Source organism: Orcinus orca, chromosome 20, assembly GCF_937001465.1.
Source record: "Orcinus orca chromosome 20, mOrcOrc1.1, whole genome shotgun sequence".
Lineage (NCBI taxonomy): Eukaryota > Metazoa > Chordata > Mammalia > Artiodactyla > Delphinidae > Orcinus > Orcinus orca.
This window is the reverse complement of record NC_064578.1, coordinates 43290022-43427104: the sequence shown is the minus strand read 5'-3', so window position 1 is coordinate 43427104 and position 137083 is coordinate 43290022. Positions and strand designations below refer to the sequence as shown.

At 51.4% G+C, this 137083-nt stretch overlaps 7 protein-coding genes and 2 long non-coding RNA genes across 41 annotated transcripts; 4 read left to right on the top strand and 5 right to left on the bottom strand.

Moving 5' to 3' along the window:
- Nucleotides 1-4636: 4636 nt before the first annotated feature.
- On the bottom strand, nucleotides 4637-13812 carry HAUS5 (HAUS augmin like complex subunit 5). 5 transcript variants are annotated; one of them, XM_049702916.1, is made up of 19 exons: nucleotides 13674-13812; nucleotides 12884-12946; nucleotides 12759-12791; nucleotides 12602-12626; nucleotides 11904-12009; nucleotides 11665-11824; nucleotides 10493-10595; nucleotides 10319-10401; nucleotides 9760-9817; nucleotides 9496-9620; nucleotides 9228-9345; nucleotides 8996-9126; nucleotides 8604-8766; nucleotides 8306-8386; nucleotides 8059-8204; nucleotides 7688-7799; nucleotides 7478-7610; nucleotides 6085-6217; nucleotides 4637-5916 (listed from the first exon to the last, which is right to left on the bottom strand). In XM_049702916.1, exons 1-19 carry the CDS (start codon nucleotides 13769-13771, stop codon nucleotides 5799-5801), a joined length of 1989 nt encoding a protein of 662 aa, XP_049558873.1. In that variant the 5' UTR covers nucleotides 13772-13812; the 3' UTR covers nucleotides 4637-5798. The 5 variants fall into 5 exon arrangements, with proteins under 5 accessions (XP_049558873.1, XP_033269727.1, XP_033269725.1 ...); XM_033413836.2 differs by having other exon boundaries at nucleotides 10493-10562; XM_033413834.2 differs by having other exon boundaries at nucleotides 10493-10609; nucleotides 11665-12009.
- Nucleotides 13813-13852: 40 nt separating this feature from the next.
- On the top strand, nucleotides 13853-49422 carry ATP4A (ATPase H+/K+ transporting subunit alpha). Of its 3 annotated transcripts, XM_049702905.1 has the most exons (23): nucleotides 13853-13973; nucleotides 14219-14366; nucleotides 35762-35902; nucleotides 36011-36070; nucleotides 36875-37078; nucleotides 38252-38365; nucleotides 38604-38856; nucleotides 39126-39394; nucleotides 40089-40287; nucleotides 40668-40777; nucleotides 40864-40998; nucleotides 41503-41695; nucleotides 42752-42927; nucleotides 43412-43548; nucleotides 43636-43786; nucleotides 43882-44050; nucleotides 44142-44296; nucleotides 45571-45694; nucleotides 46164-46309; nucleotides 47918-48051; nucleotides 48470-48571; nucleotides 48660-48751; nucleotides 48965-49422. In XM_049702905.1, exons 3-23 carry the CDS (start codon nucleotides 35813-35815, stop codon nucleotides 48991-48993), a joined length of 3042 nt encoding a protein of 1013 aa, XP_049558862.1. In that variant the 5' UTR covers nucleotides 13853-13973; nucleotides 14219-14366; nucleotides 35762-35812; the 3' UTR covers nucleotides 48994-49422. The 3 variants fall into 3 exon arrangements, with proteins under 3 accessions (XP_049558862.1, XP_004284206.1, XP_033269718.1); XM_004284158.3 differs by lacking the exons at nucleotides 13853-13973; nucleotides 14219-14366 and adding an exon at nucleotides 35412-35675; XM_033413827.2 differs by lacking the exons at nucleotides 13853-13973; nucleotides 14219-14366 and having other exon boundaries at nucleotides 35412-35902.
- LOC117198246 (uncharacterized) lies at nucleotides 33460-41385 on the bottom strand. 2 transcript variants are annotated; one of them, XR_004479325.2, is made up of 4 exons: nucleotides 41209-41385; nucleotides 39633-39819; nucleotides 38582-38669; nucleotides 33460-34471 (listed from the first exon to the last, which is right to left on the bottom strand). It is a non-coding gene; the product is annotated as an uncharacterized LOC117198246 (long non-coding RNA). The 2 variants fall into 2 exon arrangements; XR_004479326.2 differs by lacking the exon at nucleotides 41209-41385 and adding an exon at nucleotides 40723-40878.
- A 2858-nt stretch (nucleotides 49423-52280) lies between the features above and the next one.
- On the bottom strand, nucleotides 52281-54129 carry TMEM147 (transmembrane protein 147). Its single transcript, XM_004284184.3, has 7 exons — nucleotides 53931-54129; nucleotides 53781-53850; nucleotides 53218-53277; nucleotides 52996-53132; nucleotides 52774-52858; nucleotides 52562-52683; nucleotides 52281-52479 (listed from the first exon to the last, which is right to left on the bottom strand). The coding sequence occupies exons 1-7, from the start codon at nucleotides 54005-54007 to the stop codon at nucleotides 52356-52358; spliced, it is 675 nt and encodes a 224-aa protein (XP_004284232.1). The 5' UTR covers nucleotides 54008-54129; the 3' UTR covers nucleotides 52281-52355.
- A 202-nt stretch (nucleotides 54130-54331) lies between these two features.
- GAPDHS (glyceraldehyde-3-phosphate dehydrogenase, spermatogenic) lies at nucleotides 54332-64156 on the bottom strand. The gene is given in 13 exon segments (XM_004284174.3): nucleotides 54332-54499; nucleotides 54501-54545; nucleotides 54638-54736; nucleotides 55796-55957; nucleotides 56118-56269; nucleotides 56553-56634; nucleotides 57041-57159; nucleotides 57240-57307; nucleotides 57310-57329; nucleotides 60170-60277; nucleotides 60455-60550; nucleotides 61290-61407; nucleotides 63996-64156. Coding segments are annotated over 13 exon segments (1155 nt in total). The 5' UTR covers nucleotides 64063-64156; the 3' UTR covers nucleotides 54332-54480.
- Nucleotides 64157-68648: 4492 nt separating this feature from the next.
- Nucleotides 68649-90642, top strand: DMKN (dermokine). 5 transcript variants are annotated; one of them, XM_049703028.1, is made up of 14 exons: nucleotides 68649-69218; nucleotides 69435-69614; nucleotides 71039-71104; nucleotides 71213-71257; nucleotides 79383-79442; nucleotides 79927-80025; nucleotides 83163-83210; nucleotides 83398-83445; nucleotides 85953-86009; nucleotides 86327-86374; nucleotides 88513-88584; nucleotides 89616-89639; nucleotides 89748-89795; nucleotides 90335-90642. In XM_049703028.1, exons 1-13 carry the CDS (start codon nucleotides 68688-68690, stop codon nucleotides 89793-89795), a joined length of 1326 nt encoding a protein of 441 aa, XP_049558985.1. In that variant the 5' UTR covers nucleotides 68649-68687; the 3' UTR covers nucleotides 90335-90642. The 5 variants fall into 5 exon arrangements, with proteins under 5 accessions (XP_049558985.1, XP_049558983.1, XP_049558982.1 ...); XM_049703026.1 differs by having other exon boundaries at nucleotides 69327-69614; XM_049703025.1 differs by having other exon boundaries at nucleotides 68650-69326.
- Nucleotides 90643-96475: 5833 nt separating this feature from the next.
- KRTDAP (keratinocyte differentiation associated protein) lies at nucleotides 96476-100164 on the top strand. 2 transcript variants are annotated; one of them, XM_033413903.2, is made up of 6 exons: nucleotides 96476-96632; nucleotides 98009-98050; nucleotides 98147-98188; nucleotides 98366-98410; nucleotides 99284-99331; nucleotides 99997-100164. In XM_033413903.2, exons 1-6 carry the CDS (start codon nucleotides 96546-96548, stop codon nucleotides 100033-100035), a joined length of 303 nt encoding a protein of 100 aa, XP_033269794.1. In that variant the 5' UTR covers nucleotides 96476-96545; the 3' UTR covers nucleotides 100036-100164. The 2 variants fall into 2 exon arrangements, with proteins under 2 accessions (XP_033269794.1, XP_033269795.1); XM_033413904.2 differs by lacking the exon at nucleotides 98147-98188 and having other exon boundaries at nucleotides 96479-96632.
- Nucleotides 100165-109898: 9734 nt separating this feature from the next.
- Nucleotides 109899-135995, top strand: LOC117198244 (uncharacterized). 21 transcript variants are annotated; one of them, XR_007474167.1, is made up of 6 exons: nucleotides 109899-110387; nucleotides 122009-122097; nucleotides 127714-127818; nucleotides 132551-132762; nucleotides 134020-134234; nucleotides 135669-135995. It is a non-coding gene; the product is annotated as an uncharacterized LOC117198244 (long non-coding RNA). The 21 variants fall into 21 exon arrangements; XR_007474170.1 differs by lacking the exon at nucleotides 127714-127818 and having other exon boundaries at nucleotides 109902-110387; XR_007474165.1 differs by lacking the exons at nucleotides 109899-110387; nucleotides 122009-122097; nucleotides 127714-127818 and adding exons at nucleotides 125609-125623; nucleotides 126280-127455.
- FFAR2 (free fatty acid receptor 2) lies at nucleotides 123112-124824 on the bottom strand. The gene has a single exon (XM_012538399.3). The coding sequence runs from the start codon at nucleotides 124815-124817 to the stop codon at nucleotides 123828-123830; it is 990 nt and encodes a 329-aa protein (XP_012393853.1). The 5' UTR covers nucleotides 124818-124824; the 3' UTR covers nucleotides 123112-123827.
- Nucleotides 135996-137083: the final 1088 nt, after the last annotated feature.

The window sequence follows — 137083 nt, the reverse complement described above, 5'->3', positions numbered from 1 at the left end:
AATCACTTGTATCAGTATGGACTCATGGATATTCTATACTTTCGGTTATTATACAATTACACTTTAGTTATTTTGTTGCTCAAATTGTTCCAGCTTTTAAAATCCTATTAAAGTCTTTTTTTTTAACCTGAAAATTTCCCATCTCCTGCCTTTTTCTTCCTCCCCCTTTTCTTTCTCTTTCTCCCCCCACCCTCTCTTTTTTTTGTCTTCTATTTGCTGCAGAAACTGATCAATTGTCCTATAGGACGTCTCACATTTTGGATTTAACTAATTATGTTGTTTCACTTGTTCCTCGCTGCCTCCTCTCCCTTGCTTATTTATTGCAGTAACAGAAGCTTGATTAGATTTAGGTTTAATTTGGTAAAAGAATACTTAAGAGGTAATCCTGCTGTATCTCATCAGGAGCACATGGTATCTGGTTGTACTCCTTTGGTGATGCCAAGATTGACCAGCAGTGTCATCCTGTTCCATCCATTTTAAAAAGCTCAATCAATCTTTCCATTAATAGTTTTAGCAGCACTTGATCATCATTACCTGTATCTATTACTTATTAACATATGGAAGATAGTGGTTTTCGAATTTTATCATTCTCTCTGAAATTATTAGTGACTTCTATAAACGTCCTCCTTATCAGGAATTGGGTTACTTTTTCACATACAGGAAAGAAGACAGAAAATGTTTGATTCTTTCTCTATTTTATATTGGGGGGGGGAAGAAATGAGTTGGTTACTAACACCCTTCAAAGGTGACCAGTGAGGAATGTGTGTGTGAATATCAATATGAACTGACATTTTCAAACATATTTATGTGCTTCAAGTCATGGCAGTCATTCTTTTTATTAAATATTTATTTTTTATTTATTTATTTATTTATATTTAATTTATTTTTTTGGCTGCATCGGGTCTTAGTTGTGGCATGTGGGATCTTCACTGAGGCATGCAGGATCTTTTGTTGCGGCGCGCGGGCTCTTCCTTGTGGTGTGCGGGCTTCTCTCTAGTTGTGGCATGCGGGTTTTCTCTCTCTAGTTGGGGCACACGGGCTCCAGGGCACGTGGGCTCTGTAGTTGGGGCGCATGGGTTCCAGAGCGCGTGGGCTCTGTAGTTTGTGGCACACGGGCTCTAGTTGAGGCGCGTGGGCTCTATAGTTGTGACACGCGGGCTTCGTTGCCCTGCGGCGTGTGGGATCTTTGTTCAAACCCGCGTCCCCTGCATTGCAAGGCGGATTCTTTACCACTGGACCACCAGGGAAGTCCCCATTGAAGTCATTCTAATTGCTGCTCAAAATGTCCCATCTTTAGCCAGTGGCAACGCCTTCATACAGACTCCTGAGTCCTTTTGACTCAATCCCAGTAGTTTTGGAGGACGTCCTTGCTCTCTGGTACAAAATGCTTCATACTCATTTTGCGCATTTCCTGCCCCAGACCTAGAATCAGCTATTTCCCCAAGGATCCCTGGTTCCTTTGAGTCAGAGATGGTATTTAGAGGCCACAGCCTGGGCACTAGGTTGCTCATTGTTACTGCGTTGTCATATGTAGAGCTTTTCCGTGGACTTAGCTAGGGAAATATATATATATAATACATATTTATATATATTTATTATACATATTATATATATAGTTTAGAAAGAGAAAACCCCATGAGTTCATTCTAATATTTCCAATTCAAATGAAAGATTACAGGGTATTACTTCTTTGATTTTATATTTGTATCTCTTTTCTTCTTTTTTTAAAAAATATTTATTTATTTATTTGGCTGTGCCGGGTCTTAGTTGCGGCAGGTGGGGTCTTCACCGCCACGTGCGGGATCCTCAGCTGCGGCATGTGGGATCTTTTAGCTGCAGCATGAGGGATTTTTAGTTGTGGCATGCGAACTCCCAGCTGCCGCATGTGGGATCTAGTTCCCTGACCAGGGAGCGAACCTAGGCCCCCTGTACTAGGAGCCCAGAGTCCTAGCCACTGGACCACCAGGGAAGTCTCTTGTATCTCTTTTCATTTGCATTAAAAACTTAGTCCCCAGTAACATTAGCATAGCTACATATTTGCTTTAGTCTAATATATAATTTCAAAATACATGATGTTGGGTCTCAAAATTTTAAACTGTATTTTACCAAAATAAAAAAAATCAGTATTATTATGAACAATAAGACTATTTGAAAGTAGGTTGCAGACATCATCCTTAATACTTCAACACACATTCTCTAAGAACATTCTCCCACTTAACCACGATACCATTATCACACCAAAGAAATTTTATAAAGATACAGTATTATCCAATATACCAATCTCTCATTTCTCATATTCAAATTTCCCCAGTTGACTCAAAAATGTACTTTCGCGGGACTTCCCTGGTGGCGCAGTCGTTAAGAATCCGCCTGCCAATGCAGGGGACACGGGTTTGAGCCCTGGTTTGGGAAATCCCACAAGCCGCGGAGCAACTAAGCCCGTGCGCCACAACTACTGAGCCTGCACTCTGGAGCCCCCAAGCCACAACTACTGAAGCCCACACGCCTAGAGCCCGTGCTCCGCAACAAGAGAAGCCACTGCAATGAAGAGTATCCCCTGCTCGCCGCAACCAGAGAAAGCCCGCCTGCAGCAATGAAGACCCAACGCACCCAAAAATAAATTAAAAAAAATTTTTTAATGTACTTTCGGGACTTCCCAGGTGGTCCAGTGGCTGACTCTCACTCCCAATGCGGGGGGACCCAGGTTTAATCCCTGGTCAGGGAACTAGATCCCACATGCCACAACTAAGACCTGGTGCAGCCAAATAAATATTAAAAAACAACCCCAAACCCCACAAAAAACAACACTCCAAACCAAAAAATAACCCCAAAATGTACTTTCAAACGCAAATGCTTAAAAAAACTTAAAACACCCCACCCTGATTCAATCAAGATTTTGCATTGCATTTGGTTGTCATGTCTCTTTTAATCTAAAACGATCCCCACTGTACCCCCACTAACTTTCTGAAGAATATGATCTAGTTGTTTTGTACAAGGTCGCACAACTTTTATTTCACCCAGAATGTCTTTGGGATAGATTCCTATAAGTAGCATTGTCTGGGCAAAGAGTAAATGCTTATATCGTTTTCTTTTAATTAAAAAATTTTTTATTATTATTTTTGGGGTTTTATTAATTTTATTTATTTATTTTGGCTGCGTTGGGTCTTCGTGGCTGCGCGTGGGCTTTCTCTAGTTGCAGCGAGCGGGGACTACTCTTCGTTGTGGTGTGCGGGCTTCTTATCGCGGTGGCTTCTCTTGTTGCAGAGAACGGGCTCTAAGCGCGCGGGCTTCAGTAGTTGCAGCACGCGGGCTCAGTAGCTGTGTCTCACAGGCTCTAGAGTGCAGGCTCAGTAGTTGTGGCGCACGGGCTTAGTTGCTCCGCGGCATATGGAATCTTCCTGGACCAGGGCTCGAACCCATGTCCCCCACATTGGCAGGCGGATTCTTAACCACTGCACCACCAGGGAAGTCCAATAAATGCTTATAGAGTTTTTCTGGAGATGATCCCACAGATACTCCATATTGCACATCCACTGATGTATCAGAGTGCTGTTTCCCATAGCCTTACCAACAGAGGGAGCTGCCAAAATTACAGGTTTCCTTTTTCCCAGTCTGGTAGGTGAGAAATGTATCAAAGTGGGGTTTTAATTTGCTTTTCTCTTAGAGAGTTTGAGCATATTTTCTGAGAACTGTCCATTCATATATTTTGCCCATTTTTCCATGGACTTGGAATTTTTCTTTTCCACTTTGACACTACACACACACACACTTTTATGTTATAAACTGCGAACATTTGCCCCCAATTTGTCATTTCTTCTTAGTTTTTTTTTTTTTTTTTGCGGTACACGGGCCTCTCACTGTTGTGGCCTCTCCCGTTGTGGAGCACAGGCTCCGGACGCGCAGGCTCAGCGGCCATGGCTTACGGGCCCAGCTGCTCCGTGGCATGTGGGATCTTCCTGGACCGGGGCACGAACCCGTGTCCCCTGCATCGGTAGGCGGACTCTCAGCCCCTGTGCCACCAGGGAAGCCCTGCTTTTTTTTTTAAACCAAGTAAAAGTTTCTTTTATTTTTTTTGTCAGTACTTCCCCTTACTGCATCTGGATTTCAAATCATATTTTGGAAAGTTTGTCCAACTTCTAGTTTATAGAGGAATTCACCTACATGGAGCTCACATTTTGTTTGAGGACAATAAAAGATAAAGTAAAACAGTAGGTTAGAAGATGTGCTATGGAGAAATATTGAGCAAGGATGGGGGTAAGGACCCTCTTGTTCAGTAGGGGGGTGGCTCGGAGCTGAGATGAAAAGGAGGGGGGACACTAAGGTGGCACATAGGAAGGCAAATGTGTAAAGACTGGGAAAGAGTAGCCAGGGATAGGAGGAGAACTGGGAGAGTGAGGGTGCTCTGGAGGCCAAGAGAGGAGTTATGGAAAGGGAGGTGGAAAATCAGGTTTAAAATCTCAAAGATGTCAAATATCCCTAATTTGTAAACTAACTGCAACCCAAAAAAAACCCCCATCTATGTTTGTATTTCTTCTGGAACCAGGCAAATTGGGTATAAAGTTCACTTCATTTGGGAGAAAAACCTAGCAAGAGACAGGGACACATTGAAAAATAAGAGCAAGACGGCAATCAGCCATTTCAGGTACTAAGACGTATTACACAGCCTTTATAATTAAAACACTGTGGGGATGGCACACAAGCGTCAGACAGACAGTGGACTTGGAGAGAACACAGATGCAGCCAAATTAACCGTGGAAACTTAGTGTATGAAAAGGTGGCATCTCAAGTCACCTACAACTACTTTATAAAGTTTAGGGATGTAAAGTTTTACTTTATAAGTTGAAGATAATTCACAGCGAAATGCTGCGATCTAATCAGTACAGCTAGCTTAGTTCTGAAAAATCTATACACCTGTTTAACCCCACCACCTTCAATGTGCAACATATTCCCAACTCGAGAGTTTGCCTCCTCCTTGGTTGATCCCTGCCACCCGGCCCTCCTTCAGAGGCAATCACTGCTCTGAATGAGAATTTTAATAAATGATAGTGAGATATATTTAAAATAAGATAAAATTGAATCCATTTAGATAAATTCCAAATGGCTCAGAGACTTAAAATTTACATTTACAGAAGAAATTGTATAAAACTAGAAGGCAATGTCATCTCTTAAACCCTCCCCTCTTCCAGCAGATGCACTGCCTCCTCAGCCCTCACACCAACACATCTGAACGCAGGGCCTTTGCATGTGCTGTAGTCTTCCCCTCTGCAAGCCTTCCTCAGATACCCGTGTACTTCCTTCTCTCTCTACCTTTACAGAGTGTCACCTTTGCTGTGTAGCCCTCTATTTAAAAATCACACCACTACAACCGCTTTTTCTCCACAGCAGTTCTTCCACATACTAAATATTTTGCTTACTTATTTTGTCAGTGGTCTGTTCTCCTGTCCTAGAATGACAACTCCCTGAAGGCTGGGACTTCCGTCCATTTTTTTTAGTGCTGGATCCTCAGTATTTAGAGCAGGTGCTTGATTACTTTTTGTTGAGGGTAAAAGTGACGAGGAGAGTTTCAGGTAGGGTGGGGCACACAGTACCCCATTCTCTTGGCTTTACTGGGATGATAGGACAGTGGCAAGGCAACTGAGAGGAAAACCAGAACAGCCTGTGAAGGGGGACGGCAGGTGTGGGTAGAGACGATGGGCTGATGCATCCAGGCAATGCTTTCTTCCAAAAGTCTTATTAAGGGAAGTGAAGTGTTGGGGTGAACAAATGCGAAGCTCTGGACTTCTTTTTGAGCCACCCCTTCATCTGCACAGCTGCTGCAGGGCGCCTTGGGCCTGGATCCAGCGCAGCTGCCACTGGGGCAGGGACAGGCCTTGGCAGAGCTCCCCGGAGAGGGCGGCTTGTCCTGGCTGCTCCCACCTGGAGAAGGGGATGGCATAAGAGGGAAGGCCTGGACCTCCAGACCTTCACTGGCCTCCGCTGAGCACCATGCTCTGCTTGTCATCAGCCCCCCACCCCCACCCCCACCCGGTCTAAGTTCTGCCTGTTCCACCAGTCAGCCCCCATCTCATCGTGCCCCCCTCTCACCAGTCCCCCACAACTCCCTGCAGCTCGGGGATTCGCTTCAGTGCTTGTTTCAGCAGGTTCTCCAGGCGCTTCAGAGCCTGCCCCAGGTTCTCTTTCTGCTCCTTTTCCTGGGATGCCCAGATCTGCAGCAGCTCTGCAGGTTAGAAACCCGGGGGGCAGCAATGAATCCTCTGGCTCCCTGGTGCCTTGCAGCCATTGGGTCACCAAGTCTCCAATCATCTAGCCTTCACCGGAGCATCTCTCCTAATCCTCTCTCTCCTCCCAGGTCCTCTTACCATGTGCAAGCCCACCATACCTGAGGAGTCATTCTCAATGCCTTCCTCCTTCCCCCTGATGGTCCCTCGATCTCCATGGCCCAACCCTCAGTGTCCTCCCTGCTTCCTTACTTGTCCCCCAGCCTCCCTCCTTGGGCCCAAACCTCAGCCTCTTACCGGTCCATCCTTCACATGGCAGCCAGAGTGATCTCACAGCCTAAACCTGATCCTTTCCCTCTCCTGCTTGGAACCCTGCAAGGCTCCCCAGAGCCCCAAGACAGAGCCCAGGCTCTCAGCCTAGTACTTGAGGGGTGCATCATGTGACCTCTGCTTACTACTCCTGAGCAAAACCTCACCTGTCTCCCAGGGCCCACTGGAGACACCATCTTTCCTCCTGGACAGCTCTCACCTCTTTCCCCATTGAGCTCTCAGCGCCAGCACATGGCACATACCCAGCGAGTGCTTGCTGAGTGAATCCAGGAATAAATGACTTTTCTGAGTTTCAGCTTCCTCTCTGTAAACTGGGGTCTTATGCTCCCTTCCCTTATGGTAAGGACTGGAAGACACCGTGCATGTGCAGATAACAGTGACTAGAATCACACCAGAGACACAGAGTGCTTACTGCAGCCAGGCATGGCTCAATACCCTGTTTGGGTCACCTGACTGAATCTTTCCAACAACTCTGTAAGGTATTATGATTATGCTTATTCCACTGAGGAGGAAGCTGAGGCACAGGGAGATCACGCAGCAAGGAAGAGGTGGCGCTGAGAAGAGAATCCAGGTAGTTTAACTACGCAGCCCACTTTCTAACTACTCAAGTATACGACTGTTTGGTGATGGATGAGTATTTGGCAATTCAATGAGCAGTGCTGCCTCATGGTTAGGAGCACAGACCCAGGTTAGACGGCCTGGACTCAAATCCCAGCTTGGCTGTCTGGGCAGCTACCAAGCCTTCTGCTTCTCAGTTCTCTCCTCTGTAAAACGGAGAGAACCCCTGGGCTGCTGTGCAGAGGAAACTAGTGAGCATGCTCAAAGCACTCAGCACACTGTATAAGCAGTGGGTGTTTGTGATTTCTCCTGGACGCTGATGGTCCTGGGAAGGGGCTGGGATGCTGGATAAGGAAGCAGGGCAGGCCTACCCCGGGTGGATGGTCCTGGCGGCAGGCTGGTCTTCATGTGGAGCAGATACCAGCATCGGAGACTTTGCTGGTCCTGGAGGAACAGAAGGTCCTGGCGAAGAGAGGCAGCCTTCGGAAGAAGCAGCTCCGGAGCCTGGAGGAAGGGGGAAGGACAGTCACCTGGGGTGGGGGTAGAGGTGGGAAGACGGGTCCTAAGGGACAGGCACTCACCTTCCCTGCGGGCAGCCCCAATGTGTGGCTCAATACTATGAGGCTGGAGCCTCTTGGGGATGCAGGATGCAGCTGGTGGATGGATGGCAGGACCGTAGGGAGGGGCTGCAACCTGTGGGGGAAAATCCAGGTTGGGTGGGGCACTGAGAGGAGGCTTGGGTTCCAGAGGCTCTGGGGGCTGGGAGCTGGACTCAGGAGGCCCAGGAACTTGGAGGTGGGTCTGAGGACTAGGATTCCAGAATGGGGCTGAGGACCTGAAGGTGAGGTCTGGCAGCTCGGGAACACTGGGAGGACTGGAATTGATTTTGTGGAGTGGGCCCAAGGAGCAACAGTCATCTATGGCAGGGGACATGGTGATGGCCCAGTCTCACCCTCCAGGGCTGTGCCGCAGCAGGGTGCCCAGCAGAAGATGGGGCAGATGCTGGGCTCCCTCCTCTAGACACCGAAGCAGCTCCTGGCTCTGTGGTGCCACCATCTCAGATGTGGGGACCACTTTTTGCCGAACCAAAGCTAGCACCTGTGGGGAAGGAAAGGGATGGGAAGGGCAGTGTGAGGCCGCTTGGCCCCCTCCCTAGGAAACCCAGCCCTACCCAGAATTTGCCCCAATTCCCATCTCACCTCCCCAGGGCTCCGGCACAGGCTCGTCTTGCTGGCTGAGTTGCCCTTGATGAGCAGGCGGACCTGTTCCTGTGTCTCCTCCTAGGCAACAGAGAGGTCACGGAGATGGGCTGCTTTTCCTTGTCACCTTCCAGCCTCTGCCCTTGCTCACCCCTTTGCACAGGTCCTGATTCCTCTTGGGAGTCTCACCCTGGCCCCCTCTCCTCACCAGGAGGCCCAGTTCTGGATCTTAAGGGTCCCAGCCTCACTCCGGCCCTCCACCAGGCCCTGCCACTTCTCCCGGAGTCCCGCCTCTCACCACCAGTTGGCGCCAGTGCAAGATCCTCTGCTGTTTGGCCTGTAGCTCCTGGAGCAGAAGCTGCCGCTGCCCAGCAGCCTCCTCCAGCTCCTGGCTCATGGCATGCAGGGCCTTGAGTTCTGCCCACAGGGCAGAGCTCCGGAGCCCCAGCACCAATGCCTGCCTGGGGCACGAGTAGAAAAGAGCAAAGGAGAAGGAAGGTGACTAAGACTCACCACAGAGGAGGGAGATCAGATCTGCAAGGATGCACAAGGAGCCGTAGCACAGGGAGACAAACCAGAAGAGCAAGCAGGGATGCAGAAACAGGAGCCACAGGTGCAGAAAAAGTCCAATAATCTGAAACCTCTGGGAGAGAGATGGCCTAGAGGCCTCTGCCCATGGAGACCCCTCACCTCTCGCTGGATCCCACGGTACATCTCTCCATCTGCTCCATCAGGCCTTGGAGGTGCCGGGTCAGGATTTGATGGTCCTCCAGGAGGGGGCCCCGCTGGGTGACCAGCGCAGCCACAGACTGCCAGCCCTCCTGGAGCGAGGCACAGAGTCAGGGTGGGCATGGTCCCTGGGGTTGGGGGCTGGGGGAGGGGATCGAGTGGGTTGGGAAGGGGATGGAGTCCTGGGGGTCACCTGGATGAGATGCACCATGGACGGCAGGGCCTGGCTAGAGTTGGGCTGGTCTGGGGCCTGGGAGCCGAGAGTAGGGGCCGAGCTGCAGAGAGAGAAGACCTGTCCCCTTGCCTGGGCCCTTGGGGGTAACCAATGTCAGCCCACCTGCCAGATTGGTTACTGGGTTTCAGTTCCACCCCCATCAGCAGGTCACCCTGCCTGGTCCTGACCTGTCCCAATTTCCTCAGTCCACTGCCCTGCTCTGACTGTGGGAGCATCCACGCCACACCTGGCTAGCTCTGTATCTTGGAGCTCATCCACGGTGCACAGGGACTGGATCTCTGCCTCCCGCTCTGCAGCCAGATGCTCCAAGGCAGCCAGGATGTGGCCCGGAGGGTGGTTTGTCAGCAGCGTCTGGTGAGGAGAGGAGTGAAGTCAGGGCAGGATGGAGGAGGGCTATGAGCTGGGACTCCATGGAGGAGGGGAAGGATCAAGAGTAAACCCTGAGGTTTACATGGGGCAGAGGGTGTGTCCTTTTTGAGAGCCCCCTCACCTCCACTGAGCTAAGCCACTGCTGGTAGGAAGTTCCAAAGAGATCATCTCGAGGGGTTCTGTGGAGTTGGGGAAGGGGACAGAGAATGTTACAGAACACATCAACTCACCCTCTAATGATCACCACCACCCTATAGGGTAGGGGTTGTCATTGTCCCCATTTTAAGGATTGGAAACCAGGCTCTTTCTCTACACCTGTCAGACTTGAGTTCCCCACTTAATATCAACTCGCTGGTCTTGGGCCCCTTCACGTGTGCTGTTTACCTGGAACACCCTCTCAACCTTTTACCCTCCTCACCAGAGAACCCGTCCTGTCTCCTTAGCTGGGTAAGGCATTTCATTTGGGTTCCCTGTGCCTCTCAGGCCTCCCCACCCTCTGACAGCCCTAACTACCTGGGTTGTCACTGTCTATGATGGTCTGTTTCCCTCTTTTCCCAGCCTGGGAGCCCTGTCAGGGCAGGGCCTGGGCTAACAGAGCCCGGAGGCCCAACGTCTGTAACAAGTGACTACCCCCAAAGCCCAGGTTCTTTGCAGGGTCTCGGGGGTTGAGGGATACTCACGGAATGCTGCCTCCCTTGGCCCGAGGCATCAGGAGCTTCTGCAGGAACTGGGTCCGGAGGCTGCAGGCTGTTCGGACATCACCCTGTGAAGAAGGGAGTGTAGCATGAGGAGGGCCCAAAGGTCCACCGAACCCCAGGCTTCCCACCTTTTCCCCCATGGCCCAGGACTCTTACCAGGACCACAGGCTCCAGGCTCAGGGCTGCTGATGTCAAGGGTCCAAAGTTTATATCCACTTTGGCCTTCCTGGAGAGAGGAGTGCAGTTGGGGCTGAGGTTCCTGGGAGGAGGGAGCTGGCAGCACAGATGTCTGTGTCCCCTCTCGCTGCCAGCAAAGCTAGCCTGGATCTCAGAGGCCAACCCCAAATTAGACCACTGTCATCTCCTGGCTAGATGACTGCATTAACCTCCTCATCGGTCTCCCTGCTCTTGCCCACTGCAGTCTGCTCTCTACCCAGTAGTCAATGATCCTATTAAAACCTCATACAGATCATGTCACTGTTTTGCTCAAAACCCTTGAAAACAATGTGATGTGGCCCCATTACACTCAGAAAAGCAACAATGGGTATTAGAACTCTTCTAAGCACTCTGCATGATTTGACTCACTCAATTATCATACCTACCCTATAGAGTAGGTATTAATATTATCCCCATTCTATAGTACTTAGAAACTGAGGCACAAAGAAGTTAAATACTTTGCCCAAAGTCACATAGCTGTAAGTGGCTGAGCCAGGCCATGAATCCAGCCTGAGAATAAAATTCCAATGCCTCCATGGCGCTCTGTCCACCTCTCCAACCTACCACCTCACGCTCTCCCTCTTGCCTACGAAACTTAAGCTGAACTGGCCTCTTGGCTGTTCTTCCCACATGCCAAGCTCAGGGCTCTGCTTCTGCTGTTCCTCTCCATGGAAATTCCTCCCCCAACTCAAATGTTACCTCCTCAAAGAGGCCTTCTCTGACCATCATACCTAGGGCAGGATGTCCCTCTCCCTTTCTATCATATCACCTTTTCTTCATAGCGCTCATCTCTACCTATGATTACAGGGTCTGTCTCCCAGTTTACCACCTGTCTCCTCTGCATCACAGTGTGAGGTCCATGAGGGCAGGACTGTCCCGTTTACCGTTTTTTCCCCTGCACCGGTGTTCCAGATATATAGCTGGCACTATTCTAGGCACTGGAAATACAGGTGGCTGAGATGACAAAACTTCCTGGCCTCATGGATGTTAAATCTTAAGGAGTGGAGCTCAGAATTCTGGAACCCAAGAAGCGTTCAGGGCAGAGCACTGTGTCTTTAAGAATGTGTCTACCCAGCCTGGTGAGGGCTGCTCCCTGGACACCTGAGGCTTACCTCTCTATGTCCTGCAAATGCTTGAGCTGATTCTGCAGCTGCTGCATGGGACCTTGGAGCCCATGCTGCTGTCTTTGCATGGCCCCAGCTTGGGCCCGGAGGAGGAGAGCACGACGCTGGGTGTCTTGCACGCTCTGTAGGGCCTGCTCCATGGCCATGTCTGTGAGAGGAACAGGGGCGGCCATCAGTACTTTCCTTAACCTTGTTCTGCTGCCCATCTGTCCAGCCCCATGGGTCACCCTGAGCCTCAGTCTCTCGCTCCAACAGCTCCAGGCTCTGGTCTAACTCCAGGATCTCTGCCCGCAGGTGGGCAACAGCGGCTTCCAGCTTCAACTTCCGACGGGCCTGGTGGAATCAGGTACAGGGTCAGATGCATGGCCTGGCTGGGGCTCGGCCTGGCCTGACTGCCCTGTGTGGAGCAGCAGTCTCTTACCTGCCCAGTTAGGTGGCAGAGGGTTTTCCCTAGGCAGTTTCGGTGCCTGAACTTCTAGGACCAGAAGAGCACTATGGTACTATCCTGTCCCCCTCCTTCCTCCTGGGATTGCCTCATCTAGCCTCCCACCCTGTTTCTTGTCTCTGTCCCAGTCCTCATCTCCCCACTGAGCCCCACACCTGGGAGTCCTGAGGTCTCCTGGAAGCCTCCCCCGCCCTAGATGTCACCTGGGCACCATGCACACATTGGGTCCCATATTGGTCTCAGTATCTCTCCCAAACCAGTCTCTTCTCCCAACCTCACCAGCTTTGATGCCCCATATCCATGTCACCCCAACCACAGCTCATACCTTCTCCCCCTAGACTGTAAGCCCTGTGAGTGCAGGGATCAGGGCTGTTTTGTGACACAGTGACCCTAGCATCACCCAGCACAAGGCTGGGCCTAGAGCAGGTCTACAAGTCCTCTTTTTGGATGAAAGAAAATCTTGCAGCACGTGCTTCTCACCTCTGGACTGTCCTGGTGGCCATACCTGAGGAAGTGAGGCCAGAGTTAGGGGATGACAGGGACTTCCAGGGGGAGATGGGAGGCTGAGGCTGTGGGTGGGGACATGGCTTGAGGGGGCTGGGGAAGACAGGAGGGGACAGCTTTGAGGACCAGTTACCAGAGCAGGTTTCCCCGGATCTTCTTGACATTCCTATAGTGGAGAGGTAGGAAGAAGGGGAGTTACTGTAGGACTCACCTAGGTCCCCTCCCCTGCCACAGCTTCCCTCATGCAGCCAGGCTCACCTCTGGCTGTGCACATGCCGCAAGACGTAGGCCCAGATATCGGCCCCCTGGCCCAGACACAGCCTGTGGGAACAGTATGTAAGGGGATGCCTGGGACGTCACACAGGGTGGAGGATCTTCATTCGCAGGGTGGTGGGGGGTAAGGTCTTTACTAGGGAATTCTCACCTCTTGGGGGAGGGAGGGTCCATACTTTTGGGGGTAAGGTATTCCCTCCTGGGGAGTTCTCAGTCACTGAGAGGGTGGGCTTCTCACTCGGTGTAGGGGTATTCTCATTCCATGGTGGAGTGCTCCCTTTCTCCAGTCACTTCCAGAGGTGGGGGTGAGGGCTATACTGCCTGGAAGGGCTCTCTCATTATCAGCTGTGGGTCATCACTCCTATACATTCAATCTTCAATGGGGTGGTCTTTGCTGACTCCAGAGGGTCCTCACTGGCTGGGCTGGGGTGTGTGGTGGGTGACGAAGTGCTGCAGGGACAGCCTTACTCTGGAGATCCAATTTCCCCACCGGGAGGGGGCATTCATTACTAACTCGCTGGTGCAAGGGACCTCACTCTGGGCGGCCTCACAGGATGGGCGCGGGAGTGTTGGAGTCACCGCCAGGACGTCCTCACACAGTACAGGATCCTCTGCCTGGATTTACTACTCGGGGGGCGGGGGCGCCCTCAAGGGTTATTCTCACTCGGGCAGAGGGGGATGGGGAGGGCGGCGCGTCTTAGATGAAGATGTGGTTCTCACTCCCCGGGACTCTATCTCCAGGGTGGGGAGTCGTCACTCCTAGAAAGGTCCTCACCTGCGCAGCGCCGACTCCGGGGCCCGGGCGGCCACGGGCGCCTCCATCTCTTCCGCCGCCCAGCAGCCCAGTTCCCGCGCTTGCTGCGCTAACTCCATGACAGCGCCTCAGCCGCCGCCTCCCGCCCCTTCTTCAAGGGTGGCTTCCGCCTCTGACGTCACGAGTGCGCCGGAAGTGACGCCATCGATCGCCAGGCAGGCAGGGGCTGTCCGGCTCTGCAAGATGTCAGAGCCGGTCTACGTTTCTCATGCTTGAGGGTCCGGTCCCTTTGAGTGGAGATGAAAGGGGCGTGGAGAAACGGTGGGGCCCGCTAGCCTTCTGCGTCCTCCTTCCTACTACCATCTGTTCCCTAAGAGACAAAAGGTCCCCAATGCCTCCCTTCATTTTCTTGACAAAATGGGACTTTCATTCCAGAAGGATGAGAATCAGGCGAGGAGGTGCCAAATTTACTGCTTTTTGGTTTCAGAAACAGGGTGTCAGGTCTGAGTGAGGGATAGAGGGCAGATGGCATGACCCTAATATCTCTCTGGCATGCTTTCTTCTAGGTATTCGTTCGTTCTTACCATTCTGTAACATTCGTGAGCTGACCCTGTGCTGGGGACACCCCGGTGGCTGAGACAGACCCAGTCTCAGCTACTCGAGCCCCAGCTACTGGAGCTACCAGTTCAGTGAGGGACACAGACGCATCACCAGGTAGGGATGGTAGAACATAAGCAGCAGGGGTGGGTCAATTTGGGACACAAGGAATGTGAGAGGTCTATGGAGTGCCCCAGAAAGTACTGGATACTAGGGCTGGAGTTCTGGAGAGCCCACTCAGTCTCAGACATGGCCCTGAGAAATGGCAACATTCAGGGACTTTTCATTCAATATGATTCATCACTGTCCTCAGTGTCCAGTACAGAGCCTGACGCTCTAAATAGTTGTTGAAGAAACAAATGGCAGGAAAGGTGGTGGGGGTGAGACTAAAGCTGGGAACGCTGGGAGGAGGATGGAGCAGGATGAAGGGAGGAAGGGGTTGAGGACAGTGCTGGACCACTGTAGGGCTGTGGAGGAAAGAGGAGACTGAGTGGATGGGTCATGTGAGGTTGACTGGCTGTTGAGGGTTGAGATCCAGGGCTCTAGGCTGGGGATTAGGTGGAACAGACCTTGAAATGGGGAGGTGAGAGAAGGGGCAGCTTTGGGGGAGATGCTGATAACAATGTGAGACTCTGTGGGTGTGAGGACTGAAGGGGACATCCAAGGGTCAGCCGAGCCTCTAGTCCAGGGAAAGGGGGACCATGATGTCACCACTAAATAGCAGATTTCGGGGAGAAGCTGAGTTCAGCTTCAAATTCTTCATAAGGGCTGAGATGCAGAAGAGGGTGCCAGGGGCTGATGTAATCCAGATGGGCTTCCTGGAAGAAAGACTAGCAGCTGCTACTCCACCATCCTGATTTCTCAAGTTTCCATTTCTTTCAAGCATCTCCACCCTTCCAACCTTTGTGGGTTGTTTTGCTATTAAAAAAAAAAGAAAATCAATTAGACAGCATGTTTGCCAAGGGCCTCTGAGCCTTTCAAGGGACTTTAGAAAGTACTGGCTGTTAAAGGAATGAAAAGACAAGTCACAGACTGGGAGAAAGTATTTGCAAAACACATATCTGATTATTGATGAGTATCCAAAATATGCAAAGAACTCTTAAAACTCAACCATAAGAAAATAAATAATCCAATTTAAAAATGGACAAAAGTTATGAACTGGTGTCTCACCAAAGATGATATACAGATAAATGCAAATAAGCATACGAAAAGTTGTTCAACATTATAGGTCCTCAGCGAGCTGCACATTAAAACAATAATGGGTTACCTCTACATACCTATTAGAATGTCTAAAATCCAAGACAATGACAACACCAAATGCTGCTGAGGATGTGGAGCAATAGGAGCTCTCATTCATGGCTGGTGGGAATGCAAAATGATAAAGCCGCTTTGGAAGACAATCTGAAAAGGCCATATGCTGTATGATTGCAACTGTGTGGCATTGTGGAAAAGGCAGAACTATAGAGATCAGTAAAAAGATGGTAGTGGCCAATGGGTGGGGGGTAAGGAGGAAAAGGTGAAACACAAAGGGTGATTTTTTTAGGAGGGTGAAACTATTTTGTATGATACTGTAATGATGGATATGTCATATTATGCATTTGTAAAAAGCCATAGAACTGTACAACACAGAGGGAGCCCTAACGTAAGGTATGGATTCTGGTTAGGAATAATGTTTCACTCTTGATCATCAATAGTAACAAAGGTACCATCCTCCTGCAAGACGGTAATAATAGGGGAAAATGTGTGTGGAGGGAGGGGACGTAGATGGGAACTTTATTTTTTGTGTGGTTTTCCTCTAAGCATAAGACTGCTCACAAAAAAATAAAGTCTATCAAACAAAAGAATTGGCCGAAAGCTGGAATATTGTTTAATGAATATCTATAACCATAAACTAATGGCAGTTAATCAGATGCACCTTGACTGAAGCTATATAATTATATATAAATATAAAAGGATTCTTTATCTGTTTTGGATAAAAAATTAAAGGCAAATAAGGAATAATTGCCAGCAGTTTCCCCTCCAGCTCTAAAAAAAGCCAATAGGGAATTTTAGGCACATCCTCTCAAGACACCTAAGAGAGAGCAGAGCTGGTCATGTGACCATCTCCCCAGCAACCACTTACCATCTTCTCCCCACTCTCCTCCAGTCTCTGTGTGGTGGCTTTGTAATGTGTCCACTTGACTAGGTTGAATGAACTATTTCCTAGAATCACCTTCTGTGTCCAATTATGATGGGATGGAAGAGATTCTTGGGCAAGATTTGGAGGGGAGAAGTGAAGCAGCTGCCCTTTTGTAGATCACACAGGTTGTCACTGGCTGGCTGCTGGCTCATCATGTTTGCATAGGGCAGCAGCCAGGCCAGCAATTGTTTCACCTTCTGGCTCTTCCTTCAACTTCTCCAACTCCTGGGCCATATGTGTGTTGAGCTCCAGCTTCTTCTGTGGCTGCTCATACCAACAAGGTCAGAGGCAAGCTTGTTCCAGCTTGTCCTAGCTTCCCCCCATTTTACATCTGTCTTCCCTTCTTAACAACAGCCTGCCCTGTGCACTTCGAGTGCCAGCATCTGACACTAAGACAACAATATGAAGGATTGCTTAATGACTCCACCAATTGTATAAAATCAAATCCCTGTTTATCTATCGATTGATCTATCTATCTGATATATCTCCCCTAGTGGTTCAGCCTCTCTGATTGAACCCTGATACAAGGAGGATACCGAGGCCAGGGCATGGAACCAGGGCAGGGGATGATAGGACTGAAGCACTGCAGGGGGCTGGTGGAAGTAATGATCAGGCTGAATGGAGGGAACTTATCCTTAGGTTAAGACCTTTCCAGAGAGGAAAGCAATGTTCTCATTGGGACAGTACCTGTCAAGACTCCCTCCCTCTCACATCTGAGCTTTTATTCCTGTTGTGCCCCCCCCAACTCAATTACCCTTCTTTCTTATCTTCAAAGGCTACCTCCTCCTCATCCTTTAGATCTTCCCCCCTTTATTTATTTATTTATTTAAAATTTGAATTGTAGGGAATTCCCTGGCTGTCCCGTGGTTAGGACTCCATGCTCTCACTGCCAAGGGCCTGGGTTCAATCCCTGGTTGGGGAACTGAAATTCCACAAACTGCACAGCACGGCAAGAAAAAAACAAATTGAATTATAATTAACATGCACTATTATGTTAGTTTCAGGTATAATGATTTGATATTATTATACATTATGAAATGATCATTACAATAAGTCCAGTTACTATCTTTCACCATACAAAGTTGTTACGGTATTATTGGCTAGATTCCATATGTTGTACATTACACCCCCATGACTTATTTATTTTATAGCAGGAAGTTTGTATCTCTTAATCCCTTTCACTTATTTCATCTGTTCCCCCACCAGGTCCCACTGGGGACCACCATTTTGTTCTCTGTATCTAAGAATCTGTTTTTGTTTTGTTTTGTTTGTTCATGTGTTTTGTTTGTAAAAATTCCACATAAAAGTGAAATCATAGTGTTTGTTTTTCTCTGATTTATTTCACTTAGCATAATACCCTGCAGGTTAATGCATGTTGCTGCAAATGGTAGGAATTCATTTTTTTTAATAATTTATTTTTGGCTGTGTTGGGTCTTCGTTGCTGCGCATGGGCTATCTCTAGTTGCGGTGAGCAGAGGCTACTCTTTGTTGCAGTACGCGTGCTTCTCATTGTGGTGGCTTCTCTTGTTGCGGAGCACGGGCTGTAGGTGCACGGGCTTCAATAGTTGTGGCACGCGGGCTCAGTAGTTGTGGCTCGCGGGCTGTAGAGCAGAGGCTCAGTAGTTGTGGCACGTGGGCTTCGTTGCCTTGTGGCATGTGGCATCTTCCCAGAGCAGGGCTTGAACCCATGTCCCCTGCATTGACAGGCGGATTCTTAACCACTGTGCCACCAGGGGAGTCCCTGACCCACTTTTAAAATTGGGTTGTTTGCTTTTTTGATATTGAATTGTATGAGTTCTTTGTATATTTTGGATATCAACCCCATGTTGGTTATATTGTTTTGCAAATATCTTCTTTCATTCAGTAGTTTGCCTTTTTGTTTTTATGGTGGATTCCTTTGTTGTGCAAAGCTTTTTAGTTTGATGTAGTCCCATTTGTTTATTTTTGCTTTTGTTTCCCTTGCCTCAGGAGACATCAAAAATAATATTGCTGACTGATGTCAAGAGTGTACTGTCTATGTTTTCTTCTAGGTGTTTTATGATTTCAGGTCTTACATTTAAGTCTTTAATCCATTTTGAGTTTATTTTTATATATGGTATAAGAAAGTGGTCATTTTCATTCCTTTGCATGTAGCTGTACAATTTTTCCATCATTTATCGAAGAGACTGTGTTTTCCCCATTGTATTTTCTTGCCTCCTTTGTTGTAGATTAATTGACCATATGAGGGTGGATTTATTTCTGTGCTCTCTGTTTTGTTCCATTGATATGTGTCTGTTTTTCTACCAGCACCATATTGTTTTTTTTTGTTGTTGTTGTTGTTTTGCGGTACGCAGGCCTCTCTCTGTTGTGGCCTCTCCCGTTCAGGAGCACAGGCTCCGGACACGCAGGCCCAGCAGCCATGGCTCACGGGCCCAGCCGCTCCGCGGCATGCGGGATCCTCCCGGACCAGGGCACGAACCCACGTCCCCTGCATCAGCAGGCGGACTCTCAACCACTGCGCCACCAGGGAAGCCCACCAGTGGAGCTTTAATGGCTATTTAGGGAGACATGAGAGATTAGAAACTAAAGGAGCTGAATGTGTGCAATTGGGTTTTCCTGCCTGCCAGTTTTCCCCATAAGATTTTTCTGAATTCTTGCCAAAATGAGTAGCTGGGGTTGGATTAGAAAGTTTGCCTCACTGGAAGGAGAAGCAATAAACATGATAAGCATGTTTATAGAACATGACAATTTGATTCTAAAGCGTGTGGCGGGGGTAGGGATAAGTCGGAAGATTGGGATTGACATATACACACTACTTTATATAAAACAGATAACTAATAAGGACCTACTGTATAGCACAGGGAACTCTACTCAATATTCTGTAATGGCCTATATGGGAAAAGAGTCTAAAAAAGAGTAGATATATGTATATGTATAACTAACCCACTTTACTGTACACCTGAAACTAACACAACCTTGTAAATCAACTATACTCCAATAAAATAAAATAAAACGTATGGGGAAAATCAAAGCCTCTAGAAGAGCTACAACAATCTTGAAGAAGAACATGGTTGGGGGTTTACACTATATAACTTTCAATGCTTACTGTAAGACCTACAGTATGACGGTGTGATATTGGTATAAATATAGACAAAGAGACCAGTGAAGCAAAACAATGAGTGCAGACATAGACTAACATGTACACAGTCACTTGGTTTAAGACAAAGGTGCCAGTTTAATACAATGGGGTCAGGAAAGTCTTGTCAATTAATGCTAATGAAACTGTGTATCAATATAGTGAGAAAATGAATCTTGAATCCTTCCTTACTTCATACCACATCACTTTTTGCATAATGTCAACCTACAACTGTGCTGTCCAGGGTGCTAGCTATGAAATTAATTCAGGATGGATCACAGACCTAGATATGAAAGCTAAAACTATAAAACTTCTATGAGAAAACACAAGAGAGTATTTTTTATAACCTTTGGATAGGTAGACAAAGATTTACTAAAGAAGACTCAAAAAAGCCTAAGCATAATATTTAATATAATTAGACTTTATTAAAATTTAACACTTCTTCTTGTGAAGACACCACTAAGAATGTGAAAAGTTGTCACAAATTGAAAGAAAATATTTGCAAAAAGAAAAAAGCGAGCAGTTCAACATTTTTAATGAACAAAAACATGAACATGCATTTCACAAAATATAATTTCTACATGGCCATAGCACGTGCAGGGTGATTAGCATCCTTCGTCGTTAGGGAAATTCAAACCGAAATTAAAAAGACTGTTGTCAACAAATTTTAGCAAGAATGTAGGAATCCATCTGTATTCATTGGTTGCAAGAAGAAAACCAATTCTTTTACAGAACAAGAAGCACAGAGTAGCACTGAGCTGAAACAAATAGACTGCCAGATATTTCTCCAGCAAAGATAGGTTTATTTGGGATCAGCAGAGAATTGCAGTTGGGGTCTGCGACCATGGTGAGCCATGTGCAAGTCCCCGAAATGCAAGGGAAGAGGGACACTTTTAAGTGGGGAAAAGGAAGTTGGGAAGGCTATAGTAAACAAAGAGCTGAGGGCTTTTCATTGACTGAATCCTTGTCAGGAAAGAAGAGGCATCTTTCTTCTTCCTGTTGGGCTCTGCTATTGATTCAGGGCACAGGAGCGCCCCCTTCTGGTCTTCTAGCTCTACTCGATTAAGATTTATTTTTACTAATTTTTACAGTAGGCAGGCAGGCTCCAGGCACAAGTACCTAGCTCTGTTTTCAGCTTTTCTCCTAGTCCTGCCCTTATACCTGGTTTTGTGGACAAAGAAGACTCTAGATTGTGTAATCTAAGGGAACTTCAGAAGTTGGGTGAGCCCCTGGGGGGAGCATGAGGCGGCACAGCCCTTGAAGTTCACTTTTGCTTGCTGACATGCCACCAAGCAATGGCTCTGGGTAGTGTTGCACAGTAAACCCTTAGTGGTTAGAGGGAGCGATGGTCTCCCTGGGATGTAGCCCACTGGCCAAGAGACACATGACCACCAGCCATGGGATCCACCAGGCAAGAAATAACACCAGCCAAGGAACTCTCAGCCATGGAAGGGGGTTCTCATTCTTATTGGCCTGTGTTGGTGATTTCTCTGGTATGAGATAAGGAGCACCGTAGGGCAGTATGATTTCTGCCTACACGACCCCTACACCTTCCAGCTTCCATGCTTGCAGAGACTGAGGAGGGTGACTGCCTAAGATGTGAAGGGCATCGCTGAGTCCATCATCTTAGGAGATCAACACACACATGCACAGACAGGTACAGACACACTCAGGTCCCACGTGGCTTGTTCCTGGCTGAGGTTTCCTGGCACCTTCTCTCTGCCGAATGCTCTCCCTTTCCATATCCAAATCCCACCATGTCCAAGGGACCCAGGGGTCAGGGCACTGCCTCATTCTCTGTAAGAATGAAACTGCCAGGCTCTGTCCTCAGGCAAAACAGAAGCCTTCTGCCTTCCACTCTCCAGTCTGCTCAGGGCAGCCGGAGCAACCCCACAACCTAAATCAGATTCTCTCCCTCCTTGGCTTAAACCCTCCATGTTCCCATGGCTCCTGGGATCAAACCCAAATCCCTCACCCAGGTGTTCAGGCTCTGCCTTGGTCTGTTCCTCTCCTCTTGCCTCCACACTCTAACCACACTGCCTTTGTTTCTGTTTCTGGATCACACAACTCTCTTTCCCACCTCAGGACCTTTGCACTTGCCATTCCCCCTGCCTGGAACTCTTTCACCCTGATCTTCTCATGGCTAGCCCCTCATCCAGGCTTGGATGTCCTCTCCCCAGACAGGTCTTGCTTGACCTCCTCACTCCCCATTTCACCTCGTGTCACCCTCCTGGGTCCCTATCCCTTATGTCCTAGTTATTCCCCATAGCCCTTGGTCCTCTCTGAAATCATTTAGTTTATTTATTCAGGTTTTCCCTGTACATCTCCCCATCTACCCCATGGACTGCGAACTCCGGGAGGGCTGTGGCTTTGTCTCTCTTGGTTGCCACTTGGCCTGCAAGAGCAGAGCACTGCCTGGTGCACTGTAGGCTTCCAATATTTCCATGTTAAAAAAAAATTACATGCTGCCCTTTGCCTATTAAAGAATCAACCCAGAATGTACTAGCCAGTACTTGAGGCCCACCCACTTCATTCACTGAGTCAATCAGGAGTTCAAATTGGGAACAACAACAAAAGCAAATAGTTGAGACTTTCCTGGTGGCGCAGTGGTTAAGAATCTATCTGCCAATGCAGGGCACATGGATTCGAGACCTGGTCCGGGAAGACCCCACATGCCACGCAGTAACTAAACCCATGCACTTCAACTACTGAGCCTGCGCTCTAGAGCCCGCGAGCCGCAACTACTGAAGCCCGCGCGCCTGGAGCCCGTGCTCCGCAATAAGAGAAGCCACCGCGATAAGTCCGCCACTGCAACGAAGAGTAGCCCCCCGCTTTCTGCAACTAGAGAAAGCCCGCGCGCAGCAACAAAGACCCAACACAGCTAAAACTAAGTAACTAAATTTCTTTAAAAAGGCAAATATTTGAAACCCCACATCTTTGTTCATTGAATCAGTCAAGAGGACAGGCAGAGAACAGGGGTGGGGGGGGGCGTGCCTAAGTAATGCTTCCTTAGTACATTGAACCAACCAGAATCTGGATCTAAATGCTTGAGGCACCGCCCTCCCAGCATCCTCCGTATCAGGGCAGCCAATCACAATAAAGTGGTAACCAAAAGAGGCCGCGCCGCTGTGACTCAACTCGCCAGGGCAGCCCCAGGACGAGGATGAGTGAGCGGACAGCTGTGGCATTAACTGTGGATGCTGATCGGGAAATAGTGGGGAGTTTAAGGGAACAGGGAGGGAGTCAGGAGAGGACAGCCAGAGCTAATATGGGATAGACAGGGGGATGATGGGTGTCTGAGTGTCCAGGAGGGAACTGTAGGGTCGCAGGAAAGTTTTTTGGGAAAAGGAAGGGATTTGTGTGGGAAGGAGGCTGGAGGTTAGAAAAGAATGGGAAAAGGTTATGGGAGACAAAGAGAAGATTATAGGGGTCCAGGAGAGGGTTACATGGGATAAGGAGGTTCTTGTGGGACAGGGAGAGGGTTAGGAAAGGACCAAGGGGAGGTTATGGAGTCTCAAGAAGGGGTTCTGGGGGAGACAGGAAGGGATTTATATGAAAAAATGGAAGGGTGTATAGAGGCAGGGGAGTGTAGGACAGAGAAGTCATAGGAGGGGGTTATGGGGAACAGGGAATTATGGGGGACAGGGAGGTTATGGGAGGATGCATGGGTTACGGGAGGTGTTATGACGGACAGGAAGAGAGTTATAGGATCAGGGAGAGGAGTGAAGCAGGACTAGGGCAGAGTTACAGGATGGGGAACATGAGCTATGTTGCCAAATCTTGGCCCCCTATGCATTGATGCCGAATAAAAATACGGAGATAGAGATTTGGAAGATAAGAAGTAGAGAGGCTTTTTATTTTCTTTGCCAGGCAAAGGGAAGACACAGTAGACTAGCACCTCAAGAACTGTCCCGCCCCATCCTGGGGAATTACAGAGGGTCTTATAGGTGGAACTCGCAGTCCAGGGTAAGTGATAAGGATCAAAGTGGTGAAGGTCTTGCATTCTTCTTCTTCTTACAATATTTTAAAACAGTCACTGCTGGCATCAGGCAGCCTGGTAATTGGGTCCGTTCATCCCTGGGTTACCGGCCTGTGACCTCCTTTCTGAAATGTAAACAGGTACAAGGGGTGATTAGCTACAAGAGAATGCAGCAAGAGTAAATTCTGGGTGCAGGGTACAATTCTTATGGAATCAGAGAGTAATTAGCTTTGTTTAGCTTTGTGAAGGACAAGTCTAGCTACAAGTGTGTGTTAGTAGTAACAGCTAAAGAATAACCAAGATTACTTAACTCTTTCAGGCCTGTTTATGCTGTTTCCCCAGCCTGTTCATTGTTGCTTATTTTCCTTGTTTATCAGAAAAGTCTCATTTCTATTTTTGCTGCAACAGGTGCAGACAAAGGATTACAGAAGTGACGAGAGGGTTAGAGGGGTGCAGAGAGTAAGTAATCATCTAAAGCAGTGGTTCTCAAAGCCTGGTCCCTAGCCTGCAGTAGCAGCCTCACCCGGGAACTTGTTAGAAATGCACATTCTTGAACCCTGCCCCAGAGCTAAGGAATCAGCAACTCTGGGGATGGGGCTCAGCTTTCCGTTTCAATAAGTCCTCCAGGTGACTCAGTTGTATGCTCAAGTTTTAGCATCCCTGGGCTAAAGTGACCATTTAATTTAACCTCCAAACTGAGCACTTTTTAGACTAAAAGGGGAGCGCTCAATAATTTGGTAGGACCAGGCTTAACTAACTGGATAGCACCCGCAAACCAGGATGGAGCACGTTATTGGAGAGCAGGAAGGGGTTTAGGGAGACAGAAGAAACATTCAGCGTTTCTAAGTTACTTGGTGGGTGTTATAGGGCCAGTGGGAGTATTATATGGAGCCATTGTGGTGCCACAGGGTCCGTTTTCCCATAGTGGTGGCCAGGGTCATTGTGGGGCACGTATTTCCAGCACCCTCCTGTTGGTGGGATTGATCCTGCGAGTCCCCGTTACTCAGCATCTGCTGACCTTTCTTGGTCTCTCTGTACATCCCACCCACTCTGCTGGAGTCCATGGCTGCTGTGGCTGATGTCCGGGCCACAGAGTTCAAGGTCACTGTGATGTAGCCGGTCTACAAGACAGCCTTCAACATTCCTGTGAAGGACTACACGCTGCTGTCCATTTTTTCAGTTTTCTACTTCTTCCCACTGGGGATACCTGCCAGGGTTCTCCTGCTTGGTGGGTGGGGATGAGCCATAGTTCTGCCTCTGCAGAACACCCCCAAGCCTGCCCCCTTTCCCCTTCCACGGGTGCCACAGGAGCTGGCCCCTGCCCAGCTCCCCCTCCTCTCTAGTACTAGCCCCAGCCCCTTCTCCATTCCACCCTCCCTGCTACCCTGGGATTTGTTCCGACCCTGTTCACCATCCTGCTGACCCTGCTTCTTCCCTCAGATCCCCGTGTGCCCCTTCCTGCCTGGTCCTGCCCAGGCCCCCTGCACCATCTCACTCCATTGCTTCCTCCTCTCCTCCGCCTCATCCTTCCTCCCCTGATCCTGATCATGGGCTCCAGGTTCTCTCCAGGGGACCCTTCCTTTATTTTGCCCCTTTTTAGAAAAACATCAGGCTGTCTTCACCTCCACAGACATGGAAAGCAAACAGTTTGGAAAACAAAGTCAGAACAAAGAAAAATTCGAAGTTGGCCTTGGGCTTCAGCAACGTGGCCGTCATTCTAGGCCAGTTAGTGCTCCTGTTCATTTTTATGCCACAAGACAACTCAGAACACCTAGCGGAACCATGAGCCAGGAGACCTTTTTGGCATATGCCCCGTGCCCCTCATAGTACCAGGCCTTCTTGCTCCCCTGGGAACTTCTGGACTTGGATTTGGACAGTAGTACCTTGTCCCTGCCCCATGGAGGAAGTCTTCCCTCTGCCACCTCTTCTGGGAGCAGTCCACGTGATGCCTTCTGCGTGATTGTGTATGTGTATTTGTGTGGTTGGTATATGCCTTTACACGACCCCATGTACTAACAACTCCTATTAGTATCCTGGAGGCTTCATCCTTCATTCATTCAACAGGTTATTGCACACTTCCTGTGTGCTAGGCATTGGGCTAGGGCCACAGGAGTCAGTGCTGAACAAGACAGATTAGGCCATGGCTTCAGAAAATATATGTTATCTTGAGGGAAGTTAGAACATAAATAAGGAAATGCAACTTAACAAGGTTACTTCGGACCATCATAAATAATACAAAGGAGGCTGGAGGATGGGAGGGAGACACATATGATAACGCGTTCAGGAAAACCTCTTTTGGGGGTGTGTGAAAATTTATTGAAGTGTAGTTGATTCACAATGTTGTGTTAGTTTCTGGTGTTCAGCAAAGTGATTCAGTTATACAGATATATACATATAAGTATACATACTTTTTCATATTCTTTTCCATTATGGTTTATCACAGGATATTGAATATATTTCCCTGTGCTATACAGTAGGACCTTGTCGTTGATCCATATAATAGTTCACATCTGCTATTCCTAAACTCCCACTCCATAACTCCCCAACCCCTTGCCAATCACAAGTCTGTTCTCTGTGTCTGTGAGTCTGTTTCTGTTTCATAGATAAGTTCATTTGTGTCATATTTTCGATTCCACATATAAGTGATAGCATATGGTATTTGTCTTTCTCTTTCTGATTTACTTCACTTAGTATGATAATCTCTAGGTCCATCCATGTAGCTGCAATGGCATTATTTCATTATTTTTTATGGCTGAATAGTATTCCATTGTGTGTGTGTGTGTGTGTGTGTGTGTGTGTGTGTATATATATATATATATATATATATATACCACCTCTTTTTTATCCATTCGTCTGTGGATGGACATTTAGGTTGTTTCCATGTCTTGGCTATTGTAAATAGTGCTGCTGTGAACATAGGGGTGCATGTATCTTGGAAAAGCCTCTCTTAAGAGGTGACACTTGAGCTGCGGCCTGCCTGAAGCATGAGAAGGAGAGGGCTATAGAATTACCAGGAGAAGAGAGAATCAAGCAGACAGAACACCAAGTGTAATCTTCCCGAGGTAAGAAAGAGTCGGAAAAGGGGAGAAGCCAGCAAGCCTGGAGGATAGCCACAGGAATATGTTAAGAAGTCAGTGTGGAATGGTGATCAGGGAACATATCACCCAGTGCCATGAGGTCATGGTAGCCATGTTCACGGTGTGGAGTTTGGATCTGAAGTGTGAAGGGAAGCCATTGGAGATATTAACCAGGAAAGCAGAAGATCTGACTCCTCTCTTAAAAGGTCCAGATTCCATGCCTGGAGGATGTAGAAGGTCACGGCAGAACGTTTTCCTCCCTAACGATTATGAATAAAAGAATAACTAAAAATTCATATTTTAAAGTCATCGAAGAACCACGGAATGTAAAGGGTAAAATCTCAAGAAGCTGAATTCCAGTGAATGAGGATCCATCTTAAGTAAACAGAAATCAGACAGTTTTTCTCCTTTCTGGGGATTTTTGCCAAATGTTGGCATAGGTGGGTAAAGGGTTGGGCCTGTGACAGAGGGACTGTTCTGGGGAAAGAGAAATGAGAAAAGCTTTTTAAAGTCAAACGGGCTGGTGTGGCAGGTTGAAGGCTGGAGTGCACAGCCAAATGCACAGCTGAAAAATACAGGATCGGAAATTAAGTATTATTTTGCTGGGCTTAACAACATCCTGGATGCAGTAGAAAAGATCAATATATTCAAACCAATTTAATAGAAATTATCCAAACTGCAGCACAGAGAGGAAAAGGAAGCAAAAGGATCACACTGTCTGAGTGCTATCAGACACGATCTAGTTGTCTTAACATAGTTGTAGTTGGAGTCCTATATGTAGCGGAGCTCTGGTACAGAACAGATTCAATATGTGAAAAGATAACGGCTGAACATTTTCTCTAAATCACGGAAAAATGTTAATCCACAGATTCCAGAAGCTCAGAAAGGTCCGGAGAGAAAATCGTTAAAGCAGCTGTATCCATCAGGATTCTCCAGAGAACAGAATAGAGATGAGATAGAAAGATAGAGAGATAGAAAGAGAGAGAGAGGGAGGGTGAGGGCGAGAATGAGATTTATTTTAAGAAATTGGCTTATGTGATTGTGCGGGCTGGCAAATCTGAAATTTTAGAGTATACTGGCAGCCTGGAAATTCAAATAAGAGTTGACGTTGTCATCTTTACTCCGAAATGCATAGGGCAGGCCAGCAGCGTGGAAACTCAGGCAGGACTTCTGTGTTACAGTCTTGAGGCAGAATTCCAGGAAACCTCAGTTGTCCCTCTTAAGGCTTTAACAGTTTGGAAGAGCCCCACCCACATTCTGAATGGTAATCTGTTTTACTCAACGTCAACTGATTGTAAATGTTAACCACAGATATGAACTACTGTCACAGTAACATCAAACAACTGGGCACCATAGCCTAGCCAAGTTGATACATAAAATTAACTAACCATCACAGCAGCCACAGAGAAAAGACACCCTGAACTTCAAGGGAACAAAAAAACCCCCTAAAACGATCTTCTTTATTTTTCTGGTTTTATTGAGGTATAATTGACAAACAAAAGTGTAAGGTATTTAAAGTGTACAACGTGATGATTTGATATACATATGCATTGTGAAAGGATTCCCCCATCCATCACCTCACATATTTATTTACCTTTGTGTGTGTGTGAGAGGACATTTATATTTGACCCTCTTACCAAATTTCAGTTATACAATATAGTGTTATCAACTAAGGATTATCTTCTAATCAGAAATAATTGAAACCAGGAGACATTAGAATGACATTTTCAAAGTACTGAAAGAAAAAAGCAACGCTGTTCCTCCGCTCTCATTCCTGATTGGCTGGAAAGACAAGAAGGAATACATAGCCTAGGAATTCATACCAGCCAGCTGCTCGTCCAGCCCTAGCATCGCTTTGTCCTCCTTTCATGATTGGCTGACATGCACAGGGGGCGTGTCCTGGACAGATCCGCTGTCCTGATTATGCTGGCCCTGCCCACCCCTCTGTTCTTTTTTACCAACTGGCTGACAGTTGGTATGGACTGGCATACTTTCCTGATTAGGCTGATCCAGTCTCTCCTTTTTTTTTTTTTTTTTTAAAGATTTATTATTTATTTATGGCTGCGTAGTGTCTTAGTTGCGGCACGTGGGATCTTTGTGCACTAGTCGTGGCATCTGAGTTTTCTCTCCGTAGTTGTGGTGAGGTTCCAGGGTGCGTGGGCTCTGTAGTTTGCGGCCAGCAGGCTCTCCAGTTGAGGCGCTGGAGCTCAGTAGTTGTGGCACGCGGGTTTAGTTGCCCCGAGGCATGTGGGATCTTAGTTTCCTGACCAGGGATCGAACCCGCATCCCCTGCATTGGAAGACGGATTCTTTACCACTGGACCGCCAGGGAAGTCCGCAGTCCCACTTGTTGATTCTCCTCTTCTGATTGACTAGAAGTCGGAGGAAGTCTTATCAAAGATGTTGCATCTACTCACCACCCCCTTCCGGAATTTTGGCTCCCAGTTTAGACAGTTAGATCAAGAGACCTGTATCCCTCATTTTGGCTTCTGAACCCCATTCTGAACTTTGCATACTTCTCTATCCAAGAATACCTTTTCTAACTCTATTTTCTCAACTTCCCTGTCAGGCATGGGGAGTGGGGAGTCGGCCTGCCCTAATCATAAAATGCAGCCTTGAGTTCTCACGGTTTCTATCAAACATCTGTGAGTTTTGCCTTTGACTCCTCCAGCCATGCCTTCATTCAGCAAATAGTGAACCACCTGCTGTGTGCCAGGTTCTGTGTTGGGTCCTGGGGGCTCTCAAAAATGCAAGGCATTGCTGAACCCACCCTCCTTCATGAGGCTCCCTTATCCTTTGTCTCCTGAGCACCTACCCTCGCCCCTTTCCTGGTTCTCACAGCTCTCAGACTGTGCTTTCATCTTCTTTGATAGTGTGCTTCCCAGAGTTGTGTCCTGGCCCTGCCCTCCCCTTCTTGCCCCCCAACGTCCCCCCACCCCAGAATACAAGGACCATGGGCAGGCAAGACCGTGACTGTTTTGTTCACTGCAAATCTCAGTGCTCAACAAAAAGTTTGGCATGTAGTAGGTGCTCGGTAAACATTCCATAAATCATTGAATGGAGGTTGGTTTTCATGTGAGGCCTTTTTGTCAAATGGTGTCTGGTGTGATTCTGTGTATCCGCAAGTCTGTGAGGACTCTCCAGCCAGGCTACCTGTGTTCAAATCCTGGCTCTGCCACTTACTAGCTGTGTGACCCTGGCCAAGTCATTTAACTTCTCTGCCCCTCAGTTTCTTCATAGTGAAATAGGAATAAAAACAGTACTTTCCTGATGAGGTTATTGTGAGGATGAAACGAGCTCACACGTATAGTCACTGAAGACAGGGCTGAGTGCGAAAGTTCTCAGTGAGTGTCAGCTGTTATCCTGGGCTTCCGGACACTGTGTCTGTGTGTGTCTGTCCCGCTGTTTTATGTTGGGGACTTGTGTCTTTGATGGACAAGGAACATTATCCCAAGGCAGGACCACGTGTCCATGTCAGTATTTGTGACTATGATGGCTGCTGCATACTGTTGAGTGTCCCAGGGACCCGAGATTTATTCATTCAACAAAAGTTTGTTGTGTGCCCACTATTTGCTATTCTAGGCACTAGGGATACATTAGTCAAAAAAACCAAACAAACAAACAAAAGTAGGCATGAGGTGAGCCTGCCCTCATGGAGCTCACATTCTATCAGGAGGATTCAAAAAATACAGAAGAACCCAGATAAATAAGAAAAATTACATAAGTTAGAAGGTGATAAATGCTATTGGTGGGGGACAGTGGAGAAGGTGATGGAGATGGAGAGGGCAGGAGGGAGACCACGGGTTACAATTTTAATTAGGTTAGTCAAGGAGTCTCACTGGGAAGACAACAGTTGTGTAAAGACCCGATGGAGGGAGAGAGGGGGCTGTGCAGAATCTGCGGGAAGAGCATTCCAGGAAGAGGAAACAGCAAATACAAAGGCCAGGAGGCAGGATGCTGTTCACTGTGTCTGAGGCACAGCAGGGAGGCCAGTGTGGCTGGTGTGGACCTGGGGGTGGGGGAGGGTGGGAGGAGGTGAGGTCAGGGAGGAAACAGGGCAGCTCACCAGGACCTCGGGTCCCAATGTGAGGACCTGGCTTTTAGCTGGAGTGAGGTGGAGCCCCAGGAGGGCTCTGAGCCAGGAGGGCCCTGGTCTGACTCAGGGGTTCACAGGCTCCTTCTGGCCTCATGTGGGGAGCAGACTGTAGGGGCGGGATGGGAGCAGGGAGACTAGGGAGGAGGCTGCTGCGAGAGCCCAGGCAGGAAGGGATGGAAGTTGAACCAGAGTGGGAGCAGAGAAGGGAGAGATGGTTGGATTCGGGATGTGATTTTAAGATCCCAGATAAGGAAGCCTGGCAACTTCCTGAGGACAGTTGACCTTTGCACTTCTGGACAAAGGTGGGAAAGGAGCAGAACACAGGAGACCTGGCTGCCAGCTTAGCCAGGCTGGGGTGACCTTGCCCCTCACTCCTTGACCCACTGCCTGCTCCCCTGCCAGCTGGAAGAAGAAGGGGAAGCAAGGTGCCTGCCTACTGGACCCCTAGCATCAATCTTCCCAGGGTCTGGAGTGGGGGATGCAGGTGGGGGAAGGGTGACCTGCCCAGGAGGCGAAGGGCATTGCTGAGTCCACTATCTTATCAGAGACCAAACACAGACAGAAAATCAAGGTCACAATGAGTTCTTTCACTCAGCAAAGGCCAGCCTGGGCCGACTCTGGGCTGGGTGGTGCAGGCACAGAGTGGTGACTGAGGCATCCTGGATCCCATCCTCCAAGTCCAGCGGGGAGGTGAAATGTCACCAAATAGCGACAGCCCAGACTGGTCAGGCTTGTGAAGGAGGAATTAAGGGTCAGGATGGTCAGGGCTGGGAAAGGGAAGCCTAGGGGTCTGTGGGAGCCCACGGTGGGTACCTGACCCAGCCTGGCGGGTTGTTCCAGATTTCCTGGAGGAAGGGACATCTGTGCTGGAGCAGGAAAGACAAGAGGTAGTTGAACGTTGGGGGGACACAGGGCGAGTGTTTCAGTCAGAGGAAACTGCACGTGCCAAAGTCTTGAAACGATTTTTTTTTTTTTTGGCCTCGCTGCGCGGCTTGTGGGATCTTAGTTCCCTGAGAAGGGATCGAACCCGCGCCCTTGGCAATGAGAGCGAGGAGTCCTAACGACTGGACCGCCAGGGAGTTCCCTTGAAATGATCGTTTTGACAAACGGACATCCTAAACCATGGAGGGGAAGTGGCACAGGGGAAGAAGGAGGGACAGCCAGGGGTCTGATTCCAGCAGGCCTTGTAGGACGCTGAGCCCCTAAGAGTGTTTGTGGTCACGATTCTAGGAAACTCTTGTTCAAATTCCCCTGAAAACCGACTCAAATGTTTGCCATCCATTTAATAGTCTGTCCTCTAACAGTCAGGAAAAGTTTTTTCAATTCTGACCATTAATTGTTCTCAAAAAATTCTCCATGATCCGTGTGCTCCAGGCTCAGAGAAATCTTGCTCCGCCATGCTGAATGGATCGTGTCACGCTTGCGAGATTCTTGTGAGAAGTCTTTGCCCCCGAATGGTGCCGGGAGTTGCCCGTCCCCTCTCCACATGGCACAGTCCGCCCCGGCGCCGCTTCAAGTGCCAACGTTGGCGCACCTCCCGCTTTATCCAGATCCTGCCTGTGGGCAACCGCCTGTGTCCACTCCTGAGACAGGGTTAGGGTTGCTTGGACACGCAATGAAGGAATAAATGCACAAGCAAAGATCCTCCAAAGACACAGAACTTGAAAGCTGTGTACCATCTGAAGGCTGTGTAATCAGGGGGGCTGAAAAAAAAAATTTAACTGGGCACTGACCAGTCAGAATGGATGAGGCCCTGAGGCTAGAGCAGGGTCAGGCTGGGCCGAGTATGGAAGGTCTGGGGGCTCAGGCAGAGGCTGTGTTTCCACTGTTTGAATCACCAATCCAGCTGAGTGCCAACTGTGACTGTGTCAGTGTTTTTTGGTTTTTTTTTTGCAGTACGCGGGCCTCTCACTGTGGTGGCCTCTCCCGTTGCGGAGCACAGACTCCGGACGCACAGGCTCAGTGGCCATGGCTCACGGGCCTAGCCGCTCCGTGGCATGTGGGATCTTCCCGGACTGGGGCACGAACCCATGTCCCCTGCATCGGCAGGCAGACTCCCAACCACTGCGCCACCAGGGAAGCCCTGTGTCAGTGTTTTGAATAGAAAATAAAGAGATCATAGAACAGCCCTCTGGTCATTACCTCTTGATATCCCCCAAATGTCCACCCCGTTCCAAACTGCTTGAAGGCTCAAAAATAAAGCCCTCCCTGACATGATGCAGGACACACATCTCGGCTGTGCTTCTGCCAATCACGAGAAGCCACAGGCAAACTCAAACCGAGGGATATTATACAAAATAACGGAGATAGCTTCCAAAATGTCAAGGTCATGAAAGGCAAGGAAAGACTGGGGAAATGTCACAGATTGGAGGAGACTAAGGAGCCAGGACGACTAAATGCAAAGTGTGGTCCTGGATAGGATCCTGGACCAAGAAAATGGCAGGAGAGGAAAAAATGGGGAAATTCAAACAAATTCTCTGAGTTAGTTCATAATGTCATATCCATGTTAAGTTCTTGAATTTGATCATTGGACTGTGGTTATGTAAGAGAGTGTCCTTATTCATAGAAGACACATGCTAAGTATTTATGGATAAACAAGCATCCTGTCTCTAACTTACGCTCAAATGATTCAGCCAAAATCTATCTATCTATCTATCTATCTATCTATCTATCTATCTATCTATCTATCTATATAGCACAGACATGGTCAAGCTGTTAAATTTAGGTGAAGGGTAGGCAGGAGTTCATTTTACCATCCCTGTAACTTGTAGGTCTAAAATATTTAATATAAAGCATTGAAAATTAACATAACAAAACTAAGAAATGAGAAAAACAAATGAGACAGGGACCAGAGAAGGAGAGTCCCTGAGTTTTGACTGAGGTCTACACAGTATCACAGGTCAGCCCTCTGCCTCCAGTGATGTTGCCTCGGTCTCTCCATCTGTGACTTAGGTTGTGGGCTTCCCTAGTCTGTGCAGGGATGACTGCATATCTGCCCCAGGCCCTGGACACAGCGAGAGGCACCAGATGAGTTCCCAATGACTGAGACTTCCTGAGGGCCTGGCCGGTGCTCCAAGTTTGCTAGTGAATGTTCCCAACCACTCGAAGAGATAAATCCTGTTTCAATCCAACAGTGACTATTGAGCAACTATTGTGTGTCTGAGAGCACTGTTCTGGGTGCTGTGTATACAGCAGCAAACACAACCAAGTCCCGGTCTTCCCTCTCATGGGACAAGATTGACACCAAACAAATGAGATACAGTGTCAGGTTGGGATAAAGGGTGTGTGTAAACAGAGTGAGGGGATGGAGCCTGATGGGGATGCAGTATTATAACTGAGGACTCTCTGAAGAGGTGACATATGAGCTGAGACTTGGAGGTGAGAAAAAGCCATGCTGACGTCTAAGGAAGAGGGTACCAGGCAGCAGGAACTGCAGGTGCAAAGGCCCTGGGGCAGGAATGACCTTGGCCTGTACAAAGCACAGCAAGGCCAGTGCCAATGGCTTGGCAGTAGAGACAGCTGGGGCAGGTGAGCTGGGGCCAGAGCTTGCAGGAATGATTTTGGAGTTTATTCTGAGTGAGAAGGGAAGCCCTTGGAGGGTTGTAAGCAGAGAAGTAACACAAGCTGTTTTACACATGTGACTCAGAGAGAGAAGCCCCCAGTGAACGAGTGGACTCATTGTAAGGGCAGTGAGTGTGACTTCAGCCCTGCCTCCTCTCTTGGGGTTTCCTGCAGCTGGGTGCTGGTGGGGAGAGGCTCCGGCTGCTCCCAGGTGACCTGCGCCAGAAGAGAAGGACATTGCTAAAGCAATTATCTTATCAGATCTACCCACACTTGCCCCTGGAGACACGTCCACCCTGTGAGGCCCAAGCATGAGAATATCAAGGACCTGCCATTCCACCAGGCCAGCCCCTCACGTCTGCCCATGGAGATCCCTGACTGGAGGGGTTTCGAGGGGGTTCCCAGACCTCAAACCTGGCACTAAGCACCAAGTTCAAAAAGTCCTTTCCCTACTTTGCACCGTGGTTTCCCCACCTGGGCAGGTTGGGGTGGGGACAGGGGAATGATTGAGGGCTGTGATGGCTGTAGCTGGAGTGGGGCATGCCTCTGGGGTCCTCTGAGCCTCAGTTTCCCCCTCTGCACATGTTTGGCAGTGCTGCTGTGAAGTGTGAGTGTTTTCACTGATGGTACCATATGAGAGCCAGGCTCCGGGGTCAAACCTGGGCTGGACTCCTGTCCCTGATACTTAGTCATCGCAACCTTAGGCAAAGTCCTTGACCTCTCTGTGCCTCAGTTTCCCCATCTGTACAATGGGGGCTAATAAGAGAACGTAACTTTGCAGGGCTGTTGTGAGGAGCTAAGGAAGCGTTCAAGCAAAGCACACAGGGCAGACCCAGCACTGAGCAAGTGCTCCCTGAACTGACAGCTATTACAGTGACTGCTGTGAGCACCCCCCCCACCCCTCCTCCAGGTGTCTGGCACGGCTTCGAAGAGGACACTCTGCAGCCAATCTGCCTGGTTCTGCGTCCTGCCTCCCACGTCCTAGCTTGGGGACATGGGCAAGTGACTTCACTCCTCCGTGCCTCAGTCTCCCCATCTGTAAGGGGAGTGGGTAAGAATGGCACTCACCTCAAAGGGTAGTTGTGAGGTTAAATAAATTAATATGTGAAAGCCCTTAGCACAGTGCCAGGCACATAATGAGCACCGTATGTTTGCTATTCCTCTTGTTAGTACAGCTATTCCCAGTGGTTCCCTGATCTCAGTGACAGGTTGCGATGGGGTCCGGGCAGGTAGAGCAGCCCAGTAGGGAATGCCCAAGCTGCCCGGGCCTGGAGGTCACCCCAAGGAGCCCCGTGATCAGCTGTAATCAGGTCCGCCCTGCTCCACCTCCTCTCTCCCTGGGTATATCAGGGCTGGTCCAGGTCCCAGGTTCCGTCTCCGGCAAAGGAGGGCGGCTGCACCGGGCACCATGGGGAAGGCAGTGAGTAGGGTCAGGGGTCGGGGGGTGGAGGTTGGAGGCAGGGGTTCCAGAGGGACCTGATGCCTTCCCCTTCTGCCAACCCCCAGGAGAATTACGAGCTGTACCAGGTAGAGCTGGGTCCTGGTCCCAGTGGGGACATGGCAGCCAAGATGAGCAAGAAGAAGGCGGGCAGTGGAGGGGGCAAGAGGAAGGAGAAGCTGGAGAACATGAAGAAGGAGATGGAGATTGTGAGCAGAGGACCCAGGGGGCCTGGTGGGGTGGGGGGCGGGGCGGGGCTGGGCAAGGGGAGGGGTGGGGACCCGCGAGACAGTGAGTGTTGTGCCTCCTCCATGCAGAACGACCACCAGCTGTCAGTACCCGAGCTGGAACAGAAATACCGGACCAGTGCGACCAAGGTGAGCTGGGGCAGAGGGAGGGGTGGGTATAGGGAAGAGGAGCCGGGGGGTTGGGGGCGCGGAGGGTGGGGGGAGAGGGAGGGAGGGAGGGGGGGAGAGGGAGAGAGAGAGAGAGAGAGAGAGAGAGAGAGGGAGGGAGAGAGGTGGGGGAGGGAGAGAGAGGGGGAGAGGGAGGGGGAGAGGGAGGGAGGGGGAGAGAGAGAGGGAGGGGAGAGAGAGAGTGTGGGGGGAGGGGGGGAGAGAGAGAGAGGGAGGGAGAGAGGGAAGGGGAGAGAGAGAGGGGAAGAGAGAGAGAGAGAGAAGGGGAGAGAGAGAGAGAGAGAGAGAGGGAGGGAGGGAGAGAGGTGGGGGGAGGGAGGGGGAGAGAGAGGGAGGGAGGGGGAGAGAGAGAGGGAGGGGGAGAGAGAGAGTGTGGGGGGAGAGAGAGAGAGGGGGGGGAGAGAGAGAGAGAGGGAGGGAGGGAGGGAGGGAGGGAGAGAGAGGGAGGGAGGGAAGGAGGGAGACAGAGAGAAACACATCAGAAAGGGCCAAACAGACCAAACAGAGAGAGAAGGTAAGAGAAGCAGATAAAAAGAGACAGAAGAGAGACGGAAACAGCAGGAAGAAAGACACTGAGAGAAAGGTGGGAGAGAAGAGAGAGACACAAAGAAGGGATGGGGAGAGGGGCGGCAACAAAGACGGAGAAAGAAAGGAAGAGGCGCAAGGCAAGGGGGGAGCAGGGAGAGGGAGGCAGGGAAGGAGAGCTCTCATTGATGAGAGGAGAGTCCTTAGTGACCACCAAGACCCCACTCCTCCCGCCCCCAGGGCCTGTCTGCCAGCCTGGCCACCGAGCTGCTGCTGCGGGACGGGCCCAACGCCCTGAGGCCGCCGCGGGGCACCCCCGAGTATGTCAAGTTCGCCCGGCAGCTGGCGGGCGGTCTGCAGTGCCTCATGTGGGTGGCCGCTGCCATCTGCCTCATTGCCTTTGCCATCCAGGCCAGCGAGGGCGACCTCACCACGGACGACAATGTGAGTGGCGGGTGCTGGGGCCAGACATGGGACACAGGGACCTGGGGGACAGAGGACATTGAGCATGGGACTCAGAACACGAATGACATATGATGGGGATATAGAGAGATGGAAAACATCTCTAAGACATGGGTCACGGGGGCCAAAGGACATTGGGATATGAGACAGACCCAAGGACATAGGTCACAGGGGACGCAGGAGAGACTGTGTCACAGAGATAGAGGACATAGGCAGGGATACAAAGACATAGACATGTAACACTTAAGATATGGGACTTGGGAAACAGAAGGCATGGGACAGGCCAAGGACAGAGGGCACAGGGGACACTGGGACTCACACATGGGGACACAAGGGCATGGGGACACAAGAGATACAAGACTCAGGACACAGTACATGGAGAGACATAAGATATTAGACATGGGAGCACAGAGAAATAGAGAATAGTGAGATGTAGGGCAAGAGGACATTGGATATATGACCGGGGTCAGGACAAGGGACATGGGGATGTAGGGACATGTGACATTGGACAGAGGCTTGAAAAGTCTTAGGACATGTGACACAGAATGGGGACTCAAGAGTACATAGACATGGGGAGACATCGGACATAGGCACCTGGAATTTGAGACGTGGGACACTGGTCATGGAGGACACAGAAAACGAAGCATGAGATCTGCAGCACACGTGGAAATGGGGATGTGAGGGCACAGGAACTGTTGGAATAGGGGACACAGAGGATGGCACACAGACGATGAAAACACAGAATATGAACCTTGGAACACAGGGAATTTAGGACACGGGAACATGGGACAGAGGACTGTGGGGAACGCAAGACTTGGGGGGCACAGGAAAATGGAACACATACCACCAAGGTGCATGGTGACATGGGGCACAAGTCATAGGGTATGGGGCCACAGAGCCAGAGGAAATGGGATGTATGGACACAGGGACATAAGACATAGAGAATACAGGGCAGTTGAATGTGGGATATAAAGAACATGGGGACAGGGACACAGGTCACAGGAAATAGTGCCTGAGGCTTCCTAGTAGAGTGGGGGAAAACCACGGAGGTGACCTTGGAGGAAAACTACCAGGGCACCAGAGAGCAGGCAGTTGGCCTCAGGCAGGGAGCTTCCAGCCCCGAGTCATAACCCAGCCCCTCTCCACCTCCGCCAGCTATACCTGGCCCTGGCCCTCATTGCTGTGGTTGTGGTCACTGGCTGCTTCGGCTACTATCAGGAGTTTAAGAGCACCAACATCATCGCCAGCTTCAAGAACCTCGTGCCCCAGGTGGGTCTCCAGCCCCTGGCCACTTGAGGTTCCAAGTCTCCACAGGGGCACTGGCAGTCTCCTGGCATCTCTCTGTGGCCCCTCCCATCAGGCCCAGCCCGCCCTTCATCCCTGGCCTCCATCTCTCCCCACAGGTCCTCACCTCTCCCCACTTTTCACCTCCCCACCTCCCCACCGCATGCAGCAACTTCTACCCCCATTCCCTACCCTGCTCACCTCTGGTGCTCTTGCCCCACAGCAAGCAACGGTGATCCGAGACGGGGACAAGTTCCAGATCAACGCAGATCAGCTGGTGGTGGGCGACCTGGTGGAGATGAAAGGCGGGGATCGAGTGCCAGCCGACATCCGCATCCTGCAGGCCCAGGGCTGCAAGGTGGACAACTCCTCGCTGACTGGAGAGTCTGAGCCGCAGACCCGCTCGCCCGAGTGCACGCACGAGAGCCCCCTGGAGACCCGCAACATCGCCTTCTTCTCCACCATGTGCCTTGAGGGTCCGTGAGGTCCCCACCCACCTGCCCAGCTGACCACGCTGCCTCCACTGCCCCCTTCTGCTTCCTTCCGAGACACACTGCCTCTCTACATCGCGTGACTGCCAACTCTTCGGGTCACACCGCCTCTCTAGCTCCCACTATTGCCACCCCTTCCCAGGTCACGCTGCCCCCGCTGCCTTCCATGACTGCCCCTCCTTTGGTTCACGCCACTGTGCGCGCCCCCAGTGCTGCCCACCCGGCGCTGAGTCACCCTCTTGGCCCCACTGCAGGCACCGCGCAGGGCCTGGTGGTGAGCACCGGCGACCGCACCATCATCGGGCGCATCGCATCACTGGCCTCGGGAGTAGAAAATGAGAAGACACCCATCGCTATCGAAATTGAACATTTTGTGGACATCATCGCAGGCCTGGCCATCCTCTTCGGTGCCACATTTTTCATAGTGGCCATGTGCATTGGCTACACCTTCCTGCGGGCCATGGTATTCTTCATGGCCATTGTGGTAGCCTATGTGCCTGAAGGGCTGCTGGCCACTGTCACAGTGAGTTGGGGAAGCAGAAGAGCGGTGCAGTGAGCTGAGAGGCCTGTCCATCTGTCTGTTCGTTCATCCGGGCTTCCCTCCATCCTCTCCCTATCTGTCCATCTATCCATTTTGCTCCCATCCACCCACCCACCTTCCCGTCATCCATCCTCCCCCATCCATCCTCACCCCAATCCATCCCCCCATCCCCCCCCATCCCCATCTCTCCACTTATCCCATCCATTCAGGAAACACCCACCGGGGCTACTCTGGGCCATGTCCTGTGCCACACGCTGAGGACTCAGAGATGAACGGGCAGGGGCTTTGACAGGAGGCGGCTGAGGTCCAGTGTTGAAGGCTGTGGGTAGCCTTCAAGAGTCAGCACTCAGTCCAGGGCCAGCCCAAGGGGAGGCTCAGGAAATGTTAGTTTTCTCATTTTGATTGTGCTGTAAGAGAAATGATAGAATCTCAGCTAGGGCAGCTTAGAGCAGGGCCTGGCTACGTATATCTGGTGGACAGATTGGGGAGGCATCCCAAGTGGAAAGCACAGGCTGGACGAAAGCTTGGAGGCAAGAAAAAGCCTACTCTTTGCAGGGGGATGCTGCATAGGCAATGCTGTGGCTAGGGTAAAGGATCCCCAGTGCTGGGAGAGGAGGGAAGTGGCACTGGGAGCAAGGCCTGGTCCCCAAGCCTGCATTTCTCACCCTTCCCCCAGGTCTGCCTGTCCCTGACAGCCAAGCGGCTGGCCAGCAAGAACTGTGTAGTCAAGAACTTGGAAGCAGTGGAGACACTGGGCTCCACGTCCGTGATCTGCTCTGACAAGACGGGGACCCTCACTCAGAACCGCATGACTGTGTCCCATCTGTGGTTCGACAACCACATCCACACTGCTGACACTACAGAAGACCAGTCAGGTGTGGGGGTGGGAGGAGACAGCAGCTGGGCAGGATCTGGTAGATGGTGGAGACCTAGTGGGGAGCTCTGCGGTTACTGAAGGGAGCCTGGGGAGGGCTTTGCATTAATGGAGAGGGGGCTCCATCTGATCAGGCGAAGGGCTGCGTCCTGGGTCTAGGGAGGGGACTAAGCTGCAAGTCTGTGAAGGGGCTTGGTACTTATTGGGTCTCATGGGAGACGATACTGAGTCTGGAGAGAAAGCTCCGTCCTGGGGTATGAGGAGTTGTTTGGGTCCCACCCAGGTCTGGGGCGGGGATCCAGTCCTGATTCCGGGGGGCGGGGCTCGGTTCTGGTATGGGAGAGCTCCTTCGCGGCCCCAGCCTGGATGCCTGACCTCCAGGGCAGACGTTTGACCAGTCCTCGGAGACGTGGCGGGCGTTGTGCCGCGTTCTCACCCTGTGTAATCGTGCTGCCTTCAAGTCGGGCCAGGACGCAGTGCCCGTGCCCAAGGTGAGAGCCGGGGCGCTCGGGGGAGGGGATCCCGGAAGCCTCCTGGTGCAGCCGGGAGCGCTCCTGACACCGGCCTGCGTTCCCAGCGCATCGTGATCGGGGACGCGTCGGAGACTGCGCTGCTCAAGTTCTCGGAGCTGACGCTGGGCAATGCCATGGGCTACCGCGAGCGCTTCCCCAAAGTCTGCGAGATCCCCTTCAACTCCACCAACAAGTTCCAGGTGTGCACCAGCCGCGGCCGGCCCCGCCCACGGTCCAGTCCCGCCCACAACAAGCCCTGCCCACTTCAGGCCCCACCCACATTCAGGACTGGCCTGCGGCTGGGCTTCACTCTCAGTCCCCTCCCTCTCCACAGCCAAACCCCACCCACATCTCCCGTCCCGCCCACAGCCAAACCTCACCGAGGTCCCGGGCGCTCCACCCGCTCTCACCTGTCAGGCCCTCGGTGGGGAGAAGCTCCTAGTCCAAATCCCGCTCCAGTCCAACTCCGACCCAAATTCTGCCCGTTCCCCACGTCCAGTCCCCTAACTAGGCCCCTAGGTCCGCCCCAACCCTCAGCCTCTACCAAGGACCTGCCCACCAAGCAAGCCCCTCACCCTCGGTCCCAGCCTGACCTTCCCAGAGCTATTCCGGCAGCGCTTGGGCGCCGGCAGCCCCGCCGTTCCCCAAGCCCCGCCCCTCCCTCTTGACCTCGCCCACAACACCGCCTCCTCCTCCTCCCACAGTTGTCCATCCACACCCTGGAGGACCCGCGCGACCCGAGGCACGTGCTTGTAATGAAGGGGGCCCCAGAGCGCGTGCTGGAGCGCTGTAGCTCCATCCTCATCAAGGGCCAGGAGCTGCCGCTGGATGAGCAATGGCGCGAGGCCTTCCAGACTGCCTACCTCAGCTTGGGAGGCCTGGGCGAACGCGTCCTGGGTAAGACCCCCAAGCCAAGGTAGAGGTTAAACCCGCGTGCGAGGAGGCGCTAGCACGGAGCCTGCCCGACCTTCCCGGCCCAGCCCTGACCCTGACCTTTCCCATCATTGCTTGACAGTTGACCTGCCCCAGTCTACACGCTCAACTTTGACTTTCCCTGTCTCAGTCCTGAACCCTGTCCTCAATGCCTACCTTGACCCAACCTCTCCCAACCTGTTCTCACCTGGGTCTTACCTATCCTGACCCAACCTGTGATCCCTTGATTTTCCCCAGCTCTTGCCCCAGCTGATGACCTGCCCTTGCTTTCTTTCACCTCTGCCTTTCAGCGTACTCCTCTTGACCCTTTGACCTTCCCCCCCCCCCCCCCCGCCAATTTTTGTCTTGACTCCTTAAACTTCCCTAACCCCTGCCTCAACTCCGGAAGGCACAAACCTGTGGTCCAATTTCTGGATCTTCCACTTTACTTGGTGTGTGACCTCTGGCAAGAAACGTCCCTTCTCTAAACCTGTTTCATCATTTGCAAGATGAGGATGCTAGTAGCCTCACAGAGCGGTTGTGGGGATGGATTCAGATACAGTTGTCCCTCAGTATCTATGGGGATTGGTTCCAGGACACCCACCACACTCCCCCACACCCTTACCCGACAGATACCAGAATCTGCAGATGTGCAAATCCCTTATGTAAAATGGTGGAGTATTTGCATATAACCTATGCACTTCCTTCCATATACTTAAAATCGTCTCTAGATTACTTATAATGGCTAATACAATGTAAATGCTATGTAAGTAGCTGTCAGTGTGTGGCAAATTCGAGTTTTACTTTTTGGAATATTCTGGAATTTTTCCCAGAATAGTTTTGATCCACAGTTGGTTAAGTCTGCAGATGTGGAACCTGTGGATACAGAGGGTTAACGGTAATGTGAATGAAGGATTCAGCACAGGGTCAGGCATCCATAGGTGCTCGGTGCAAGGCACCTGGTGATTTTACTCATCACCTGGCCTTGCTGTGAAAGGGTTCACCCAGGACTCCTCTCTGACTTCCCTGTTTTCTGGTCAGGCTTCTGCCAGCTCTACCTGAGTGAGAAGGACTACCCGCATGGCTATGCCTTCGACGTGGAGGACATGAACTTTCCAACCAGTGGCCTGTGCTTTGCGGGACTCGTATCCATGATAGACCCACCCCGGGCCACCGTTCCTGATGCTGTGCTCAAGTGCCGCACAGCAGGCATCCGGGTATGCCCCTGGGGAGAGGACCAGGCAGGGGTGAGAACAGAGGATGGCAGTGTTTGGGGATGAGGGGCCCTGTGACAGAAACCCACCCGAAAATGGCTTGAACCACAAAGGAATATATTGGTTCAAGAACTGAAAAGTTCTGGGGAATGAAGCTTCAGGTATAGCTGGATCCAGGAATTCAATGTCTTTAGGAACTTGCCTTTCTCCACGTCTCAGCTCTGCTTTTCTCTCTGCTGGCTTTATTCTCAAGCAGTTCTCCATTGTGGTGGACAAAGATGACCACCCTCCAGCAGCTCCAACTAACGTCCCACCTGTTTAGCCACCCCATCGAAAAAAGAATGCCTCTCTGACAGTTGTACCAGATTGGGTCACCTGTTCATCTCTGAACCAATCACTATGGCTGGGGCTGGGGGATGTCCACTGGGGAGGACAGGGAGAGTGGGTTAATCTGAAGGGGTCAAGGGTCTGCTGGTTCCCCTTACAGGTGATCATGGTGACAGGTGACCACCCCATCACAGCCAAGGCCATTGCAGCCAGTGTGGGCATCATCTCAGAAGGCAGTGAGACAGTGGAGGACATCGCTTCCCGCCTCCGTGTGCCCGTGGAGCAGGTTAACCGGAAGTAAGCCCCCTTCAGCCTTCCTTGTGGTTCTTCCCACACCCCACACAGACTGAGGCCCCAGCGATGCCCTCCCACCTCCCTCCCTAGGGATGCCCGCGCCTGTGTGATCAATGGCATGCAGCTGAAGGACATGGACCCATCAGAGCTGGTCGAGGCACTGCGTACCCACCCTGAGATGGTGTTTGCTCGTACCAGCCCCCAGCAGAAGCTGGTGATTGTGGAGAGCTGCCAGCGACTGGTGCGACCCTGCTGATGAAGGCAAGCAGGTGGGCTTGGCTGGCCCTGGGCTGCCCTCTCACTGACCAACCTCCCACCTGTACCCACTGCCTGCAGGGTGCAATCGTGGCTGTGACGGGGGATGGTGTGAATGACTCCCCGGCCCTGAAGAAGGCAGACATTGGCGTGGCCATGGGCATTGCCGGCTCGGATGCCGCTAAAAATGCGGCCGACATGATCCTGCTGGATGACAACTTTGCCTCCATTGTGACAGGCGTGGAGCAGGGTCCGGGCTGGGTCAGAGATGGGGGCAGGCGGTGTGGGCACAGGAGGACGTGGGCTCTGAGGAGACTGAGGTGCCTGCTGTACTCCCACAGGCCGACTGATCTTTGACAACCTGAAAAAGTCCATCGCCTACACGCTGACCAAGAACATCCCTGAACTGACGCCGTACCTTATTTACATCACCGTCAGCGTGCCCCTGCCCCTCGGGTGCATCACCATCCTCTTCATAGAACTCTGTACCGACATCGTGAGTCTACGTGATGCCCCAGTGCCCCCCACCCACACGGTGCCCAGAGACATATGCCCACAGACAGGGGTGAGGGACAAGAGACCACCACGGAAAGTCTTGAACTCAGAGTGATACAGATGTGTGTATACCAGACAGCCAGATGTGGACACACAGGCAGGCAGGAAGGTAGCCACGGACAGAATTACAGACGGGGACACATAGGTGGACACTCAGATAGGCAAGGACAGATTCATGGACACACGTGGACTCAGATATGGACACTCAGACAAACAGAGATTTTACAGACACGGATATCTGGCCAAACTTGGATCACAGACAGACATCCCTCAACAGACATGGACAGATAAACAGCATCAGATAGACTCCAAGGCAGAGAGACAGAAAAGATCCTCAGATCCAGCCACAAATGCAGCCAGGTGCACGGCCACGTCACATCTTTATTCAACAGCACTTACATAATGTCTGCTCTGGGCCAGGCACACATTAATTACTTAACTTTGTCCTCATAACTACTCTATGAGATGAGCTTTAGTTCTTTATCATACCCATTTTACTGATGAGCTAACTGAGGCTTAGACAGCTTGAGCGGCTTGCCCCAGGTCACACAGCTAATAAGTGGCACAGCAGGGATTCAAGCCCAGGTATTCAGGTACCCCAGAACCTCTGCCCTCAGTCAGTACACTCTGCTGCCACTCTGTGTCCACAAACAGATGGGGTGGGGGACAGGGAGGAGGACACATGTACACAGAGAGACAGAAGAGATTCAGAGATAGAGAGTGACAAAGAGAGATATAGAGACAGGAACACAGAGACAAAAAAGCAGGGGCACAGTCACAGAGAAAGAGACTGGAGATGGGGACAAAGAAATGAAGAAAGTAAGGGACAGAAAGAGAGAAAGAGCGCGCAACAGGGAAACAGGCCAAGACCAGAGGACCCCAGAGAAGAAACAGACAGAGAGGAGGACAGAGAGGAGGGGGGCCAAGAAAGGCAGAGACAGAGAACGCCCAATAGCAGAGAAAATGCAGATGCTCTGATGGAGGCGGACACCAAGACAGATGGGCACACACATGTGGACTGGATATGCTGACATTCCTGACAAGGTCCAGCTGGACCCAGGCTGTCCAGGCAGGTGTGGCTGTGTGGTCACTGTGGGTCCTGCCTCCTAACCTCACTTCTGTCCCTGCCCACTGCAGCGGGGAGGGGGGCTCCAGAGAGTCAGGGACAGGGGCCCAGGCGAGCCATCAACCCCAGTTCCTTCCACTCCTGGCCAGTTCCCCTCTGTGTCCCTGGCGTACGAGAAGGCCGAGAGTGACATCATGCACCTGCGTCCACGGAACCCGAAGCGTGACCGATTGGTCAACGAGCCCCTGGCTGCCTACTCCTACTTCCAGATCGGTGTGTGCCCCGGGGTGGGGCGTGGGCTCCTCTGCAGGGCTGCTCGCCAGCCGTGGAGTCTCTAACGGGGGCTCTGCCTTGTTCTGGATCTTGGTGTCTGCATTTGACCCTGGATCTCTGTCATTCTCTGAGTCTGTGTCTGCACACAATGGTCTCTATGGTCCCCAGTGTCCCTTCTCTGTCCCAGGCCTCATTCTCCATGACCCTGTCTCTGGGTCACTGCCTCCTGTCTTTTTTGGGTTCTCTGGGTGTGTCTCTGTTCCTGCCTCTCTCTGTGTCCTGTCTCTTGTGTCCCTGTCAATCTCTCTTGGAGTCCTCGTCTCTGTGTCTGTCTCTCCATGTCTGTCACTGTGTTCTTGTCTGTCTCCATGCCACTGTTTCTGTGTTCCTGTCTCTGTGTGTGTGTCCCTGACCCTGTCTCTCTGTGTCTCCATCTGTGTCTCCCTGTGCCTCCTTGCCTCTCTCCCAGGTGCCATCCAGTCATTTGCTGGCTTCACTGACTACTTCACGGCCATGGCCCAGGAGGGCTGGTTCCCTTTGCTGTGTGTGGGGCTCCGGCCATACTGGGAGAACCACCACCTACAAGATCTGCAGGACAGCTATGGCCAGGAGTGGGTGAGCCCCTGCCCCATCCCATGAGTCCCATGACTCATGGGATGCCACCTGCCTTGAGTGTGGCCCACACTCATTCCCTCCACGTGAGACTGAGCTCAGCCAGAGCCTCCCAGACACCCAGGCTGTCTGCCAGTTCTGGGGTGAGGGGCCTTTCCCACCACTGTCCTGAGCTCCGAACTCCTGCTTCTGATGACCCCAGCTGCACATGGGTCCTCTCTGCCCTGACAGCAACACATCGTCTCAGGTGTGGAGCCAGTACCACCCCCCCACCCCACCCCCCACCCCCATTCTGTTATTTTCCCCGCAGCATCACTTACACAGAGTATTTGCATGTGTGGCTGACTTGAGTGAAAGTCTGGAGCAGAGAGGCTAGATCTGGCTAGCGGGTGTGTTTAGTTTGCTCTACAGAGCGACAGATCAGGATATTCCCCTTAAACATTTACTGTCGTGGTTAAGAATATAGATCTTAGGGCATCCCTGGTGGCGCAGTGGTTGAGAGTCCGCCTGCCGATGCAGGGGACACAGGTTCATGCCCCAGTCCGGGAAGATCCCACATGCCGCGGAGCGGCTGGGCCCGTGAGCCATGGCTGCTGAGCCTGCGCGTCCGGAGCCTGTGCTCTGCAGCGGGAGAGGCCACAGCAGTGAGAGGCCCGTGTACCGCAAAAAAAAAAAAAAAAAAAAAAAAAAAGAATATAGATCTTAGAGCCAAACTGCTTGGATTCATTGTCTGCCACTGCTCCTCACAGCTGTGTGACCCTGGGCAAGGTATTTTGCCTCTCTGTGCCTCAGTTTGCCCACCTCTAAAGTGGAGAGCATAATAATATACTGATATTATCTCAGTGATTTTCACCGCGGTGATTTTCACAGTGTGGTCCCCAGACCAGCAGCATTACCTGGGAACTTATTTGAAATGTAGATTCTCAGTTTCCCCCTCAGACCTCTGGGATCAGAGACTCTGGGGGTGGGGCTTGTGTTTTAACCAGTTCTTCTGGGGATTCTGATGTATGTTGAAGTTTGAATACCACCAATCCACCTCTTAGGATTATTAGGAGGATTAAATGAGATAATACATGCAAAACACTTGGGACCTGGAGCATAGTGAGTGTTCCTTACACAATTAACTGATATGTATAAAATAGTTATACTGAAGAAGTGGACTGAATAGTGGCTACCCCCTTTGAAAGGGCATGTGTCGTGTTCCTCAGAGGCCCATCTGGCCCACTTTGGTCATTTTTGCCATCTGCCCGGGTCCTGGAGTCACTGGACTTTGAAAATCCTGCCTCAGGATTCGAATTCCCTTTTCCCAGGTGCCTCCTTTCGGGTGCCTGGGACATTCTACATCACTCTTTTCATTATGAAAGCAACTGGCCTGGCCTACCGCTTGCCCAGGCAGTGATGGCCAAGCTGCACTAGGCCAGGTTTCTAGGCCCCGCACTCTGGGGCCCTGAAAACGTGGCAGATCCTGCATCTCTCCTCTGCCCCCACCCCAGCCTCTGACGCAAGGAAAGGAGTATTTAGGGGTTCGTGGCCCTAGGCCCCGCAGGCCCGGCTGCCTGCAGAGGCTCTCCGCCTGGGTTCAGGCTGCTCGTGTTCTCTCCTGGCCCACAGACGTTCGGGCAGCGCCTGTACCAACAGTACACCTGTTACACCGTGTTCTTCATCAGCATCGAGATGTGCCAGATTGCCGACGTCCTCATCCGCAAGACACGCCGCCTCTCTGCCTTCCAGCAGGGCTTCTTCAGGTGTCCCCAGCTGGCCCCAGCCCCGCCCCCACCCTGCCCTCCGAGCCCTGGTTGCAACTCCCAGCAGGTCCTGACCAGGGTTTACTGCAGCCAACAAACCCCAGCACTGGATGTGCTGATGTGCCGGTGCAGGTGCTAACGTTCCTTATCAATAGCTGGCCAATAGCTCCCACCTCATGCCTCTCAACTGGCCCGTCTATGTTTCATCAGCTAACGGGGTGATGCTGACAGAGTTGGTGTCCACTGCTGGAGAGGCGCGGGCCATGCCGGTGTTCGATGTTTAGAACATCTCCCTGCTGCCGCTATCTGACCTCCTCTGACCCAGTACCCTGATTCCCATCCGGTCCCCAACTCCTCATGGCCTATCTTTGTCCTGTGTCTGCCAGTCTGAGCCTCTCCCATCCTGCCCCACCTGCAGGAACAGGATACTGGTGATCGCCATCGTGTTCCAGGTCTGCATCGGCTGCTTCCTGTGCTACTGCCCCGGCATGCCCAACATCTTCAACTTCATGCCCATTCGGTGAGGGGGCTGTGAGCTGCATCGGGGTGGGCCTGCAGGACACAGACCTGGGGATAGCCTTGACCTTGCCATCTCGCCTGTGCCTCAGGTTCCAGTGGTGGCTGGTCCCCATGCCCTTTGGCCTCCTCATCTTCGTCTATGATGAGATCCGGAAACTTGGAGTTCGCTGTTGCCCAGGGAGTGAGTGTGGAGACTGGGGACCTGGGGATGGAGGGCTGAAACTTTCTCAGAGCAGCGGCCCTGACCTTTGATTTCCAGTACTTGACCTCCAAGCCCTTGACCCTCCATATCAAACCACCACTGAGCTATAACCTCTGAGCCCCTGGTTCCCCCCCACCCCAGCCCCGCCCCAAATCCCCCCAGCACTGAGTCTCCTTTCTCTCTCTCTCCCAGGCTGGTGGGACCAGGAACTCTACTATTAGAAGGACCGCTGTCTTCAAGCCATCCTCGAATCCACCACAGTAGGGGTGGGGGTGGGGGACACATGGGACCCTCCGGACAGCCACCAAAACATCTGAGCAGTCAAGAGTCCCAGCCCCGCCTGTGTCTGCTCTTGTGGCCCACGGCAACTCAACCTGGGGGAGACCCTCCCCACTCCCCTTCCCATCCACCCTCCCGGAGGAGCAGTCCCTAGGCCCAGTCCTCTGAGCTGGCCTCAGGGAAGCCCCCTCCTGAATGGTGGGGGGACTTTGAAGGGGAGTGGGAACGAGCAGCTCCCGTGACGTGGCTCTGTCCTTAGGACTCCAGGCCAGCAAGAGGGCTGCTTGGGGGGTCTTCTTTAAAAACACACTCATGTCTGCATGATAGCAATAAACCAGCTCACGTCCACTGTGTTTTTATTCAGTGCTGGGCATCGTCTTATTAAGTGTTTTTTCATAAGCCCCTTTGATCTCCCACAGCCCTACAACTTAGGGGCTATTTGTTCCCGGCTGTATCTCCAGTTTCTAGAACACAGCCTGGCACATAGTAGGTACTCAGTAAACGCTGCTTGGGGGAGTGAATTCCCATCTCTTTGCCTAGGTTACAGCATTTCTAGGCGAGCTGGATGTGGCCACGGGCCCTCTCCAGAGAGGTGCCTTTAACCGCTCCACTAGCTGAACACCACCTCTGGGCTCTCCTTTCTCAGCACCCACTCTCCCTCTCTGGTCAGAATCCTTTCCACCTCAAGCATCCCCTCCCCCCTTCACAGGAGTTTCCTCTCTGATTCCACTTATGCCTTTGCAGCTGCAATGGGCGCCCTATCACTGGTTAGTCCCAACCAACTCCTGGAGGCCACGTCACAGATCCCCTCCTCACACCCCTCACCTGAAGTTAGCCCTCCAACTCCCCTGTTGGAGACTCCCCTGTCCACAGCACCCCCCCCACCTTTGCCACTGCTTTTCCCAGTCCCCTTTCTTGCCTCTCTTCCCCTTTCTTTGACGAGTCTCTCTGGCTGGACCGCAGGCTTCTCCTTCCTCATCGGCACAGTGCCCCCTTCCCCACTGGCCTCAGTTCTGTCTGCAGTGGTGCCCACATCTGTCTCCAGCTTGCCCCCAGCGTGTTCGAGGGGACCCACACTGGCCTCTGCATCATCCTCCAGACCTGATCCCACCCACCGTCCCATCATCGCAGCTCCTTCTCCCTGGGAAATGTAATGAGCCCTCGGGGAGCTTACAAACCCCAAACTTGGGTTACCCTGGGCTCCTTCACTCTTTCCTTTCTCACTGGTCATCTCCCTACTCCCCCCACCCCCACCCCACCTGGCCAAATAAGCTGGTCACCACCTGTCTACTCTGCTTCTAGCCACTCTCCTCCTACCCCTGCCGGCCCTGCCCTGGTCCAGGCCGGCCTTCTGCCTTGAGTCTCCCCATCCACCCAGCAGCCATGAGCTCTTCCTAAAGCCCAAACTGACTGTCCTTCGCCTGCCTAGAACTCTCCGTGGCTCCCCACTGCCCAGGCTCAGAGCCTTCTGTCATCTGGCCCCTGCTGACTTCTGCAGTCTCACAAGCCCCCGCCCCCCAAACTCATTCCAACCAGCTCTTGCTCCACTGGAAAGGCCAGGCCCTCTCTGACTTCAAGGCCTTTACACGGGCCTTGATACCTGCTTCCTTCTCTTTGCTCCACTAACATCCTCTTGGTCTCAGCTCACACATCCTCTCCTCCAGGACAGACATAGCCCTCTTTTCCCATCACAGCCCTGATCACTGTAGTCTAGCGAATCAGGCCCACCAGTCCCACGAGGCTCCACCCATCACAGCCCTGATCCCTCTGGCCTGTGCTCCCTGATTGTCCCTGAGCCCCATGACAGCTGGGACTGTTTCACAGACAGGTGGCCACCAGTAAGGGGCCTGGATCAGAGTGCCTGCTCAGCAAATAGTTGTTTAACAGTCATTTCTGCAACCTTCACCGTCCCAATATGTGCAAAAGGCTACATGGGGCATAGGATGGCGGTCCGGGGAAAGCAATGCCACTGCATATCCACCGACGTGGGCTGGGGGAGCGCCCCATCTACTCCCTTTTCATATCAAACTCAGGGTGACCTCTTACCTCCCCACCCAAGACCCCTGTGGACCCTGTCTTGACTAGGAGCGATGAGGAGGAGGTGGGGCTAGATGGTGGTTGCCCCACCTCAGGGTAAATGCTCCCTCTGAAAACACCAAGACTCACAGCAGAGCTGAACAGAGCTGTGCTTGGTGCCTTCCTAGGCCCAGGGTCAAATAACATTATCACAGGACCTGGACAGCCTCGTGGAGGGAGGGAGGGGGCACCTGCCCTATCCCATGCCCTGGGGGATCCCACTGGGAACACCAGGACTGGGAGCACCTTCCCAGGTGGGCAGGACTTGCATCCAGGTACAGCTTAAGCATGACAGTCAAAGCCCTGCTTCTAATCCATCCCCCTCAGGGATGGGGAGAGAAAGGGGCAGGAAGCTGGCCCTACTAGACCAGGCAAGGGCTGGGATGAGAAGGGTGGCATTCAGCACAACATGCAAATTGGTGGGCTCAACAGCTCTACTACTGGGCTGCAGCTGTCTCTGTACTCCACCCTAAGAAGACTCAGGCCAGGATTTAATCTGAGGATCTCAGAATCACAAAATAGGCCCTCAAGGGCAAAACCAACAGTCAAGTCACTGGACTGTTCCTGCGCAAGGAGGAGCCCCAGGTGGTTGTAAGCAGGGAAGGGTGAGCGAGTAAGACTGAGGTTTCAGAGATCCCCTTGGCTGCCATATAAAAGGTGGATGGGGGGAATTTCCTGGCGGCGGTCCAGTGGTTAGGACTCCACACTCCCATTGCCGAGGGCCTGGGTTTGATCCCTGGTCAGGGAACTAAAATCCCACAAGCTGCGTGGTGTGCCAAAAAAAAAATTGGATGGGGGTTTGGTTTGGGGGCTGGGAGCCTAGGAGGTGACCAGCCGGGGAAGGGCCATGTGGGAGAGGGCCAGGTTAAGGCTGCGAGGAGAAGCCCCCAAGAACCATCTCTTGGATTCTAGCTCCCCTCTATCACCTGTTCCCTGAGGGCCCTGGTCTCTGCCACTGCTTAAAGACTGTCTGCTTCAAGCCCTCAGTCAACTTGTGGAAAACAGAAGCAAAGGAACTGGTCCAGGAACACAGGACCGATGAATGCTGGCTAGTCTCCCAGCTTGTCTACCTGGCTCCAAAACAAGGGCCTCTGGGACCCAGGAGAGCACACTGTTGGTAGATAGTTCCAGACAGAGAGACAGAGGCAGAAACAACTTTCCAAATACTGTTTACTTCACTGAAACCTGGAGACAGGGAAAAGGTATGTGAAAGTCTGGGCCACCAAGCCTAGGAGTGCACGTTGACAACAGCGACATACAGGGCCAGGGTGCTGAGAGCCAGCAGCCCCGTCACCACCGCTCGGGCCAGAAGTGCCGTCCAGCTGCCCAGGGAACACAGGTGGACGAAGGTCCTGTGGGGAAGCATCGCAATGAAGAAGGGAGAAGAGATAATCCAACCCATTTGGGCCCATCCTCGAGCCCCACCCAGCTCACTCCATGACGAAGGCCTTGTAGACGCTAAGGAACATCAGCAGGAGGACTGCTGGCCGGAAAGTGTGGTACAGGTCGTAGCGTGTTATCATCCACACCTGGGCAGATGCGACGATGTAATGGACCTGGAGGGAAGCGGGAAGTCAGGGCCAGGCCTCAGGAGGAGTAGAGCCACCAGCAAAAAGGCACGTGTGGGGGAAAGCAGGACTGCGTACCAGACTGATGTTGGAGTCAATGCTCATCTGGATGTACTTCCAGTCAAACTCAATGCCCCGAGCTCCAACCCAGAGAGGGATGCAGCTGAAGAAGGCAAAGGGAAGGATTCTCCAGTACCCAGACACCCTCAGCACCCAGAATCTGAGCCCCCACCCTCCGGCACCCCCCTGGAACCCAGGTGTCCCTTCTCAGGAATCTGGGCTCCAGGCTGCTGCACACACCGGGACATAATGAGCTCGGCGGTGGCCCAGCCCAGGGCAGCAACCATGATCTTGTATTCCCCCTTGCCGGCATTCCGGGACATGACAAGGTTTAGGCCTATCAGGTCTGCCACATCCACGCTGGCCTTCATGAACTCCTGTGGGTCAGGTTGAGGCTTGAGTAAGCACACATGCCAGGGGGCCCCACTCCTGCAATCCCTCCCCCTCCCTTGCCCCACTCACCCCAATGAAGTCATAGATGCCGCCTTCCCAGGTGGGAAAGAAAGTGGCCAGGAACAGCATCTGAGACCAGAAAACAGAGAGGTCACCTCAAGGTGAGGGAGACCAACCACGTGGGTTTGGTGGGAAGTTAGTGTGTTATGTGGAGGGCAGTACACTGGGGTTCTGGGGGCCCATGAGGAGAGGGACCACCAGATGGAGGCAAGAAGGCAGGAGAAGGGGAGATTGAGGGCAGGGGCTTGGAAGTCTGGGTTCTGTGGTGATCACAAGGGATCGGGGTCAGGCCTGAAGGTGCTGGGGCTGGTTACCCACCAGGGCAGTGGTAGCAGTGCCGGTGGGACCTTGGGGGTTAGTTAGAGGCTCTTAGCAGTATCCAAACCTTTCTTAGTCATACAATTGAATGTTCTCAATGTTACTAAAAGTGCTATACAAAAGTTGCTTGCGGACCTCTCCTCGGGCTCCAGCCCATCCAAGCCCGGCTCCTCCCCGGGAGGTCTGGGCGGGGTGGGCGGGGTGGGCGGGGGGGAGGAGGCGAAGCCCTCGCGCGGCACAGCTGGTGCCCTCACCTTGCACAGCTGCACGAAGAGGTAGGTGACCCCGGCCTGGACGCACTTCCAGAAGGCGTTGTACTCGGACCTGCGGGAGCGGGCGGTGAGGGGTCGGCCCGGCCCGCGCCCCCCTGCCCCGCGGCCGCCCCGCAGCTGCCCCGCACTCACAGGCCGCTGCACTTGTAGGTGATGAAGTAGGGGAAGTAGGCCAGGGCGAAGCAGTTCCCGAAGTGGAACAGCGTCATGGCGCCTGCCGCCCGGCTCGCCGGAGCGCACCTCTCTGCCTCGGCTGCCTGGCGCCCGAGCCCGGGCCTGGCGCCCACCGGCCTCTGCCGCGGCGCGCGCGGCCTTCTGGGAGCCGGAGTCCGCGGCGCGGTGCGCTAACGTCACCAGGCTCCGCCGCGGTGCCCGGGCGACACGCGGGAGGCCGAGCTGGTGCCTGCGCGATCCCGACCCCGCGGGAGCCGCTCTCGGGGTCAGGGCGCGGGGCCTACCGAGCGCGTGCGGGGTGGGCCTGGATCCCGGACCCGACCCCGCTGTGACCGGCGCAGAGACACGGGGCGCAGCTGTGAGCCCTCAGGGTTTTTATTTCACCGTTGGACCAGCGGCGCGGGCCCCTCGCGCGGGACGCCCTCTTTCTCCCGGGGGGCCGAGGGCGGGGACGGGAAAGACGGGTACCGGCCGGGAGCACTGGGAAACTGAGGCGGGCCAGCCTGCTTCACTTGTCTCGGCTGAAGGAGGAGGTCCACCACTCGGTGACTGTAGCCATATTCGTTGTCGTACCTGGGGAGGGAGGGATGGAGGGGATTCAGGAGATCCCTCCCGACCACCCCCAGCCTCCCTTCACGTTCTCTGACCCCTTTCTTCCCCCTTACCAGGAAATGAGCTTCACGAAGTTGTCGTTGAGCGTGATGCCACCCTTAGCATCAAAGATAGACAAATGAGTATCGCCAACAAATTCCGTGGACACGACCCGGCCATCAGTATTTCAAAGATAAGCGTGGGTCGTAGAGCAGGGACCTCCAGGAGCTCAGGCTCGTGGGCACACTGTCATCCATTCATCTACAGTATCTGATGGAGCCGCCCTCTGTCCAGCTGCTGGGGACAGGGTATGAGGAAGACAAATGGGGGCTATTCAGGTAGGGGACTGGCCAAAGGATACAGACTGCAAACAGCCTCTGATGCTGCACCAACAGACATCTCTTCCGGGGAAAAATGCACGTGGAATGTGGCAGCGAGAGGCCCTCCCTGCGGGGAGGCAGTGAGTCTGGCTCTGGACGATTAGGAGGATCTGGTCAACTCCAGCCCTCAGCAGGGTCTCAGGTGGAAAGAACTGCAGCACAAAGGCCCTGGGGGTTTGGCCCTAGCATGGTGGAAGGCCACAGGAAGGTTTTCAGCTCTGGGGGTGATGTGATCTGATTTCTTTAAGAGATCCTGGCAGCTGTGTGAGGGTGGACCTTCAGGAGCTAAAGCAGGGAGACAGCACCAAGGTAGACGGACAGAACTGGCAGTACTGGGAGCAAAGAGATGTGATACCCATTCCTCACAGGGAAGGCATCTGGCTGTGGCCGGCCCCGAGCAAGTGTTGAGAAATGGGAGCCCTTGTCTTGTTCGCTAAGCATATATCGAGCACCTGCTATGTGCCAGGCCCTGGGAAGATGGCTGGAGCTATGGAAGTGAAAAACGAGGCCCAAAGTCTCTGCTGTCTTGGAGTGTACATGCTAGCAAGGCCCACAGTGACTGTGAAATGACACTTCAGGTAAGGAAAAGGGCCACAAAAAGAACATCTCTCTGAGATGAGAGGTTGAAGTAGCGACTTGGAGAAGGTGAGGACAGACTATGTGGCCACCTGAGGGAAAAGCTTTCCAGACCAAAGGGGCAGCAAGTGCAAAGACTCTGAGGTAGGGGAGAGCTGACCTTCCCAGCCCTGCAGTTCCTATCTTGATACGCTGCAAAAAGCTCCTTGGCAAGTGAAAAATCACGTTCCCTTCCCAGAGGGCTCTTCCCAGGGTCCCTTCTGCTCAGCCCCTACCTCATCCTCAGTGTAGGCAAGGATGCCGGCCATGGGCCCCTTGGCTTCTGCTTTTATGGCCTCCTCGATGCCTGAGGACGGGGTAGGCTGGGCCAGGCGGCAGGTCAGGTCCACAGCAGACACGACTGGGGTTGGCACTCGGAACGCCATTCCAGTCAGCTTCCTGGAGAATCCCACATCGGGGGCGGGAGTCAGAACCCAGGGACTTCATCATTTCCCCCTTGTCTCTGCTTTCCGCTCAGTAGACACCTCAAGGATTGGGGGCTAGTCCAGTCCTCCTGGGTTGCACCCCCCACCCTTGTTGCAGCTTCATGCCCTCATACCCTTGGAGGTCTTAGATGACTTTGCCCACAGCCTTGGCAGCCCCTGTGGGGGCCGGGATGATGTTCTGGTGGGCACCCCGTCCGTCTCGCCAGGCCTTCTCCGATGGTCCGTCCACTGTCTTCTGGGTGGCAGTGTAGGAATGGACTGTGGTCTTGGGGAAGAAGAGGGCTGAGGTGAGGCCTTTTTGCCCCCAAGCTCCCACACCGCTTTTTCCCAGGGTGGTGACCCAGGGGTGGAGGCTGGCAGGGCCTCCACCACCGTCACAGGAGGGGCACATGCAGGCAGGGTCCAGAGTTTAAAAGGCTTCACCACTGGTGGGCTTCTCGTCCCCAAGCCAGTCTCTCCCTGTTAACCCCACACGCTAAGCAAGTATGGGAGGAAGAGGTACAGTTTCCCCGCTGTGCCTCCTGCCCCAGCCCCTCTCCGCACCTCACCATCAGCCCTTCCACAATCCCAAATCACTCATGGATGACCTTGGCGAGGGGGGCCAGGCAGTTGGTGGTGCAGGATGCATTGCTGAAATGGCCTGGGTGTGCAAGGCACTGTGAGGTGAGTCGCAGAGCCACCCTTCCACCCTTACCTCCTTTCAGGGTTTGCACCCAGGCTTGGTTTTGTGAAAAGTCAGGCTGGGGATGAGGGAGCATTGGGGATGCCGTCAGACCGAACGAGGCACCAGAGGTGCAGCTGGGGGAAGCTCCCCAAGCATGTTCTCCAGAAGTCGTGCAGTTCTAACAGATGGTTTTAGGGTAACATTAACAAGATGGCTGTTAAGACTTTGGGGAGGAGAAGTGCATTGATGTGAAAAGAGCACCAGGGGCCGAGTGGGAGTGGGAGTGGGAGTGGGGAGGGTGAGTCGGATTCCTCCCCACCGCAGGCTGGCTTGTCCTCCAGGCACACACTTCAGAATGTTGCTGCCCATTGCCTGACAATTTTCACGGAGCCGGGGTTATAGTCCTTTTCGTTCACCCCCATGACAAACATGGGTGCCTCTGGAGAGGGCGCGCAGATGACCACACGCAGGGCACCTGCCTCAATGTGGGCCTAGGGAAGGCTCACAGGTGTCATGAGGTGCTTCAAGTGCCACACCCCCTGGGCGGCCCTGGGCACCTGTCCTGACTTACTGTAGTTTCCTCTAAGGACAGGTGCACGCCTGTGGCCTCCACCACAAAGGGGCTCCCGACAGACTTCCGGGGATTTCTTTGGGCTGCTTGCTGTGGAGGGGCGGTAGCACCGTGAGTCAGTCTCTCGCCTTCATAGTCCGTGGCCTTCACCATTTGAAAGGCTGACCAGACACCTTCCTGCCTGGCCGTCTGTTCCCCTCACCCCACACACCCCTAGCTGCCCCAGATGGGTCCGACCCTGCTGGCCTTTCCTCTCATCGCTAACTCCCCGAGTGGGCCACTTTTCTTGACTGTACCTGCTATGCCTGGGTACAAGCCGCCACCTCCCCAACTCAGGCCGCAAGCCCCGCCTGGGGGACCATCTAGACTACTCCCAGCCAGGTCAGGCCCTTACTACATATGCTGCCCAGGATGTAGACCCCAGGAGGGTGAGGCCTGCCCTACTGCTTCTGGCTTCAGCCCTGGCAGCTTCATCACAGCCCTCCTAGCCCTTCTTCTCTTGACTCCTCAGCTCCTGCAACAGGGATCCTGCTGCCAGAGGCCAGGCAAGTCCCTGAAAACACACAGCACATCCAGAGAGCAGCTCCCAGGGGTCTGAAGCCTTGAGGCGGCCCTGGGGCTAGCAGCGGCTAGTGGTTTATATTGGAAAGGTAAAGGAGATTTTCTGTTTCTTGTTTTATCAACATACATTTTCCACTCGATATCAAACATTCGTGTGTGAAATATATTAAACATCTACTATTGCTGTTTTCTACTTGGCTTTAGCAAGCAAACAATACGTGGGTAAACTCTATACGAATCTTTTCCCTCAGCTTTTATCACAACTGCAGTATTTGCTTTTGTGATTGTTAGTGTCTGTCTCATCTTCTAGAGCACTCCATGGCAGCAAGGCTGGGTCTGCTCCCTCCAGAGGGGTTCAGTCAATGTTTGTGTGTGGTTTCTTTTTATTAGCCATTCTACACATGTTTACTGAACACCTGCCATGTGCCTATGTGCTGAGTGCTTTACCTGTATTGAACTCCTTTAACCCTGATGACCTGAGGTAAGTACTGTTATTACTGGCATTTTTCAGAAGAGCCAGGACAGAACTGAAAAGAGTAGGGGCAGAGCTGCCTGGGAGCACAGGCAGGCTGGCCCTAGGGATGAATGAATGAGCAGCTTCCTCTCTTCTCCCTGGGCCACCACACGTGGTTCTTCATGCTCCCTGGTCAAATGTCAGGTCACACTTCATCATCTGACCCAAGTAGCTCTTCTCTGATGCCCCCCTCATTTCCTGCCTTCCAAGCTGGGGGAAGGGCACTTCAACAAATTCCTTTGTAGCAGTTGTTGAGCGGGCATGGGGCAGAGACTCGGTGCCCCTGGAGACCCCAGCCCCTTCCCCTAGGCTGTCATGGGCCCTGCCCTCCTGCCCAGGGGCTTCTTTTGAGGATTCTGTTCATTCTTCAAGGAAGTACTGAGTCTGCCCCGGGCCAGGGCCTGCGCCTGCGGGTGCCAGAGCAGCAGGGGTGCCACAGGCTGACAGGGCCCTCCTTGCCAGGAGGCTGCGTGAGCCCTTCCTGGTGCTCCTCACATGCCTCTGGCCGTGCTCCCTGCTGTGGCTGTGGTGGGTATGCTGAGGAAACAGGCTTGGGGAAGTTCATTGCCTTGCCCAGGGTCACCCAAGTGGAAAGGGTGGAGCGGGGCAAAGTACACACACAAGCAATGCAGCTCGTGCTGACGGCCTGGAGGATATCCGAGGATATCCGCAGTGGCGCAATGGAGAGCAGTGGGGAAGGGGGAAGACGCGCTGCAGTCGCCAGGGAAGGTGGCACCTGAGCGGGGCACACAGTGAGGGGGCGGCTGTGTGGGGATGGGGCAGCGCTGGGAAAATACCCCAGGTGGCAGCAACGATGGCGCCCAGGCTGAGGAAGGAAAGGACCCAGTGTGTCTGAGTAATGACTGCTCTGCTGGAATTTGGAATTGTTTTTGCTGTCATGATTTCAAATTTGGGTCAAGCAGCTTCTCCCATTCTCACTGACTCTCCAGTCCCCACCTCCACCCACCCCTGACCACCTGACCACAAATAAACAGTGGAGCTGAGAGTGGACCTGCTGGGAGGAGTGCTGGGAAGGCTGCAGATCTTGCCTGGGGCTGGAGAGAGCTCACGAGTGTGCGTGTGCAAGCGTGTGTAAAATTGGAAATTGGAGGCAGCCACAGGGCCGGCAGTGGCTGATAATTTACATTAGAAAGATAAAGTAGGTTTACTGTTTCCCATTTTTTTTTTTTTTGGTATTTTGAAAATGTATTTGAAGCTTATTAAACATCCAGTGTTATTGCTTTTGACTTACAGATTCTAAACATATCTTTCAGTGAAGGAGTATTTGTATCAGTGAGAGCTATGTGAAGTGGGTTTTAAGAAGAGCTGCTGGTGCAGGGTCCCAGGAGGTTGGTGCCCAGTGTCGCTGAGGTGACAAGGGAAGGCTGGGGAGCAGGGCATATAGTTGGTGGGAGGCCCCATCAGCAGCTGGGATTTTATTTGTGGGGTGATGGGAAGCCACTGGAGTGTTTAAGTGGGGGTGTAATCAGGTCCAGTTGATGTTTTGAAAAGGTCTCTGTGGCTCCTATGTAGGAACTGAGTGGGAGCAGTTGGCTAGATGGTGATGCCATTTCCTGGGCAGGGAGATGAATAGATTTGAGGGTTGAAGGATAATCAAGAGTTGAGTTTTAGACAGGTTGAGCGGATATGCCTGAGAGAAAACACGCACATGTGCGTTAAATAAAAAAGTATTTTGAGTACAGTGGGCCCCCTCTCCAAACCAGTACCCAGAGGCGTGTGCACACACAATTTGGGGGGTTATGAACCCCATGTGAGAGTCTGGGATCCCCTTCTAGTCACCTCTACATCCCCTGCATTAGTATATTGCAGGCTTGCATAAGACAGCCGCCCTTACCGCTGGAAGACGCTGATCTCATTGTTACCGACGGCCAGCCGTCCATTCCTGTATTCCACGCTCCCCTTGTATTGGCCGTGGGTGGAGTCATACTTAAACATGTACACCTGCAGGAGACAGAATGGCTCCTAGTCTTGGGCTGGACGGGGAGCGAGCATTGCCAGGGAGTCCCCACTTCAGTGACGGTTCCACATGGCAGCTGAGTGCCTTCCACAGAGCTCCCCTGAACCCCTTCCCCACCCTGGTCCCACTCTCCCCGGTCCTGCCCTTTGTCTGCTGCTCATCATGTATTCTGGGTCGATGAACGGATCGTTCACTGCTACCACCTTAACACCCTTCTCCATGCAGGCACGCCGCACCAGGCGACCAGTGCGTCCAAATCTGTCCAGGAACGAAAGCTGAGGGGGTTGCCTCAGAATCCTCAACCAGCACGCAGAGGAGGGGATGAGGGGGAAGGGGGTGACAGAGGAGAGTCCCACTCAAGGGGACTGGGTGGGGAAGAAGGCAGCCGTCCCTGTGTGGGCCAGTGTCTTGCCCAGATGACCTCACCAGCCTGTTCACTGCTTTCTGTGCTGCCTCTGACCATCTGTCCTCTACCCCTATTCCCAACCTTGTAGCTGGGTGGATCTTGTAGAACTTCGGGTCAGATTATATCTCTTGACCTGAAAACCTCCACCACTCTCTAACAGTAAAGCCAGGTCCAGACTCCTTACCACGGTCTGCCAGGCCCCTGCCAGCTTTCCGCTGCCCTCCCTCTTCTCCCTTGCTTGTGCCACACCAGCCATGCTGAAATCCTGCCCGTCCTTATTACGCTGAGCTGCCACCTACGCCCCACAGCCACTGCTTGCTGCACAGTTGTCACTCAGGCCTTACTCCAGTGTCACCTCCCAGAGGCCTTCCCTGAGTTCCCCGGCCTAACACTGCCCTCTTCAGTCTTACTGTACTTCCCACCGGAATGTGAGCTCTCTGAAGGTGGAGCCCTGTTTACCTTATCCCTGTGTTTTTCCAGGATGGGCAGAATGAAAGCATTGCTGAGACATGAAGAAATGCTCCAGTTAGTAACTGAGGAGAGGCCGGGCCCTAAAGCTTCAGGAATGGCTCAAGGGCCGGGGCGACTCACCCATTGATGCCAACAGTCAGCTCCCGAACCACAGAAACCTTCTTAGGTGCAGGAGGTGGAGGTGGTGGGACTTGCTCTTTGATTGGCTGGGGCTCCGGAGGGGGTGGTGCTCTGGTCACTGTTGGGAGTGGGGGAGGGGCAGTGAGCCGCACCATCACTGCGACAGAATGAGCCATCTTTGCCACCCAGAACCTGCTGCTGGCTCCTGGCCCTGAGTGGCCAACCATGTAGCCCAGTGTTTCCTAAACCGACCTGATCAACAGAATGAGCAGGGGGTGGGCTTGTTTTAAAATATCCATGCCAGGGCCTCTTCCCTGGAGATTCTAACTCAGTGGGTATATATTTTTAACAATTGCTTGGGGGTGATAGTCTCTGTGCCTCAGTTTCCTCCTCTGTAAAATGGAGATGATAATAGTACTTCTCTCAGAGGGTCACTGTGAGGATTAAATGAGTGATACATGTAGTGCTTATGATAGAGTCTAGGAAACATTCCACGTACGTTAATATTTCAAAGATCATTTCCCAAACTTGCCTGATAATTGATCTAGTCCAGTGGTCCCCAAACTGTTCTGGTAAGAATCACCGGGAGGCTGATTCCTAGGGAAATCTGACTCTAGGTTTGCACTGAGGCCTAGGGATCCTGTTTCCAACAAGGTGATGCTTACCCTCAGAGAAGTTTAGGAAACACAGGTCTCTTGTAACATATGAAACAAATGGAAACCCATGTCAGCTTCTGCCTCTCCGGACACACAGATCTACACCCATGCTGCACTGGGAGCACCTGTGCTTGAAGCTATGCCACCTGAGCTACAGGTGAGGGCTTCAGGTAGGAAGGAGAAGCGTGGAGACAGCAGTCAGGGGCCTAGCTGGTAGAGGGTTTCAAGCCGGGGGTCAGGCCTTGATGTCAGCTCTGGCTCAGCCACCTGCCAGCTGAGTTGTTTTGAGCAAGTTAATGAAACTCTGGCCTGTTTCTTGATGTCACATCTGACCCTCCACCTGGGGGCTACTGTAAGGACTTAGTGAGATCTCAAGGCCCAGGAGGTGCTGATTTTAATAGAGGGGAGAAAGTCTGACATGAAGTGTATTCGTGAGGAAAGGGAGAGGGAAGGGATTGGAGAGAGCCTGGAGGATGAAGGTAGGAGTTGTGCTTGGCACCAGAATCAAAGGCACCTTGGAGGGGGTGGGGTTAGGAGCTGGGGGTCAGCCGACCTGTCTCTCTCCCTGGTCTCTCCAGGCTGCCACAGGCCTTGTGGCGTGAGGCTGGGCTGTGCGTGTTTCCAGTAGCACTACAAGTTCATAAAGGTATTAGTCAGTGTTTACTGGTGGTTATTGGTGACCTTAAGAATGTTTGTATCCCTGGGGGTTCTGTTTCTGCTCTCATGAAAAGGGGAGATTTGTCCATATGGGTGAAGAGTGGGGATCTGAGCCCACTCAGTGACCTTTCAAAAGAAAACCCAGGTGGTCCTTCTCTCACAACTTCCCCCAGCCTTCCCTTCTCCCTTTGCTCCAGGGTGGGGTACATGGGCTGGAGGAGAGCTGCTGCGCTGGGAAGGAAGAGCCCGGAGGAGCTTCAGTGATGAAGCATCAGCCGGTAGGTGAAACACTGGATCGGGTGTGCTCTCTACCAATTACAACGTCGCTCCCATTTCCCGGGTGCCGCCAAGGGCTAGGTGCGGTGCTGAGCTCTCCACATGCATCAGCTCACTGAGTCCTGTGAGGTATGTGCTATATACCCACTTTACAGTGGGGAAACCGAGGCCCGAGATCACTGAGCGAGTGATAAGCAGGGAGAGTTTTCAAGGCCCATAGCTGTTAACCTGCCTGCTGCTGCGTCTAGCAGGGTCTCCAGGACCCTGGAGCCCCGCCCAAACCCCGCCCCGCGTCGGCCGCGCCCACCCCTGCGTTGCTGAGGCCGCCGACTGCCTCGCCCGAGGCCAGGCAGGAGGCCGGGAGCGAATGGGGTGGCCCTCCGGAAGGCCTGGATTCGTCTGGCCGGAGCGTGGAGCGTGTGCGCGCACCTCTGGCCGGGGGAGGTAGGGCGAGCAGGGACTCCGAGTCCCAACTCCACTATTCCCGTGCTGAGACCCAGAAACGTGCTTTGTGTCCTCTTACATCTGGTGGCCGCTCTGTAAAATGGGGACACTAAACACTGAACTCAAAGGTGGTTGTGAGGCTTCACAGAGCGCACACCTGTAAAATGCTCGGCACCTGGCGGGCTCAAGTGTCCTCGCTTTGTGCGATCCAGGGAGGACAAAGTCCACCGATCCCCAAGCGGCTCTTTCGCAGCAGCGTCAATTTTATGTGAAACCTCGCTCGCCCAGGTACTTCAACAACCAGCGGCTGTCCTAGAGGTGTCCCCTCGTAAACCCGGCTCCGGCCTCCCTCCTGGCCCCTGTTTCTACCCTTCCACCGCGCTATTGGTGCAAAACCCAACCTGGGGGCGGGAGTCTTCGTCCCCTCCACCATCGCCGTAGAAACCACTTTGCCGGCAAACCCGGTGGTGAGGAGGGTGGGGCTGGAGGGAGCAGGGGCAGCGGCTCCGGATGGAAGAGCCCCGGCGGGCAAGGCCACCCCCCGCATCTCCTGCCCGGCTCCCGGTGGACACTATTGGTGCGCCGCTCGCCGTCAGGTACTCAGACCCGGCTACAGGAGCTCCCCGACCGCCCTTTCCTCCCCTCCCCGGGGTCACTCCGCCGCCTCCCTCACCTGGGCAAGGCTGTCGCGGGAGCTGGACAACGGTGACATTGGTGAGGGTGACGTCGCGTTTCGACATGGCCTCCTAAGGTTTCATGGCCCAGCCAGCTGCCTCGGCACCCGCCGCGATGTTACTGCGAGACGGGGGCTCGGGGGCTGGAGGAGCTGGAGCGTCTTTCCGTGACGTCACAATCCAGTGACGTCACAAAGAGGAGGCGGCGCGAAGGCCCCCTCCCAGTTGAGGCCTGTGGCCGTGTACCACCGTTCCAAGCCCACCCCTGGCGCCTAGAATGGAATCCAACATTTTACACTGGTCTTCAAAGCCCTTGCTCTGCTGTCTTCTTTCTTCTTTCTTCTCCTTGGGCACACCGGCTCCATGCCGGTCTGGACCCTCTTCTGGAATTACCCTAGCTATTTCTTTGTGCCTGGAAGTCCTACCCAGGTCTTCCCTTGGCTGCCTCTTGGTTTCCCTCAGGTGCCGCCCTTTGAGAGGCCCTCCTAACTCCACATCTAAAGTTCTCTCCTTTCTCAGTCGCTATCTGCCATCAACCCCACTCCCTCCGTCTGCCCGTCGTCCGGGAAGCCTTGTCTGACTTCCCATCCTGGGTTAAATATTGCAATGTGCATAACTGCTCTAGGGTTACACTCTTTACTTTCCACGCAGCATATGTCTCTCTAAAAATCATCCAGTTTATTCGTTAGCTTGCCAATTGTATTTGCCCACTAGAGAGTGCTTGTCTGCCTCCCTCACTATTTTTTTTTAGAAAATCAGTTTTTGTTTTTTAATTAATTATTTTAATTTATTCATTTTAATTTATTTTTGGCTACATTGGGTCTTCGTTGCTGCGCATGGGCTTTCTCTAGTTGCATCGAGTGGGGGCTACTCATTCTGGTGGCTTGTTGCAGAGCACAGGCTCTAAGCACGTGGGCTTCAGTAGTTGTGGTGCACGGGCTCAGTTGCTCCGTGGCACGTGGGATCTTCCTGGACCAGGGCTCAAACCCATGTACCCTGCATTGGCAGGCAGATTCTTAACCACTGCACCACCAGGGAAGCCCATGCCTTCCTCACTTTTATACCTGTTGACTAGAAGAATGTTTGGCACTTGAAAGGTACTCCCTCAATAACTAGTACCAGAATGAATGAATAAATGTCACCTCCTGAGGTTTCTTCTTCTTTTTTTTTTTTTCGGTACGCGAGCCTCTCACTGTTGTGGCCTCTCCCGTTGCGGAGCACAGGCTCCGGACATGCAGGCTCAGCGGCCATGGCTTACGGGCCCAGCCGCTCTGCGGCATGTGGGATCTTCCCGGACCGGGGCACAAACCCGTGTGCCCTGCATCGGCAGGCGGACTCTCAACCACTGCGCCACCAGGGAAGCCCCTGAGGTTTCTTCTCGTCTCCAATCTTAGAGCAACCCCCGAGTCCTATCCTCTCACAGCACTCTGTTCTTTTCCTTATGGTTTTTCATGTAGTTTTCCATGATCAAGTTACTGACTTACTTGTTCATTGTCTCCCTGTTGGGCCCACTCTTTTCTGTTTTGTTCACCACTGGTCCTCCAGCTCCTAGAACTGTGCCTGACACAAAGCAGGCTTTCAGTAAACATTAGCGGAAGAACAAATAGACAGACGGCTCCCATCCCCCAAAGCATGGGAGGTGGGGGCTTGCTTGCGTATCTGTGACACACAGGCAGGCACCTTCCCCTGCAGGGCCAGTTGGCACACAGCTGTGACCAAGATTTAGGGGCTGTGGGATTTAGGCCAGGAAGGAGTCATCATCCAGAGAGAGGTGTGGAAGCAAGAAGGGGCAGAATGACATAACCTCTTCTTTCGCCAGACCTCCATGAGAACTGAGTTTGCTAAGCACCTGCCATGGCACAGAGTAAGGGTGAAGCGCTCCTGCTTGGATGGCCCGGGAAAGGTGGAACTGCAAATGAATTGAGTGTACAGCGGGGGAGATTTCAATGAACCAAGACCGAAAAAAACAGAACAAAGGGGGACAAATTTAACATGTATAATCAAGATGGGGGAAAAGCGTACACAAATAAAACCCGGACTGAAAAGGGAACAATTTGGTACGGCTTTACAAGAATAGATATGAAAAGCTAGATGCAATTAAAATTTTCTTAGAAAATATGAGAGATCAAAACTGGTACAAAAAGAAATGGCAAATCTGAGTAGGCCAATAACAAGAGTTAAGATGTATCTTCCCAAAGGCTGATTCAGATCCCGATGATTTTATGGGCAAGATTTGCTGAAGCACGGGGAAGAAATATTTGCCATTCTGCAGGACCTGCTGCAGAGCCGAAGCAGAGCTGGGAAACCAAGTAGCAGCTCCTGTGCTGAGAGGCTGTGGGTAGGGCACGCGCTCTGAGGCCCTGTGGAGCGGCAAGCACACCGTGTATGAGCACATCGCATATTGCGTGCTTTGTGGGCGCTGCGGTAGCTCAGCTACTGAAACCTCCTCTATTCGCTCTAGGAAACAGCACAGCCACGTTACTAAAACCAGCAGAGAAAGGACAACTCCGGGCTAATCTCATGTACGGAGATAGATGCCAAAGTCCTGAATCAAATAGTGGCAAATGGGAATGAGGCACTGAGGAGAGGGACGGAGGCTGACAGAAGATGGTAGGGTGGGACAGAGAGAGAGGTGGAAAAGAGACATGGAGTACGTTTCGAAGGAAAAATCCCACCTCTCAATCTCGGGGCGGATTAGAATTCTGAAGCTCACCCTTCCCTACCCAGCAATCTCCTGGCATGGGAAACTCCCTCATTCAGGTGCTGGACAAGGGCAGGAAAGTCACACCTAAGGTTGCCCAGAGATTTGACTTTGTCCCTGGACCGTGAAACTGGGAAACAGATTTGGTGAGCTCAAGCTTGGAGAGGTGGCACAGTTAGTCACCCTCTGTAGACAGAACCGAGAGATGGCAGAAGCTTCTGGGTCTCTGGGTCTGGGAGGTGGTTCTGGGTGGAGCCAAGTGTCCAGGATCTAGGATGGAACCTTGGGTCCTCCAAGGGGAGTGGGCCTTGTCACCCTTGTTTGAGCAAAGTCTGAAAGCATGTGCAGCTTCTCGTCACACCTGGGCACCCACACATATAACTCTGCTGACCCCACTTGCTCACACCCTACACATTCCTTTGTGCCTGGCCTTTCCACCAGCGATCCCACCACCACCCCCTCTCCCAGGCTCTCCTCTTGGCACCCAAACCAAATATCTTTTACCCCTGCACCCAACTGTACCCACCCACTGGCCCCTATCCTTCTGGTCTCAGGCTCCCTCTGAACTAGCTCGACAGACCTACCAACGACAGACCTACCAACCACCCCCTGCCCTTCCCTCTGATGTCCCTCTCCACACCTAGGCCACACTCTCAGCTGTTTCCCTCTCCAACCCTTGCCAATATGTCAACACTTGAGGCTTCAGCTGGGACTTAGGAGGCCTCAGGGGGAGGAGGGCAGGAGGGATGAGCTCCTGGCCCTCAGCCCAGCTTCTGGCTGACAGTCTTCTGCTGCCCTGGGTCTTCAGCCCCTCCCCACGACTGCCTCAACTGGCTTTTCAGGAGACACTGCGTCCTGCCCCTGCTCATGGCAGTCAGCCCCCTGCCCTTGCCCAAGGGCTGGGAGGTAGGACAAGAATGTGATCCTGGCTCCAAAATCTGCAACCCTCAACAAGGGACCTTGTGCTGCTCTGGGGATACAGGCAACCTTCCCTCCAGCACCCTCTGAGACTCAGGCTCAGGCCTGGACTTTCTTCCCCTGGCATCTTCTAATCCATCCATTTGTTCAAATGTTTACTGAACCCCAGGCAATGTTCTTGAAGCTGGGGACGTGACAATGATCAATACAGACAAAGGCCCTCTGGAAGTTTACTATCTGATAGGTGAGACAGACGATAAAATAAGATAATTTCAGATCGTGGTAGGAGCTATAAAAACTAAAGGATGATATTACAGAGTATAGCTGTGGGACGGCCAGGGAAGGGTCTTTTTGGGAAGGTGACATTTGAGCCGAGAAGAGAGTGAGGAGGAAACCACCTTGTGAAGATCTGACTTCTGCATTCCAGGCAGAGACAACAGCAAGTGCAAAGGCCATGAGGCAGGAATGAGCTTGGTGTGTTTGAGGACCAGGGAGAAGACCCGTGAGGCCGGAGCATAAGAAGTGTGGGCGTTGGGGGTCAACAAGAACAACAAACAACAAGAACAAGGTCTGATGATTCCCTCAACTCCCCGGGGTTGCTCCCCACCCCCTGACTGTGCCTCCCACCCTTCCAAAATCTTGCTGCTGGGGAAACTGGATCCTTAGGTCCCCGGAGAGGAGTGAAGATGCTGAAGAACCAGGCCTGGGTCCCAGGGATGGAGGGTGCCTGAAGGTGCAGTTGGGAGAAAGGAGGCCTGGACAGTGGGTGAGGAATAGAAAGGGGAAGTGATTGGAAGGGCAGACATCTGGGCTCGGGGTGGAGGGCCTGAGCTGGGCAAGGAGCAAAGATGCCATGTGAGTCTTCTCCATTTATGACTCACCTACTCTTCCTCCTCCTCTTCATTGCTCAACCCCAAATCTCCCTGGGAATTACCTCACTGACTGGAGATCAAGTCAGTGCCTCACAGGGTAATTGAGTCATGAGGGGTGGAGCAGAGGAAAGGAAGCAGAGGATAAATAGTAGCTTTGCCTCCCTGGCCCCTCTCTGCATCCTCCCCACTTCCCCAACAATATGCATCTTGCCAGTTTGCTCAGCTCCTGCTTCCTCTTGCTGCTGCTGGGACCTTTGCCTGGATGGGCGGCCGGTGCTGACCCCGTTAAGAAGGTCACTGAAGGGATCAGCAAAGGGCTGAGCAATACAGAGAGAGAGGTGGGCAAGGCCCTGGAAGGCATCAATAATGGAATCCCTCAAGCTGGAAGGGAGAAAGATTTTAGTGGACTCAACAGTGTGGGGAGCCAAGCCGGTAAGGAGCTGGACAAGGGCGTCCAGGGGCTCAACCACAACTTGGACAAGGTAACCCATGGAATCAACAATGTCGCCGGACAAGCAGGAAAGGGAGCAGAGAAGTTTGTCCCTGGGGTCAACAGTGCTACTGGACAGGTTGAGAAGGAGGCAAACAAAGTGATTCAGGGGGTCCACGATGGGGTCAACCAGGCAGGAAATGAGGCAAGTAGGTTTGGCCAGGGGGTCCACCATGCCGGGAAAGAGGGAGAAAAAATAGTCCAGGGGGTCCATCATGGAGTTAATCATAATGGAGAGGAGGTGGGAAAGTTTGGTCAGGGGGTCAGCCACGCTGCAGGGCAGGCTGGGAAAGAGGGAGAAAAAATAGTCCAAGGGGGGCATCATGGAGTTAATCAGGCTGGAAAGGAGGTGGGAAAGTTTGGTCAGGGGGTCAGCCACGCTGCAGGGCAGGCTGGGAAAGAGGGAGAAAAAATAGTCCAAGAGGGGCATCATGGAGTTAATCAGGCTGGAAAGGAGGTGGGAAAGTTTGGTCAGGGGGTCAGCCACGCTGCTGGTCAGGCTGGAAAGGAAGTGGAGAAACTTGGCCAAGGTGTCCCCCACGCTGCTGGCGAGGCCGGGAAGGAGGAGGACGGGTTGCATCAGACGGTTCATGATGGGACCAACCAAGCCGGCAAGGAAGCCAACCAGCTGCTGAATGTAGGTGAACAGGGGTGGGGAAATGGGGAGAAGGGTGTTGGGGGAGGGAGAGGTTAAACGCTTGGGACATTTGGGGCGCCCAGGTCCCTATCATTTGGTGAAAGAAGCTTGGGCAGCTCTGTAACCGTGTCCTCCTTCTCCCTTACAAAGGAGCTGGTGGTCAGCTGGTCAGAAGGATTAAGCCATCTTATCTGCAAAGCCCTGTATCAGAGAATGGGAATGGGACCCAGCCCCACCTTCAGGGGCTGCCTCCTAGTTAAGGAGATCTAAAGGGAGGGACGTGAAGCCTCTCCTGGGGAACAGGAAGCAGTGACTGAGGCCAAGATCTATTACGGTGCGAAGAGAATGAGTGTTCAGAAAAGCCAGAGCATCCGCTGGAGCTTGAGGAATAGCTTTGGGAGAAAAGCCCTGTTCTGTTTAATGTTCATAACAAGCCTGTGAGGTAGGCGGGCTGAGGACTCCCTGATTCTCAGGTAAGGAAACAGAGGCTCAGCGAGGCTTAAGGGATTTGCCAAGGTCATGTGGCTAGCACACAGCTCTGGAGAATCACAAGTCGGAGTTCCTTCTCTTCCTCCCCACCGCCCCACCAGAGGAGGCCTTCTGGAGGATGTCTGGTCCCCACTTACATAGGGGGAATAGATACCGGAGCCCAGGAGAGGCAAGCAGAAGCACGCACAGCGTAACAGGCTCCAAGGAGGAACAGGAGAAGGCTGACTCCCGCCTGCCCCAGGTCCCCACTCCCCAGTCTCCACGAGGACTCTTTGGGGCACCACCTTGAGGACTGGCCCAGGCCTCAAAGCCCATAGCTACAGGGGCTACCAGCCACGGAACCAGAGAGGCGTGGGGTGGGGAGGAAGAAACTATGTAGAAAGTGTGCAGGGTGAAGGAGGGGCTCTGAGTTAGATGCCAGGATTCACCACATAGAGACTGAGAGAGGACTGTTTGTTTGGGGATTTGAGGCCGGCAGCAGCAGTGCAGCAGGGGAGACACTGCTGAGTGGGGAGAGGATTAAGGACAGGGATCCCCGAGTTAGGGATCAGGTTAGCGTGTGTGTAGAAGGGGGAGCTTTGAAGTCAGGGCTGGGGTTATACTATGGTCCTGGTATTTGCGTGGCTTCTCTGGGTTCCCTTTCCAGTTGGGCCCCTTCTCAGTGACTGAGAACATCTCATTAACTGAAAGAAAAGGGAATTGAGGGAAGACTAAGCAGTAGGGGCAGACGTTCTTCCTGGCTTCTCCTCCCATCTCTCACAGAATTCCCACAGCAACATGGGTTTCCTTTCTAGATAGTGAGGGGCAGGGGGTTAGCCTATGCCTTCTGCCCCAGCCCCGGTCGCCCTCGGGGAAGCTGGCCACTGGGGAAAAGGAACTTGGGAGACCCTTAGGGTCTGGGGGGCATGTAATGACAGCCTGGGCTTCATCCACAGGGCAGTCCTCAAGGCAGATTCACTCACCAGAACGGAGGGGCTGCAACCACAACCTTAACATCTGGAGTAAGTCTCGTGAGCACAGGGTGGGGGGGGGGCGGTGGAGTGGAGGCTCTCCTAGGAGGGCTGGTGCGACAGATGCTGGGGACTAACCTTCTTGTCCTTGAATTTCAGGCTTTAGTCAACAAGCCCTTCATTGACCTTTCAGTTCTGTGGAAGGTGAGTGCCCACGTGGTTTCTACTTCCTACTTGGGACATGCTCTTACATCCTCTTCCCGTTGCCTGTTCACTGACAATTGCACTGTGGACAGACACTCAGCCTCTGCAGACACCATCCAACCCATTTTCCAGCTCTGGTTTTCCTTTCCTCACTGCTCTTTGCCCTTCACATCCTGCTTTCATCTTTCGGGCGCTTTCCGTTCCCACTGAGGCACAAAAGTCCTGTGTACATCTCGGAGCCAGGAAGGGAGGGGCTGCTGAAACCCTCCCCTCTGTGTGCCTGTCCCCTCTCCGCGGCATCTCCCGTCAGACTCCTTCCCTGTTCTGTGCATCCCTCCGCTGCTCTGTCCCTGCTGCCTTGTGGCAACGTGCTGGGTGGCGGGAACCTGTAGCTCTGTCCTCTCCCTGGTTGACAGCAACCTACCTGCCCCGCCAGCCCAGGAGAAAGGTTCCTGTGGGATGCTGGTCCTCCCTCTGGGCCCAAAGGAAAGTCCTAGCTCTTCTGTTTGCATTTAGTACATTCAGATGCCTGAGCCTGGGGCAAAAGGGTGAGGGTGTGTAACAGCCCTAAGACTTGCCAGGAACCCAAAGGCACACCCTTGTTTGTTCCCGGGCTGTGGAGGTGGCAGGGGATCCTCTCAGGCAAAACACACAAGGCTTCTCTGTCCCTACAGAGGCCCCTGGCACCTCTGCCTGGGAGGACCGTCTCCCTATTCTTCCTGAATCTAGGTGCCGCCTTCCGTATGTTCTTCCCCAGAACATAAGCAATTCCGGAGCTAGAGTAGTCAGTCTCCCTCCCATCTCTCTAGGGTGCATAAGGGTAGAGTTCTTGCGACTGTGTGCCCTGCATCCACCCCCTCTCTCCTCTCTTCCAGAGCCTCACCAACATCATTCTCTAAACTGACGAACTGGCCTTGTTGAACAGACTGACATTCCTGTTGTCATATCAGCTGAAATGACCCGAAGGAACCGGGGGGCAGTAGGAGGATAGATTTCTGGAGTGCCTTAAGGGGCTGTACTGAGATTTGTGGGTAATACAACACACTGTACTCTCATCATGGCTCACTGTGCTCCCTCAGGAGGGATTCGTGGAGGGGAGGCTTGTCTTTCCTCCTCTTGCTTCTTCACCGGAGACGCTGGGGGGTCCGATGCACAGGATGGGTTGAGCTGGAGATTTCAGGCTGATCCGATGGGAGAGGGCCATCACAGGGACGAGCCATGCTTCACCAGTGCAAAATTCATGCTCAGCACGGGGAGGAAATTCGTGCAGGGGAAGCCCCTCCAGGCCAGTAGTGGGGGCAGAAGCACCAGGGAAAAAGTGGCAGGAACCTTGGTGAAGCCCAAGGGGGTAACATCCTCATTCGGGAGTGTGGCACCAAAGGGATGTCAATAGTCACTTGTGTGTATTGCGCAATCAGGGCATGCGCGGCTCCCTGCGCTTTGCCTGCATGACCTCACTGAATCCTCCCCACCACCCAGTTAGGTAAGAGGTACTGCTATTGCCCCATGTTATAGAAAATCCCATGGAGGCTCACGCAAGTTAGGAAACATGACTAAGGACACACAATAAGTGGAGGGAGAAACAGCCTAAGAGCTACCGAGGATATTCTGAAAACGAAGAGGCCTCTCTCCTGTTTAGTATCAGTAAGGAGGAGACTCAGTGAATAGGAGAGAGGAAAGAGGTACATGTGGGAGATCCTCTCTTGGGGACGAGGGCCAAAGGCTCGGGGGGGAAGCCACTCTGAGGACAGGAGGCCTCTTTACAAGGACAGGAATAGGGACACAGAAGGCCCGGCTCAAAGCCCGGACCAGTAATGATAGCAACCACTACATACTGAGCACTTCGTAGCTTCCAGGTACTGTGTGAAGGGCTGTTCATACTCTGTAACCATTTAAGCCTCCCACAACCCAAAGGCAGAAGTTCCCTTATGATCCCCATTGTATGGATGAGGAAACTGAGGCTCAGAGGGGCCAGGGCACTTGCCGGGGGCAACCCAGGAGAAAGCAGCAGGCCTGTCTATTGCCAGAACCTGACCTTGCACAGTCGCCTGTAACGTCTCTAGAACACTTGCCAAGCACGGGCCTGAGCGCTGAGAGACCTACATTCCAGTCAGTACCGTGCGCCTGTAGGCCGCATCCTTCCCCTCCAGGGGCCACCATTTCCTCCCATATAAAGGGGGGTGGGTGTCTGCAGGAGAGGACTGCAAACATGGCTTCCAGCTCCAAAATTCCATCAACCGTGGGACCAGAAATAAGAGACAGCGTTCTTGCCCTTTGGGGAATTTACAGGCTTCGTGGGGAGATGAGGTGTATAAACAGAACATGAAAACAAATACAAAGCGGTGCATCACTAAGGACTAAATGCCACAGCAGGGAGGGGAGGGGCCTGACGTGCACAGTAAAGGTGGTGCTCCTGGCGCTTTATGTTCTCCTTGTTTTTCCTTATCTGTAGAATACCACCATTTTTTTTTAAGTTTTATTTTTGTATTTATTTTTTACTTTTTTTTTTTTTTTTTCTTTTTGGCTGCGCTGTGTGGCTTGCGGGATCTTAGTTCCCTGACCAGGGATTGAACCCGTGCCCCCTGCAGTGGAAGCGCTGAGTCCTAACCACTGGACCGCCAGGGAAGTCCCCAGAACACCACCATTTTAATCACATGTGTTGCTTCTCTCCCCTGGCAATATTTTACTGCAAAGATGAAAGAATTTTATGGTGGATACCTGCATACCCGCCACTTAGATTCCACCCCTAGCACATGACTACGCTTGCTTTATTGCGCTTCCACTCATCACACACCTAGCCGTCTAGCCACGTACCGATACATTTTGGATGTATTTCCTAGTAAATCACAGACCTTTGTTTCATGCATTTCAAGAAGCAGCAGTGTTCATTCCTACCACACATTTCCTGAAGGTCTACTCTGTGCTGGACGTCTTTTCACCTGGACTGGAGGAGTCCCTTCCGAGAAGGGAATTCTTCTTTCAGAAAGTAAAAGCTTTCATTGATTTTATTGTATGCCCATGTTCTTGCTTGGTTGGGGGTCCTGGAAGTGCCAAAGAGATATAGGATAATGAGTATGTGCTGGAGGTCAATCCTGGGAGGCTTCTGGAAGAGAAGAGCTGAGCCAGAACTCAAAGGTGAAAGCGGCATGGCTCAGTCCTGCCTTGAGGCCTGGTGGGCTGCTTCCTCTGCTAAGAGCGTCCTCCCTGCCTCTATGCCTCTGTGTGCCCCACCTCCCCGAACCTCACCCAACCTGAACCTAGGGACGCCTCTGTTACTCTCTCATGGCATGCTGATACCGGTCTTCACAGTGCTGTGACAAGCTGTAATTATATACTTACCTGTTTCATGTCCATTCTCCCCCTAGACTAAGAGGTTCCAGAGGAGGGGTCGAGGCCGGGTACACTTGTCTGGCAACTAGTAGAGGGGAGCCTATTGGCCTGAGCGGACTTGGGAAAGGCCTTGGAATGAGGGTGAGCAAGGACCTGTCACCTGGGCCAGAGAGGGAGAGCCAGGCGAGGGCATGAGAGAGAGAGGGCAGTTTCTGCAGTTGTGCAAGAACAGGGAGAGGAGTCTGGGCGGGACCCTCACAGCCATCTTTTATTGGGTGTTCACTCTGGGCTAAGCACTTACAGACATGATTCATTCACCCTCACGACCTCCCTCGAGGTAGGTCCCACGTTTACCCCCTTAGACATGGTGAAGCCGAGGCTCAGAGAAGGGAGAGAGTTGGGGAGGCCACCCAGCTAGTAAGCACTGATGGCCAGCTCCTCGTCCAGAGCAACTACCTGCTGGGGACCTCTGCTGGAGGGGCGGCAAGCTTCCCCCGTGACCCTGGGGTGGGGAAGGGGCTACTTCAAAATAAGTCCCCTTTACCAAGTTCAATCTGACCCCTTTACCTGGGTCAGATTCTGACAGCTCCATTTTTTTTTTAAACCATTTTAATTAATTAATTTATTTATTTTTGGCTGTGTTGGGTCTTTGTTGCTGCTCACGGGCTTTCTCTAGTTGCGGCGAGCAGTGGCTACTCTTCGCTGCGGTGCGCGGGCTTCTCATTGCGGTGGCTTCTCTTATTGCAGAGCATGGGCTCCAGGCGCGTGGGCTTCAGTAGTTGTGGCACGTGGGCTCAGTAGTTGTGGCTTGCGGGCTATAGAGCGCAGGCTCAGTAGTTGTGGCGCACGGGCTTAGTTGCTCCACGGCGTGTGGGATCTTCCTGGACCAGGGCTCAAACCCACGTGCCCTGCAATGGCAGGCGGATTCTTAACCACTGCGCCACCAGGGAAGCCCTGACAGCTCCATTTTACCATGATCTTGTATATGATTTTGTATGTTTGTTTAACAGCTCTAGGCCTCAGTTACCTTATCTGTAACATGGGAATAATATTTATCTCTCGAGGTTATAGTGAGGACTACATGAGATCATGCATGTGAAAGCACCTAGTCTTCTGTTTGGTTCACAACAGGTATTTAATAAATATGCCTTAAGACTGATTTGAGGTGACCCCTCAGGTCCAGGGATGTCTGAGGGTAGTGTTTCCCAGAAGGTAGAACATGGGACTGCTGGTGGCATGGGAGAATTTAGGTGGTTCGTGAGGATGGCTTTGAATAAGTCTGAATCACACAGTGAGAAATTTACTCTTTTCTTAATTCTCTTTGAAGCTTTCTGATTAGGTAAAGAGGAAGACTCCATTTCTGTGCTGGTGTGCCTGGAACACCTCTCTCATACTTGCTAATCTCCCTTTTTAACAAAGAGGGTACAGGAGCTGCCGCCAGCTATAATGTAATACGATTGTTTGCTTCTCACTTTGTTTTTCTGGTTCTTTCTATATATGGGCCAGTGAGCCTGGCTTTCCACTTAAGAGTGGTGATATAAAGTATTCTCTTAAAATATACTTAAGAAAGTAAGCTGGCTTAAAGAAAAATATTAGTAACAGAGAAGGGAGAGGGCAGCTCTACACCATGGTGAGGGTGTCCCGCGAAGGAAGTGTGGGAAGGAGTCCTGGAGTCAGTGAGCACACACACCACCTCCTGCCCTGTGGTCCTGCCCCGCGGGAATGGGAAGCAGCAGGCTCAGGGGGCTGGGATGTCCATCACCAACCCCGGAGGCCCCAGATTTCCTCCTGCTCTCTGCCCCTTACATGGCCCCGGAGCAAAATCCAAACTAATTCTGTCCAGGGAAGAATGAGGGCTTCGAAAAGCAGGGGAAGGTCTGAGACACGGAGATGACAGAATACGCTGGAAGCCAGGCTCAGGAATGAGACAGGCTGGGCTTAGCTTTGCCTCTACCGCATACTCACCATGTCCCCTCTGAGCCCCAAGTTCTCTGTCCCTAAATGTGGTGTGTGCTTCTCCACTCCCAGGAACCCCAGGTCCTCCCACTTGGCACTGCCTTGGGTCACTGGGACTCATCGCCGAGTCATCCCATGGACAGGCAACAGGCTCTGGAGTCAGGGAGGCCACGGGCCCCGGGGTGGGGGATGCTCTCGCCCGTGGGGCTGAGGAAGCGGCCCATGCTCTTGGAAACACTGGGAGTGAGGCTGGCAGACAGGCTGAGAATAAGACCGATTCTCCCAGGGCTGTCTGAGCCTTAAAGTGCCTAGTCCGGTGCTGGGCACATAGAAAGCCCTGGATAAACTGCAGCTACAACGATGATGATGATTTTTATTGTTATTACCCCCACCACTATTATCATCATTAAAGAGTCAGCGATGGGGTAATAAGGAGCTAGGAAGGAGCAGCGGAGGACAGACAGGGATTGTGTTTACATCGTGAGAGGTGATGGGTGTTACAAGTTGGGGTGAAGGTGTTGGGGTGGAGAGAGAGACTGACGGAGAGACGCTGAGAAAGGCGGATAGAAACCGGCCCCTCCTAACTCGGCGATGAGTCCCAGCGATACAAGGCAGTGCCAAGTGGGAGGGCCTGGGGTTCCTGGGAGTGGAGAAGCAGCCTCGCTCGCTGAGCAGCGATGAGACCTCGGGAGGCTGCCCGAGTTCTGCATCCTGAGCTGGGCCCAGGGGAGAGGGCCACTGGCTGACCCGGGGCTCCTGCCCCTGTGCTGACCCCTCCTCCCTTGCCAGTGCCACTCTGGCCCCTCTGGGAGGGGCTGGGGGCAGCAGTGGGGTGCGCTGGTGTAGTCCCAGCCCTCGCGGCAGGCCGTGAGCTCACACACGTGCCCCCACCAGGCCCGGTAAACAGGATGGGTGCCTGGGTCAGCAGCTCCCTCCCTAGGTCTTCCTCGCCCCCTCATTCCTTGGGGGTGGCCCGCCTGCCCAGCTCCCCAGCTCCACCCAGCTTTCTCAGCTCAGAGCAGCCGGGATGCTAACTGAGGCGCCCCGATGACCCCTCTCAGGGTCGTAGCCACTTCCTTCCCCGACAGATGCCTGGCGTCCCCACTGAGGGCGGTCTCCCGGGTCCCAGGCTCTCTGTGGCTGGAAGGTGTGGAAGTGTGAGGCAGTCACCTTTAGATGGCAGTATAGGAGGGGAGAGAGATGCGAGAGACAAAGGCCGATGGAAACGGAGAGGAAGGCTGAGGAAGGGCACCTGCAGCGGCAGGTGGTGTCCTGCCATTCTGGCGTCCCCGACCCAGGCTGGCTTACACCTAGGGTGGGTCCTATCCCGCTGGGTTCCCTACCCTCGCCCCCCTGATGAGGTCCTGCCTGATTCCTCTCTCCTAAGTCCCCCCCCCCACCACCTCTAGGAGACACTACCAGCCTATCACCTCAGATGCGACCGCCTACCCTGCGCCCCAGACTCCTGGGGTTGGGAAATGGGAACACTTTGGCACCGGTCTCATCCCATTTCCCCCTCCCTCCCTGATGCACGGGCTCCCTCTCTGTTTCGACACAGGCTCTCAGGCTCACAATTACAGCTCACCTATGGGTGGCTGGGCCTGAGTCACTGTGGGGAGGGACTCTGGGCTGCCCAGCCCTGCCACCTTCTTCCAAGCTACAGTATAAGGAGTAGCAGCGGGGACAAGGGCTGTGGGAAAACAGGGACATCTGGGAAAAGAGAGAGAAGGCTGCAGACCTAGAGGAAGGGAGAACGAGAAGTCAGAAGGAAGGAGAGCAGGGAGGAGGGCACGCAGACGCAGGGAAAGAGAAAGGGCAAGCGAGTAAACTTGGGTGGGAAGAAGACACTCAGGAGAGAAGGAACGAGGCAGAGATGAAGCTACAGGGGTGTCTGGCCTGCCTCCTGCTGGCCCTGTGCCTGGGCAGTGGGGAGACTGGCCTACTGCTGAGTGGAGGGGAGAACTCTGGAGCAGGGGCCATGGAGACCACTGGACACGGGGCGGGAGAGGCCATCAAGCACGGAGTCGGGGAGGCCACTGGCGGAGGGGATGGAGAGGCAGCGGGTTCTGGAGTCAAGGAGACCATGGGCCCCGGCGTGGGGGATGCTCTCGCCCGTGGGGTTGAGAAAGCGGCCCATGCTCTTGGAAACACTGGGAGTGAGGCTGGCAGACAGGCTGAGAATGTCATTCAGCACGGAGTGGACGCTGCCCACAGCTCCTCGCAGGGGATGCCTGGCGGCAACGGTGCTTTGGTGAGTGGCTGGAAGCCGGGTGTGGAAATGGGAGGCTGCGGGCAGCTGGGTTGAGAGTCCTGGGAAGCAGTTAATAGGAGGAAGGGCTCCCTTATTGGTGGCTGTCTGGGCCAGTTTCCTTCTATGTTAGGCATCCCTCCCCCACCACCCTGAGGTCTCTCTCCACCTGCTTCTCCCTGTGGCTTCTCTATCTGAGTTGCTCTGCCTGTCCTACCCCATCCCAGAGGGAGGTGGCCACACACACTCAGGGCGGCCACGTTGTTCTTGCAGGGAACCAATGGGCAGCCTCCTTCTGGAGGCCATGGCTCCTCTGGCTCTCCAGGCAATCCTGGAGGTCCAGGGATTCCCTGGGACCAGGTGTATTCTGGAGGCTCAGGTGGCAGCTTTGGGACCAACTCTCAGGGAGGCTCCTGGGGCCACGAAGGCTATGGAGGGGCATTCAACCTAGGCACCAACACTCAGGTACATCAGGACATCAGGACATCACCCTGGCCCTGATGCCTGCCACCTCCCTCCCTTCAAGCCCACACTTTTGGCGTTTCCCCCGTGTCCTTCCCGATCCCATGCTCAGTCTCACCCTCCCTGCAGGCAGCTGTGGCCCAACCTCCTTATGGCTCAAGGAGAAGCAGCGACAACCCAAATGCAGAGGTAAGAGGAAGAGTCTGGAGAAGAAGAGCTGTCTGGATGCGTGTGATAGAAAGTGGGAGAGACGAAGAGGAAAGAAAGATGGGCAGGGGAGGGGTTGAGGGAAGAGGCAGGTCGGACAGGGGAGAGAGAGGTGTGGGGAGGAGACTTGGAAGAGTGAGATGGGCATGGAAGAGAGATGCGATGGGAAAGAAGGCCAAGCCAGGGAAGCAGGAGAGCCTGGCCTGTGGGGATGGCTTTGACTGAAGTCTCAAACCTCACCCGTCCCCTTCCCTCTGCAATGCACCAACCGCCCACCATCTGGCTCAGGTGGAAGCTCTAGCAACTCTGGGGTAAGAGGACAGGACAACCTGGGGCATTCTGCAGAAATTCTGCTCCTCTCAGACTGGGCGGGAAATAGTCCTGAGCAAGGGAGGCCGGGGAGAGAGGAAAGCAATCTCGGTGTCCCCATCTTTAGACCTCACTCTGGTCTCTTCCTGACCCTCAGGGAAGCAGCAGTGATGGCAGGAACAGCGGTGGCAGCATCAGTGGCGGCAGCAGCGGCGGCAGCAACAGCAGCAGCGGTGGCAGTTCTGAGCTCCACTGGGTAAGTTCTCCTTTGTTGAAGGCAGAGGTGGGGCCCCTGGTGGTCCCTGCTGAGGAAACCCGCTCCGAGGTCTTCCCGAAAGCTGCCAGCCCCAGGGTAGGTGGCGTCACCGGAGTTGTCATCCTGGGCTCCCTCAGCTTCTGTTCCCCACCTTCCCAGCCTCACCAGGAAGTGTGGCTTAAATATGCCCTCTAATTTCCAGAAGAGGTGCCCTGCCTACGGTGCTCACTCTAGCCCCTCATCATCCACTCCCTGATGCCGGGGATGCCCTGTCTCCCGTCTGACCTCTAGTTCTGCAGGCGTGTCCACTTGGCGAATTGGACTAGAGCTGGGGTAGTGGATGGAGCAAGAGAGGTGGGCACAGGGAAACATGACACTTGTTTGGGAAGCTCCCAGGAGGATTGGGGCAGTACCGCACGTGGAAACTTAAGGACATTTACAGAGCTGAGGTGTGGACGCTAACAAATACAGTGTCCCTACGTGAGGGGTGAGAGGGCCAGGAGGGGACCACTACCTGGCAGCCGGATTGGGGTGGAACTCCCATCAGGGGTCCTGCTGAGAGGGGGCACAGCTGGCTTCCTTGGGGATCTGGGAAAGGCCTCAGGCAAGAGGAGGGTCTCAGGCAAGAGCAAGCCAAGTGTTAATTTACTGCTCCCTGTACTACCTGCTTTCCCCCGCCACCTACAACTGACCCTTCGAAAACTCTAGAAATTTTGATCAAGGCGGTTACTCCCAGGTAAGGATTCTAGGGGTCCCTTCCCCTTTCTAGGTTCCAGGAGAGGGTGAGGGGTGAGGAGAGGCAGGAGGAGGGCCGAAGGAGCCCCAGGGTGCCAGGGTCACGGCTCTTATGAAGTTGGTCTCCAGTGGCTTTTCCACCCCTGGCATGAAGTGGAGGTTGGACGGCAGCAGCTCAGAATCCCCCAATTACCCTACATCTCCAAATACACGTGGCCACACCTACCCTTCTCCGTGCCCCGAATAACTTCCCTCTGTGACTGACCGGCTGAAGATGGGACAGTGTGGAGCTTGGGCAGGGCGTTAAAATATCATAGTGCCTATTATGGGATGACTTCCTATTTGGGGAACGATTTGGGCCCTTCCAAGCCCTTTGGAGACCCCACACGGACTCTCGCTTTCCCTTTTGCTGGGATACAATACCAGCTCCTCCTTGGGTAGCAGGGGTGGAAGTGGTGGGAACAAACCCGAGGTGAGCGTCTGGCAAGGGTGTGTCTGTGCAGATCTGCCCCGAACGGTGGGAAGGAAAACAAGAGGCGTTGAGGGATGGGCGGGGAACGGGCTGACTGCCGCCGGGTCGGCGGACCCGGGCCAGCCACGGAGTTAAAATGCTGCAGTCTGGGGACTGGACTAGGTGTCTTCGTGGGAAATGAGAGTTTCTCTTTCTCTCTCCCACCGTGCGATAATCCACGCAGTGAAGTCCGGGAATCTGGGGAATCTGGGGGTCAGGTGAGAGGCGAACTTGCAGTGATGGCAGCTCATCACGGCAGCTGTGCGCCCTCCTCAAGGCAACTCCGCTCCGGCCCCCCCTCCTAAGGCTAGCTCTGGTCCCAACCCCCTCTCTGGGGAATTTACAATCTAGAGGGAAGAAACCAAACACATGCTCCTGAAAAGACTAACCAGCTCCGAAGTAATAATTAATTGCAGATCCTTATACGATATACCTCACTTTATACCACAGATGGGGCTGTGAAAAATCGTATGAAAACCAATCCTTCTAGAAACATGATTGTTTCAAACGTCCTATACCCTGCGGGTAAACAGTATTCGGGTGACTTCTTTGAAGGACTTTGGAAACAGTGTTTTGAGTGCGTACATGGAAACTGTTTCGAGAGCGTACATTTCCCTCCTAGTTATTCTGGAAATCTGCCTCTCCCTCAGCAACTGCTGTGCTGACAGAGGAAGTGTTGGCTAAGGCTCACAGGAATCACCTAGAGGTCTTGTGAAAATACAGATTCGCATTCAGCAGGGCTGGGGTGGGGCTGAGATTCTGGTTTCTAACAGGCATCCTGGAGAGGCTGCCAGCCCGTGCCCCGGGGTTGAGTGGGGCCCACAGGGCGAGGAGCACGCCTAACGGGGAGGAGGAGGCGAGGGGTGGTGATGCCACCTGGAAGGCTCTCGGGAGAGCTCCTTGCATATCAGGGATACTAACCTTTCATGGGTAGACAGGTTTTAAGGAACCCTCTCCCAGTTTGTAATTCTATTTCTAGTTTTATACTACCAAAGTCTTCAATATATCGTGAGATGGAAAAACAGACAAAAATGACAGAATCATCAAGGGGATATTTTTTTAAACCATATTTAAGAAGGCAGGGTTGACAAGTGGAAAGGCAGCGAACTTTGATTCAGAAGATGGGGGTTCAAACGCCAGCTGCGTTACCTGTCATCTGTGTGTCATCAGGCAAGTCGATTAACCTCTCTGAGCCCAGGCTCCCTCTTGGGTAACATGGGGACAGCAAAGCCTAACTTGTTCACCCCCCTCAGTTACTGCAGCGCTTTCTGCATCATAATCACATCAGGGTGGTTCAGAGTCCCAACACTGGAGTCTGACACAGAGACAGATGCTGAGAAAAGCTGTTGGACAGCCCTACGTTTCAGTTTCTCCATCTGTACAGTGGAGGCGTCTCCACGTGGGAAAGAGGCGGGTGGAGGCGCAGTGCCCCGCTCACAGTGGGACTACATATTGGCTACTAGCAGTGTTTGCGGGGGGCAGGGCATGGGGGGGGAGCACGAATATGGATATGATTCGAGGGACTGGGTGGGGTTATTCTGCTGAGCAAGTAGCGAGTCAGTCCAGGAAGGCTTTCTGGAGGTGGGGCTCTTAGGTACTGTGTTGAGAAGAGGAGAAGGTGGCTTGACCAGAGGCGGAGAAGGGTGGGCCAGGAGTGGGATGATAGGTGGCGTGCACGACAGGATGTAGAGCTTGACCATCAGTTCCCTTTTCCCCACCCAGGGGCAAGGGTCTAGCCGGGGAGGGGAAGCTGTCAATAGAACCAACATCTTGGTGAATGAGGACGTCACTCCTCCTTGGGCTGCCTCCGCCCGACACCCACATCTCCTGCCCCTGCCTCGTGCTCACAGCGTGGGTCCTTACTCTCATCCCATTTCTCATCGTCCCTTAGAACTCTCAGCTGTTTCCTGGGCTCTTCGGCTTGGACACTTTCTGGAAGGTGAGTTCAACAAGAGTGCGCTGCTCGCTCTCCTTTGCAAAATCAAACCTCTGTCCCTTGGTCCCACAGGCTGAAGTCTTCTTTCTATAATGACTGTCAGCAGTGGCCCTTGACCTCTCTTGTCCTGGGGCCCTGAGCCAATTACATGATGACCCAATTTGGTCATTCTCCTTCTTTTTCTCTGCAGAATTTAAAATCCAAGCTGGGTTTCATGAACTGGGACACCATCAACAAGGTGAGGGCTGGAAGGCCGTTCATTCTGATCTTTGTGGGAGAAGGGATATAGAGAAGAAAGCTAAACCCTTGCTTGGTGAGCCAGGGAGCAATGAGGATGGTCACGAAGACAGCATTCCAGCCAGTGCTTTCAAAAGAAAAGATGAAAACAAGGAGGAAGGACAGCAGAGACCTGAAAAGAGAGGGGGAACTTGCAAGCAGCTGGGAGTGGGGGGACGAGGAGGCAATGGGCCTCTTTCATGTCTCAACATGCAGACCCGAACTGGTCTGAACCTCAGTGTCCCCTTTGACACCAGAAGGTTAAGGGGAGAGTCAGTAGGCCTAATCCTCAGGGACCAGAGGCAGAGGTAGGGGACGGACCGAATCATCAGGCGAAGCTAAAAGACCACCTGAGGACTGACGCCCAGAGAGACGGGAAAAGGAAGCGAACACGCCGAGAGCCTGGCGGTGTCGTGAGTCCGGGCCCTGCACATATGCAATGTTAGGAGTCGCTTGGGGCCCAGAACCTGCTCCTCCTTCCTCCCCGCCCACCCCTTCCTCCTGCAGCGGAAGCCCTGGCCAGGCCAATTTGACACCAGAATAGCAGATGTACCTCCAGAGCGGAGGGTGTGGACTGAGAGAGGAGGTGAAGGACAAACAAACAATCCAGATACCAAAGGCAGAAGCTGCAATCTGCGGCCCACTGACTGTTTGATTCATTTTTAAAGAACAGTATGGCAACACCGGGCCCCTCTTGGTCAGACTCCCACCGCCCACCACAGTTCTTCTAGCCACCCGCCTGGCTCCGTGAGCAGTGTAGTTTCTGACCCTTCACGTAAAAGAAGGCAGACTAGGACCCCTGCCCTCCAGAACGTGTGAGGGAGGGGGTTGGTGGCAGGTGGGGAGGCAAAGGGACAGCCCTCAGGAACGTCACTTTCTGGCAGTAAGGTGGGGAGTGAAGGACAGGAGATGCAGAAGCCCCCAGCTACAGCGGAGTCCCATTTTGGATGCACAAAATAGACTGTTTTGTTCTGTTTCGTAAAGAGCTGTCTCTGGCAGGGGTGAGACGCCCTACCACGGACCACGGGGAGACCAGGCCCCTGAGCAGGGGGCACTTAGGGTCTGATGGGAGAACCACGGCACACACAGATACTTCCCAGAGGGCCAGAGGACTGACAGCCAAACGTTTTTGCACATCCAGGGGGGCAGTAAGGGGAGTGCTTGCAGTCAGGCAGCATTCATTTGGGGTGGCTCCCCCGAGGATCGGATCTCCTAGGGAAGGGGCAGCACAGAGGTGGGCAGAGAAGAGGATGGAGCGTCCCCAGCTCCTTCACGGCGGAGGGAGGGGCGACGAGGCAGCCGAGGACTTCAGCCAGGGTGAGGAGTAAGGAGGGGGGACCAAACGTTCCTGGCAAGTATGGGGGCGGGGTGGGTTTCAAGCCCAAGCTGGACTCTCTGGATTTGCCCCGATGACAGCCGTGGGCCAAAAGGTCCCTGCGGATTTCCGGAGCAGGGGTCCAATCTACCCTTGCCTTGGTCCACTGGTCCCTGAATTCCTAGTCATCCCCCTTAGGACTTATTTCTTTGCTCAGGACCAGAGGAGTTTTCACACCCTGTGACCTCCAGATGGATGGGGGCCCCACCCATTCTCTTTTTAAAAAAATTTTTATTTAATTTTAATTTTAATTTTTGGCTGCGTTGAGTCTTCGTTGCTGCACGCGGGCTTTTCTCTAGTTGGCGGAGAGCGGGGGCTACTCTTCGTTGCCGTGCGCAGGCTTCCCATTGCGGTAGCTTCTCTTGTTGCAGAGTACGGGCTCTAGGTGCGTGGGCTTCAGTAGTTGTGGCACGCGGGCTCAGTAGCTGTGGCTCGTGGGCTCTAGAGCACAGGCTCAGTAGTTGTGGCGCACAGGCTTAGTTGCTCCGTGGCATGTGGGATCTTCCCGGACCAGGGCTTGAACCCATGTCCCCTGCATTGGCAGGCGGATTCTTAACCACTGCGCCACCAGGGAAGTCCCCCTGACCAGGGAAGCCACTGTCTCCCCACTAATCTCAACCCTTGTCCTTGAAATAAATATCAGCTCTCCCACACTCCTGGTGTCTCCTCCTTTCTTACATCTCCACTGTTGTTCCAGGAGGGGTTAGGAAGGGGAGACTTCAGCCCTACAGCTTTGGGAGATGGGCTGGAGGTGGCGTGACAGGTGCAAAGGTGGGCATGTCAGGGGCAGGTTCTGGTCCTGAGGTTTTGCCACAGCTGTGTTCTGCCTGAGGCCGGGGGGTAAATGGGGCTAGAGAAGAATGGTGTCGTGTGCTGTGTATGTGGCGGAGGGGTGGTCAGTGGCTCCAGAGACCTAGCTTCTCTCTCCTTGTTTCCAGAAACAGTTTTCTGGTGTCCCTAAAGACACCCAGCTCCCCCTGGACCTTAGTCACAGTGAATCCTGTAGGCTGAGGAATGGTGGTCGCAGGAGCAGAGGGGCTTAGGGGAGCAGGGGTCAGACTCCCTGCTCACCTGTTCCCCACTTTCATCCACAGGACCAAGTCCCAGACCTCAGGACTCGCATCTTCCTCTACTTCTGTCGACTCTGGGAGGTAGGAGAATTCTCCGTCTTTGAAGAACTGAGGATCCTGGTCATCCTGTCCCTTTCCCCTCCCTCCCTCAAGGCAGCTACCCCTCCCTCCAGCCTACCTGTCACAAAATTCCCCCTCTTCTCACTTTTGAGATAGGTAATCTCACCCAAGTCTTATCACCAATGCCACCAGAAATGCTGACACCCTCAGTCTCCGGTAGGCTTATCTTTATCTAACCCCAAACTACACCCAGCGCCAAACTTTCCCAACCAGCTGCCCCCCTCCACCCTTGGAATTCTCTTTCCTCATGGCCCACTCATCTCTCCTTCTCCCTCCAGAAGTTCAAACAAAACACTCCTTTCTTGAACTGGAAAGCAATTACTGAGGTAAGGGCAGTGGGACCCCTCATTTCAGGGTCGGGAAGCTCAGCTCTGAGGACGTGGGGTTCTGGGCCCTGGGCAGTGGCTTGCAGGTTCTGTTCCGGTTCCTCCCCGTCCCTGCTGAGGGGGGGTGCCTTGCTCCCTTCCCACTTTCCTCCCTTCCCACTTTCCTCCCTCTGCGCAACGCCTCACCAGTGGAGGTGGGATGGGAGAGGGAAGCTGTGAGTCACTGAAGAAGGAGCAGAGTGGGAGGTCCTCCCTGGGATAAAAGCCGAGGTCCCGGGTTAGGGCCTCCACAGGCACAAGATCATGAAGCCAGCCACTGTCTCCGCCTGCTGCTGTTCCGGCTGGGCGTGGCCTGGCTTGGGGGAAGCCACAGCTGCCGTGAGCAGGTGGAGGGGACCATGGGGTGGGGTAGAGGGAGGGACCTGGGACTGGGGCCAACTCTCAGGGCTGGAAAGGGGTCACTAAGGAGGAAAGTTGAAGGGCGGCGGGAGGGCAGTGTGCATGGGGGGAGGATGGAGGGTCATGGTCGAGTGCAGGCAGCTGCAGGGGGTCTGATTATCTGGGTTCTGGGAAGGATGGGCAGGGCCTCTGGGTCCTGTCAAAGGCCACACGTCCATTCCGCATGGCCAGTGGCCTTCGGGAATCAGGACGCTTGGGCACTGAGGCAAGGGCTGCCCACTCACTTGTCCATGTGGGCACGTGAGGCTGGACAGATGGGGCCACATTGTCTGATTTTTCAAGAAAAGCTAGAAATCTGGTTTTCAACTAATTTAATTTAAACATGTGGACCAAGCAAAAAATGTCTGGAGGCCTACGGTCTACCAGTTTGTGCCCACGGTGTAAGGCCTAATAGTGGGGTTAGAATTCAGGTATAGATAAGGCAGAGAGTTAAGCCAGACTTGGGAAGAACATTGTGACCCTGAGAGAGAGAGAGAGAGAGAGAGAGTGTGTGTGTGTGTGTGTATGTTTCTAGCAGAGAAGTGACAATGGCAGGAACTAAACTTCCCCCTAATGAGGAGATCTTCCTCTTGCCTCGATCGGGGCAGGGGAGGTGGCCAGTGCACCTGCAGTGCTTCTTAACGGGGCTCCATCTCCTTTCTTGTATTTCTCCCCTTCCTTTCTCTCCTTTGACCCAGAGCTAACCTAATGCACTCCACTTCGCCTCTATGCATAACAGACCATCCTTCCAAGGACCGTATAGAGAACAGCATTTGGGAACAGGGATTAAAAGCCCTGTGAGGGGAGCAGGGTTTGCTGCAGGCAGAAGGCGGGCTGGGGCTGAGGTGCCCAGCTCTGCCCCGGGAGCTTGTGCGGGTACCGCTCATCTGTTATTCTAGCTCCGGCTCCAGGTGCCTGGGTGGCGGAGGTGTTGCCAACCTGTTCTCTACCCTGGCTGCCCAATGCTGAGTGTAGAGATCTGTCCTGTGTCTATCTGGGCCATCAGTTTCCTCCAGGCCTTCTCTGTAAGCAGCGCTTATCACAGACCGCTGAGAGGGGCGGGGTGGGCTGGGCGGGGTGCTGGGGCTCTAAGGGGAGGGCAGAGCCTGGGTGGTGGGATGCTGGAGCCTCGAGAGTCCAGCAAGGCCTGAAGCACCACGGAGCCACCCTCACCGCGGCGCCCTCTCCCTTTGCATCCGTGCGCCATCGGACCAGAGGAGGGTAGGCGCTGCTGGTCAGGTGAGCCCCTCCCTCAGGAGGCCCTAGAAGGTCCCTGGTTCCTCTCAGCCTTGCTCCCGGGTCTGGCCAATCTGCAGTTCTCTCTCCCCATGCCCCCCGTTCTGTAATTTTCTCAGCCTGGCACAGGATGCCAAGATGCGGCAGCTGTAACTTCTAAGGTAACTGCCACCCGACCACCTGATTCAGACTTCACTTCTTTCCTTGGTCTCCTCGCCTCACCTCCCCAGGGACACTTGAGGAGCTGGGAGAGGTGGAGAGGGACGAGAGAGGCAGGGCCATCTGGGCTGGGCCCATAAAGCGAGGTGAGGGCGTGGGCTCTGGCTCAAGGAGATTCTGTAGAAGAAAACACATGACACAAGGAGGGGAGGAGGCAGGGGCTTCGAGAAAGGCCCAGCCGGGGCCGGGATGTGGGAGCAAAATGCCTTCATCCCTTCTCTCCCGCCCCCTGCTTCCTTCCGCAGAACTACGATTATAACCAGCAGACACACGCTACTGCCAGTGGGGGGCAGCACTCAGCCCAGATCCCCACTAAGGTAAGGCTTGCAACCTTCCTGACTCCCACTGCACGGGGTCTGCCTGGGGGTGACAGGGGAGGCCTTCACTGCCAAGGTCCTCTGGGTAGGCTAGCTGAGGCCGAATCCTGTTCGCTTTGATAGTCATGTCTCCCCACCCCCGTGCAGGGGGACTCCAGCTCCCTGAGAGCAGTTTGGAAGAGAAGGGTAGAAGGTTCACACCCACTCACTCAGAAAAGGTTCTAGGGGAGCCGTGGGTGCATCGCCTGCCATGGAGAAAACTGGGACCCAAGATCCTCTCAGTGAGGAATATAAGCCTCCAAAAAAAAAAAAAAAAAAAAAAAAATCACCCCACACGCGGCAAAACAGACAGACAGGTTTCCTTTGTCTGCTGACCTTTCTTGGGGAGAGGAGGCCAGCCCAGAAACTCTTGGTTGGTGGGAAAATAAATGCTTCCTTTCACAAAGGAGATAACAGGAAAAACAATGTGACGATTTTGTTTTATACGGGTGCAAAGAAAACGATCTGATAAATTCAGTAAATGAATGTGCTACATACTAATTAGGCTGGTTAGAAACACACAAACAAACAGGCAGTATTATCCCTCCATCTCTCAGAGTAATAAAGGGAGAGAAGTCCTCTCCCCTCCCCTCTCCTTGGGGAGAGGACTTCTACTGAGAGATCAGAAACTAGCTGCTGACTGAAAGGAGGTGAAGATGTAGTTAACACTACCTGTGGGTATCCACTTCTGCCCATTGCTCGTGGCCAATTTCTATCCCCCTAGCAGGCAGAGGGAGACCTACCTTTCCTCTTTTCACTCCCCTTGGTCAGTGTGTGCTCAGGGACCATATTCAATATCATCTTGGGTAAAATGCGCTCAGGGTGAGATATCTGCTGTGGCTGAAGGGCCACAATCAGACCAAAGGACCTTTGGGGTGATCCTGACCTGAGCCTGTCCCCGCCATGGGCCCCTCCTGAGCCCTAAGGACATGGTCGAGAACAGAGAGGGCACCGAGGTCCTCACCTCACCTCCTCTGATCTTCTCTTTACAGTGCGGAGTCACAGTTTCTTCCTCGGTAAGTACTGGGGCAGAGAAAATCCGGCTGGCGAGAGAAGGGGTCTGAGGCCAGAGGGTGTGCCGGGGACGGCGCTCTGTCCACTCAGACATTCTCCTCGTCCTGCAGGCTTCCCGGGCGCGACCTGACCTGCTGCAGTGGGTGAAGTTTTGGTAGGTGAGTGTCAGTGAGCTGTGCAAGGCTGCAGCCAGGAGCTGAGGCACGCCGCCCCGGGGGGTGGGCGGGGGGAGGGAGGGCTGGGGGCTTGGCCCTCCCTTTGCTCTGGGTGGACACACTAAAGGTATTAAGGAGGAGACCCCAGCGTGGGGTGTGGAGAAAAACTCATGAGAAGATGACCTAGAACACTCGGAACACCCTCTGAGTGCTGGGTGGTGGCCTGACAGAGGCAGGGCCAGAGAACAGCAAGGCAGGCTCGGTTAAGCAGTGGGAACAGGATAGGCATTGTAGGGCGGGGGCGGGGGGGACTGTAGTGAGGTGAGCCTTTCGGGTTTAAAGGCTCAGAGGCAGAAAGACGCGAGTCGCCGGTGGGGAAGAGGTAATATTTGTTTTAGGGAGGAGTGAAAGCGAGGGGACCGCAGGTGACATAGGCAGGACACGAGGGAACTGTGGGTGCAGAAGCTGGGTGAGAGGATGCCTGGTTTCAGCAGCTCTAGGAGTGGCCGTGTTCTACCATTTTCTCTTTTCTTGTCTTCTAGAAAATCACTTGCAACTGCGACTGAAGCCCTGAGAACCATCAGTCATCAAGGGACCTGACTGTGCCCCTCCCCCAGCTCTTGGTATGGGTGCTAACACCTGCTTTTTCTAGGTTGGGTACCTATCTGTCTATCCCTTGTTTCCTCCCACCCACTGTGGTGTCTCCTTGACCGTCAGCCTCAGTGGATACACCAGCCATTGCTTCACCTGCTCCATTTTGTGACCTGAAGTTACCGTGACAGAAATTCAGGAGGCACGTCCTACTTTAGAGTTTCTCTGTGGAAATAAAACATGAGTCTTGTTTCCCTAAGACTTTGGCAAATTTTTTTTTTTTTTTTTGCGGTACGTGGGCCTCTCACTGTTGTGGCCTCTCCCGTTGCGGAGCACAGGCTCCGGACACGCATGCTCAGCGGCCATGGCTCACGGGCCCAGCCGCTCCGCGGCATGTGGGATCTTCCCGGACCGGGGCACGAACCTGTGTCCCCTGCATCGGCAGGCGGACTCTCAACCACTGCACTACCAGGGAAGCCCAACTTTGGCAAATTTTATTCTTTAATACTACACTGATGGCCTGGATCAAGGAGGAGGGAAGAGGGAGGTTCAGGGGCAGGTAACTCGCCTTCTTCCTGAGAGGGGTATACAGGATGGGCCGAGAGAGAGAAGACTGGGACGTCCTGATGAGAAGTAGCGGATCTCACCGGGCCTGGGTTTCTCCATCTGTGAAAAATCATCTTTGCCCAATTTACATGTGACTAGCAGGCTTACTGCACTTGGAGCAGTCACGGATGTTCCGCTGGCCTGAAAAAGCCACAGGGGAGCTACTGAAATCAGGAGGTGGGAGTTAAGGGGCTCTTCCAAGAGAGGAGACCCATCCTGGAGGGTCAGGGCAGGGCAGAAGGAAGAGCGAAGGAAGAGCGTGGGACCGGCAGAGAATACGCCGCAGCCTCAGCCTCGTGCACACGCCAAGGTGTGGACAAGGGTGAGTCTGGGTTGATGTGTTTAGGAAGCTGGGGGGAGTGGCGAGTCCCCAGTCCCTCGTCACATGCCGTAGAGGCTCTCCAGGAGACAGAGGGGTGGTGAAAAACTTCTACTCCATTCATGCACCAGGGAAACAGCCAGAAGCTGGGGCTCAGGCTGAGCCTGGGCTGATCACCAGCGGAGGAGCCCTGGGCACGGGGCGGGGAGTCTGTGCTTAGCGTCTCTGAGCAAAGTCCCGCCAAGCCCACACAGTGAGCCTAAACGAAGGGGCCCCACCGCTCTCTGACACCTCGGAGGTCCTTGACCGCCTCTGGCGGACCCAGGAAATGAAAGGAGGACGGGAAGCACCCTGCCAGCTTCAGTGATGCCCTCAGAGATTGCAAGTTCCCCGAGGGCACGACCGCTGTCTGCCTCGATCACTGTTGCGTTCCCGGGGCTTAGCACAGGGGCTGGCACAGGGTGGGCCTCAAACGGTTGATGAATAAATGAAAGAAGTCGGGCCCCAAAAGGACTTGGGGGAACCAATTTGATGTGCATCCTCTTCTCACTTCTGTCCTTAAACTGCGGCTCCTGTTCACCTTGGGTTTCACCTGGGAAGGGAGGGCCTTGCACTACCTCCTCGCAGCCACAGGGAAGAGAGCGCGGTCCGTCCCGGGGCCTGAGGCTCAGTCCTTCCCGCTGACTGACAGCGGGCTTCCTGGGGTGTGGGGTGAGGGCTACAGACTGCTGGACCTCGGGTCTCCACGTGCCGGTCCCTGAGGGACTGAGGGAGAAGCTGAAGGGGTCAACATTGTTTCTGGACTTGGGGCGTGCCTGGTCCAAAAGGCTGAAAGCCACCCTCTGAAGTTTAAAGCACAGGCTAAGGCCCTCAGGTGTGAAGGAGTCTCATAAAACGGCAGCCTCCCCTTTGTCCTGCCGGAGCCTCTGAAGCAGCTTCGTGGCGGAGCCTCCGACGTTCGATTTTCCCCTAACGTCCATTGTCCCACGGCAGCCAGGGAGTTTCCCCTGCTCAGAATCCCCCACGAGCTCCATTAGTTGTAGAGTAACATCCCCTCGGCGTGGCTCCGCACCGTTCGCCTCTGCCTCCCTGTCCAATGTCAACCTGGACCTGCTGGGAAAGGCTCCCGAGGAACACCGCTGCTACCTGTCCCTGGAACCCGACATCTTCAGAAGGTTGAAACTTTAACGACTTTTGGTCTAAATTCAAAACCCCAAGCCAGCTGAACCGAGGACACCTACCCAATCGCTATCACGTCACCTTGTTTTATTTTCTTCACAGACCTTGTCATGTTCTCGAAATGATCTTGTTTCCTAATTTTTTGTGAGGTTATAATCTGTCTCTCTTTAACTGGAACACAAGCTTCACAGGACAGGTACCCTGTCCATCTCGAATCCTCAGCGCCAGGAGTCAAAATGGCTGCTTAATAAATATCTGGGTTAGAGGATGGAAGGAGAGATCAGAATTAAGTGGGCTCAATCCAGGAGGTCTTCCTGGGAGAAGTTTAAGCAAAGCGTGCACGGGGCAGAGGGTGGGCGGTGAAGGAAGAAACCAGACCTGCTGGGCAACGTGATTGCTTTCTTGAGTGTGACCCTAACCCTGGCAGAGGGAGGACAGGACGGGACAGGGATGCCCTGGGCTCTGCCCCCCAGTAGCCCACACCCCAGCCCCCTTTCTCTCCAATGATTCTAGGCTTTTCACCTAGATATTCGCCAAGACCCTGAGGCCCCAGTGTGCATCCCTTCAAATCCCCCGTTCCCTCCCTGAACCCAGGAGGCTGGCTCCCAGCCCCTAGGTGTGTCTGTAATGTAGCAACAAGGCTGGGCCTGGCCTCCTACCCACACTCAAGTTCTGGCAGATTTGGGGTGGGGTGGGCGAAGGCCTGTGGGAAAACAGGGGTTTATTGGTATTCTCGGAGTGGGAACTAGATCAAGCAGACTTGGAGCTGGGGTGACGCAGAGCCAGGCTCTGTGCCTCTGTCCGACTCCACTAACCCTCTGTGATGCAGCCGACGCTGAACCCCAGGTAGATTCTCCTGCCACCCGTTACTCCAACCGCTGGGACCCTCTGCCAGTGAGGATCCCCCTACCCTCTCTCCCCCAGCCTGCCCAACCGTTGGACACTGCACACTCGGGGAACACAAACTCACTGAGGCAGTTTAGGTGGGGGAAGGGGAGGGAACTGGGAGAGAGACACCAGACTCTAGATTAGCATTTACAGCAGAAATCATGTAAAGCCAAAATCACCCTTGAAAATGCCACATGGAGATCGATCATAAGTCTAGCCCAGCCAGTTTTTTCCCTCCAGAAAAAGAACAGAATCCCTTTGGTTGTGCACATGAAGGAGTAGGCTTGTAGTTAGAGGCATTATATAAAAGAACCCATCTTTAAACACTAGAACTTCAAACACTAGAGCTAGAAGACTGTCTTTTAAACACACACTTGCTGTGACAAGATGCTCATACTATAAGAGGCATCCGGAATCTGAGGCAATCACAGGTTCACCCTGAGACGTATGCTCATTGAGTACCATCCATCTCTCAGTTCTCGGTTTTCATTTGGCAAGAGCATAGCTTAACCCACCGAAACGAATGCATGTCTGCTTGGAGCTGCCACCTATGGCTGTGCAGGCTGCACACCACAAAAGGACATCTGGTCGAGAGGACAAAAGGGGGCTACCTGCAGCCTTGCCCCCCGACTCTCAGGGCATGGGTCTCATTCATACAGGGCGCTAGGTGGGCTGGCCGAGGCCCTTGGTAGGACACAGTACAGCAAAGGGGCAATACAGGTGCAGCCTCTGGAACTCTGGGGTTCTAACACTGGCCTTGCCACACCCTGGCTGTGTGACCTAGGGTGAGTTATTTAACCTCTATGTGCTGTGGTTCCCCTGCCTACAGAATGGGGATAACTGTTAGTACCCGTCTCACAGAAGCACTGTGATATTTCAGTGAGATCACGCATTTAGAATACCTAGCACAAGGCCTGCCCCAGAGAACGACATCAGTAAATTGGCTAACATTATTATTAGCCGCATTAGCATGAGGAGGAAAAAGGGAAACAGGGAAATGAATTTGTTGGAAAGAAAGCTGAAGTCCAGCGGATGACGGCGTTGGGCTCCTCTGTTGCTCTGGAGTTACCCGGGCTGCAGCGCTCCTCCACTAGCAGGTCTGATTGGACTTCATCACTGAATATCAGCTCTCCTTTGTTGATCCTTCATTCTGCTCATGCTTCGTTCAACTTCGTTCACAGTTGACGCTATGCTGACAGAACGGCGGTGAATGAGCTCTTTCAGTCCCTGTTAATGAATTGGTGAGAATTCATTACACATAAAAACTTGCGTCCTCCAGAAAAACCTTTTGGGGAGGCGCTCCACCCATCTGCCATTTTCTCACTCGTCCCCTCTAGGAACACCAGCCTTGCGTGACGTCTGCGTGGCACGGTCATCTGTGCTTAGCGGGTTTTCCTCAAGCACCGCCTCCTCAGGTAGCTCTGCGAAAGGGGACGTGCCGTTAGAAAAACGGAGGAGGCTTCCTGAGGCTGAAGAGGGGCGGGATGCCGGGGACTGGGGAGTGGGGGCAGGAGGAGAATCGAACTGAAGTACCAGGTTCTGGGGCTCATGAAGACTGTTGGCGGATAAGCCCAGCCCGCTACGCCTCCAGGCCTGTTATCTCTGTGTATTGCATCAGGACGGGGTAAAGAGCCCACGCTGAAATGAGGTGTTGCTTTGTCCTGGCAGCACCCGTCTGTGTTCCAGCACCTCCCTTTTACACCAGGAGCCGGTTGGGCCACCTGAGCCTCAGTTGTGGAGAACGTTACTCGATTAGGATGTTCTGTCACTTTGAGGTGATACAACTGCCAAGCTGGGGGAGTCGGGTGGGGAGCAGAATAAGCTCAACGAAATGGTGTGGGTGCTCAAAGTCCAGGACCTAGAGCCCAACTGGGTAGCTCTAAGACCTATTTTTGCTCTTTTGTGTTTCTCTATTCTTTCTTTCTTTTTTTCTTTTTTTAAATTTTTGGCTGCGTTGGGTCTTCATTGCTGCACAGGCTTTCTCTAGTTGCGGCACATGGGCTCAGCAGTTGTGGTTTGGGGGCTCTAGAGCTCAGGCTCAGTAGTTGTGATGCACGGGCTTAGTTGCTCTGCGGCACGTGGGATCTTCCCTGACCAGGGATCGAACCCGTGTCCCTTGCGTTGGCAGGCGGATTCTTAACCACTGCACCACCAGGGAAGTCCCTGTGTTTCTCTATTCCTTGTCTTCTTAGCTCAAGACAGTTACCTCTGTGAAGACCCAAGAGTGTAAGATGGGCAGCTGGATAATGGGTCCGGTCCCAAAGGAAGAAAGCACAACTTGGTGGAAGGATGCTTGAATTCTAAGATATCCAACCTAGCGTATGCTGAATCCACCTCCACTGTGTAAGGGCATGGTGCTAGGGCATGGTGATGTATAGGTGATTAAGACATAGTTCCTGACCTCAAGAACTTGATATTCTAAGAGGGAAGAACACAAGTTACTCTAGGTACAATGCCAGAGAGATACAAATGAATTGCTATGGCAATTACGAGAAGGGAAAAGTTTGGGAAGGGGGATGACAGATGATGGGAGACATCTGGGAAGCTTAATCCAGGATGGATGTTGGGTTCTGAGAACAAGAGATGAGAGAAGGGCATTTTAGGCATAAGGGGTAGCATGGGCAGCTGCTTGGAGGAGGGAAAAGAAGGATATCTTCAGTAAGGAGTCCAGTTTGGCCAGAATGTGAAGTATGTGCAAAGGGAATGAAAGAAGGAAAACTTAGAAGGGTGGATTGAGGTCAGAGTATGGAAGGCCTTCAATGCCAGTATAGGGAGTTTAGACAGAATTGGATAGGGTGGGGAAAAGCCTGAATTATAAGAGAGGAACGAAGAGATATAAGGCAAAGTGACAAAGACAAAAGGAGAGGTTGCTTGGGTGCCATGGCCAGTCTCTGGGAGGGACAGGTCCAACCTGTCTCCATCTCAGCTCCATTGGCATGAAGAACCCCATTGCCAGCCTACCTTCCAAGTGCCCAGGGCAGAATGTGAATTGAGAAATCCAAGGCAAGTGGGAAACAGTCCACACCTCCCCTTCCCAGAGCCCCAGGGGTGGGCGACAGGATCTGGGGGTGAGTCAGTAGGGTGGGGACCCCAGTTCTGTTCAGATCTGCCTCCCTGGGAATATAAAGGGCAAGCCTTGCCTTGCCTCAGAACACCCCAAACTTGACACCATGAAGATCCCAGTTCTTGCTGCTGTGGTTCTCCTCTCTCTCCTGGCGCTCCACTCTGCTCAGGGGGCTACCCTGGGCCGTTCTGAGGTGAGCACGTCACCTGGGTTCTCTTTCTCTTATACCTGTTAGCTGACTCAATCGGTCACTGGATAAGTGGCTCTTATCTTTGGCTATTACCAGGGGCTGAATGAGAAGCTGGGGCTCTGAGGAAGGGAAGAAAGGAGGAAGGAGACAAAGCTTTCCTGGGAAGGGGCAGAGAGGCTTATATTTCTGGAAAGGGTGGTAAAGTGTGGGGTAGAGGCTGGACATCCTGAGAGGAGACAGGGGCTGAAGTTGGTCGTCTGGGTTCAGCCCCACATCTGTTTTGTTTGTATCCCTGGGAATGGCTCTCAGGTGGCTAGAAGCGCCCTGCTACCTCTGGAGCTTAGGCCATACCAAGAATCCTTAGGAGTCAGTCTCCAGCCAGGAAAAATCCTGAGGTCCCTCTCTCCCCACCTTATCGCACTGTGAGGGGGATGGGGGAATGCGCATGTCGGATTTGCAAGTCTACGATAGGGGTCACAGACTCCACTGCTTAGGGTCCCAGCAAGTGATGTCGGTGCGCAGGAGGGCTGGTGGGGCCTCAGGGGAGGTGGAATGAATTTGCTCAACCTGGAAGGGGACAGTCTCTATGCCATCTGACTGCTGCTAAGTGGGAAAATGTGCCCAGTGTGGCCGGGGTTTAAAAATTTTCAAGAGAAACTGGAAATCGGATTTCTGAATTCTTACTAAGTAAAAACCTTTAATTCAAATTAAAAAAAAAACAAGCCAAATTGTGATGAGATCTGAACATTTGGGTCTAGGCTGTAGGCTACCTGTTTGTGACCTCTGTTGTGGGAAGGAAGAAATGAGGGGCAACGAGGCTGGGCAGCTAAGGTCGGGATGGCAACAGATGGGAGGCACTGAAGTACGGGGGTGGGAGGTGGGCTTCCAGCTGGAGCAGGGAGACGGAGACTCAGACTCTGGTGGCAATTCAAGTCACAAAGCAAACCGACCTCCAGAAGTAAAGGCAGACAGGGCACCTCAGAAACTTGGCCGCCACCTGCCTTCCAATCTCCCGTGCCCAGCTCCGTGGGCTGAGCGTGGGTGTCTCGGGAACACCCCGAGTCCACGGCAGAACCGCACTAGCTCGTTTTTCTTGGGAGGAATCCTCTTTCTCCGCCCTCTCCTCCTGCTGCCGACGGTGGATGCGGGCCTGCGCTCCGACTTCTCTGTCTCCCCCGTGCCACTCTCCCATCCCTTCTCGACATGTGCACATCTGTCAATCATCCGCCACACTGGGACAGAGTGGGTTAACGGAGGCCCCGTGGTGGAGAATGGGACTGGCCTGTGGAGGGAAGCAGAGCTGGCAGAGGGGGTTTGGGGAAGGGGATTTGCCATCGTGTGATCGATCATTTGTCTCCTTTCTCCCCTTCGCTTTCCAGGAAGGAATCACCATTGGTAATAAAGCGGCAGGAATCGAGGAGGTAAACCACCTGTTTTCCCACCATCTGACTACGAGTTCGTCCCCCATCAGTTCATGTTCCTAAATAACTTTCTGAACACCCTGCTGCTTTGCCTAGACCGCTTATGCCCAGTTTCCGAACACTGAAAAGTCGCGACCTGTAAGTTTAATTCTTTAATTCGGCCCCCATAAATACCCAAATCCTAAAGGAGATCGAGGCCTGAGTAGAGAGCTTGCAGAGCTGTCATGGTCCTTCACCTTTCCCAGAGGGCTAGGGGCTAAGCTCTGTCCTTCCCTGGAACTGATTCTCTTCTGGTCTCTTTCTCTCTCTGCAAAGGTTCTTAAGGGTAATGAATTCCTGAACTGGAAGGCGCTCTTCGAGGTAAGCAATTGGGCGCCCTTTTTCTCCTGACGGTTGGTCCGGGTAGTGGCAACGCATTCTAGTCTAGCCCTTCTGGTTCTTTCCTGGGCGGGAGTAACTGTCCCACTTAGATGCTGCCCAACTGAAGAAAGCTTCCCGGGGAGGCTGTCGTGGCCAGACCTTATTTTCCTAACGTGGCCCACAAAGACAATCTCTGAAAAGGAAGAACTTAACCAGCCAAGAGTTTATTCGAATTCCCTCATCCTCCAGGAAGACACTGAGGCTCGAAGTTGGGTGACTTACCCAAGCTTAGAAGCCTAAGTCAGTGGCAGCGCTGGAATTAGAGCCTGTAGTGCGTGACCCGCACATACTCGCTACATGCCCTCTTGCAAATGTCTTAACTTCTCTGAGCCACGGTTTCCTCATCTGTGATGTGGAGACGATGACAGTACCAACATCAAAAGACTGCTATGGGGCTTCCCTGGTGGCGCAGTGGTTGAGAGTCCGCCTGCCGATGCAGGGGACGCGGGTTCGCGCCCCGGTCCGGGAAGATCCCACATGCCGCGGAGCGGCTGGGCCCGTGAGCCATGACCGCTGAGCCTGCGCGTCCGGAGCGTGTGCTCCACAACGGGAGAGGCCACAACAGTGAGAGGCCCGCGTACCGCAAAAAAAAAAAAAAAAAAAAAAAAAGACTGCTGTGAAGACCAAATGAAATCATGCCCGTAAAGCAGTCAGTATAAGGCAGGCACAGAAGAAGTGTTCAGGAAATATTAATGCTTACCGTAATTATAAAACAATGACACCATCACCGCTACAGAGTCTTCAGCAAGCGCTTACTGATCCATGCTCACCTGACCTGTAACACATCACTCTCATTCTCTTCTTCTGTTTTAGTCTGTCAAAAGGAGACTTCCTTTCGTCAACTGGGATGCTTTTCCTAAGGTAAGAGGCAGTGGGCATTAGGAGAGAAGGGAGGCTGAGGGTGAGGGAAAAAGCAGAGGATCTCAGTGGGAGAGTGGGGAAAGTGAAAGGAGGATCAAAGCTAAGTAAATCACACAGAGAAAGACAAATATCATATGATATCACTTATATGTGGGATCAAAAAAAGGCTACAAGTGAACTTACCTACAAAACAGAAATAGAGTTACAGATGTAGAAAATAAACTTATGGTTACCTGGGGCGGGGGTAAAGGTGCGGAGGGATAAATTGGAAGATTGGGATTGACATATACATACCCACTACTATATATAAAATAGATAACTAATACAGACCTACTGTAGAGCACAGGGAACTCTACTCAATACTCTGTAATGGCCTATATGGGAAAAGAATCTAAAAATGAGTGGGTATATGTATACGTATAACAGATTCACTTTGCTGTACACCTGAAACTAACACAACATTGTAAGTCAACTATACTCCAATAAAGATTAAGAAAAACAAAGCTAAGGGAAATCGCAACTACTATAACTCAGAGGAGAACAGGAGCTTAGACTGGGGCAGAGATTCCTTTCCACCAGGGCCCCACCCTATCCTGGGCTTTCTTAGGACTCCGGCTCCCCGCCCCCAAGGGTCTCCAAACTGACCGTACCCTCTCTCCCCACAGCTGAGAGGAATGATGGGTAAAGCTGCGGATGCCCAATGACCAGCCCCTTCGAGACCCAGCACTACTGATACCACTGAAAGAGGGGGCCAGTGTGGGATCTGATCACCATCCTATCTATGATCACTCTTTGCTGCCTCAGTAACTCCAATAAAATGTTTTCCAAACAAACGGCTCCCGTATCTGCATCTCTGCCCTTATCCTACTGGGCTCTAGAAAGGAATTAAGATGGAGTGAGCTCCAAGGCTGATAGGCAGAAATCTTGACTTCTGACAGGGTAGTAAGTAGTGAGACAGGAGAAAGTGGGAAGGGCAGGTATATCAAGCCGGCAAGAGACTCCTTGTGTCTTAGCACCTTAGTACTAGTTGATATCCTTGAGAAGCACGAAGCTGTGAGTGGTTTGGTAACACCCCCAAGGAAGCAATCCTGCCCCCTGAACTCCTGGCACCCTCCCCGACCTGCCTTCTGGGAACCTGACTCCTCTGATGGTGGCAATTCGGTATAACAGAGCTATCTGGAATCCAAGGCTCAGGACCCAGCTTAAATCATAAGAGTTCATCTGAAATCCTGTTTTTAAAATTAAGTAGGTTATAAATAAAGAAAACTGGTGGTGTGACCTGGGTCTTTCTAAGCTCCTTTCTTTATCTGTGAAATGAGTGTGGAAATAAACAAGAATGATAATAACTACCTTGAAGTTTTGTTATGAAAGTCAAATGAGATAAGGTATATACAGCCCTTTGCACAGGGCCAGGCATAGAGTAGGTACTCAACAATTGCTTGTTTTCTCCACTAACCACTCCCCTCCCCCAGAGCTACCACTCATTATTCACTCAGTCACTCACTCACCAATCCATCCATCCATCCATTTACTGAAAAGGTCTAGAAATGTGGAATGGATTCAGTTTCAGTTCCTGCAGGTGTACTCTGTATGGAATCTGTGTACTTTGTGTGCCTGCTCTGTGTACTTAAAATGTTGAATTAGTTGGGATTATTTCTGGTTTCTCTTGAAAACTGGGAAAATGAGAAAACAAGGGACCCGCGATTGGCTTAAATCCAAGTAATAGCTGCCCTCTTTACATAGGACGTGGTCTCCGGATCAGCAAAGTTCCACTTGTCAAGTTTCATTTATTTAATTGTCTTTTGGCTCTTACAAGCAACTGAATTTGCAAATTATGGCCTGTAGCTTACTTGAAGAGGTAGACTACATAGGGAAATTAAACTTGTGTAGGGGGAGGAAAAACTTCCTTCTACCCTCTTAAATGCTGCAGCTGGCCTAATAATTAAACTGACATGAGACAGATTAACAGGAGAAAAGCATACAAATTTAATTTTTTTTTTTTTTTTTACATATACACAGGTGTCTTCACAGAAGGAAAATGAAGACCCAAAGAAGTTTTTAGGTCCAAAAGCCTGTAAGGTACATACCTTTTTACAAAAAGAATGATAAATTGTGGGGATGTGACAAAGCAAAGGCCCTTGGACTAGAGGCAATAAATCGTGGCTCAGTGACTAGGAAGTATGTGAGGGAAACTAATGGAAGATAAGGGTTATTTTAGTAAGTTTGCTTATACAGACCGGAGTCAACTCCCAGTCTCTGATGATAAGAATGTCCTTCTCTTCCTGGTACAGGGAGGGCACCTTTCTCAAGGAAAAATTTACATCCTGCTCTTAGATAGAAAGGGGGAGAGCCCTTCCTGTATCTGCTGTTTCACAAGTGTCTTCAGCTCAAAATGATCAGTAATCAATAATTAAAGAAGAATATTTTGGGGTGGCATGTTCTGAATCCCTTCACTTGGTTCCAGCTTTCAAGGAGCTTAAAGTCTAGATGAATAAGACATGTAAATGTTGTTTATACCCGTCCTTCTAGTTAACTTACAACAAGAGACACACACACACACTAATGAGAAGCAACTTATAAATGAGCTCATTAATGGAAAAGAAAAAAATGGAAAGTGGTCAAATGTCACAATCAATTAAAATATTTTGCAAAGACTGAGTGCTCATAAACTGGGTGATAGGAAATGGAGTAGAGGAAGAAGGAGGGGAAGTCCTTAAGCTACATTTATTGAGTGGCTAGGTTTTAGGGGAGGACACAAGTCATCACGGAGAAGGCAAGAGTACCTTTGAGATAAAGCAGTTCTCAAAGTGTAGTCCTGGCATCAGCAGCAACAGAACCACCGGACAATTTCCGAGAAGCACAAATTCTTGGGCTCTACCCCAGATCTACTAAATCAGAAACTGGGCGCGGGGCCCAGCAGTCCATGTCTTAACAAGCTCTCTAGGTGAGGCTAACGGCTTGAGAACCACCAAGAAAGGAAAGCAAGAGAATGATTAATGCAAAATTCAGGATAGTGGTTACCTCGTAGGTGGAGAGACCATCATGTGACAGGGAAGGGGCACAGGGAGGCGGATGGAAGTGACAGAAGGCTTCTATTATTAATGTTTTAATTTTTTCCTTAAACATATCAGAGGGGAGGAAAAAATCTTTTCCGTCTACCCTTCGAGATTCTTGGCTGGGTCTCTGTGACGAAAGACAGGTTAACAGGAGAAAAGCATACAAATTTATCTAGTATAAGTTTTACGTGACATGGGAGCAATCGTAAGTAAATGAAGACCCGAAGAAGCAGTCAAACCTGTATGCTTTTGTGCTAGTTTGTTTGTTTTTTTTTTCGGTACTCGGGCCTCTCAGCGCTGTGGCCTCTCCCGTTGCGGAGCACAGGCTCCGGACGCGCAGGCTCAGCCGCTCCGCGGCACGCGGGATCCCCCCCGGACCGGGGCACAAACCCACGCCCCCTGCATCGGCAGGCGGACTCCCAACCACTGCGCCACCAGGGAAGCCCTTGTGTTAGGTTTGATGGAGAGTGGGAAGTCATGGGAAAACGTGATAGGACAAAAGGGATATGAGCTCAGTGTAGGAAACTGGGGAAACTTAGCAAGGTGTGTTCACTAAGATTCCTCTTGGGGGGGTCCCTCTATCTTCGAGACAAGGATGATCCTCTCCCCTGGGTAGAGGGAGGGCACTTCTCACATGAGGGTCTTATGACTTGCTTCTAGGGAACGTCAGTGAGTCCTTCCTGCACCTATTTTCTCGAATTCCTTCAGCTTGAAATATTCAATATGCTAAGGCACGATATTTTGGGGTAGGGTGTCCTGAACCCCGCCAATACACATTTTATACATACTTATGTACGCAGCATTCCACACCAATATGTGACCAAAACAAGAAAATGGCTTTGAGTAATTCGTGAGTGCTGGGGGGATGCAGAGTAAAGACAGCTGGAGTCTAGGAAGACTGGAATCTGGAGGAAAAGAACTTGCAGACATGCTTGTGTAAGTGGGTAACGGATGCACTCTAGAGCTAATGAAACTGACAAAAATGTACCAACATGGGTGAGATAATTCAGGGGATTCAAAGAACAGAAGACAAGATACCTGTTCTCTCTGGGGAATGTGTAGGATGAGAAAGAAGCCAAGAAGTAGCCATACTTCACTCTACGCTTTATAAAAACAACCAATGCATTCTGTGTGGACATTATGCCACTCATTAAATAGGATGTAGAGCTATATGTTGAAATATGGAACAATCTCGAAGATATGGTAGAATGAAAAAAAAAGGGGCAGAGCAGTGTGAATAGTATATTAGAAAAAAAGATGGTACAAATATATGCTCTTATATGCATAAAGTATCTCTAGAATAAAACTCAGGGAGTAACAGTGATCACCTCTGGGGACTGACGTACTCGCACTCTGTGCCCTTTTGGATTTTATGAGAAAAATTCTTTTTACCATGTGTACATATTCAAAAGGATAAAGTAAAAAAACAAAACCTTAATAAAACAAACACACCAAAAAACCTTCTACATTTTAAGGTGTCAGGGCCTAGCCCGTGAACTGGTCCTGCGTAGACACTTCTTACTGAGTGAATGATACGGATTTCCCATACATTTACCACACCCTTCTGCTGCTCAGAGTGTGGTCCTTGGACCAAAAGCATTAGCACCACTTGGGCTTGTGAGAAAGCAGAATCTCAGCCCACCCCAGAGCCAATGAATCAGAATATGCATTTTTATTTTTATTTATTTATTTATTTATTTTTTGCAGTATGCGGGCCTCTCACTGTTGTGGCCTCTCCCATTGCGGAGCACAGGCTCTGGACGCGCAGGCTCAGTGGCCATGGCTCACGGGCCCAACCGCTCCGCGGCATGTGGGATCTTCCCGCACCAGGGCACGAACCCATGTCCCCTGCCTAGGTAGGCGGACTCTCAACCACTGTGCCACCAGGGAAGCCCCAGAATATGCATTTTAACAAGACCCCCCCCCCCGCCCACCCCCATAGGATTCAACTGCACAGTGAAGTTTGGGAAATACTGACTGCCTGAGGCATTATGTTAAGTGCTGTGCAGAATGCCTTCAAGGAGCTTCTGATCCAGCTGCAGTTAAAGGAAGTGCATAGGTAGAAAGTGCGGGATACAACTAGAAAAGGTGCATTTAGATTCGGCAGAAGGGAGAAATTCTTTTGGAGTCAGGGTAAAAAAAACTAGGGGAGGGACTTCTCTGGCGGTCCAGTGGTAAAGACTCTGCGCTTCCACTGCAGGGGGCGTGGGTTCATCCCTGGTCAGGGAACTAAGATCCCACACGCTGTGCTGCGCGGCCAAAAGCAAACGAACAAACAAAAGCCCTCCAAAAACTAGGGGAAGTAACTTTTGAGCTGGGCATTGAAGAATATTTGAAAAATATTTTTTAAAAAAGTGTGCTTTTGTTCTTTTGGAGCAAGGGGGAGGATGGTGGAGGGTCCCCCCAGCAGGCAGAGCAGAAATGCAGAACTGGTAGTGCAGCATACTGAATTGGGGACATTGTAATTCAGCCTGGCTACGGGGTAGGGGCTGAAGGCTGGAAATGCAGGTTGGGTCTGATGATGGAGGGCCATGGTTACAAGGCTGAGAAATTTCCACCCCATCCCGCGGTCAGTGAAGAGATTCCTGCGGGTGGTAACAATCACAGCAACAATAGCCACTCTTATTTGGTTCTTATCACAAGCCAGGCTTCATGCCAAGTGCTTTGCATGTATTATCTCAGTTGATCCACATAACAACGCTATTAGGTTGGCACCAATATCCCCATCTCACAAGTGAAGAAGCCGAATCTCAGAGAGATGAAGTGCTTTGTTTAGGCTCACACAGCCTAAACAGAGCCGGAACTAAGCCCGCATGGACCTAGGACATCACCCCCACTTTAACTGGAGTTGTACAACATTCATTTGCTTTATAAACTGGGGTTCTATATAAGATTTTGCTGGACAAAATGCTTCCATTTCATAAAAAAGTTTGGACATCACTGCTGAGAATGATGGGCAGCTGCTGAAGGCATTTAAGGCATTATAGCCTGGTGGTTAGAACACAAGTTTTCAAATCAGTCAGATCTGGTTTCAAATTCTGTTCCTACCACTTTACTAGCTATGTGACTTCTGGGTGACCACTCTGTTGGGGCCTCAGTTTTACCATCTGTAAAGTGAGAATAATATCAATACTTTATAGGAGTTAAGAATATTTAAGTTAATAGTTAAGAATAGTTAACAATAAATGTTAACCTAACATTCATATTAACAAAGGGTAGCTGTTATTAGTACTCTCTGTAACTCCAGTCAGATCATGACCCAGATAGATTCACACTGAGAGAGCTAATATTCACAACTGCATGCATTTGCTCTCTCCTAACAGATGAGGAAACTGAAGCTCAGACAGGTGAAGTGACTTTCCCAAGGGCATCCGGAGAGGAAGCAGCTGAGCCAGGTTTTGAACCCAGGTTCTGTTAGACTCCAAAGCCTTAGAGCTTTTAATAATTCTAATTTCCTGTCCATAACACACAAAAAGAGCGCCTACCATGTGTAAGATATTGTGTTAGTACTTTACATTTGTGATCTTATTTAATTCTTACAACTTTATGAAGTCAGTACTATAATCAAGTCTGTCTTATACAAAGGAAAATAAAACTCAAAGGGGCAAATCATGGCTCGGTTTAACTTTCTGTCAATGAAGTTTCTCGTCAAATTTCTGAATGATAAAACCAGGACTGAAGTACAGAGTTGTGCCTACGTGCACCCCAGCAAGCGCCATCCAAGGGATACACTGGAAACTTGCAAAATATGCAAAGAGGCAGGTACCCGGATTCCCACAGCAGCAATGCTTGCAATAGCTCAATGGTGGAAACCACCTGTATGTCCATCAACAAGAGAATGGATAAATAAAATGTGGTATGTCCATCTGGTGGAATGGTAGATATCCAGCAGTGAAAATGAGATAGAGTTACATGTATCAACCAGGCTGAGGTTAAAAAATGTTAATTGAAAAATGCAAGTTGCAAAATAGTACCTGCAGTGTGAAACCATTAATACGAAGCCTAAAAACATGCAAAGCAATGCTATGTGTTTATGGGTACATCTACCTGCCGTAAAAGTGTAAATACCAGTGGGAAGGATTTTCACTAACTTGAGGATTGTGTTCCCTCTGGGAATGGAAGAAAATACGTTCAAGAAAGGTACAATCAGGCTTCAGCTCTATCTATAACGTTTTAGTTCTTAAAACAAGTCTGAAGCAAATAGGTCAAAATGTTAAGATGGATAAAGCTGAGGGATATGTACGCCAGGCTTTGTGAATGTGGTTTCCCCTATTTTTATGTATGTTTGAAATATTTCATGTTAAAATATTTTAAAACAACAACAATAAAGACACCTTAATTTCAACCTGCCCAAAGCCCTTCAGCCATGAAGGGGTTCTGTGGCTGACACCGCACTCCTCACGCCACCTCCTAAGTACAGTGGGTCCTGAGAGCCTGGTTTGCTTCGTTACAAACGCCCACGACACTGGCACTGTGGAGGCAGCCCAAGAACTTCGACAGATGAAATGTCCTCAGATGCTTCTGAGAAGCGAACACAACGTGGCACCCTTGACAACCATCATGCTATTAAGACCTCCCACTGCATTTCCCAACGCCCAACAGATAAACCTACAGCAGAATTCCTGGGTGCTCCTCTCTAAAGCCAACGACAACCCAAACAAACAAAAAGCCCCCAGTCCTCTCCCACTAACAGGCCCCTCCCATTCCTCATATGAACCTGAGTCTCCCAGACCGGGGACTGGAGTACTGGTCCTCAGTGCCTCCTACTGCAGCTGACCTCTTGCACAACTGCCGTCCCACCAGACCCTCCATCACCCGTGGATACACAGTCACCTCCCAGGAGCCCTGAAAGCTCCTTCTTTTACGTTAAATCAGATCATGCCGTCTTTCCACTCTTGACGCTCCGATGATTTCCCGTTACTTTCAGAATAAACCCTACCAACTTTACGATGGGCCCCTTCTCCTATCTCCCCGACTTCCCTGGTCCAGCCACCCAGCCTCTCTGGGGCTCCTCCAACAGGCCCAGCTTGCCCCCTCCCTACATGACTCATTCCTCACTGCCCTTGCTGCCTCACTTCATTCAGTTCTCTTGAGATGACAGCTCCTCTGTGAGACCTTTGCAATCTGACCACACTACCTAAAGAATCACCTGCCCTCGTGATCCTCTAATTCTGCTTGATTTTTTATAGCGTTTATCGCTACCAGAAACATCTCTACTAACTTGTTATCTTTGGGGTCCTCAAGAGCTGCGCCCTCCAGTGCAGCTATCCACTGTCCACACGTGGCCATGGAGCAGTTGAAACGGGACTCGTCCTAATTGAGAGATGGGGCAACTGTAAAACATGTACAAAAAAGAGTATACGTATCTCACGACTATTTTTATATTACATGTTGGAATAACATTTTGGATATATTGGGTTACAGAAAAGATATTAAAATTTACGTCACTGGTCTTTTCTTACTTTTATCAAAATCTGGCTATTGGAAACTTTTAAATTACATATACGGCTCACATTCTATATTTTAGATAGAGCTCATCTAGAAGAAGATCAGTGCTATGAAGATAGGAACTCTTTTGCTGCCCACTATATCCCTAGCACACAGTGCCTGGCACACAGTAGGCACTCAATAAACACTTGTGAATTGAATGAAGGACCAATCCCCTCGTCCATGCCTAAGCTTACATGCACAATCAAATACCGTTCTTTCACTCCCCCTCCTACAGGCGAGGAGCCCTACCTTAAAATCCCCCAGCGCCTCTCATGTGATTCCCTGCATTCCTGATACAATGTGTCCTAACAGGGTCACTGTGATCATCTCAACCAGAAACCCTCCCCCACCACGACAAACCTCACTCCCTACATACAGCACCCTCATCACTCATTCTCAGCGTAGCATCAGGAATCAACGTCCATCTAGCATTGGTGACCTGATGATCTCTCAAGACTTCTGATGATCACAGATCCCCCTTACAGCTTATGGCCACGATAGCCCTCCTCACTAATTCCCGACAGAACCTCTGGGGCTCCTCCCCTAAGGAAGCAGGAACCAGAAAACTAATTTTGACTCCCTAAATTATCTCCAAATCAGATTATTCAGAGTTACAGAGGCAGGCTGATTGGATTGAGACACCAAGGTCTCATTCACCATACAACTTAAAAACTGTGTCCTGGCAATTCCCTGGCAGTCCAGTGGTTTGGACTACGCATTCTCATTGCTGAGGGCCGGGTCGGGGAACTAATATAATCCCACACGCCACGTGGTGTGGCCAAAAAAAAAAAAAAAAATTGTATCCCTTTACCAGGCCACCTTGTTATTTCTTATCAATCAAATCTTCTGCACCATGATATTGCCCTGGATATATTTTTGTATAATTCATTCAGTGTAAACCTTTGCGACATGGCACGATATTTGTAACACGTTTTACCTTGGCTTTGATTCATTTCTCAATATACCGCAGAGAAACCTCCCAAGGTCTCTCCTGACCTGAGAGAAGCCCCGTCCAGCTCTCTCCCCACAAAGACACTGCCCAGGAATAAATCCTCCTCCCCTTGAGCCCCGAACTTATTTCCATCTTTTAAAATTGATTACATGTTGAGATAATATACTTTGAACATGTTGGGTTAAATAAAATATATTAACGTTAATTTTATGTTTCTTTTGACTTCTTATAATGTAGCTATTAAAAAATTAAAAATGGCTTACATTGTATTTCCACTGGAGAGTGCCGGGGTTGATAGAAGGATACAATGCAAAGCTCTTAGCCCAGTGACTGACACATAATAAATATCTGATAAATTCTCTAAATGCATTTTTTACAGGTTGCTTCCACGTGAAAAGTTTTTTTGCTGTTTATTGAGGATGCAGCCATGAAAAAATTTGAACTGCCCTGTGGCGCTCAGCTCTAACTGGGGAGACACACAATAGGTAAGTGAACACAGAACAAGGCACTTTCAGATCATGATAAATACTCTCTGAAAACGAAACAAAACGGGCAGTGGAACAGCAAGAACTGGCAGTGTCTCTTTCATTAAGGTATCAGGGAGCTCTCTATGAGCTGGTAACATTTGAGCTGAGACGTGGATGACTAACAAAGCAGCTGGCCCTAAAAGGCTTGGCGGCAGGAGTTCCAGGCAGAGGGAAGAGACTCTGTAAAAGCCTTGAAGTAAGAATGAAGCTTCTATAATTGAGGAACGGAAAAGAGCTCTTGTGCTCAGGAAAAAGTTAGTAGGAAATGAGCCTGCAGAGGTGGAGGTGTGGTGGCAGCTGCTCATAAGGGCCCAGTAGGCTGTGGTCATTGATATTTGAAGTGTGACAGGGAACCTTTGTAGCCATGTCCACCCAGTTCTTGCAGAGAATGAAGCCCTAACACTCTAAGGCATCCATTGCATGTAATGAATTAGGTCATCTCCTATTGTATTAGCAAGAGAATGGTACTAGCCAGTATCATCCTTTGGAAAATTGAGTAAACAGTCACTCATACCATTCTCTGCAGGGCTTAGTTCTCTCCCAAGACCCTGAGAAAGGCTGCATGAGAGGATATTTAGCAAGAGATTTGAAAAAAGATCACTTTGACGACAGCGCAGTGAGTGGAGGGCGTAGGGGCCAAGAGGCAGGAATGGAAGCATGGCGATCTGTGAGGAGTCCTCCACTGTGGCTCAGATGAGAGATGGCAGTGCCTTCCACTGGTACTGCAGCTGGTTAGTGAGAAATGAGTATGTATTTTGGAAGCTGGAACCAACTGGACCCAATGCATTAGACATGGAGAGGAAAAGGAGAGAGAGAGAGGAAGGAGTCAAGGATAACTACTGAGTTTTTGGTTTAAGCAACTGGGCGGATGCCAGTGCTGTGAATGGTGATTTGGATTCTAGTTCTGCTGGGGGGCCCAGGGCAGATAAGTGACTTACTCTCTGCTGAGCCTCAGTTTTCTCATCTGTAAAATGGGGGTTGCCATGGAGGTTTGATGAGATCATGCACGGAAAGCACAGGTCTGGCACACGGTAAGCACTTAAACTGCTGTTATTATCATCGTGATCATTCCTGTACAATTAGCACACTGCAGCAGTTAAAAGCAAGGGCTTTGAAACCAGTCGGACCTCAGTTGAGTCCCTGCATTGTTATGTGACCTTGGCAAGGTCAATTCGTATCTCTGAGCCTTAGGTTCTTCTTCTGTAAAGGGGATTAACAGCAATATCCTCCCTTCAGATCCAGTTGTGAGGATTCAGTGAGTCCTGAATATGAAATGCTTAGCACTGGGCATAGTACATAGTAATTGCTCAGTAAACAGGGCCTAAGTGCTAGAGTAATTTGACTTTTCTTCTGTGTGTGTTTGGGGGCAGAATTATTACTTAAAATAAGCCTTTTTTAAAAAAACATCTTTATTGGTAAAATAAGTATATATATATATATATTTTAAAGGGAACTTTATTTTTAATTTATTTATTTTTGGCTGCATTGGGTCTTCATTGTTGCGTGCAGGCTTTCTCTAGTTGTGGCAAGCGGCGGCTACTCTTCATTGTGGTGCGCGGGCTTCTCATTGCGGTGGCTTCTCTTGTTGCGGAGCATGGGCTCTAGCCGTGCAGGCTTCAGTAGTTGTGGCATGCGGGCTCAGTAGTTGTGGCTCACGGGCTCTAGAGTGCAGGCTCAGTAGTTGTGGCGCGTGGGCTTAGTTGCTCCACGGCATGTGGGATCTTCCCAGACCAGGGCTCGAACCCGTGTCCCCTGCACTGACAGGCGGATCCTTAACCACTGCGCCACCAGAGAAGCCCTAAGCCTTTATATTTTTATTATGAAAAATATGTGCTCACTGGGAAAATGCAAACAGTACAGAATTATGTAAAGTAGCAGGTGAGAGCTGACCTACCTCTCCTTCCCCTAACTCCGTAAGTAACCACTGTTGGCTGCTGCATAGCCTTTCCCGATTTCTCTCTCTCTCTCTCTCTCCACCCCCCCGCCACACATACACACCTGTGTGCATGCACGTTCCCCTCTTCCTCTGGAGGCACAATAAAACGATGGCTGAGAGCTCAGCCTCCAGAGTAACACAGACCCAGGTTCTAGTCCTACTGCTGCCACTTTATTTGCCAGGAGATATTGGGCAAGTGATTAACAGTCAATCTAAGATTCAGGTTCCCTTTTTGTAAAAAGAAAGGCCGTGGCAGTACCGACGTTGTGGTTTGGTAAGGAATAGTGTGTGCATAGGGATTAGCTCTGTGACTGCATAGGGATTAGCTCTGTATGAAGGTCTTGGACACTTAGCTGCTACTATTATATACATAATGGATCATATGTTTACTATCTGCTTTTATGCAACTCTTTTTTCTTTCCTGTTTTTTTTACACTTTAGAAAGTTTTAATTCCTAGCTTTTTAATGCTCTTTTGCAATCCTTCCTTCCTTCCTTCCTTCCTTCCTTTCTTTCTTTCTTCCTTCCTTCCTTCCTTCCTTTCTTTCTTTCTTTCTTCCTTCCTTCCTTCCTTCCTTCCTTCCTTCCTCCTTCCTTCCTTTCCTCACTTTAGAAAGTTTTAATTTCCCTTTTTTTTAATTGAGGCAAAATTGGTACACAAACTTCAGGTGTATACTATTATAATTTGACATCTGTATGCGCTACAAAGTGATCACCACCACAGGTCTAGTCACCATGTATCGCCACACGGTTGATCTTGCGTCTGTTTTTGTAGCTAAGATGTCTTGAGCCTCTTTCCACACCACGACTCATCAAGATTCGATGCAGGGTTAAGGAGTTGGACCCCTTGTCAACTCCTCATCCCTAAGTGTCTGCTTCTGAGAGATTCCTGGCTGCATGTGAGTAACAGAGGCCACAGCCTCTGCGGTGTCCGGGCCTCCCAGGATTCGGAGGCAGGTAGTAACCTTGTCTACCCAGGAGGTGGCAGGCAGAGTCCAAGGGAGGACATCAAGTAGCGCAAGGAGAGTGTGGGGCCCTCACAGCCTTTCACCCCTGTGGCCTGTACCCTTGCAACTTGCTGTGGCTTCTGAAGTTGAACCTTGTCTTCTGCGAGGGGGTCACGGCCCCTACTTTCACTTTTCCTTGGGGCACCTCAGGCAGACTTTAGACGGTCCAGAGACCAAGCTAGTCTTAGATCCCAATATACTGATGTCATCGTTTTATAGAACCTGCTGTCTTGAGTATTTTGTAACTGGCTTTATGATTGTAATATGTTTTTTTATTTTCATCTTCCCCCCACGCCCCCGCCACTGCCGTCCTTTTTTGGAGAGCGTCTACTGGTTTTGGTAGATGGTTATTTTCGTCCCAGCTCTCTCCCACCGTACACGTACTGCTCTTTCGTTCTGGGACTTATTCCCTCTCCTTCAATGATCTAAGCCCCCTCCTAGTACCAATCTCTTCTCTATGCTCTATTAATTCAAACAGTCCTACTTTTCTTCTTTTTCTGCTCCAACCGTGTCACAAAACTCAGACATCCTCTTTCATCCTCTTTGCTCAAAGGTCCTTGGATTACTTACCCACGTCTGTACCAGTTTTCCTCTTTGTGAGAGAGCTTGTCTTGGATTCTTGAGGACCATTTCCTTGAGAGGTGAAAAACCTTTAAAGTCTTATTTGCAGAGGAAGTCATGGGAGGGGTCAGACAAATGACAGTGGCACAGGATGAAAGGTCAGGAACAAGGTTGGTGATTTCTTTGGCGCAGGACAGGTCTTGGCAAGGGTCATAACTGTATTAGGGCCAAGAATAATTTGTTTCCTATCTGGCCCATGGGCTGTTGTCAGGATCAAATGAGATAAGAGTCTGAAACCACTTTGTAACATGTAAAGCATCTTATAACCTGTTAGGTATCATCAGTCCACAAAATCACCCACATCCCACCCACGCTATGGCAGGAAGAGCGTAAGATGGAAAGTCAAGAGACCTGGGTCTGCTATCCACTCGTTGAGAGTGCGGAGCAGGCTTCCTTCTCCAGCAGATTGGTTCAGTCATTTGTTGAACACCTGCCTGTGTCATGGATGGTTCTGCGTGCTGGGGATGCACAGGTGAACAAAAAAGACAGGTTATCCTGGAACCCACATTCAAGAGGGGAAGACAGTCAACAAACAAGTAAACAAACAAATAACAATAATAAAGAAGAAATACTTGAGGCTAACGATGGTAGATTGAATACCCGTGTCTCCTTTGGGTCCCTTCTGAAATCGCACCATAATGACAGTAAAGAGATCTTTCTGAGAGGCACTAGGCCCATGAGGACGGGGAGAAGAAAAGAGGATACGATGCCACCAAAATTTTGGAAGCACATGAGTGAGTGGTAACTGGTAACTGACTTGGCAGACCTATGAGAGTTGAATCTCAAGCCAGTAGTAGGAAAGACCAAGATTCAACCCAGCTTCTACTGCAGGGCCCACAGAAAGCTCATGAACTGGTGGCAAGAGGTACCTCTGGAAACGGGGGTGAAGTGCAAGCTAACATAAGGGAGAGTGGTTGAAAGTTTATTTGAAAAGAACCCCCAGATCTCTTCCCCAGCTTCCTGATGCAAGGCAACTTCTCCTCATCCAGTAAAAGACTGGAGCGGAGAACACAGAGGGTTTGTGGAACGCGGGACACCAGACACACTAGGAAGAGGGAGCAATGTAATGTACATCAGAGATTAAAGGAATGCTACCTGTTGAGACCTTCCAGCTGTCTTTTCCATGTGGCTCCTAAATTTCTGGCAGTCCAACTTTCACCCTCCAGGCAGGAGATGAGAAGAATCTTTTCTGGGAACTTTGGTCAGCTCAAGAGGAAAACCCCTAAGCATTGACATGGGAGGTTCCCCAACTAAATGACCCAGCTGAAGCCTAACCCATGGGCTCACAGCTTCCATTCATTATTTAATACCTATGGAAGGCAGCCTCCAAGACAGCCCCAGCGATCCCACCTCCTTGTATTCACCCACTTGTATAATTCACTCCCCCTTTCAAAATGGGCTGAGTGGGAATTCCCCAGTGGTCCAGTGGCTAAGACTTGCTGCTTTCACTGCCATGGACCTGAGTCTGATCCCTGGTCAGGGAACTAAGATCCTGCAAGGGGCAATGTGCGGCCAAAAAAAAAAATGGGCTGTGAAAAAATGATGGAAGATCACTTTGAAGATTAGGTTTTTAAAGACTGCCTTCCTTCTTGTCGTCTCTTGCTTTCTTGCTCTGGTGGAAGCCAGCTGCCCCACAGAGAGGCCCACACGATAAGGAACTGAGAGAGGCCTCCAGCCCATAGCCAGCAAGGAACTGAGGCCCTCAGTTCAGAAGCCCTCAAGGAACTTAATTCTGCCAACAACCATATTTTTATGTGAACATTTTCAAATATGATAACAAGCAGATGGAGGGCTTCCCTGGTGGCGCAGTGGTTGAGAGTCCGCCTGCCGATGCAGCGGACGCGGGTTCGTGCCCCGGTCCGGGAGGATCCCACGTGCCGCGGAGCGGCTGGGCCCGTGAGCTATGGCCGCTGAGCCTGCGCGTCCGGAGCCTGTGCGGGAGAGGCCACAACAGTGAGAGGCCCGCGTGCCGCAAAAGGAAAAAAAAAAAAAAAAAAGCAGATGGAATAGTACAATAGAATCTTAACCATCACCCAGATTCTACATTTATGGAGATTTTGCCATATTTTCATTCCTCTTTTTCCCTTTTCTGACTTTAAAGCAAACCCTAGACACCATGTCATATTATTTTTATATACTTTGCATATATCTCAAAAAAGTATTATTCTCCTTCCTTCTTTTCAAGATGAGCAGACAATCAAGGATTCGCAGATGTCTGATGACAACTTCTGACCTAAAGAACAGAGGCCAGGGGACTTTCCTGTTGGTCCAGTGGTTAGGAATCCACCTTCCAATGCAGGGGACGCAGGTTTGATCCCTGGTGGGGGAAGTAAGATCCCACATGCTGCAGGGCAACTAAGCCTACGCACCACAACTAGAGAAAAGCCCATGCACGGCGGCGAGGAACCTGCGCACCATGGCAGAGACCCACTGCAGCCAAAAAAATAAAAAAGTAGAAGCCAGTACCTAAAAAAGTAACTTGGAACAGGGAGATGAAAATTCCTTAAAGAGATAAGAGCGGATATTATAACCATGAAACAAAGTCAAGAATAAAAGAGAGTACATGGATATGAAAGGTGATAGCAAAAAGGAAAAATTAAACAGAAGGGCTGGAAGATAAACTTGAGGAAATCTCACAGGAAGTAGAGCAAAAAGATGAAATGATGGAATATGGTAGAGAAGGAAAAATTAGTGGGTCAGGCTAGGAGGTCCCATGTCCCCCAAATAATAGGAGTTCTAGAAAGAGAAAAGAGAGAAAATGAAGGCAAGGAGATAATCACAAAATGTTTTAAGAGAATATCCCCAAACTGAAGGATACTATCTTGCAAACTGAAAGAGTCCCAGTGCCTAGTGCAATGGATGAAATTTTAGAATACTTGTGAGAAAGGTAAAGGACCCTACAAGTTTCCACTAAGAAAAAGATAGACCATAAACAAGGAATCAGGAATCAGAATGTCTTGGGTACTTTCAACAAGACTGGGTGCTAGATGGCAATATGGCAAAGTCTTGAATATTCTGAAGGAAAATGATTTCCCATCTAGAATTCCACACGTAACCCATATCAGTGAAGCATGAAGGTAGAATGAAGACATTTTCTGACATGCAGAGTCTCAAAACATTTATTACTTTCTAGAGAAGCTGTTAGAGGACATAAACAAGGGGAGAGAAACAAGAGCAGAGAAGCAAAAGACGTCTCAATTTAAAAACGTCCAGGGGTCAGCTGTACACCTGGCATAAACCACCACCAGTCAAGACTGGAACAGGTCAGAAAGTTCTTGGAGAGATCTCTTCAAGAAGATGAATCTGTCTCCTACTAATAACTCTGAAGGTCTTGAGAGGAGATAAGACAATTGGCAAAGAGTTCGGGTGAAATCAATGATAAGTATGTAAAAAACTGAGGATATGAAAAATAAGGCAACTACGAATTCTGGGGTGGAGGGAAAGTTGTGCAGGGTATAAAAGTAATCATAGTTTACTATAGAGCTCCATTATTTACATAGTCACAGTAATGTAAACATTGAGTATTATTCTAACACAATTATGATGTAAGTATATTATGAATATACAGAGTGGGAAGGGTGCATGTGTGTTTATGTATTGGGGAGAGCCAAATCCACCTCTGACATTGGGGTAAGTTCACAGATAAAACCTTATATTGAAAAATGAGAGAGTATAGTAAAATAAGTAAGTTCCTTACAGACACGAGGGATAAATATTCAGTTGAAAAAAGGTGAAAGCCGTTGTCTCCAGGAAGGGGTAAATGTTTGTGGTGGGGCAAGAGGGTGAGCGATGCTCTTTTTCCCAGCAAACTATCTGACTCATTACACAGTGTGCATGTATACCTTTTATAAAAATAATAAGGAAGACCAAAAAATAGATGATATCAGACAGTGATAAATGCAGTAAAGTCAGTAACTCAGGATAATGTGAGTGAGTTTATCAGAGGGAGGCAGTTTTGGACTGGGCTGAGGAGAAAGTCCCATGAGCAAATGAAATTTAAGTCACAGGCAGCCTGAAAGATGAGGACTCAGCCATGTGAGAATCTAGAGGAAAAGGGTCCAAGAAAAGGGGGCGGTAAGTACAAAGGATCAGAGGGCAAGATCTTAGCAAGTTGTTGAAAGCGCAAAGGAAGAATAAAGTGAGAAGGATGAGGTGCCGGGCAGGAGTTGGGGGAGATGAGCTTTGGCAGATGGACAAGTGTCAGATCAGGCAGGGCCTTGCTGGCCATGGGGACACCTTGAGTTTTATTCTGAGAGCCATGCATGAGCAGCAATTGGAGGCCTCTATGCAGAAAACTAGAATTACATTTTTAAAATACTGCCACGTATAAATATCTATAGGGTGTGAGATACCGTTCTAAGTGTTTTGTATGTATACTATTAAACTCACTTAATCCTCATGATAGCATGAAGATGCGTTAGCCCTTTTTTTTTTTTTTTTAGTCAGAAAACTAAAGCACAGAGAAGTTGAGTTGCACAGTGTAAGCCAGGATTCAGTCCCAGTTACTGTGACTGCTGCCTCCTGGAAACCCTTGTGGTTAGTCCAGTGGAGGAGAAGGTCTAGATATGGTGATTCTCAGCCCTCTAAGCTCCCCAACACCTGGGAGCTGTAACAAAATAAAGTGCCCAAATGCACTGGCATTTTTAAAAGCTCCTCAGTGAAGCCAGATCTCAGTGCAGTTGAGAATCTTCAGACTAGAGACTTTTGAAGATTCCCCAGGGTTCCACAACTCTGTCCTCACACCGCCATTTCTGTTGCAGGCGGCATGGGATGGCTCCTGGTTACTGCCGCGGCCTCCCACCCAGGCTGTCTCAGAGCCCAGGCATCCTGCCTCTCGCCAGCCACCGCTCGTTCCCAAGAACCTGGCTTCCTGTGCTGGTCTCTGCCCTAGAACCTGGCTTCCTGTGCTGGTCTCTGCCCTGGGTACTCAGGTGTCTTGTTCCACCTCTGCTTCCTTTCTTTCCTCGGAGTCTCAGCTGCCAGTCTCCACCTCCCTCCCCAGCGTCCTGTACCAAACTACTGCACACCACATGAATCATGTTTCCTCCCCTCCTTTCTCTTCCGCAGTGAGGTAACCGATTGAGAGAGTGAGCGTGCCCGTCTGTCTAGTTTTGAGAGGGAGTCTGGGGTCCGCACCAGGGGTCAGAAGACCGTATTGATGAGGGTTGGTCCATGTCACTCGACAGCTCTGAGCCTCAGTTTTCCGTGTTGTTAAGCAGGGAGAAGATAATGTGCTGTGCTTCCTATCGGAAACCTCAAGACGCCCCTATTATCTGATGCTCGCCTATCTTCCAGCCATCACTCAGGCCCAGTCACCCTGGCCTTTCCGGTCCTTGTGCAAATTCATCTCGTTCAAGCCTTGCACTTGCCTTGAACCCTTTGCTCGGAACATTTTCCCCCCCAGTTCTTGGCTTGCGTGATTCCTTCTTGTCATTCTGGCCTCAGCTCAAAGGGCACCTTCCAGTGGCCTTCCCAAGCCACTCATTCATTCCTCAAAGTCATCCCCTGCCCCGACTCTGTCTTACTGTCTTCACAGTCCTTAGCGTCTTCTCAGAGTGTCTATTTATTGACTCCCTGTCTTCCTCTCCCACTGGAATGTGAGCTGCATGAGAGCAGGGGCCTTGTCCTTGTTCACTGCCACGTCTTTAGCACCTAGAACAGGGCCTGACGCGTCGTAGGCCTCCATATACCTTTGTGGATGAATGAATGCCCGCGTCTGATGACGTGATGTCTGACGCGGCACCTTAGAAACTCGAGCCTGCTGTACGTGAGTGTGGGCTTTTTATTGAAAACATCTGGGTTTGGGAGCAGTATGTTTACTTTCCTAACACTGTTTCCTAGAGGCTGATGGCAGCTTAGGCTGACAGACAGCAGGGGACAACGTTTGGGGAGAGGGAGCCTGAGGTTAGGATAGAGCTGAGGCTCGCCCCTCCTTGGGTGAGCTGCTGGTGGACAGCTGGCCACAGCCTGCCTTTGTTCCCCACCCCTTCACATCCTCTCCCTTATCAGACATTGGAAACTTTGCCAAGTAGGTTACTGGACTACTGCGTCTGAGGGCTTAGAGACCTCTGTCCCAATTTCCTGGTTGAATGTGCAACTTGTAGATGAGAAATGTCCTCGTTTCCGGTGACTAGAGAAAAATAACGAAAAGGAAAAAAACGGGGCAAAAGTATTTAACCACAGCAGGTAGAGAAAGCTGAAAAGAGAGAGAGAGAGAGAGAGAACTAACAGAAACCTGAAGGTAAGGGGCAGGTGAGTTAAAGGGAGTGGCGTTGCAACCTTGGCTGTGTAGTTACCTTTAGACTGTCTCCGGGCCCACCCATGCCTGCTTTCTCTGACTGCAGCGATCCCCATGTGGTCAGTTGAGAATTTCTGAGGAAGGGACACAACAGCGTCTTTTCCAAAAAGGGGAAGTGAAATAGTCAATGCCAGTTTCCCCTTTCCTGCTGGTCGGGCCCCCAGGTCAGTCTCAGGCAGCTCCCTCTACCCCTGTTTCCCGGTAGCGGCTGTAGGCTGCTGTCTGTGTTATTCATTAACCAGGCACTCATATTTCTGTTTACCCATCTGTCATCCCGCAGGGGATTCAGAGGAGCCCCGCAATCTAAGCAGCCCCCCGGATGCTCCTGGATCAGGCCCAGTCAGCCACATTTAGCTAGTGTTTATCGTGTTGAGAGTCCCGCGCCAGAGCCTTGTGCGATGCGTAGCCAGGGAGAGAGAACGTTTTCTCAAGTAGGATGGGGCCCGTCTGCCACCTGAGCGTGTGTGCTGAGCGGTGCCTCCGGTGACGTGCTGGAGCTGGCTTGCAAGAGCTGATTATTAGCGTCGCTTGCCAGACCCACGTTCAAGTGTCTTCACGTTGGTAGAAACTGGCCCTGGAAGGAGTGTGTGTGCCACAGAAATTGGCAAGTACTGCAAATCAGGACCTTTGCTACCCTCCAACCCCCGCCCCCTGCACCCTCATCCGAAGAAGCAGCATACACTGGGGACCTCTGTTTATCAAAGGCCTCCTCCTCCTTGGTTCCTGGACGGCCAATTCTAATGAAAGAAGAAACAGTCCCACTTTCGGGGAGCTCCCAGCCTGATGACAGCCCTCCGTGTTTGCTAGAATACTTTACGGTTCTTAACTCTGTTGTGTATATTATCTACTTGATCCTGACAGCCATTTCCAGTGGTAAGCACAGATACCAGAGGGATCATCTTAAAACGGAAATCAGATGATTTCACTGTCTTGCTTAAAACCCTTGAATAGCTTCAAAAGCTCTGGCAATAAACTCATACTTCTATCTGGGGCCTAAAACACTTAGCATCGTCTGGTCCCCCCTGACTTCCTTGACTTCCTCTTTCACTCTCTCCCCATTTCACCATATCCCAGCATCAACTTCACCTGAGACTGTTAGAAATACAAACTCTTGGGTCCTGTCCCAGACCTGCTGATTCTGAAACTGTGGGGAGGGAAGACTGTAATCTCTGCTTCAGCAACTGCCCCCTGTGGTTCTACTAGATGCCTGAGTTTGCAGACCACTGCTCTGTCCCCACACTGAGATGGGGGCAGCATCTCTCTGCCTCTGAGATGCTAAGGTTTTCTGCCTCCTTAGGGCTTTTGCACCTGTGGTTACTGTTTCTAGAATGCTCTTCGCATGGGCTATGTGGTCAGTTGGGAATTTCTGAGGAAGGGACACAACAGCATCTTTTCCAGAAAGGGGAAGTGAAATAGTCAATGGCAACTCCTTCTCATTGCTCAGGTCTCAGCTGATGACCACTGACTCCGGAGAATCTTCTAAACCCTCTCAGTCCCTCATTATACTTTCTCCCATATCCCTATTTTGGTCCATTTGTAAAAACCATTTGCCACATTCTGAAATTCTTCAAAATTCTTGTTGCTTGTTTACTTGCTTATTAACTATTTTTTTTCCACTAGAATGGAAGCCCCAGGAGGGCAGGTACCTTGTCTCTTATATGGTCTGCATCCCCAGCCCCTAGAAAACTATCTGGCTTATAGTAAATATATAATTAGATAAAAATCAGTACATATTTGGTGAACAAATGAATTACTAATTTCCCAGTAAAGAGATGGGCTATGTATCAAATGACTTGATGGAGATCAAATACTTGTTAGTGAGTAGCTAAAACTTCACCCTGAAAGTCTCAGACCAGGTCCAGAAATTTTCTTGCACTTTTTAGCAAGAGCGGCCGTGTCCCTAAAACCCTGGGAATCTCTGAGTTGGAAGGAGTCTGGTAGGTGACTGGTTCAGCCCTTATCAGATGTGTGAGTTTCCTCTATGTTCTAAGATGAGTGTCTTCTACTTCAAAATTCCTGGAGACTGGGGAGTGATTACCTTGGTTAAGTGATTCCCCTGACTGTTGAAGATGTAACTCCCTGCATCTTTTGCCCGTGATCTTGTTCTTTGTGGGGCTGCAGAGAATACATCTTCTATAAAATGAACCTAATCTTGGTCCAGCCACATATTCAGCATTCTTGTTTCTCATATGTTGGTGAACAAAGCAGGCCCTTCAGAGTCTGGAAGACCTGGATTCAAATTTCTTCTCACTACCGACCTTGGAAAGTTCTCTTAATTGTCTCAGGCTCCTTCTGTAGAACAGTGCCTGGCATTTAATGTGTATTATTATTATTATTATGTTTTAAATCTCCAAAGCATTTTGGTTCATTTTTCTGGGCTTGGTTCCTTGGGTTAATTTCCTTTTTAAAAATGTGCTGCTTAGTACTTAGTGTGTTACTGATTAGATCTCAGTGGAGTGGTTGTGTCATCAACTTGTTTAGACTCAGTTTCTTTTAATGCCACCCAAAATCAAATCAGCTCTTTTTTTTTTTTTTTGGAAGGTGTAATATATCACATATGCATAGGAAGCCTACAGTCAGCTGAAAATCCCAGATTTTTTTCTTACACGTTACTGTCAAACCATCCTATATAGTTGACTCTATATTATTTCCGTCATTTAAAATATTCTACTTGCCATGTCTCTTTTAAGTGGGAGAACACCTTTGTTTCACACAGGTTGGTATCTTAGAGCTAAATAACACTGTATAGTTTCTCAGCAGTTTTATCTATGCAGTCTCATTTGACTCCTCAGAATAACCCTGAGAGGCGTACGGTATCCTCATTATGATGCTTTGGAAACTGTGGCTTGGAGGTTGCGACTTGCTCAAGGTCATCCCACTGGTAAGCGGAATCAACACTGAAATCAGAGCTCTTATGACACCAGTCTGGTGTTGTGTTGAGGAAGAAACACAGAAAATGAGCTCCCAGTTCAGTGGGAGTAATAAGGAAAGTCTTTCCGAAGAAAGTGAATGTTGAGTAGGGTTTCATAAGAGGGGAAAAAACAAACCATCTGAGGATGAGGCAGTACGGGGTTGAGGTGAGGGGGACTTAGATGCAGGAAAAGGTCTCTCAAGGATAATTTCTTGGGCCCCTGAGCTAGGCCAGTGGTTCCTGACCTGAGCTGCCCTTCATAATCACCTGGGAAGCATTTTAAATCTCACCTGCTGCAGCCCCACCCCCAGAGGTTCCAAGTCAGTAGATCTGAGGTGGCTCTCTGTATTATTTTTATACCTCTACGTGTTATTCTGATGTATAGCCTCTGCTGCAAACCATTAGGTGTTGGAGAGCACAGTCTAGGGGTTCTTCTTGCGGAGAACTGTTAGGCAGGTAGAATTGGGAAGGGAGAGAGGATACAGAGCAGGCAATGGGATGATAAGACATGAGTTCCTGGAGAGGAAAATTTCTGATGAAAGGAAAACTCTGCAGGTTTCTAAGCTGGAGGATAACGTGTTTTAAGCCTCTGTGATACACCAATAACTTTGAGCTGGGACTCGCCTCAATCCTCTTTCTGAGTCCAATCTCTCTATTCATCAATCTAAACAGGAATCCATCCCTCCACTCTTATTGCACCTTTAACATATTTCTGTGGTTTCAGATGCACCATCCTCCCCCTTCACTGCTGAGTCTAGTTCTCCATCCTATTTTTGCTCTCCTTGTGCTTGCAGAAATGTTACAAAAATTGTGGACGCTCTCTTCAGAGTTTTATAAACTTTATTTTAATTCTTTTTTTTTTTTTTTTTTGGTCATGCCACGCAGCATGCAAGATCTTAGTTCCCCAGCCAGGGATGGAACCCACGCCCCCTGCAGTGGAAGCACAGAGTCTTAACCACTGGACTGCCAGGGAAATCCCTAATCTTTATTTTCAATCGGCCAGACCAGGTTTTTTCCTGTGCTCATCAGTGTTGAGCTCTAACTGATGGTTGCCAAGCTGGGTTCTGACCTGCGCCATGGAGGGATAAGACAAGACCCAGACCTCAGGTGGCTCCCAGTTTATTGGGGGAGACAGGTACACACATGGAGACGACTGGATCATTCTTAAAGAGCAGCAGGTCAGATGGATATTGCCCACACCTAGGTCATTATAGCTCTAAGCCCCAGTCCTCCCTCCTAATCCCCTTGGTTCAGAACCTTCCTGCATCTTCTTTGACCTCATTTAGAATTTCTCTCCCATCTCTTTCCCAGTGGCTTCATTCTAGCACCAACAACTAGACCAGTGTGTAGGTGTTGTTTCAAAGCTGGTGGCAAGGTTGTTTTAGGGCTCTCTGCTTCAGCTACCAGCCACCTCACACGGACAATCGGCATTTGATTTCTCCACATTGCTTCGGAAACTCTGGTCTGTTAGTGCTGCTATGCCCAACTGTTTCTTCTTTCGTCCTGGAGCTGTGCTCCTTTGGGAAGGAAAATTCAGTCAGGAAAGGATACAGAGCTGGTGAGAGAGGTTTTTTTTACAGTCCCCGTCGTGGTTTGGGTCTGAGGATTCCTGAATCCGGGCCAGGAACCCGTGTTCTCCCTCTCCCAGCCTGCTCAATTCATACAAAACCCAGAGTGCCTCCGAAGGTCCAGGGACATCCTTAGTCTGTGGTGTAGTCAGAACTCGGCGCTCCCTCTGTTTGACTCACACCCCTGTCCACATTCGCCACTTCTGCTGTCTCTTTGCCTCTGCGTCCCAGCAGGGAGGAGCCCCGATGCCGCAGTGCCTGCAACCCTTTCCCAAAGGCTCTGCGCACGGCTGAAGAAGAGAAATAGAAAAGCAAGGGGTCCAGACTGGCATTGAGGGAACTCAATACCACGGCTTCTGCCCGCCACGGGGGGCTCACATTCGTGTGGAACCCCACCAGGTGGGATACGTTATATGGCCCAAAGCACACCAGGAAATTAAGGAGGGTCACCACAGCCAGCCCCACGGCTCGGCGCCGCCTCTGGGCCCCCACGTGGGGCTGGGTGAGCATGACCCACACAAAGCGCCAGTAGCAGAAGATGGTGACCGCCATGGGGATGAGGAAGAGGACGAGGAACAGCTCCAGCCGCACGGGAATCACCACCTCCAGCTGCTCTGCCGTGAAGTTCTCGTAGCACATTATGCTACTCCCGTTCGTGAGCCTCTGGCCTGAGTTGAGGTACTGAGTGATGATCACTATGGTGCAATGACCAAAGGACAGGATCCAGGAGATCAGAGCAGCAATCACTCCATACAGAGGCCGGCGGGACAGCTTGTACCGCACGGGGAAAGCCACTCCCAGGTAGCGCTCGATGCTGATGGCCGCCAGGAGCCACACGCTGCAGTAGATGCTACTGTAGAAGCCAAAACCCGTGACAGCACAGACTAGCTCAGGCAGGTACCAGACGAAGTCAGACGCGGCCTCTACCATCCTGAAAGGCAGCAGCAGAAGCAGCAGGAGGTCCGCCAGCGTCAGGCTGAGCAGAAGGATATGGATGGGTGCAGGGTGCGGCTGGCGGACACGCCCCACAAAGGCCCGCAGTGCCAGGAGGTTGGCAGGGAGACCAGTGAGGAAGATGATGATGTAGGCTGTGAGGATCAAGGAGCTTTTCAAGCTGGGCATGACTGTTCTGGAAGAGGATGAAAAAGGGCAGGGTCAGGAGGACCACCTCACAGCCTGCAGACCCTGGTCGCGCTCAGTCTGTGGACATCCTCCCAGGCACTCTCCCTTTCCCAGGCCAGGGCTTTCTGCTCCCACCACTCACACACCACCTGCCCGAACTGCTCAGAGCAATTGTTGACTTTGCCTGGGGCCGGATATTAAGCAGTAGCTATTATGTTTGCCATGGTGTGTCTCTGGGGGAGGCCAACCCTTGGCTTCCCAAGGGAATTCCCCCTCCGGTTTTCCTAGCCTTTCTCCTTCTCTTGTCACAGATACGGGAAGTTAGTGTTAATCAGTTTCCAGCTTTCCTTAAGGCCTTTCCTCAGCCAGAGACCTGCAGAGAGAAAAGGCAAACCTCACTACAGCAAGGAGGGAGCTGGACAATGTCTCTCAGGAGAGCTCGGGCTGTGAAAACCCAGGCCCCGCGACCCGACCCGTGCTCCTTCCTCCTCAGGACCCTGCCACACGCCCAGGAAGCAGGTGCCCAGCCCCCAATCCATCTCCCTACCTCTTTTCCTTCTCCTTTTTGCAGAACACAAATTCTCCTCCACCTTTCCCTCCCCTGTCCAATTCTGGGACTACACTGAAAAGGACTATACTGAAAAGGGGAAGTAGGGAGGGGCCTCGGGGAGGAAGGGTGAGCCAGCGCTGTCCTCTGGGGCTTGCCCCTCCAAAGACTTGAGAGGATATTCAGAAAAGCACATGGGCAGTAACTGGCTCAGGAGCTGGGTGTTTCGACCATAAACAGAGGAACTCTTCTTGATGAGGTAACCGTTTCTGTCTGGTTTGTAGCGCTCACTACCCCCACACGGTCTGGGCCCTCCGTCCTCTCTCCCATCTTAGGTCCTGGCCCGCGATTCCTTGCCCCCCCACCGGCTCCCATTTCTGGATGTGATCCTTGCATTCAGTTTCCGACAGATTGCATCCAGCGCCAGCCCCACCCCTGTCCCCCAGCCCCAACCCGTTGCCCTCCAGTTCCCATCCCCGGCATCGCTTCCCAGGGCGCAGGTACTAAGCCAGCTGCCTTGTCTTGCCTTTGTTTCCGGATAGAGGGCTTCTTGGGATTAGTCCTGAAGGAAAGTCTGAAAGCTTGTGGAAAAGAGGAACAAAGCTTTAGCCGCTGCGACCGCCCATTTCACACAGGAAAAAATTGTAAGGAACCTGGCCGGTAGAAAGCTTTTATACCAGCGCTAGTCACGTGACCAGAGAGGAGAAGATCAGTAATTGAGCGCTGTCTCCTCTCGAACCCAGTGGAAAGGGTTCCAGCGTCTTTGTTCTCCCCCCCCCAACACACCAAGAGATCCCCACTCTGATTTCCAAACTCAGATTTTCCGTCCTTAGTTTCTGAATTTTTTTTTCAATCCCAAACATTTTTTTCCCCCATTTCCCAAGTCAGATGATCTCATCTTCTTCTCTTTTCTAGGTGATTTCTTCTGTAATTCTACTCAATCTCAGAAAAGAGGTTTTATGCTTCCTTTTATTCTTCAATTTTCCTCTTTCTGTATAGTTTCCTGCCCTCTGCCCCCAACAGATGTCTTTTGCCCTCCCGGTCGAAACAGATTGCTTTCTCCTAGCCTATGTCTTGTTGGGGTGGAAATAGCGTGGGATTCAGAGTCATGCAGATGTGGGCTCAAATGCAAATCCCTCCCTTGTGACCTTGAGGCAGATCAATTTTCTGAACTTTAGTTTCTTTCTCAGTCAAGTGAGGATGGGAATACTTACATCCCAAGACTTCTGTGAGGAGTCCCTGAGATAGCGTATAAAAGGCATACAAGCCAGTGCTTCACACGTAACGGATGCAAAAGTAGAAGTGGTCCCTCCACCCAATCCTGCTGGACAGCTTCATAGAGAGCGAGCCACCTGGTAGAAGGGGCTTAGGGCACAGGAATGCCGTCTAACTTCGGAAAGCGGCAGGGATTCGGGAGAGCTGGGCCCAACCTCCTAGCCACCCTTGTTCTTTTCTCGCTATTTCTCCCTCTCTGACTTTTGAAACACACACCAGAGGAAACAAAGATACATTCTAGTGGAGGGAGATAAGTAATAACAAGCAAATAGGAACAGAGGAGTGATTGCACAGTGACAGACATTATGAAGGAAATGAAGCAGAGTGATGACAGGGAGAGTGGCCGTGGTGTGCCGGGGGTCGGAGAGGTACTACTGAGCTGAACTGACATCTGAGAGGTTGAGCTGAATTTGGTGAAGGGACTGTGTCAGGTCCCGGAAGAAGAGTGGTCTGGGTGGAAGAAACAACGAGTGCCAGGCAGGAAGCACCTTTGCACGTGGGGGGAACAGAAATGCCAGTGTGATTGGAGCGTGGTGGGCCAGGGCGAGACCACGCAGGGCCTTCCTGATGACAGAAAGGAGCTGGGGTTCCATTCATAAGCTGCGTGAAGTCACTTACGGGCCGTAAGAGGAGAGGGACGGCTTGAGAGTTGAGAAGCTCACGCCAGCTCTGTGTGAAGAATGGTCTTCAGGGGAATGAAGTTGGAAGCAGAGCGATCAAATAGACGTTCACTGCAGCCGTCTAGGGACGGTTGATGACGGCATGGATTCAGGAGAATGTAGCAGTGGAAATAGAGAGGATCCGTTGCGATTTGGGGTACATAACTTTAAATAAATAACAGTAAATGAAGAACTTCAGAATGCCAGAGAGAATGGAACTCTCCTGGGGAATTAGAGGGAAGATGATTCTAGACCAGTACATCCAAATGGACTTTAGATTTTGTTGCTCCCTTAAGCCAGTGCAGTTCAGCCTACTTGCATGTGCGTATTAGGCTTTTTGAGCCCCTGGAGTGGTCTTATGATTGTATGAAGGTGACAGTTTATGCCCTGCCCCACTTGCATTCTCTTGTTTTAGCCACCACTTGTCCAGGCTTTCTCTGTCATCCCAATAGTGGTGTCCTCCACCTCCGCAGCCATCTCCAGTGCAGGTGCAGTACTGAAGAAGAGAAATAAGGAACAGGTCAGTACTAGCATCTTAGGAGTACCCTTCAGACCCTGTCTCTGTTGGCCTCTGTAGTGGGCATCATGGGTTTTTGCCGTGCACTGCTGGTAACCATACCCCAACCTTCCTCTGCAGAGACCCCTCCCTCCTTCACTCTCTGTCCACCTGCTTACCGTTATCAGACTGGACTCTTGGCCAATAATATTATACCAGCTGTGGTGGTGGAATAATGGTCCCTCCAAGAGATAACCACATCCTAATCCCCGGAACCTGTGAATGTTACATTACATGGCAAAGAATTTTTAAAAAAGGATTTTACAGGTGTGATTAAGAGAATTATGATAGGGCTTCCCCGGTGGCACAGTGGTTGAGAGTCTGCCTGCCGATGCAGGGGACACGGGTTCATGCCCCAGTCCTGGAAGATCCCACATGCCGCGGAGCGGCTGGGCCCGTGAGCCATGGCCGCTGAGCCTGCACATCCGGAGCCTTGTGCTCCGCACGGGAGAGGCCACAACAGTGAGAGGCCCTCGTACCACAAAAAACAAACAAACAAACAAAAAAGAGTATTACGATAGAGAGATTATCCTAGATTACCTGGGTGGGCCTTAAACATCACAAATGTTCTTATAAGAAGGAGGCACAAGGAGATTTCAGACAGAAGAGGAGAAGGCAGTGTGATCACAGAGGTAGAGATTGGAGCAATGTGGCCATAAGCCAAGGAATGTCAGCAGCCCCCAGGAGCTGGAGGGGGCAGAGAATGTGTTTTCCTCAGCCCAGTGATACTCATTTTGGACTTTTAGCCTCCAGAACTGTGAGAGAATGCACTTCTGTTAAGCCACCCAGTTTGTGACAATCTGTTACAGCAAACATAGGAAACCAGCCAACATTTATTGCCCATTCAAATGATACTATGTACCAGGCACTGCACTAAGAGTTTTGCAAAGACGAACTCATTTAATCTTTCAACGCTTCTGTGAGGTTGGCATACTCATCCCCATTTTACAGATGAGAAAACTGAGATATAAAGAGGTTAAGTAATTTGCCTGAAGTCACACAGCTGGTAAATAGAAGAGCTGAATTCTAAACTTGGGACCCAGGCAGTCTGGCCCTGGGGTCCACAGTGGTCACCACTGCGCTGTACTCCGCACTGTACTGGGAGGGTCCAGGTTAGAACCAATTTCCCTGGCATCCCCCAGGAGTCCTGTAAATCCCACACAGGAGGACACAAGGGCACAGGCAAGGGTGTAAGGTCATGTCATCTGCGTCCCACAAGGAATGTCTGCACGGTCTCCAGCCTTCCTGCCGGTGGCCCTCGCTCTTTCCCTGAAACCATGAAGGAATGACCTTCATCCCTAGTTTCCTAGGATCCACAGGCATCTCTCAGCCTTTCAGATGTTCTCATTCCTGCTGTAACCTCAGATCCCAGATGCTGTGATCTTACATTGGTCCCTCCCTGTCTCTAAATATTTTGGATACACAGGGAAGAGAGGGGAGACACCGTTTACTGTTGCTCTCTACTAAGTTTGCTGTGTCATTTAGCATTTATGAGCAAGAATATTTAAAAGGTCCTGGATATAAATTGTGAAATAGAAATAAGAACTTGGGAGAAGGCTGTCCCTTTATTCCTGGCATCTTGAAGAGGTTGTTTGACCTTTTCTTTCCTGCCTGATCCCTCTTCTCCACTGCTGTCCCTGCAGAGCTGACCTTCAGAGCAAGAATTGGATTAAAAAGTCCCCCACTTCCTGTCCCCTTGGCTACCCACAGCTTCCAGCCCAGACCACTGGGTAGCTTTCATGGGCTCACGCTACCCTTGGAAAAGAGCAGAAGGCCTCCGGCTGTCACCTTGGATTGCCTTTCAGTGTTGACCCTGAGTCAAAAAGGAGAGGCGGGAGAGTCTTTGGAAGTAGAAGTGGGACAGATTGTCTTAGTAAAGCTGGAAGTGCTTGCAGTCAGGTGCTGGCTGATCCTGCAAAAGCTGAGCCAACTCAGGGAAAACCGAATGCTCTGTGTTCCTCTTCTCAGCCCGACCTTCCTTCTGCTTTCCTCCCTTAACCTGCTTCTGTCACATATGCAAGTCATCTTCCGCTAGTAGTTGTGGCATCACTGGAGTTTACCAGGGTAACTGCAGTTTGCAGTATCTTAGGAAACTTAAGTTAGACTGCTGATTCTCAAGAAGGGTGGGGAGAGTAGCAGGAACCCTTGGGGGCAGGCAGGGGAAATGATAGGACATGTGGCATTTCCCAGGAGAGGGGAAAGCCCTGGTTTTCTTAATGCAGTCTATAGAAAGTACAGTTTGTGTTGATCAGAAGTGGGAGTTGGTTGAAAATAGATTGAGAAACAGTGAAGTAGTTGATATAATACTTTACTACTGGCTCTCAGAAAAGTTTAGATGAACCAAGATCCTCTGCCAGCTCCTTCCGTCTTAGAAGAATTCAGGTCCCATAGTGAGCAGTGAATACTTAACAACAGAAGGGAGGATGGGACCATGCAAATGAAGTCTTCTTAGTTTAGCAGGTGTCTTCAGGGTCCTCCTTTTTTTTTTTTTTTTTTTTGCCTTGGGCCCTTGTGATACCACGGCCCAAAGCCACAGTGAATTAGCACCTGAGAGTCCCCTTCTGTCTCAAGAAGTCTTTGCCACCGTGCATAAAGCTGAAAAGCTTGTATCTTAGTTGGGGACTGTCAAATGTGCCCAGAATGCCAAATGACAGAGACTTAAACACGCAGAGCTTTCTTTTTCTCATGTCACACGAAGGAAATAGGGAACCCAAGGCTGGTGCAGCTGCCCAGGAGCAGCCCTCAAAAACACACGCTCCTTCTAGCTTTTCTGTTCTGCCATCCCTAGATTTTGGCTTTCTGCTTCGTAATCTTAAGAAGCATCTATATTCTGAGCAGGAAAACAAGGCGGGGGACGGGACAGAGAGCAAAAGACACATGAGAGCCAGATCTATCCCTTTTAAAACTTTTTTTAAATAGACTTTATTTTGTACAGTAGTTTTAGGTTCACAGCGAAATTGAGCAGAAGGTACAGAGATAAACCACACACCCCACACACGCGTAGTTTCCCCCATTGTTGACATTCCCCACCAGAGTGGTACATTTGTTGCAGTTAATGAACCCGCACATCATTATCACCCAATCTACCCCTTTTTGAATCAGGAAAATTATAGCTTTTCTAGAAGCCCTACCCAGCCAATTTCTGCCTAGTTCTCATTGGCTAGCACTGTATCTCATGACAACTCCTGGCTACAAGGGCATCTGGGAAGATGATTATTAACTGAGCACTTTCCCAATCTGACAAAATTGGGTTAGGAAGAAGGAGAGAGTACCAAAATTATATAAATCTGGAATAGCAAATATGGAGAGGAAGAATACTTCTAAGACTATAATATCTATCATGGCCATAAAAAGGTGTGGAATTTTAGGGAGGGTTTTTAGAAATTGTTTTGATTGAAGGGTAACGTATACACAATAAAGAGTACCAATCTTGGGGGTAAGCTGATGACTTTTAACATATATATACATTTGTGTGACCACTTGACTGGAGGAAGATAGAGACCATTTTCAGCACCTTTATAAGTCCCCTCATGCCCACCTCAGTTAGCAACCCTCCCACCCCTGAGATACCCACTATTCCAGCTTCTACCACTTAGAGACGGATATTAACCATCATAAATGTTGGAAGGAAAACAGATGATGGATGGAGAAGAACAAAAGGGAAGAATAAGGCCAAATAAATGGCTGCTTTTGTGATATCGCTGCTCTCCTTTGCCTCCTAAATTATTCTAATTCCATTTTGAAAATGGAATTTTAAATGTCATCAGAAAAAGTCATCAAAAACTGAAGACTGAAATTTTAGTTTTCTGTAAAGTTGATATATGCTGAAACTTCAATCAGTTAGGACTGGATTCTATTGCACATAATGTAACAACCCTAGGCAATTAATAGTGGTGTAAATGAGATAGAATTATATTTCTCTGTCACATAAAAGCAGCCTGAAGGTATGTAGTCGAGGACTGTGCTTGGCAGCCCCAGGAATACTTCGGAGCTCTCTAGGCCTCTGCTCTTCCAGTCCTAGGTGGCCTTCCTCCTCGTGGTCAAATATGCAACCTGGAACTCCAGCCATCACATCTATGTTCCTGGCAACAGAATAGAGGAAGGGAAGAAGCGTTCACTCCTTCTCAATTTAACAGACGTCTTAGAAGTTCCACATAACACTTCTGCTAATAACTCACTGACAGGAACTTAAGTCACAGGACCACACCACCTGCAAAGAGGTCTGGGAAAGTGGTCTTTTAGCTGGGTGCAATGTGCTGTTAAAAATCGGACTTTTTAATAAGCGGAAAAACTGGTAGTCTCTTCCAAATTGCACTTCTGCAGCTTTTGCAGGTGAGCCTCCTCTTCCCGCAATTCTGCCACCTTTGCATTGCATCCCCGGGGGCCTGTTGTGTGCCCAAGGAAGAACCCACCTCAACCTATACCATCAGATCTGGCCTTCTCAGGGAAAACAACCTCAGCAGATGGGAAAGAATGTCCTACACAGAGCATTGCAACCAGCCACACTATTGTCAGGTTCTACGGCCCCTGGAGTCCCTCCTAGGATTGGATGAATATAATTCAAACCATGTTCTGATAGCAGCAGTCAGTTTTGTCTTAGGGACACAAGGTTAGATGTAAATAGTCTGTTAGCACACCAGCCAGCTGTCACTGGGCAAAATTTAGATGACTTTTATTTGTATATTTTTTGACACAGGTGTCATCTGTTTCTCGGTCAAATAACCTAAGCACAGCACTGTAGGATAGGAGCCAGGAGCCTGGCCACTGAAGCAGCAGCCATCCCACGTGGTTGGTGGAGGGACAGCCCCAGTTGTCCAGGAAAGCCACGCTGCTGTATCCTCAGTGCCCAGTCCAGCTGAGAACCGTGGGCCACAGAGCGTGCTGCTGTGGAAGCAGAGGTGAGACTAGGTAAACGCGAATGCGGACGCGTCTGGACTGGGCCGTTGAAGGGGTGGAGGTGGCAGGTCCTGGCAGCATTTGGCTAAGGACGTGGATGAGGCTGCCAGGCCGGTCATAGATGCAGAGAATTGTGGAATCAAGTGAGGCTCTCTGACAATGTTCTGCTTGAGTTGAGAAAAACTAGGATAAGGTACCTCCCTGATATTATGTGCCTTTTCGCCACCCTTGACTGACTGAGCTTCTACCATTTGCTTCTTTGAAACATCTGTCAGTGCTTCCTTTCCCTCTCCCTCATACAAGGGTTAGTGACGTCCTCGATGCAGTAAAGAGTCTACTTGTCAGAAATCCCATCCTGTGTCTCAGGGAGGGGCTGACTACTCAATTGCCCTGATTCCTCTCCTTGTTCTGGGAGAGACAGCAGTGAGTAGTGGCTTGAAGTGAAACCTGAGTTCCCTGCCCAGGAATTGGACCTGGGTAGCCTGGATGAAAACCAGGAATCCTAGCCGCTAGAGCACCCGGGACGAGAGGCTAGAAGCAAGGTTCCCCTGGCTCTTGTCCCGTTTGAAAAATGAATTTCTCAAAGAGACAAAAACTGTAAAATCCGGTACCAAGTTTATTATTGAAGACAGCACAACAAGTGGGAGAGCACACAGAGAAACAGTTTATTTAAGACGGAAGCAAGGCACAAATACACACCTGGAGAGAAAGTATGGGCGTCCTCCCTAATGAGGAGGAGTGCAGTAAAGAGGCAGTCAGATCATTTACATAGCGGCAGTTCTTCCGCGTCATTGTTTCCCTTTGGCCAATTATCTCGTTTCTTTTCCACACCTGACCTGCCCTAGGACCCTCCCAATACGCGTGCGCATCTTTTTGCCAAGATGGAGTCCAGCACAGAGGCCTGTGGGAGGTTTGACAGCACTTATTATGGGGTGGTGCGCCCTCCCCTTTTTTTTTTTTTTTTTTTTGCGGTACGCGGGCCTCTCACTGTTGTGGCCTCTCCCGTTGCGGAGCACAGGCTCCGGACGCGCAGCCTCAGCAGCCATGGCTCGCGGGCCCAGCCGCTCCGCGGCATGTGGGATCTTCCCGGACCAGGGCTCGAACCCGTGTCCCCTGCATTGGCAGGCAGATTCTTAACCACTGTGCCACAAGGGAAGCCCCGCCCTCCCTTTTTGACCCCCGAGGAGCCTTCCTGTGCATGTGCAGCTGGGGAGGTTTCCCTGACCTCAGGAGTGATAGATGTGACCGTCTTATCTCTCGACTCAGCAGGGCTCAGCTCCTGCCACTAACTTTGCCCTTGGAGCGTCCAGGGAAAGCAAAGCTCCAATTTACCCTGCTCGACAGGCTCCAGCTGCTCTGCCCAGGGGCCCATCTGCCTCCTACCTCATCCTGACACCTCAGACTTGCCGCTTCTACCTTTCCCGGACAAGAAGTGTTCCTACAAGGATTTGGAAGTTTCAGAAGTGCCCTCCTGCCACATGAAGGTAAGGTGATGACAAACATGACTGTCTGCAAGCCGTACCAGTGTCAGATTCTGGCTAACTCTCCCAGATGCCTCTTGGGCTCTCTCTAGAAGGGTGAACTGGGTTTGAGGGAAAAGAGGAGTTGGATGGCCCTTTTCTCAGTAAGATTGTTCCAAGTAGCGTTCTTTGGCAGTCTAGGATCACAGCCTGTGCAGACGGAGTGTCTCTTGTCCTGAGGTCCCAGCCGGGATCTCAAGGCTGGCCCTGCCGGCTGGGAGTGTTTTAGGCGCTGCACGTGCCTGCAGCATGTAGCTGAAGGCTGGGGTCAGCCCTGCTTGAACCACAGAACGTGAGAGTGGGAACAGGCAAGTTCCCAAAGCACCAAAGGAAGGAGTTCTATGTCAGGACGTGCTACGCTCAGGTCCTGTGCGACCCCCAGTCTGCACTGTGATGTCCCCCCTTCTCGCTCTCTCTAGAATGTGTAACGGAATGCTCCTAACTGGCAATGACATCGTAACAGCTCACCTTGTATCTGCTCATTTCTTTGTTTACTTAAACTCACAAACCCTGGTCCTTTCAATTATACCAGGAAACGTGTGTTTCTTGCCGCTGGTTGCCACATACCAGTGTGTCTCAACATATCTTTTGAGAAATGATGAGTTAAAGGACCAGATGAGGAGAAAGACATACCGGCCTGGCTGGGGACGGACCACTCTGCCTGGGGCTCCAGTGTGGCCTGGCAGGTTGTTGCTCAGAGTGGCACCTTCCACTTACAGAAGTCTCAGTGCTTATGTGGTGTGTGCTCTGCACCCCACTGCCCCGAACACCGACAGCGATCGGGGTGCTTCCCAAAGTGCTCCCAGGGCAAGTCGCCAGGCTTCTGGGAGGGGGTGTAGGTGTGTAAGCACCTTGCTGGCTGTTCTCTTCTAGGGCCACAGAGTTTTCCCATCCACAAGAGTCACTGGTCAGAGAGGAAGAGCACTTGGTGAGCTCTTCCGCAGCTGGCACTCGCCTCCCCTCAAGTCTCTGCCCCTGTGAACTGATCTCTCAGAATCCAAGTTCTGACTGTGCTCCCAGGCCTCTCTTTACATCCACAATTCACATAACCCAGATTTTCTTCCTGTTTCCTGTTACTGTGTCTGACCGACCCCTTCCTTCTGTTCTTTCTTCACCTCCCTTCCTCTCCACCCCAACCCAGAGCTACGTTGCATTCACCAAGTTCCTGTTCCTTTCTCAGCATGATCCAGTCAAAGCAGGTTAATCTCTCCAGTTTTGCATCACACGGCATTCTTTGGCCAGCAGAGTAGATTTCCTAGAAGTTGGGGTGCTGGCTTTCAAGTCCAGGGGCTCCAGCCAGCCCAGAAAGGCGTTCTGAGTCGAGGCAGGTCCACTAAGCCCACTGCTGTCTGGAGAATGAGAGTCTGCACTTGCTCTCACACCTCCTCTCTTTCCCAGGTTCTATGCCTGGTTTCTGTGGTACCTCCTTCCTTCTCTCCAGCGTCATGCGCCCCGGACAGCTGTAGCTTCCCCAGATGCTCCCACAAGTCTCTTGGATCAGGAAACTGAGGGCAAGGTGACAACCAGATCATGCGTTTCACCTCTCCGTGAATGAAAGGGGCTGGAGCACCAAACAAGACAGACATCGTTCTCGCCTTCATGGGATTTACATTCCAGTTGGTGGGGATAGGGGGAGAATACAACAGTATCTACGTGAATATAGAGGATATAGATATATATTGTGTGGCACATTCTATGAAGGAAATAAAATCGGATGGTACAATAGAGTTACGGTGTGCGTGCGGGGGGTGAGAGGGCTTCAACTGAATGGTGGGGAAGTGTTCCCTGAAGGGGTGGCACTTGAGCAGAGACTTGAAAGAACCCTGCTGGGGCTATGGAAGAGCTGAGGGAGGACAAGACAGTTTGTGCAAAGACCCTGAGGCAACACAGAGCTCAGTGTGTTGGAGGAACTGAAAGGAGGCCGGTGTGGTTGGGGCAGAATGCCCCTGAGGGAGACTGATGGGAAATGAGGTCGGAGAAGCGACAGCGGGGAGGGAAGGCTCACAGGTAGTGCAAGGGGAGGATTCGGGTTTCATCCCCAAAGTTATGGGAACCCGTGGAAGAGCTTTCCGCAGAGAGATGAAATGATCTGACGTGTGGTTTTTGAAGGCCCCTCTGGTTACCTATTGGAGTACAAGAGTGTCTTGCTCTGCTGTCTGTCAGGGCTTTGATTGCCCCCAGGCACTGGGGAGGCCTGACGATGTAGGGACCCCCACAGGGACCTGGCGTCTGTCATTCACCCCTCCATCTCTCTCTGTCTCCCCGCTTCACTGGCCTGCTGCACAGACCCACTTTCCAGACTAGTAGGAAAATAGAGGAGACACTGTTCTTTGTGTCTCTTGACTAACTTTACTTGCGTCATTTTACTGTTATTATTTTCTACAGATGTTTGTGACATTCTGATTTTAAGTGAATGACACAGACTCATGGGCAAGGAGACAGCGGGAAGGAGGAGAGTGGCTTTTCTCCTTGAGTCTTTTCTTGCCACCCTTGCTGACTACGAATATTACTGAGGAATCTCATTCTGGAGCAGAAGTCAAGTCACAGGTGGTTCCCAGGATCCTTAGACCCCTGCTGTTACCTCCTTTCCACCCATGGTTGCCTGGGGACGGTCTGTTCTGCTCCTGTCCAGGTGTTAAGGCTGGATAAGCAGGGAGACAAGGACCAAGCCGGGGCGTCGCTGGCCTCACCTCCTCCCCCTTTTACAACCCTCTAGGCTGATACGGAATGAGAAACGCCACGCTGCATGTCACACCCCAGCCCTGTCCAGTGCTTTCCTGAGGTCAACAGAGACTTGTCCTGAAAGCACGCCC

Coding starts and splice junctions, on each gene's coding strand:
- FFAR2 (XM_012538399.3), bottom strand. CDS start 124,817: ATGCCCAGCTTGAAAAGCTCCTTGATCCTCACAGCCTACATCATCATC.
- HAUS5 (XM_033413834.2), bottom strand. CDS start 13,771: ATGGAGTTAGCGCAGCAAGCGCGGGAACTGGGCTGCTGGGCGGCGGAA. Junction 10,610..11,664: donor CATTTGCAGGACATAGAGAG/GTAAGCCTCAGG, acceptor CTGTGCTGCCAG/CTCCCTCCTCCCAGGAACCT. Junction 10,402..10,492: donor GCCTGGAGCCTGTGGTCCTG/GTAAGAGTCCTG, acceptor CCTTCTTCACAG/GGTGATGTCCGAACAGCCTG.
- ATP4A (XM_033413827.2), top strand. CDS start 35,735: ATGCCTTCCCCTTCTGCCAACCCCCAGGAGAATTACGAGCTGTACCAG. Junction 40,999..41,502: donor ACTCCACCAACAAGTTCCAG/GTGTGCACCAGC, acceptor CTCCTCCCACAG/TTGTCCATCCACACCCTGGA. Junction 48,572..48,659: donor TTCAACTTCATGCCCATTCG/GTGAGGGGGCTG, acceptor CCTGTGCCTCAG/GTTCCAGTGGTGGCTGGTCC.
- TMEM147 (XM_004284184.3), bottom strand. CDS start 54,007: ATGACGCTGTTCCACTTCGGGAACTGCTTCGCCCTGGCCTACTTCCCC. Junction 53,133..53,217: donor GCATCTATGACTTCATTGGG/GTGAGTGGGGCA, acceptor CCTGACCCACAG/GAGTTCATGAAGGCCAGCGT. Junction 52,859..52,995: donor GCCGAGCTCATTATGTCCCG/GTGTGTGCAGCA, acceptor TGCCTTCTTCAG/CTGCATCCCTCTCTGGGTTG.
- DMKN (XM_049703026.1), top strand. CDS start 68,688: ATGCATCTTGCCAGTTTGCTCAGCTCCTGCTTCCTCTTGCTGCTGCTG. Junction 71,105..71,212: donor CCACAACCTTAACATCTGGA/GTAAGTCTCGTG, acceptor CTTGAATTTCAG/GCTTTAGTCAACAAGCCCTT. Junction 89,640..89,747: donor GAGTCACAGTTTCTTCCTCG/GTAAGTACTGGG, acceptor CTCGTCCTGCAG/GCTTCCCGGGCGCGACCTGA.
- KRTDAP (XM_033413903.2), top strand. CDS start 96,546: ATGAAGATCCCAGTTCTTGCTGCTGTGGTTCTCCTCTCTCTCCTGGCG. Junction 98,051..98,146: donor AAGCGGCAGGAATCGAGGAG/GTAAACCACCTG, acceptor TGCTTTGCCTAG/ACCGCTTATGCCCAGTTTCC. Junction 98,411..99,283: donor ACTGGAAGGCGCTCTTCGAG/GTAAGCAATTGG, acceptor CTTCTGTTTTAG/TCTGTCAAAAGGAGACTTCC.